Source organism: Callithrix jacchus, chromosome 16 (assembly GCF_049354715.1).
Source record: "Callithrix jacchus isolate 240 chromosome 16, calJac240_pri, whole genome shotgun sequence".
NCBI lineage: Eukaryota > Metazoa > Chordata > Mammalia > Primates > Cebidae > Callithrix > Callithrix jacchus.
This window is the reverse complement of record NC_133517.1, coordinates 99,264,119-99,408,297: the sequence shown is the minus strand read 5'-3', so window position 1 is coordinate 99,408,297 and position 144,179 is coordinate 99,264,119. Positions and strand designations below refer to the sequence as shown.

The 144,179-nt window shown below is 41.1% G+C and overlaps 1 protein-coding gene and 2 pseudogenes across 8 annotated transcripts; 1 reads left to right on the top strand and 2 right to left on the bottom strand.

The window, feature by feature from the left end:
* Window positions 1–20,573: 20,573 nt before the first annotated feature.
* On the bottom strand, window positions 20,574–21,441 carry LOC100385046 (small ribosomal subunit protein eS1 pseudogene; annotated as a pseudogene).
* Window positions 21,442–47,994: 26,553 nt separating this feature from the next.
* MTDH (metadherin) lies at window positions 47,995–124,233 on the top strand. 8 transcript variants are annotated; one of them, XM_035277581.3, is made up of 13 exons: window positions 47,995–48,697; window positions 64,555–64,656; window positions 80,516–80,600; window positions 81,315–81,491; window positions 82,899–82,964; window positions 85,133–85,369; window positions 89,878–89,967; window positions 93,436–93,534; window positions 100,515–100,639; window positions 107,974–108,081; window positions 113,234–113,374; window positions 119,157–119,316; window positions 120,558–124,233. In XM_035277581.3, exons 1-13 carry the CDS (start codon window positions 48,317–48,319, stop codon window positions 120,626–120,628), a joined length of 1,842 nt encoding a protein of 613 aa, XP_035133472.1. In that variant the 5' UTR covers window positions 47,995–48,316; the 3' UTR covers window positions 120,629–124,233. The 8 variants fall into 8 exon arrangements, with proteins under 8 accessions (XP_035133472.1, XP_035133473.1, XP_035133474.1 ...); XM_035277582.3 differs by lacking the exon at window positions 82,899–82,964; XM_035277583.3 differs by lacking the exon at window positions 89,878–89,967.
* Window positions 124,234–127,109: 2,876 nt separating this feature from the next.
* LOC108591148 (cytochrome c oxidase subunit NDUFA4 pseudogene) lies at window positions 127,110–127,572 on the bottom strand (annotated as a pseudogene).
* Window positions 127,573–144,179: the final 16,607 nt, after the last annotated feature.

Below are 144,179 nucleotides of genomic sequence, written 5' to 3'. Positions count from 1 at the left end.
CTCTAGCCAGGGTGACAGAGTGAGACTCTATCTCCCTAACAAAAAAGAAAAGAAAAATATAAATAAAGGAGACTTTTCAGAAATGTAATGAATCAAGCTTAGAATAACTTCTTCCAAGTTTTTTTAAAATTGGTCTGGAGTTCATCCCTGGTCTAATTAAGACCAATATTATCTTTTCTCCTGAATGTAACTCAGGATAGCTAACTTCCTTATTCTGCTTGTATCTAACAGCCCAGACATTAAGTCTGACTTTAATATATAGCTTTGAGATTGAAAACTGTTTTCTACCTGATGCATTCTGTTGTGGGAGGAGATCACTTTTTATGTCATAAGAGACCAGAATAATTCTATATTCTTTTCTAAGAAACAGAGATAAATATTCCCAAGGATTCTTCAAACACCAGAGGTAAAACTGGATCATAAAAATGTGATTTTTAAAAAATTGTTACTAGGTACATAGGGGAAACAAGATGAATTTGAACAATATACAACCCGAGTTGTTTTACCACAAATTTACTGATTCTAAAGGCTTTCACATAGTAATAAGAGATAAGAAATTAGAAGAAAGAGTAGAGGCAGGCGTGGTGGTTTACGCATGTAATCCCAGCACATGCATAAAAAGAAAGAGTGTGGTGGTTTATGCATGTAATCCCAGCACAATTGGGAGGCTGAGCCAGGAGGATTGCTTGAGGCAAGGAATTCAAGACCAGCCTGGGTAACATAGCCAGACTCCATCTTTATGAAAAAATTAAAAAGTACACAGCTCTGGTGGTGTACACCTGTAGTCCTAGCTATTCAGAAGGCTGAGGCAGGAGGATCGCACAGGAGTTTGAGATCACAGTGAGTTTTGATCACACTACTGCACTCCAGCCTGAGTGACGGAACAAGACCCTGTCTGTTAAAAACAAAAAACAAAAAAAAGAGTGGAGAAAATGCAGAATCAATCACTATAATTAGAAAAATCTAAAATGGTTCTAGTTTTCCTATTTTATCCATTTTTTTCTACTGAAGAGACTAGGTCAATGTTTGTATGCAATCGGAGAAATAATACATGCTCAATTGTTGAAAAGACATAACTGCAAATTAAATCCACCATCATGCTCTCAGATTACTGATAATATGGATGCTGTCATCCTCATTTTCAGTTTTGGAAAGCACTTGCTTATCATCTACTTACACAACTCTCTTCCCTTCTGTAGGTCAAAGCAATACAGATTATATACATATTCATTCATTTAACAAATACAGCAGTAAGTTTGACAAACTACTGTATTATATGCCAGGCACTGTGCTTGGCACTGGGAATACAACCATGAATAAAACAGATAAGGTCCCCACCTATATGGAGCTTTGGGTGGGGGGGCAAACAACTAAACAGATCATTACAATAGAGACTGAGAAGATATGAGGAATTAATGTAATCTCAACTATGGTGACTCCTAGGAAGGGGAATATAGTGTGCTATGAGAATATACGTGGAGTCTAAGTTTGAATGTTTATTGTACCAGAAACCTCAATGAGATACTTAATGTTGTTAGAATATCCATGGGATTCCTCAAATTTCCCAAAGTTTCTTGCAAATAGGCAGTCATGTGATTAGTTTTGACCGATGGGCTGGTTGGAGAAGTGTATCATTTCAAGGAGGAAGCTTTATTTTTTATTTTTTATTTTTTTGAGACAGAGTTTTACTCTGTCACCCAGGCTGGAGGGTAGTGGTGCGACCTTGGCTCACTGCAACCTCCACTTTCTGGGTTCAAGTGATTCTCTTGCCTCAGCCTCCCAAGTAGCTGGAACTACAGGTGCACACCACTATGCCCAGATAATTTTTGTGTTTTTGGTAGAGATGGAGTTTCACCATGTTGGCCAGGCTGGTCTCGAACTCCTGACCTCAAGTGATCTGCCTGCCTTGGCCTCCCAAAGGCCTGGGATTACAGGTATGAGCCACTGCACCTGGCCAAGGAGGAAGGATTTAAGAGACAGAGCTACTCTCCAGCTCTTTGCTCTCCAGCCACTACAGTCGTGGAGTCACGTATTGAGGTGAAGTTTCAAAAGATGGAGGCAGCCTAGATTACTAGGTCACAACAAGGACAGGTACCCTGGAAAATTGCTGACATTCATCAAACTTCCTGTGAGCTAAACCACTGAAATTTAGAGGTTATTGCAACATGGCTTATTCTTCCTTGACCAAACTCTCAAAGGAATCACATTCATTCTTATGACATCTCTCTGTCTTGCCAGTGGAGAAATGAAGACAGAAACAGTTAGTGAGTTGCCTAAAAGTAGTCAGTGGTGAAATAGAATATCCTGACTTCCACATGACAGCTGTAGTCCAAAGATCAGTATTTTTCTAAACCAGATTAGGAATTTTTGTTTTATTTATTTGTTTGCTATTCAATAGGGTTTTTGTAAGGGTTTTTTTTTGTTTTTTTTTTTTAAGACAGAGTCTCACTCTGTCTCCCAGGCGGGAGTGCAGTGGCGTGATCTTGGCTTACCGCAACCTCCGCCTCTCGGGTTCAAGAATTCTCCTGCCTGCAATCTCTCCCAGCTAATTTTTGTATTATTAGTAGAGACAGAGTTTCTCCATGTTGGCCAGGCTGATCTTGAACTCCTGACCACAGGGGATCTACCCACCTCACCCTTCCAAAGTGCTGGGATTACAGGCATGAGCCCCTGCGCCCTGGGTGGTTTGTTTGTTTGTTTTTGTTTGTTTGAGACGGAGTTTCGCTCTTGTTACCCAGGCTGGAGTGCAATGGCACTATCTCGGCTCACCACAACCTCCGCCTCCTGGGTTCAGGCAATTCTCCTGCCTCAGCCTCCTGAGTAGCTGGGATTACAAGCACGTGCCACCATGCCCAGCTAATTTTTGTATTTTTAGTAGAGACGGGGTTTCACCATGTTGACCAGGATGGTCTCGATTTCTTGACCTCGTGATGCACCCATCTCAGCCTCCCAAACTGTGCTGGGATTGTGTGTTTTTTATTATTAATTTAGGTTCGGGGGTACATGTGCAGGTCTGTTACTTGGTTATATCATATAATGCTGAGGTTTGGGCTTCTACTGAACCCATCAGTCGAATAGCAAACATAGTACCCAAAAGGTCATTTTTCAACCTATTTCTCCTCCCTTTCTCCCCCATTTTGGAGTCCCCAGTGTCTCTTTCCATCTTTGTGCCCATGTGTACCCATTGTTTAGCTCCTACTTATAAGGGAGAATGAGTAGAACTTAATTCTCTACTTCTGAGTTATTTTACTTAGAATAATAACCTCCAGCTCCACCCGTGTTGCTGCAAGAGACATGATTTCATTCATTTTCATGACTGCATAGTATTCCATGGTATATGAGTACCACATTTTCTTTATCCAAACAACTGTTGATGGACACTTAGGTTGATTTCATGACTTTGCTAATGTGAATAGTGCTGTGATAAACATACAAGTGCAGGTATTTTTTTGATAAAATAATTTATCTTCCTTTGGGTAGATACCCAGTAGCGTGATTACTGGATTAAATGGTAGTTCTATTTTTAGTTCTTTGAGAAATCTCCATACTGTTTTCTACAGTGGTTGAATTAACTTACATTCCCACCAACAGTGTGCAACCATTCCCTTTTCTCTGAATCCTCACTAACATCTGTTATGTTTTACTTTTTAATCATAACCATTAAGGTCAGATGCAATGGTTCATGCCTGTAATCCCAGCACAACAGGAGACCAAAGCAGGCGGATCGTGAGGTCAGGAGTTTAGAACTAGCCTGGCCAACATGGTGAAACCCCATGTCTACTAAAAATACAAAAATTAGCCAGGTGTGGTAGCACACGGCTGTAACCCCAGTTACTCCAGAGGCTCCAGAGGCTGACAGGAGAATCACTTGAATCACTTAAGCCAAGATTGTGCCACTGCATTTCAGCCAGGGCAACAGAGTGAGACTCTGTATTTAAAAAAAAACAGCCATTCTGACTGGTATGAGATGGTATCTCATTTTGGCTTTAATTTACATCCCTTTGATCATTAGTGATATTGAGGATTTTTTCATGTGTTTGTTGGCTGCTTGTATGCCTTCTTTTGAGGAATGCGTGTTAATGCCCTTGGCCCACTTTTCAATGGAGTTGTTTGGTTTTCTCTTGTTGATTTGTTTAAGTTCACATCAGGAGTTTTTAAAAGAAAAATTAGGACACACTAACCTAGGGTAAAAAATACAAGAGTGCATTCCAGTAAGTGTTTTGTTTTAGGAAACTTTTGTTAAAAACAAATACACATACAAGCATTTTATTACATTATACATATGTACACATATATGCAACAGGGACCTGTTATGTAAAATGCATTTCTATTTTTTTTTTTTTTGAGACTGAGTTTCGCTCTTGTTACCCAGGCTGGAGTGCAATGGCGCAATCTCGGCTCACCGCAACCTCCTGGGAACAGGCAATTCTCCTGCCTCAGCCTCCCGAGCAGCTGGAATTACAGGCACGCGCCACCATGCCCAGCTAATTTTTTGTATTTTTAGTAGAGACAGGGTTTCACTCTGTTGGCCAGGATGGTCTCGATCTCTTGACCTTGTGATCCACCCACCTCGGCCTCCCAAAGTGCTGGGATTACAGGCTTGAGTCACCGTGTAAAATGCATTTCTTACTGTGTCATAGACAAAAAGTTTGAAAAATATTGCATTAGACTGCACAATAATTGTTTCATGAGAGGCATTTAGAAAAAGCAATATAAAAATATTAATGAAGTGGCCAAGCGAGGTGGCTCATGCCTGTAATCCCAGCACTTCGGAAGGCCAAGGTGGGAAGATCACTTAAGTGCAGGAGTTCGAGACCAGCCTGGCCAACATGGAGAAACCCCATATCTACAAAAAAATACAAAAATTAGCCAGGCATGGTGGTGGGTGCCTGTAGTTCCAGATACTCGGGAGGCTGAGACAGGAGAATTGCTTGAACCCAGAAGGTGCAGGTTGCAGTGAGCCAAGATTGTGACATTGCACTTCAGCCTGGGTGACAGAGTGATACTCTGTCTCAGAAAAAATGAAAATAAAATAAAAGAATATTTATGAAGTGAATGCATTGTTTTTATACCATTTAATCAGAAGCTTTGTTGTCAGGGAAAAAATAGTACAGCATAATTACAGATTCATTCTAAGATGTCACAAAAAAGAAATGTTATTGCATAATTAAAGTTATATTAAATGTAAGAAAACATTAAGTGGCCAGGCATGGTGACTCATGCACTGAGTCACCCAGCACTTTGGGAAGCCCAAGGTGGGCAGATTGCCTGAGTTCAAGAGTTCGAGACCAGCCTGAGCAATATGGCGAAGCCACATTTTTATTATTTTTTCAATTAAAATATATATATTTATTTATTTTAATTAAATGAATCACTGGCAGCAAGAAAATAAAAGTTAGGATTTGGATTCACTCATTCATCCACCCATTCATCCAAAAAATATTTATTGAGCACCTGCCATGTGTCAAATACTGAGTCAGCCTCTGAGAAAATGGCTATGGAGAAAACAGAAATGTTTTCTGCCCTTATGGAGCTTATATTCTAAGCATGGAAGACAGATACTATATTTTTTAAATACATATTTAGTTATTGAGCTATGATTGCAGCTATGATTTGAAGACGACCTGGAATGCAGCAGTGTGCCAGTAAATGATCAACAACCTGGGCTGCAAGAAAAAAAACTTTTGTATATCTAGGTAAATTTTTGTATATCTGTTATTAATTCTACTGACATAAAGATATATAGTACACAATTTTAAAAAGAGAATAAAACATGCAATACTCTATTTTAAATTCAATGAACACAATTGATTCTCAAGGAATGTTTTCACACATTTTTAATGAATTCTTTTATCTGTAGCCAATATATAGTTGCAACTAATGGAAGATTTAGTCCTAACATAACTGTTGACGGATATTTCACTTATGTTAAGGAGTAAGATGAAAGTGAAACAATACTTCTGTCAGAACTGAACTCATTTGTCAATGACGTGAGTGACATTGCAGAATCAGATTAATAGCTTCAAATACTCAAAGAATATTTTCTCAATTTTTTGTGGTAGTCACAAAGGAACTGTTTTAACATGAAACACTTTTAAGTTTAATCTGCATTATTAACATTTTCTCTATTGGTTTCCTAAGTGTAAACAATCAGTAAAACAACCAATCAGATTCCTGCGGCATTTGCAGATTTCCCTGGCAGAAATGTCCATGGGAATACAGTAGCTTATTTCAGCCACCGAGGTGACATCACAGGACATAGGAACAGAGGGTTGGGAAGAGCTCTGTTGTGGCACATCATTACATAGTGTTTCTATCATACAGACAGAATAAATACAAATAACCTCATGATCTCAAATAATAGTAACACAGAAAATAATTGGGGAGTGAAGAACTTTGAGTGTATGTATCTTTGTTTTGAATATAACTTATTTGATTGTAAGATGGATATTATTTATTTATTATTTATTTTTGGAGACGGGGTCTCACTCTGGTGCCCAGGCTGGAGTGCAGTAGTGTGATCTTGGCTCACTGCAGCCTCAACCTCCCAAGTTCAAGTGATCCTCCTACCTCAGCCTCCTAGGTAGCTGGGACCACAGGCATGCGCCAGCACACCCAGCTAATTTCTTTGTAGAGACAAAGTTTTGCCTTGTTGCCCAAACTGTATATAATTTAATTGTTCCTTCCTTCCTTCCTTCCTTCCTTCCTTCCTTCCTTCCTTCCTTCCTTCCTTCCTTCCTTCCTTCCTTCCTTCTTTTCCTTCTTTTTTTGGAGTCTCGATTCATCACGCAGGCTGGAGTGCAGTGGTTCAATCTTAGCTCACTGTAACCTCTACCTCCTGGTTGAAGTGATTTTCCTGCCTCAGCTTCCAAGTAGCTAGAATTAGAGGCATGCGCCACCACACACAGCTAATTTTTGTATTTTTAGTAGAGACAGGGTTTCAGCATTTTGGTCAGGCTGGTCTCAAACTCCTGACCTCATGATCCACCCCCTGAGCCTCCCAAAGTACTGAGATTACAGGTGTGAGCCACCATGCCTGGCCAATTTAATCCTTAATTATGGCTGTGTTTGACAACTGCCCCACAAAATTCTTAAAATTTTAACAATAGGTTATTTAGAACACACCCCTGCCTACACCCCACAAGATTTGAGAAAGAGTAATCTAAAAATGGGGAAGGATCTTTAGGGAGAAGTGCTGCTCTTATGTGTCCTAAGACAGGGAGGACTGGATATCATGGAAGGCATTGGTGATGGTGGGACCCAAGCCCACTGAGGCCAAGTGTGGCTACCAGAAATTGTTCTCCATCAGTACCAACAGCAGAGTGAGCTTCTCGCTGGCTGCTTCTCCAAATCTCCAGAGCAGAGAAAAGACTATTCAGGTAAACAACAAAATATTTCTTTTTCTTTTCTTTCTTGCTTTCTTTTTTCTTTTCCCAGAAACACGAACCTCACCAGAACAACAAAATATTTCTAAAATCATTCCTGGCCAGCTGCAGTGGCTCATGCCTGTAGTCTCAACACTTTGGGAGGCTGAGCTCCTTGAGCCCAGGAGCTTAAAACTAGCCTGGGAACATGGTAAACCCCCTTTTCTACAAAAAAATGAAAAAATTAGGCAGGCATGATGGGATTTTTGTCGTGACAGCTGCCCAGGAAGCTGAGGCAAGAGGATCACCTGAGCCTGGGAGCTCAAACTTGCAGTAAGCCGTCATCACACCACTGCACTCCAGCCTGGGTGACAGAGAAAGACCTCGTCTCAAAAATAAATACATAATGAAATCATTCCCTCGTTAGCCCTTTCTCATTATCTCTTTATTCTGCTTGAAATGGCTGTTGGGTTTTTTAATATGGAGTAAATTTCAGACTATACTTCTCTTACCTCCAATATCTCTCTACCAGCTTGTTGAAATCCCTTTAACAGCAGAAAAATTATTTTATTCCAAAGTTGAATTGAGGTCAGGTGGGCAGGCATGGTGGCTCACACCTGTAATTCCAGCACTTTGGGAGGTAGAGGCAGGAGGGTCACTTGAGCCCAGGAGTTTGAGACCAGCCTGAGCTACAGAGTGAGACCCTATCTCTACAAAAAAATAAAAACACTACCCAGGTATGATGGCGCACACCTGTGGTCTCAGCTACTCAGGAGGCTGAGTAGGAAGGATTGCTTGAGGCCAGGAAGTCAAGGCTGCAGTGAGCTATGATCATGCCACTGCACTCCAGCCTGGGCAACAGAGCAAGACCCTGTCTCTAAAAGTAAATAAATAAATAGACCAGGTGCGGTGGCTCACACCTGTAATCCCAGCACTTTGAGAGGCCAAGGCAGTTAGATCACTTGAGGTCAGAAATTGGAGACCAGCCTGGCCAACATGGCAAAACCCCATCTCTGCTAAATATATAAAAATGCGTGTGGCAGGTGTGATGTCTACTCGGGGAGGCTGAAGTGTGAGAATCACTTGAACCTGGGAGGCAGAGGTTGCAGTGAGCCAAGATCACACCACTGCACTCCAGCCTGGGTGACAGAATGAGACCCTGTCTCAAAATAATTAATTAATTAATTAAAATAAAATTGAATTAAAATCCTGTTGGAACCCAGGAGTTTGAAACTTGGGCTCAAGCAGGAATTTAAGTCCATTTTATTTTAATTAATTAATTTTGAGACAGGGTCTCAAATAATTTTTATGGTATTTTAATAATTTAAAAGACTAAAAATGTGTTTAAGTAACACAGTTACGCAAACAGTCCCTAGTGAGGGATAGGCTCACAGTCCATCAGTAAATAGTGATGCGTGAGATCCTTTCCTGTTTCATAGCCTGATGAGAATACTGAGAAATACAAAGATTACTAAATGGGGTAGGAAGCCAACTCAGAGAGCTAAAGTTGCCGCTGTTGATCAACTTACTTGGACCATATAGAAGATGTTAATGGGGATATCTTTAAATATCATGGCTTGTGGCCGGGCTCGGTGCCTTATGCATGTAATCCCAACACTTTGGGAGGCCGAGGTGGGTGGATCACCTGAGGTCGGGAACTTGAGACCAGCTGGCCAACATGGCAAAACCCTACATCTACTAAAAAGACAAAAATTAGCTGGGCATGATGGTGTGTGCCTGCAGTCCCAGCTACTTGGGAAGCTAATGCAGGCAAATCACTTGAGCCCAGGAGGCAGAGGTTGCAGTGAATCGAGATTGTTCCACTGCACTCCAGCTTGGGCAACAAAGTGAGATTCGTCTCAATCAATCAGTCAATCAATATCAAGGCTTGAGACAACATAGCAATATCTCCATATCCCAAATAATCTCCATAACCCTTTGTGTTTTAACATAATCCAGCAAAATGAAGGAGTCTCCTCCTCAGCTGGGAGTGGTGGCTCATGCCTGTAGTCCCAGGTACTCCGGAGACTGAGTATGAGGATCAGTTGAGCCCAAGAGTTCAAGGCTGCAGTGAGCTATAATCATACCACTGCATTTCATCGTGGAAGACAGAGTGACACCCATCTCAAAAGACAAAAAGAAGGTCCATGAATCACTAAAAGGCTTCCCTTAAGACAAATTTTCACCTCACTAAAAAACTGTATGTAATGTTTATATTACTTTTTAAAACACTACATTTAATTATTTGTGTATATCTTTGCTTCCCCCAAGAGAAGTAAACTTCTAAATTGTGTCTTGGGTCAGGTGCCTGTAATCCCGGCACTTTGGGAGGCCTAGGCAGGCAGATCACCTGAGGTCAGGAGTTCAAGACCAACCTAGCCAACATGGTGAAACCCCCATCTCTATAAAAAATACAGAAAAAATTAGCTGGGCATGGTGGCAGGAACCTGTAACCCCAGCTGCTCAGGAGGCCAAGGCAAGAGAATCGCTTGAACCCTGAAGGTGGAAGTTGTGGAAGTGAGCCAAGATCATGCCATCGCACTCCAGCCTGAGCAACAAGAAAGAAACTCAGTTAAAAAAAAAAAAATAATAATAATAATAAAATGTGCCTTCCCAAAATTTATATGTTGAAGCTCTAATCCCTAATATGTATGGTTGTATTTGGAGTAAGGAAATAGTTAAGGTTAAACGAGGTCATAAGAGTGGGGTCCTAATCTGATAGGAGAAACCAGAGGGAACCCTTGATCTCTCTCCACCATGCAAGTACAGTGAGAAGGCAGCTATCTGCGAGCCAGGAAGAGGGCCCTCCCCAGGGCCGAAATCAGCCAACACCCTGATCCGGATTTCCCAGGCCCCAGAACTGTGAGAATTAGGTTTCTGTTGTTTAAGCCCCCCAGTCTATGGTATTTTGTTACAGCAGCTCAAGCTGACTAATGCAGAAGGATTCTATACTATTTATGTTTCTAGATGTGACACATGGAAGCACCTGGCACAGAGAAGGGACTCACAAAGAGGATCTTGAAATAAGTGAGGAAATGTACATTGCGTCTGTCCTTTGTGTTTACGATCCTCAGGCCCTCAGTCCAGCTTGATTCCGTTCTGTTCATAGCACCAGGAAAAATCATCCTTTCCACTGTTCACAGGACTCTATCTCACCTACCAAATAACTCAGGACAAACGTTTAAGAGGCTTTTCTGCCCTCGCTTATTCATTAATTTAATCTCTCCTATCAGCCAAATTCACTGTTTCTTGATCCACACCTTCTCTAGCATAGCTATATTCCATCCAGCGGTGTCCTGATAAATGTTTAACAAGCAGCTCTTAGGGAAGTGAAGAGAGAGAGACGCGATTGGTAGGTAGCACTTGCCAGTTTCAGTGGCACAGATACAACTTCATGAGAGCTGATTTCAAGCTACTAGTGTGACTTCATTAAATGCATATTTGAGAATAGATGAGCATAATAGACTCTCATAACCCTACTTTAGCTCAAGGTATTGATTTTCACCTTATCAATACACAGTGGTTACCAGCATGACCTTGAAATCGAGACAAAGCTGAAGTCTAGTCCCAACTCTACTACTGTGTGATGCTGGGCAACTTGTTTAATGTCTCCAAGCTTCCATTTCTTTATTCATAAACTGGAGATAATAATAGCTACCTTAGTTCATAGGTATTAAATGAGAGAAGGCATGTCAAGTGCTTGCCCCAGTGGCTAGCAAATAGTAGGTGCTTAAGAAATATTAGCTACTTCAAGTTCAGAAGGCAGACTACTCGGGAAAAAAAAGAAACATTAGCTACTGTCATAATCATCATCATCATCATCTCTATTAACCCCCTACCCTCTGAGGTCACCATTCGGTGCTTACTGATATCCATAGATATCACCTACAGGCCGGGTGCAGTGGCTCATGCCTATAATCCCAGCACTTTGGGAGGCCAAGGCGGGTGGATCACGAGGTCAAGAGATCGAGGTCAACATGGTGAAACCCTGTCTCTACTAAAAATACAAAAATTAGCTGGCAAGGTGGCGCACGCCTGTAGTCCCAGCTACTCGGGAGGCTGAGGCAGGAGAATTGCTTGAACCCAGAAGGCAGAGGTTGCGATGAGTCGGGATCATACCACTGCACTCCAGCCTGGGTAACAAGAGTGAAACTCTGTCTAAAAAAAAAAAAAAAAAAGATATCACCTGCACATCTGCCTGGCTTGCTAGTGGTCACAGGCACCCATACTTCATCTGGTTTATTTTATAAAGATTTGCATAAGTATTAGCACCCAAAAATCCTGTTATATATTTTTGTCACTCAACTTTAAACTAGTAGGACATAGATCTGGAATATTTGCCACTGACAATGAATGAGACTAACTTACTTCCATAATAGGAAGAGAGAAACAGAACCTGCCATTTGTTGAGTACCTACTTTGTGGCCCACAAGGCCTTGTGCTAAAGATTTCCCCTGTTATCTCATTTAATCATCACAACAACAAGCAGATATTCAATCTTAGTCTCATTTCTATGGATAAGAAAACTAAAGCTTAAAGAAATCAACAAGGATATCCAGGACTTGAACTCAGACCTGCACCAAGCAAACCTAATAGACATTTACAGAACTCTCCACCCCAAATCCACGGAACATACATTCTTCTCAGCACCACATCACACCTACTCTAAAATTGACCACATAATTGAAAGTGAATCACTCCACAGCAAACGCAAATGAATGGAAATCATAACAAACAGTCTCTCGGAACACAGTGCAATCAAGTTAGAAGTCAGAATTCAGAAACTAACTCAGAACCACACAGCTCCATGGAAACTGAACAACTGGCTCTTGAATGTTGACTGGATAAACAATGAAATGAAGGCAAAAATAAAGATGTTCTTCGAAACCAACAAGAACGAAGACACAACATACCAGAATCTCTGCCACACATTTAAAGCAATGTCTAGAGGAAAATATATAGCAATAAATGCCCACATGAGAAGCAAGGAAAGATCTAAAATCAACACCCTACTGTCAAAATTGAAAGAGCTAGAGGAACAAAATAAAACAAACTCAAAACCTAGCGGAAGACAAGAAATAACTAAGATCACAGCAAAACTAAAGGAGATAGAGACACAAAACACCCTTCAAAAAAATCAAGAAATCCAGGAGCTGGTTTTTAGAAAAGATCAACAAAATAGACAGACCACTAGCCAGATTAATAAAAAAAGAAAAGAGAAGAATCAAATAGATGCAATAAAAAACAATAAAGGGGATATCACCACAGATTCCACAGAAATACAAACTACCATCAGAGATTACTACAAACAACTCTATGCACATAAACTAGTAAACCTGGAAGAAATGGATAAATTCCTGGACACTTGCATCTTCCCAGGCCTAAACCAGGAAGAAGCCGAAACCCTCAATAGACCAATAACAAGGTCTGAAGTTGAGGCAGCAATTAAGAGCCTACTACACAAAAAAAACCCAGGTCCAGATGGTTTCACAGCCGAATTCTACCAAACATACAAAGAGGAGCTGGTACCATTCCTTCTGAAACTATTCCTAACAATCCAAAAAGAGGGAATCCTTCCCAAATCATTTTATGAGACCAACATCATCCTGATACCAAAACCTGGCAGAGACTCAACAAAAAAAGAAAACTTCAGGCGAATATCCATGATGAACATAGATTCAAAAATCTTCAATAAAGTAGTGGCAAACCGATTGCAACAGCACATCAAAAAGCTTATCCACCGTGATCAAGTAGGCTTATCCTGGGGATGCAAGGCTGGTTCAACATATGCAAGTCTATAAACGTAATTCACCACATAAACAGAACCAAAGACAAAAACCACATGATTATCTCAATTGACGCAGAGAAGGCCTCTGACAAAATTCAACAAGGCTTTATGCTAAACACCCTCAATAAACTAGGTATCGATGGAACGTATCTCAAAATAATAAAAACTATTTACGACAAACCAACAGCCAATATCATACTGAATGGGCAAAAACTGGAAGCATTCCCTTTGAAATCTGGCACTAGACAAGGATGCTCTCTCTCACCACTCCTATTCAATGTAGTATTGGAAGTTCTAGCCAGAGCAATCAGGCAAGAAAAAGACATAAAGCGTATTCAAATAGGAAAGGAGGAAGCCAAATTGTCTCTATTTGCAGATGACATGATTGTATATGTAGAAGACCCCATTGTCTCAGCCCAAAATCTCCTGAAACTGATGAGCAACTTCAGCAAAGTCTCAGGATACAAAATCAATGTGCAAAAATCACAAGCATTCGTCTACACCAATAACAGACTTAAAGAGATCCACATCAAGAATGAACTGCCATTCACAATTGCTACAAAGAGAATAAAATACCTAGGAATACAACTAACAAAGAATACAAAGGAACTCTTCAAGGAGAACTATAAACCACTGCTCAACGAAATACGAGAGGACACAAACAGATGGAGAAACATTCCATGTTTATGGTTAGGAAGGATCAATATCGTGAAAATGGCCATACTGCCCAAAGTAATTTACAGATTCAACACTGTCCCCATCAAGCTACCAATGACCTTCTTCACACAACTGGAAAAAAACCACCTTAAACTTCATGTGGAACAAAAGAGAGCCTGCATAGCCAAGTCAATTCTAAGCAAAAAGAACAAAGCTGGAGGCATCACACTACCGGACTTCAAACTATACTACAAGGCTACAGTAATCAAAACAGCATGGTACTGGTACCAAAACAGAGATATAGACCAATGGAACAGAACAGAGGCCTTGGAGGCAACACCACAAATCTACAACCATCTGATCTTTGATGAACCTGACAAAAACAAGAAATGGGAATAGGATTCCCTGTTTAATAAATGGTGCTGGGAAAACTGGCTAGCCTTGTGCAGAAAGCAGAAACTGGACCCCTTCCTGACACCTTACACTAAAATTAACTCCAGATGGATTAAAGACTTAAACATAAGACCTAACACCAGGCGGGATATGGTGGCTCATGCCTGTAATCCCAGCACTTTGGGAGGATAAGGCTGGCAGATCATGAGGTCAAGAGATCGAGACCATCCTGGCCAACATGGTGATACCCTGTCTCTACTAAAAAATACAAAAATTAGCTGGGCGTGGTGGCATACACCTGTAGTCCCAGCTACTCAGGAGGCTGAGGCAGGAGAATTACTTGAAGCCAGGAGGCAGAGATTGCAGTGAGCCGAGATTGCACCACTGCACCCTAGCCTGGCACCTGATGACAAAGCAAGACTCTGTCTCAAGAAAAAATAAATAAATAAATAAAGGGGGGTGGGGAGTTGGGGAGAGATAGCATGGGGAGAAATGCCAGATATAGGTGATGGGGAGAAAGGCAGAAAATCACACTGCCATGTGTGTACTTATGCAACAATCTTACATGTTCTTCACATGTACCCCAAAACCTAAAATGCAATTTAAAAAAAGAAAGAATACCCAAGTGGTGAGATGACAGGCTGAAGCAAATTAAGAATGCACTGGCTGCTGCACTGGCCAGTAGTGACGGTCTTAGACAATTAAGTTCAGGTTAAATTAAAGCATTTCTGCCCATGATTCTAGTTAGGTTTGTGTTAGCCTGCATGTAACAGAAATTCAATTATGGCATCTTAAGAAAAGATTCTTCTTAAGTAACAAGAAGTCCCAAAGGAGGCTCCTTTCACTTCCTGATCACTCATTTTTAGTGCATGGCTTTCTTCTTCGTGGTCATAGAGAGCTACCCCATCTCCAGGTATTACATCGATGTTCCTAGCAGAAGAAAGGAAAAAGACACATATCTTCTAAATGTGCTTTTTTTCATAAGGGAAATCATTAATCTCCCAGAATCCTCATCTTGCAGATTTCTGCTTATATCTCATGGGCCAGAACGAGGTCGCAAAGCTGCTCCTAATTGCAGAGGACCCAGGGAGTTATGTCTCCTTAACTGGACACTCTAATTCTCTAAGCACAATTAGGACCTGTTACAAAGGGAAATGGGGAGACTTCATATAGGAAAAGCAAGCAACAGGGCCTACCCCTTCATAGATACCCAGAAAAGCCCGAGTTTTTTCCGGGTTCAAAGGAACACAGAATCGTAGGATGAAAATGGAAATTTGTGATCATTGGTCTAGTCCAATTTCTTGCCTAATGAAGGAGCTACTTCTTCAACTGCTCTCACAAAGATCACCCAGCTTCTGCTGAATGTGGATAAAGTAGCAACGTCTGGCTGCTTGACTGTTATATGCAGGATTTAGAGTCAAAATGTTAGGGTCACATTTTTCTGTTGTGACAATGGGGGCAAGTCCATACCTTTTGTCATGTGTCTCCTCGGCAGATTTTAGATTTTCATTCTTATTCAATTCACTGCTAAAAAAAAATTCCAAAAATTTTGTAGTTGTTTGTTCCATAAAACTGTATTATGAATACTAACATTGATGTGTTTTTCCTTTTTTTTTCTGAGACAAAGCCTTGCTCTGTCACTCAGTTTTTGAGACAGGGTCTCGCTCTGTCGCCCAGGCTGAAGTGCAGTGGTGCAATCACAGCTCACTGCAGTCTTCACCTTCCAGGCTTAAGCAGTCCTCCCAATCAGCCTCCCCTGTAGCTGAGACTACAGACACGTGCCACCACACCCAACTAATTTTCTTAGTTTTTTGGATCTCACTATATTGTCCAAGCTACTCCAAAACTCTTGAGCTCAAGCAATCCTCTCACCTTGGCCTTCCAAAGTTCTGGGATTATAGGTGTGAGCCACTGCACCAGACCTATTATTGTTATTTTTTTAAATGAATCAATAAAAATATTTTTTAATTTCTCAGATTTAATTTATATCAATATTTACTATTCAATATTTACTGTATTTGTAAATATTGATATTTACAAATACCAATAGTTATAACCCATATAAATAAAAGCTCTTTAGAATTCTGAATAATTTTTTAGTGTAATGGGGTCCTGATGCCAAAAAGTTTGAGAACCACTGATCTAATTCAGAATCCAAAGGGGAATTGTAAGAACTAGTAATGCCAGCCTAAGACAGTAAATCTGCTCATTGTATAACTCACTCTACCACATCAAAATAAGAACGAGGATGGTGAAGGCCAGGCACGGTGGTCCACACCTGTAATCCCAGCACTTTGGGAGGCTGAGGCAACCAATCACTTGAGGTCAGGAGTTCGAGATCAGCCTGGCCCACATGGTGAAACCCCATCTCTACTATATAAAAATACAAAAATCATTTTTATGTCCTCTTCTCCCTTTCCATCTTTCAGCATAGACTTAACTCCCTTAAGACCAGACATCCATTGGGACCTGACCCCCAGTCATTGGTTGCCAGTGTGTCACGCAATCTGGACTTTCCAGTGATACCACTGAGATGGCACCTGTCAAAAGGGTGGTGATTCCATTTCTAGATTGTGGATCTTCAGATAAATACTGCCTTTGCATTTCACTTCCTGAAAGTCAGGGTTGACTCATGAAAAGTTGTTAAACAACATGCTAAATGTGAAATGTCAACCCTCACTCTAAACTTTCCCTGTTCAGAGCATCAGATGAAGACTTCATTGGGTTTTATAGTGGCTTTCCGATTTTTGGTAGTTCATCAAAGAAGGGAGTTTGAAAGTTGTCGCATACTGTTAACAATTGTCTGTTCATGTCCTGCCTGAAATACCATGATTGCTTATGGAAAGTATCTTTAATAAAGCTGGATACAGTTTGGCTTGGGGAAAAAAAGTAGTTTAAAATGTTTAATGAAACTCAATAAACTACTTTTATTTAGGGGACTTTAATCTGTTAAATTTATAAATTAATGAAACATGAATTTTTTGATGAAAGCAATTTTTCTTAATCTTTACAAAAACGTATGATTATTAATAAAATAAGTTGCAAATTTGACCAAGAGGCATGACAAAAGCAAAATTTTCCAATTTATAATTCTAATTAATTAGACATTTATTAAATGTAAGCAAATATAGGTAGCCCTTTGCATGCATAATTTCACCCTCAGATGAAAACTCAAAAGATGTCATAGAATGGCATGCAGCATAGGGGTAATAATCTCCATTGAGAGTTCTTAGTATCCAATGGGTTAAGAAATATATTATTGGCCAGGTCCGTAGCTTATGCCTGTAATCCCAGCACTTTGGGAAGCTGAGACCAGTGGATCACCTGAGGTCAGGAGTTTGAAACCAGCCTGGCCAACATGGTGAAACTCCGCCTCTACTAAAAATACAAAAATTAACTGGGTGTGGTGGCACATGCTTGTAATCCCAGCTACTGGGGAGACTGAGGTGGGAGGACCACTTAAACCCCGGAGGTGGACGTTGCAGTGAGCTGAGATCATGCCACTCATTCCAGCCTGGGTGACAGAGTGAGACTCCGTCTCAATAATGATAATAATAATAAATTAGCTGGGTGTGGTAAAGCACACCTGGAGACCCAGCTACTCAGAAGGCTGAGGCAGAAAGATCGCTTGAGCCAGGAGTTCAAGTGAGCTATGATTGTGCCACTGATCTGGGCAACAGAGCAAGTCCCTGTCTCTAAAAACAAAAAGTATATATATATATACACACACACACACACACACACACATCTGTCTGTATATGCCTGAATGCCTGAAATATTTTAGTAACAATTTACCTTTCTCAATGATAAATTTTGAAGTTAATCAATAGGTTAATTGTGATTGGCCTTACACAAATTTTTTAACTTTTTTCCATAACAAAAATGTTATGTACAAAGAGTCCAACTGCCCTGGATACTGTGTGGTGTGTTTAGAAAGATTATCCTAGGAGAACACTAATTGTAAGCCCTACAAAAACAGAAGAAAATCACCTTACTAGAGGAAATTCTCTGCCTGTAGTGGTATTATTTACAAAAGCAAGAAACAGGCAAATGAGAACATCTTGATGTGAACCCCCTTGGCTTGTCCATAGTTAGTAATGTTACCAGGGCTGGGAGCGATGGCTCACACCTGTAATCCCAGCACTTAGGGAGGCTGAGGTGGGTGGATCACTTGAGGTCAGGAGTTCACAACCAGCCTGACCAATGTGGTGAAATCCTGTCTCTACTAAAAATACAAAATTAGCCAGATATGGTGGTGCATGCCTGTAATCCCAGCTACTTGGGAGGCTGAGGCAGGAGAATGGCTTGAACCCATGAGATGGAAGTTGCAGTGAGCCAAGATAGTGCCATTGCACTCCAGCCTGGGCAACAAGAGTGAAAATCTGTCTCAAAATTAATAATATTACCTCCCATTCAGATGATTAAGCTTGAATTCTTCCCTGTTCTCATATCCAATCAGAAACCAAACTTTGGTTGTTTCTTTCACATAGCTCGTTTCTACCCTTCCAACCCCATTCTCACAGCCACCATCACAAAATCCATCCTTTGAAAAGTTCAAAATCTAAGTGTGACAGGCATCTCTCTCATTATAAAATGTAATTTAAATAATAGGTTGGTTTTGCTTTTCTAAGGTGGTATCTATTTTGTCTTCAGCAGATCCCTAAAGAACCAGCACAGTACCTGTATGTGGAAATATTAATTTAAAAGTTCTACCCGGGCGTGGTGGCTCAGGCCAGGTGCTGTGGCTCACGATTGTAATCCAGCACTTTGCGGGGGCCAAGGCAGGTGGATCACAAGGTCAGGAGTTCGAGGCCAGCCTGGCCAACATGGTGAAACCCTGTCTCTACTGAAAATACAAAAAAAAATAATCCGGGCCTGATGGTGTGCGCCTGTAATCCCAGCTACTCAGGAGGCTGAAGCAGGGTGAATCACTTGAACCTGTGAGGCAAGTTTGCAGTGAGCTGAGATCACGCCACTGCACTCCAGCCTGGGCGACAGAGTGAGACTCCAGCTCAAAAAAAATAAAATAAAAAAGAGTTCTGCAGTTCTGTTTGCAGTGCCCATCTTTGGTCTCCTGCTGGAACACCAGTCCTTCCAGTGTCCATCCCCTATTTCTTCTAAAGCGTCAGAGCAGACTCGGGCTGCCCTCACAGTAGCTCTCAGAATGACCAGCTCAGCCTCTCCAGCCAGGGTCAGAACACCCTAACAAGGCCTTCACAGCCAATCAGCTGTTTCTCCTGGCTCCCTTTCAGTCCCAATCCGTACTCTGTTTAAAGGACTGAAAGTTAAATTTGAGCCAAAGAAATAGCTGGAAGGTGACAACAGCTAAGCCCCCAAAGCTTTAAATAGAGTAAGACGCATAAGGAGAAGCCTCGTGGAGGCGCCTACCCGATGAAAGGGATCTCTCAGAAAATCACTCCCTGTGCATCTCTCATGTGTGCACTGGAGTCAAAGCCCAGGGCACAGCCAATTTAAGAAAAAGGTGGAGGCACCAGTGGCTGGCTTTGCTAAGAGACAGATGACTGTCATTATAATGTATGAGAAACTTATTTGTTATGCCAGAGAAAAAGATATTTCACACAACAAAGGAGAGGAATGTATCTATTGGTCAATTATTTCATCTTTTTCCAGGAATTACTGAACTTCAGATAAATGATTCTTCATCACGGAAGATACTCGTTGCCAAAGAGTCCTCTGAAGATAAGGCAAGGCAGGCCCTTAAATGTGTGAATTAAAAATGCATAAAATGGAAGTCAACAGGCGAGTGCACCCCTGCCTAAAGACATTTAGATTTTAAAATATTTGAAAACATTGATCTGGCCTTAGGAAACCAAAACACAGCTGTAGGCAAATCTGGCACGCAGATGCTGGCCTTCCTCTCCAGCTCTCAGGTTAAGCCAAGAGATTATTAAAATAATCAAAGACCTGAAAACGTTTTGGTTTTTTCCTTAACTACATGGTTTAATTTTAGACGAAAGCACAGGTTGACTCTCTGCTATGAAAGATGAAGTGATTATGCTCTTAACAATTTCTCCTACCTATATTTTTCTCCATTTCTTTTCTCATTAATTATAATATATTTTACCTTGCCGGGTTGTAAGCCATCACATCATGTTCTGTAATTATGATACTCCTAGTTACTTAGTTTTTGTTCTGTTTTGAAAAGGGTCTGGTGCCAATTTCCAGTTCTTTTACCACTCCTACATTCTTGATTTTGATTCATTTCTTTTTTTTTTTTCTTTTATTTTATTTTTTAAAATAAAGATGGGCTTTCACCATGATAACAAGGCTGGTTCTGAACTCCCGACTCAGGTGATCCACCCACCTCAGCCTCCCAAAGTGCTAGGATTACAGGCGTGAGCCACCACGCCCGGCCACAAATAAGACATTTTATTTGCCACTATTATAAGTCTGAATTTTAAACAGATTCTTGGACTGGTGGTTCATATCCATCAGCTCGTTCAACTTTAGCACCTGTCTCATCACCAGTGGCTTTTCCAGAACTACTGCCTCCACCATGAAGCTCCATGAGTTTTCCCAATTCAAACCTGGGCTTCTTCAGCATTTTCACTTTTCTAACGAAGACATCATGGAGAGGATAAATAGATTGGCAAGCCTGTTCTATGTCTTTCCCAATGCTGTCTGGAATCAATTTATTGACCACTTCTTTCAAGTCATTTGTCTGCACCTCTCAGGTCATGATTTCCATCATCTTCTTCTGGATTTGGCGGACCTGTTGGTGCTGAGCATGAGAGGTCTTCCCTATCTGATTGTGGCGTTTTTTAGTAAAACCAACACAGAACAGACGAAGCAAGTAACCATCGGTAGTCTTGACATCAGCATGAGCTTCAGTCATTGTCTGCCATTTTTTGACCATGGAACACATTTTGTCACGGGTGAGATCCATGCCATGGAAGTTAGTCAGGCAGTTTTTGCCCTGAACATCTTCAGTAATCAGCTTGAATTTTCTAAATGCAACTTCATCATTCTGCAAATCAGCAAGACTAACTTCAAACACTCGACCCTTGAGGCCATCAGATGCAATTTTGGTTCCTTGGGTCCTGGTGACTAGCGTCTTTCCAATATTTCTTATATTGAACATAGCGGGTGCTTTCACATCATACCAATCTTTCTTAGAAAATGGATCAACCACTTTCTTCTTGGCTCCCTTTTTACCGCCTTTCGTAAGGTGTTTGTTCTTGCCAACCGCCATGGTGCTGCTCAGAGAGCCAAAAGGGCTGATTCATTTCTTTGGCTGGATTTCAATGTCCAATGGTTTTGTTCATGAAAGGCTTACTTCTATATCTCTTACACACTAGATTCTAAGTACGATGTTCCCTCTGTTTTTTCATATTTGAGAAAGCCTACTTGTTGACTTTATAACTGAATAATTTTGTTGAACTACTCTTTCTTTCTTTCTTTTTTTTTTTTTAAACAGGCTTACTTCGCTTTATTATCCTTCTATAGAAACCTTATGTTGTAGCCACAGCTGGAGCCTGTGTCCTCTGCACAGACTCTGGTGTGGACCAAGTCAGTGAGTTCCTGATAAGGAGACTTGGTTAATACAGTCTCCTTCCAGAGGTCGAGGGTCAGGTAGCTCTAGATCTTGGAGATGCCATCGAAGGTGGCCTTGGTGAAGTTGCCCAGGGTGGCAGGCCCAACTGAGGTGTGGCAGTCATAGATATTGGCTATCATCAGCAGCTTCTTAGGTACTGGGGTCGAGACAATGCCAGTGCCCCACATGCAGGGATGAGGCGCACCAGCACAGAGCTGCAGAAGCCTGTCACCTTGCAAGGAACAGGGTGGGGCTTGCCAATCTTGTTCCCCCAGTGGCCTCTGCACACGGGGACAACGGAGAGATTGGCCAGAAGATTGGCCCCTCAGATGGCAATGGCCACCTCCTTGGAGCACTTAACACCCAGACCGACGTGGCCACTGCAGTCCACGATGGCAACCAACGCCTTGAACCTGGTGCACTGGCCGGCGCAGGTCTGCTTCTGTACCAGCATCATCTTCAAAACCTCATGCTTGAGAGAGGCCCCCAGGTAAAACATCAATGATCTCAGACTCCTCGAGGGGCCAGGAGAAGAGAAAAATCTCCTCCAGGGACTTGATCTTCATGTCCTTGACCAAGCAGCCCAGTTTGGGCTGCTTGGAGGGGCATCCACTCCTTGCCCTTGGCCTTGCCTCCACGAGCTCTGTGGCCTTGGGTCCGTCCCAGATCTTGGCAGCGACCCCAGATGGGGATGCCACTGCCCTAGACTCGGCAAAAGACACCTCAGTTCCCCATCCCAAGGCCCCCTCCTCTCCCTGCTGCACCAGCCATCTGCCATTTGGTGTTTTCTCTGAGAAGAAGCGGGCTACACTTTCTTGTCCTCAGAAGTTGGTGGATATTGCTCCATTCCCTTCTGTACCACAAGCCCAGCCCAATTTCACTCCTTATAGGAATACGTGTATTAACATGCATAAAATATAAGCATATTTTATATATAATATATATATCTTATGAGAATATATATAACATATATATGTATTTCTTAAGATTTTACAGTCTATGAACTCCATATTGATTACCTTTCACTTATTTTAATCAATTTGTCCCTTTTCTCTGCATTTACTGATTATTATTGTTGTTGTTTTTCTTATTTATTTATTTTTCTTTTTTTCAGAGACAGAGTGCTCTCACTCTGTCATTCAGGCTGGAGTGTAGTGGTGTGGTCATAGTTCACTGCAGCCTCAAACCGCTGGACTCAAGCAATCCTCCTGCCTCAGCCTCCAGAGTAGCTAGGACTGCAGGCCTGAACCACCCCACCAAGCTAATGTTTTGTAGAGGCAGGATATCACTATGTTAACCAGGCTGGACTCAAACTCCTGGGCTCTGGTGATCCTCCCACCTCGGTGTCCCAGAGTGCTGGGATTCCAGGCATGAGTCACTGCAGGGGCAGTGCATTCACCGATTATTGTTAGCATTTCCTCCATGCTACTAATTCTATTTTCAGTCATGTCTATCCTGTTCCCTGCTCTTTTTAAATTATTTAGTAGATCTATGGTGGCTGTCTTTGGGATCTCAAATAGTTTCCTTAGCACTAAAAATTTTTCTCCATTCTTTTCATTCTGTTATTTTATATCTCATTTTGGGGACTTAGTTTTCTAGAATAATAGTATCATAAAGTTATTCTGTATCTCTTTCTTTTTTGAGATGGAGTGTTGCTCCCATCGCACAGGCTGGAGGGCAGTGGCATGATCTTGGCTCACTGCAACCTCTACCTCCCAGGTTCAAGCTATTTTCCTTCCTCAGCCTCCCGAGTAGACAGGGTTTTGCCATGTTGGCCAGGTCTCGAACTCCTCACCTCAGGTGATTCACCTGCCTTGGCCTGCCAAAGTGCTGGGATTACAGGCGTGAGCCACCTCACCCGTCCAAGGTTATTCTGTATCTTAAAGCACTTCCAGGGGATCTTTTATGTTTGTTTGGAAGAGATATATTTTCACTATTTTAAAAGCTGTTTTTCATCTTTAAACACTTGTCTTTTTACATCATATTCTGTATTCTTTCTTTCTTCTTTTCTGTCTTTTTACATCATATTCTGTATTCTTTCTTTCTTTTCTGCCTCTTTTTTCTCATTCTTCTTCTTTTCCTTTTCCTTCTTTTTCTTCCTGCTTTAATGTGTTTGCTTACTTGCCCTCCCTTTATTTTTCCCATTCTTCTTTTAAATTGCATAGCTCTGGCCAGGCTCAGTGGCTAGCACCTGTAATCCCAGCACTGTGGGAGGCTAAGGTGGGTGGATCACCTGAGGTCAGGAGTTCAGGACTAGCCTGGCCAATATCGTGAAACCCGTCTCTACTAAAAATACAAAAATTAGCCGAGTGTGGTGGCCCGTGCCTGTAATCCCAGCTACTCCAGAGGCTGAAGCAGGAGAATTGCTTACACTTGGGAGGTGGAGGTTGCAGTGAGCTGAGATAGCACTGCTGCCCTCCAGCCTGGGTGACAGAATAAGACTCTGTCTTAAAAAAAAAAAAAAAAAAAAATTGCATAGCTCTGTACTGACTTCTCATTGCGTCTGATACAATATTTTCACATTAATATTAAGGACCAGTCTGTCTGCCCCATTTGGAGCTATTTAAGATGTTAGGGTTGCTTTCAATCCACTTATCTTTAGCCTGAGGACATGGTGAGGTCATGTGAAAGGAGACCCACAGTAGGTCAGGAGGAGCTCTGATTTATCTTCTGAAGTCCAGTTAAACATCCTGTACCAGTGCCCACCGCAGCTAACTGTGGGTATATCCGTCTTGTTCTTCTAACTCAACACAGAGACCTAGAAAGATGGGAAGCCATGGAGATCCTTGCTGTCTCTGTTAGCCGCATAGGGGTAAGCAGGGCCTGCCGCACTTGAGGCATTGCCTTTACTTTTCCCAGGGCCACCTACTCGTTCCTTCTGACAGTTTCTTTCCAAATTGGAAGACATTCATAAAAATTATCAGAGTTCTAAGCACTAATCCTGAGGGGTGGGTGTGAAAAAAGGAGCCACCCCAACAATGTCACTTCCCTTGGCTGTCTCTTTTGGAGTAAAGTTTTTCTCCTTTGTTTTTACACCACTTCATTTTTTTATTATTTCCTTAGATTTGGAGACAGATTATTTAATCTTGCTTTATTTTGCCACTTGCATTCAGAGATCTCTTTGCTTTTTATACGGTTAAATTTTATATTCTTTCTTCTTTTCTTTTTTTGAGATGGAGTCTCCCTCTGTCTCCAGGCTGGAGTGCAGTGGTGCTATCTCAGCTCACTGCAACCTCCACTTCCTGGGTTCAAGTAATTCCCCTGCCTCAACCTCCCGAGTAGCTGTGACTACAGGTGCGTCCAACCACCCCCAGCGAATTTTTGTGTTTTTAGTAGAGACAGGGTTTCACCATGTTGGCCAGGATGGTCTTGATCTCTTGACCTTGTGATCCACTCGCCTCGGCCTCCCAAAGTGCTGAGATTACAGGCATGAGCCACCATGCCTGGCCCCAAATTTTATGTACTTATAATAATGTATGGATACAAAATACCTAGAGAATTATTACCAACACATAACTTGTTAAGAAGCAAAAAAATCTCCATCCTGTTTATTGCTCTTAAATAAATGTTCCTCAAAACTGCTGCTGTGTGACCGTTAAAGAGCCAGCACACACCTCAGCCCCCAAACTCTGGACCCTGACAGACCTGTATTCAAGATCCAAATTCTGCCACTCACTAGCTGTGGGATAATTAAGCAAGTTACCTAATGCTTGTAGGTCTTAGTTTCTTTTAATGACAAAACCACAATTACTTTTGCACCAACCTAATATTAAAAAGGGGATGATGACCATCCTGGCTAACATGGTGAAACCCCGTCTCTACTAAAAATACAAAAAATTAGCCAGGCGTGGCGGCACGTGCCTGTAATCCCAGCTATTTGAGAGGCTGAGGCAGGAGAATCACTTGAACCAAGGAGGCAGAAGTTGCAGTGAGCCAAGGTCACACCACTACACTCCAGCATGGGCAACAGAGTAAGACTCTGTCTCAAAAAAATAAAATAAAATGATAAGTAAATAAATAAAAAAGGGATGATAATACCTACCTCATCAGTTATGAGGATTAAATGAAATAATGCACACTAAATGCTTACCGTGGTGCCTGGCATGGAACCCACCTACTTTCTACGTTTTGCGTGCTGCTTCCCCTTTCCACGACACAGGCCATGGAATAGAAATTTTCAGAATTAAAGGAACCTTAAGGGTTATCTTATCCAAGACTCTCACATCACAAAAGAAGAATTAAGATAATGAGAAATTACATCAGATACATTATACCTACTCCCCAATACCCTGACACTGGAATTTGATTCTTGATCAATGGACATGAACATTCTGATCCTTGTGAAGGGGAATTTCTCATTGTAAATTATTAACTAGGTATCCAATTTATTAAAAACACAACAAAATCATTTCAACAGAACATGTGACAACAACCTGAGACCTCTGAATCTAGGTCCGGTAATTGACAGCTTCTCTTACATTATTAAAGGTACTATCTTCAATCCCATGAAGGATTACAAAAATATTTATATAAAAAGTGTAAATTTTTAAAAATAAAGAAATAGACCGAGTGCAGTGGCTCATGCCAATAAGCTCAGCCCTGTGGGAGAGGCAGACGGATCACGAAGTCAGGAGTTCAAGACCAGCCTGGCCAACATGGTGAAACCCCATCTCTACTAAAAATACAAAAATTATCTGGGCATTGTGGCGGGCACCTGCAATCCCAGCTACTCAGGAGGAAGAGAATCGTTTAAACCTGGGAGGTGGAGGTTGCAGTGAGACAAGATTGCACATCTGCATTCTAGCCTGGGTGACAGAACAAGACTCAGTCTCAAATAAATAAATAGTCAGGTACATTGGCTCATTGCCTGTAATCCCAGAACTTTGGGAGGCTGAGGTGGGAGGACTGCTTGAGCCCAGGAGGATTGCTTGAGCCCAAAAGCTCAAGACCAGCCTGGGTAACATAGCGAGACCTTGTGTCTATAAAAAAAAATCTTGGCCGGGCGCGGTGGCTCAAGCCTGTAATCCCAGCACTTTGGGAGGCCGAGGTGGGTGGATCACGAGGTCAAAAGATCGAGACCATCCTGGCTGACATGGTGAAACCCCATCTCTACCAAAGATACAAAAAATTAGCTGGGCATGGTGGCATGTGCCTGTAATCCCAGCTACTCAGGAGGCTGAGGCAGGAGAATTGCCTGAACCCAGGAGGTGGAGGTTGCGGTGAGCCGAGATCGCGCCATTGCACTCCAGCCTGGGTAACAAGAGTGAAACTCCGTCTCAAAAAAAAAAAAAAAAAAACTTTAAAAACAAAAATTAGCCAAGCATGGTGGCACGCCAGCAGGAAGGCTGCTTGAGCCCACGAGGCAGAGGTTGCAATGAGCAGAGATCATGCCAATCCCCTCCAGCTGGGCAACAGAGCAAGACCCCGCCCAAAAATAAATAAATAAATAATTTTTAAAACAAAGAAATAAAGAAATGTTATGGGGTTTTTTAAAGCACGTTAAGGTAGTTAAGGAGACATATCATTAAATATCCAAACTATTCAAAAGATACAGGTCTCTCACAGAGATATGGTAAGCTTATGAAGTCTTAGTTACTTAAAAGAAGAAAAAGAGAAATATAAAGAAAAAAAGATACACTCAGCTAATGAAAGTCTTACCTTTGTCTATATCCATTAGTATAAAAGTTTTAATGCAAATTTATAATTCATCATAATATATTCATTTAAAGATCATGATACTAAAAATGTAATGTGGTAATTAACTCAAAAAAAGTAATGAATCCTTAGAGCAAAAAAAAAATTTAATATCTTAGACCACAGTGACTTGCACCATCCTAATAGTGTATGTTGCCTCTAACCCAGATGTTCTTAGCCTAAAAGATGTCAGAGAAGGAGCAGGCTTGGGAATACATTTCACTCCATAAAGCTTCTGAGCCACTCCAGCTTCTTTGGTGCACAGCCACCAGGGGGTCTCCTTCATGCAACCCAACACCCAGACCCTGCCCTCCTCAGTTCACACCCTAAAAATGGCCCCTGGTTGTTCAGATTGCATTGTTGCTGATTTTCTTGTCTCACTGTTCCAGCCTGAAATATAGATGCCATTAACTCACGTTTTTCCTACTCCTAATGTGACAACCAGTTAATCAGATAAACAGGTCAGTTTTAAATGGTTAAGAGATAAAGGAGACTAAGGCTGGGTGTGGTGGCTCACACCTATAATCCCAGCACTTTAGGGGGCCAAGGCAGGTGGATCACCTAAGGTCAGGAGTTCGAGACCAAGGTGAAACCCCATCTCTACTAAAAATATAAAAATTAGCTGGGCATGGTGGCAGGTGCCTGTAATCCCAGAGACTCAGGAGACTAAGGCAGGAGAACTGCTTGAACCCAGGAGGCAGAGGTTGCAGTGAGCCAAGATCACACCATTTGCACTTGAGCCTGGGTGACAAGAGTGAAACTCCATTTTGGAAAAAAAAAACTATAAAGGTGACTAGAGATACAACATCCCACTTCTTTCCCCTGTCTGGAAATATATTAGTAAGACTGAAGCTTTCAGAGATGGTGTCTTCACCTTTATTGCTTAACCTAAAGAAATGCCTTCAATGGTTTAAAAAAAAAAATAAAGGCTTGGTGAGGTGGCTCATACCTGTAAGCCCAGCACTTTGGTAGACTGAGGCAGGCAGATCATGAGGTCAGGAGTTCGAGACCAGCTTAATCAACATGGTAAAACCCCATCTCTACTAAAAATACAAAAATTAGCTGGTTGTGGTGGAGGACACCTGTAACCCCAGCCACTCAGGAGGCTGAGGCAGGAGAACCGATTGAACCCGGGAGGCGGAGGTTGCAATGAGCTGAGAGTATGCCATTGCAGTCCAGCCTGGGTGACAAGAGCAAGACTCCGTCTCAAAAAAAAAAAAAATTAGCTGGGTGTGGTGGCGAATGCCTGTAATCCCAGCTACTCGGGAGGCTGAGGCAGGAGAATCACATGAATCCAGTGAGGGGAGGTTGCAGTGAGCCATGATGGTCCCACTTCACTCCAGCCTGGGCGAAAAAGTGAAACTGTCTCAAAAAATATTCTTGCTACAGGATCCAGAAGAAAGCCACAGCATCCCATATTTGTTACAGGTACCTGAGGGCTATAGTAGACTACCATAATAAACATGAGCAGGGCATGGTGGTTCACATCTGTAATCCCAGCACTTTGAGAGGCCATGGTGGGAGGATCCCTTGAGGCCAGGAGTTCAAGACCATTCTGAGCAACATGGGGTGAGACCTTGTCTCTAAAAAATTAAAAAGTTAGCCAGGTATGGTGGCATGCATCTGCAGTCCCAGCTACTCGGGAGGCTGAGGTGGAGGATTGCTTAAGCTAGGAGGCTTAGTGATCTGTGACAGTGTCATTGCACTCCAGCCTGGGTGACAAAGTGAGGCCCTGTCTCAAAAAAAAAAAAGAACATAAAGAAATAGAATATGGATGAAATTTGGTGTACTCCTCAAAGAAGCCCAGGCGTATGGCTACTTAGTCATGCTGTGTCAGCAAACATCTGAAGCCACAGTGGCTCTAGTGTTGTAGGAGACAGCCACCCGCAGGCACTCCCTTACCATCTGCTGAGGTTCTGCAGCTCGCAAATGGACCAGAGCAGAGAATTATGTGACTCCATTTCCCTGCTGTGCTGAGACCCCTGCTCTTTCTGATCATCCTTTTCTCCGGGCCACTTGGACCCAGGCTGGGACTCCACACTTCCTGGCCCTTCACTTGCTCACAGGAGGCACTCTTCTTCCCCTTCCCAGTCAGGGGTGACAGTGCCGCCACAGAGCATTGGCCAGGAGACTGGAGAATGCTGCTTCCCTCCAGAGCAGCTCTGACTAAGGTGAGCATTGGCATTGCCTGACAACAGTGACTTCCCTGTGCTCAAAGTCACAGTACTTCCTTTTTTTTCCTCCATAATTTATTGTGATGTTATCAATATTAAATAAAAGATTCATCATTTGCTTCTGTTCATGTTTTCTTGAACAAGTCTTCAATTTTCTTTCCAAATGTTGCATGCCACACTTGAGGCAAGCTAAGAACATTCATCTACAGCAACGTATATGCTCAATACATGCTGTGTGATCCTAGTAGTTTTTTTCACAGCCTTCTACAAGTTTTTGGAAAATACCTGTCATGATGACCTTCATGCATCTTCAACCCAAAGGCTTTCTTGCATCTTGCACAGCCCAGCGATGGGTCCTCAGGCTCCGCCACCGCCACACCACCACACCACACCAGCGGGACTGTTGGCTCTTCACACTTCTTCCTCCCTCGCTGGCGCTGGGGGGCGGGAAAGTCAAAGTACTTTCTAAAGCTCGACAGAGTTCTCTATCTAGAAAGTATTGAAATCCACTACATTGTATGCTTAACTGAAAAGCTGGTTACTCAAAGCCTCTAGCTTTCTCAGAAGTTCTGATTCAACCATAAAATTTCAGAACAACAAATAAGCCAGAAATTTCCATACAGATAGGCTGTTCGTTACTTTCATATGAAGTTAGGTGACTCTTAAGTGAATTCAAAGGCCAAATCTTTGAAATTCAAATAATGGACTTGCATGTTACTAGAGCTTCCTTTGCAAAATCCATAAAATAAATAAAACAGTTAATTATACTTCATCATTTACACTTAGTTTTTGACAATATATTTTCAGCATTTGCTGATGCAGCATAAGGTTGCTTTTGTTTTCTTCTTCACAACTGAACATGCAGTCAAGCAGCTTAGTCCAACAAGCAGCAATTTGAGAGTAAGGAGTCATAACTTTTGGCATGCCAAATTCATACTCCTTATATTCTCTTAAGAAATTAAATTTATAGCCAGGCATGGTGGTGTGTACCCGTAGTCCCAGCTACTCAAGAGGCTGAGAAGGGAAGATGCCTTGAGCCCAGGAGGTTGAGGCTGCAGTGAGCCATGATCATGCCACTGCACTCCAGCCTGGGTGACAGAGCAAGACCCTGTCTCAAAAAAATTAATTAAATTAATAAATAAATAGAATCCAGGTGAGTGTGGTGGCTCACACCTATAATCCCAACATTTTGGGAGGTCAAGGTGGGAGGAATGCTTGAGCTTAGGGCCCAAGAACAAGCCTGGGCAACAAAGCAAGACCTCATTGCTACAAAAAAAAATTTTTTTTAATTAGCTGGCCTCAGTGGCGATTCTCTTAAGAAATAAAATTCTTTGCCAGGGATGATGGTATGTACCTGTAGTTCCAGCTACTCAAGAGGCTGAGGTGGGAAGATGCCTTGAGCCCAGGAGTTTGAGGCTGCGGTGAGCCATGATCATGCCAGCTACCTGGAAGGCTGAGGCAAGAGGATCCTTTGAGCCCAGGAATTCGAGGCCGTAGTGAGTTATGATTATACCACTGTACTCCAGCTTATGTAACAGAATGAGACCCTGTCTTAAAAAAAAAGTGGAAGTGAACACAACTGACATGCAACTTCTGGGTTGCGTCCCTTAAGTGGATAAGATGTCTTTTTATTCTACTTTGCCTTCTCCCATCTTGTTGCCTGGAACTTAGACATGGCGAGAAACCATCTAGGACCACGCAGATGAGGCTAATATTTTAGGGACACTTGAACTGCAGCATCTAAGAGCCAACATATCAGCATTATCTGAGAAAGGAATCAAACTATTAAATGAGAAATAAAATTCTTATTTATTTATTTTTTATTGTATTTGGGCTCTGGGGTACATGTGCACATCCCATATCCTGCATCCTGCAGGATTGTTGCACAGATACACACAGGCCATGTTGGTTCGCTGTCTCAATCCCCCTGCCCCCACCATTGCCTACATCAGGCATTTCTCCAGGTGTTATCCTTCTCCCTCCTCCCCATACCCACCCCCGCTGTGCCCCCCTCCTCTCCCCACCCTCCACCCCCTAACCTAGCCCTGTGAGTGTTTTTCCCTTCACTGTGTCCAAGTGTTCTTATTGTTCATCATTCGCCTATGAGTGAAAACATGCGGTGTTTGGTTTTCTGTTCTTGTGTCAGTTTGCTGAGAATGATGGTTTCTAGGTTCATCCATGTCCCTACAAAGGACACGAACTCATCATTTCTTATGGCTGCATAGTATTCTATGGTGTATATGTGCCACATTTTTTTTATCCAGCCTCTCATTGACGGGCATTTGGGTTGGTTCCAGGTCTTTGCTATTGTAAACAGCACCACAATGAACGTAAGTGTGCATGTATCTTTATGATAGAACAATTTATAATCCTTTGGGTATATACCCAGTAATGGGATTGGCTGGGTCAAATGGAATTTCTATTTCTAGATCCTTGAGAAATCGCCACACTGTCTTCCACAATGGTTGAACTAATTTATACTCCCACTAACTGTGTAAAAGTGTTCCTATTTCTCCACATCCTCTCCAGTATATTGTCTCCAGATTTTTTAATGATCGCCATTCTAACTGGTGTGAGGTGGTATCTCAATGTAGTTTTGATTTGCATTTCTCTAATGACCAATGATGATGAGCATTTTTTTGTATGTTTGTTGAGCATTGTTTCCTATGTCTTCTTTTGAGAAGTGTCTGTTCATATCCTTTGCCCACTTTTGCATGGGCTTGTTTGTTTTTTTCCTCTAAGTCTACTTTCATTCTTTGTAGATTCTGGATATCAGCTCTTTGTCAAATGGGTAGATTGTGAAAATTTTTTCCCATTCTGTTGGTTGCTGGTCTACTCTAATGATTGTTTCTTTTGCTGTGCAGAAGCTCTTAAGTTTAATTAGGTCCCATTTGTCTATTTTGGCTTTTGTTGCCATTGCTTTTGGTGTTTTAGTCATGAAGTCCTTGCCTCTGCCTATGTCCTTATGGTTTTGCCTAGGTTTTCTTCTAGAGTTTTTATGGTGTTAGTTCTTATGTTTAAATCTTTAATCCATCTGGAGTTAATTTTTGTATAAGGTGTTAGGAAGGGGTTCAGTTTCAGCTTCCTGCATACTGCTAGCCAGTTTTCCCAAAACCATTTATTAAACAGGGAATCCTTTCCCCCATTGCTTGTTTTTGTCCAGTTTGTCAAAGATCAGATAGTTTTAGATGTGTGGCGTTGCCTCCAAGATATAGACCTTCTGTTCCATTGGTCTATATCTCTGTTTTGGTACCAGTACCATGCTGTTTTGATTACACTAGCCTTGTAGTATAGTTTGAAGTCAGATAGTGTGATGCCTCTAGCTTGTTCTTTTTGCTTAGAATTGACTTGGCTATGCAGGCTCTCTTTTGGTTCCATACGAAGTTTAAAATGGTTTTTTCCAGTTCTGTGAAAAAGGTCAGTGGTAGCTTTATGGGGATAGCATTGAATCTATAAATTACTTTGGGTAGTGTGGCCATTTTCATGATATTTATTCTTCCTAACCATGAGCATGGAATGTTTTTCCATCTGTTTGTGTCCTCTCTTATTTCCTTGTGCAGTGGTTCATAGTTCTCCTTGAAGAGAACTTTTCCCTCCTTTGTTAGTTGTATTCCTAGATATTTTATTCTCTTTATAGCAATTATAAATGGGAGTTTGCTCATGATTTGGCTCTCTGTTTGTCTGTTACTGTTGTATAGGAATGCTTGTGATTTCTGCACACTGATTCTGTATCCTGAGACTTTACCGAAGTTGCTTATCAGCTTAAGAAGGTTTTGGGCTGAGATGGTGTCTTCTAAATACATGATCATGTCGTCTGCAAAGAGGGACAATTTGACTTCTTCTTTTCCTAATTTAATGCCTTTATTTCTTTTTCTTGCCTAATTGCTCTAGCTAGAACTTCCAATACTATATTGAATAGGGGTAGTGAGAGAGGGCATACTTCTCTAGTGCCAGTTTTTAAAGGGAATGCTTCTAATTTTTGCCCATTCGGTATGATATGGGCTGTGGGTTTGTCATAAATAGCTTTTATTGTTTTGAGATACATTCCATCAATACCTAGTTTATTGAAAGTTTTTAGCATAAAGCACTGCTGAATTTTGTCAAAGGCCTTCTCTGCATCTATTGGGATAATCATGTGGTTTTTGTCTTTGATTCTGTTTATGTGATGAACTACGTTTATAGATTTGTGTGTGTTGAACCAGCCTTGCATCCCTAGTATGAAGCCTACTTGATTGTGATGGATAAGCTTTTTGATGTGCTGTCAAATTCGCTTTGCCAGTATTTTATTGAAGATTTTTGCATCAATGTTCTTCATGGATATTGGCCTGTAGTTTTCTTTTTTAGTTGTGTCTCTGCCAGATTTTGGTATCAGGATGATGTCGGTTTCATGGAAAGAGTTAGGCAGGATTCCCTCTTTTTGTATTGTTTGGAATAGTTTCAACAGGAGTGGTACCTGCTCCTCTTTGTATGTCTGGTAGAATTCAGCTGTGAACCCATCTGGAGCTGGACTTTTTTTGGTCGGTAGGCTAATAATTGCTGCCTCAATTTCAGACCTTGTTATTGGTCTATTCAGGGTTTCAAATTCTTCTTGGCTTAATCTTGGGAGTGTGCAAGTGACCAGAAATTTATCCATTTCTTCCACATTTACTGGTTTATGTGCATCGAGTTGTTTGTAGTAATCTTTGATGGTAGTTTGTATTTCTGAAGAATCAGTGGTGATTTCCCCTTTATCGCTTTTCATTGCATCTATTTGATTCTCCTCTCTTTTCTGTTTTATTAGTCTAGCTAGCAGTCTGTCTATTTCCTTGATCTTTTCGAAGAACCAGCTCCTGGATTTAGTGATTTTCTGAAGGATTTTTTGTGTCTCTATCTCCTTCAGTTCTGCTCTGATCTTAGTTATTTCTTGTCTTTTGCTTGCTTTTGAGTTTTTTTGATCTTGCTTCTCTACTTCTTTCAATTTTGACGATAGGGTGTCAATTTTAGATCTTTCTTTGTTTCTTATGTGGGCATTTATTGCTATAAATTTCCTTCTAGACACTGCTTTAAATGTGTCTCATAGGATCTGGTACATTGTGTCTTCATTCTCGTTGGTTTCGAAGAACGTTTTTATTTCTGCCTTCGTTTCATTGTTTATCCACTGGTCATTCAGAAGCAAGTTGTTCAGTTTCCATGTGATTGCTTGGTTTTGAGTGTTTTTCTTAATTCTAATTTGATTACGCTGTGGTCTGAGAGACTGTTTGTTATGATTTCTGTTCTTTTGCATTTGCTGAGGAGTGATTTACTTCCAATTATGTGGTCAGTTTTGGAGTAAGTGCAATGTGGTGCTGAGAGGAACGTGTATTCTGTGGATTTGGCGTGGAGAGTTCTGTAAATGTCCCACAGAAATGAACCCGGCACCTCATTTGGAACCATGAAGTCCTCCAGCCCTCTGCGTCTCATTTCCTGGGAGCTGCGTTCTGGCGTTGGCTTCTCTCAGCCATCTTCCTTTTTTATTATTTTTAAATCTCTACCCCTGTGTGACAGATTAGAGAAAGAAAATTCTATTCTGTTTAAATTTGTGTTGGTCTTTGTTAAAGCAGTTAAATCTTTATCCTAACTAAAATATCTTGCAATTTCAATGTCACATTTACAATTCATGTGTTTTTTGGTTACTAATTGCTATTTCATGTTCACTAATTGTTACAGAGTATTTAAGGCAAGGAGCAATAAAACATTCAAAGAATTATACAAATTTCTGTACAAAGAGAGATAATAACTTTACTAAAATTGGTGGAATTAACATGATGCAATAGTTTTAAATGGTCATTATATCATCTGATCATAAAAGTCCTAACCCAACGAGCAAATCCTTTTCTCAAGGACTTGTGAGTAGCAGCAAATGCTGCCTACTCATAAAGAACGTTAACACAATATGGAAGCAGAGTGTGTCTAAATACTGAATTTGGTTTTTGCTCTTTTGGAGCAGCTAGGGCAAAGGCTAGAAGAAAGCATTCCACAATCATTAATAATAAGTAATTTCTTAGGGCTAAATTTTATTAGCAGATGTTATCCAACTACACTAAATCTATATTTAACAGTCTGTTGAGTTTCCGGTTTGATTTTGTTTTGGGGTTTTTTTGAGACAGAGTCTCACTCTGTTGCCCAGGCTAGAGTGCAGTGGTGCAATCTCAGCTCACTGCAACCACTGCCTCCCAGGTTCAAGCTATTCTCCTGCCTCAGCCTCCTTAGTAGCTGGGGCTACAGGTACATGCCACCATATCCAGTTAATTTTTGCATTTTTAGTAGAGACGAGGTTTCACCATGTTGCCTAGGCTGGTCTCAAACCTCTGACCTCAAGTGATCTACCCGCCTCAGCCTCCCAAAGTACTGGAATTACAGGCATGAGCCACTGCACCTGGTCTTGAGTTTCAGTTTTAAAATTAGCTAAGAATAGTCTGTTCATAAGAAATGTGTTCAAAATAAGTGTTCATAAGAGATATGTTCAAAAACAACTGAGATTGTTGTAATTATGAGCTCTTTCACAAAGTAGATTGCCATTAGATGCAAATTTCCATTCATAAATAACTCAGCTAGAGAACTGAGAAATTTAGTTTTGAGTCATTCCCTTAGAATTATAAATACAAGGAAGAAGTGAAGAAAAGAGAAATAATCTTGAAATAAAGAGCACTAGTGCCTAGAGGTTTTATATCTTTGTGATGTGCAACATGACCATAATTTCTTTCTTTTTTTTTTTTTTTAAGATGGAGTCTGGCTCTTTCACCCAGGCTGGAGTGCAATGGTGCAATCTCGACTCACTGCAACCTCTGCCTCCTGAGTTCAAGCAATTCTTCTGCCTCAGCCTCCCATAGGGACTACCGGTGCATGCCACCATGCCCAGCTAGATTTTTGTATTTCTAGCAGAGACAAGGTTTTACCATGTTGGTCAAACTGGTCTCAAACTCCTGACTTCACGTGATCCACCCACCTTGACCTCCCTAAGTGCTGGAATTACAGGCATGAGTCACCAAGCCCAGCCAATGACAATAATTTCTATTTCTACTATAGCTACCATAAATAAAATAAGTAGTATTATTAAGAGAGGCTGGGTGCAGTGGCTCATGCTTGTAATCTCAGCACTTTGGGAGGCTGAGGTGGAAGGATTGGTTGAGCCCAGGAGTTTGAGACCAGCTTGGGAAACATAGGGAGACCCTGCCTCTAAAAAATAAAAAAAAAAAAAATTAGTCAGGTGTTATGTCATGCACCTGTGGTCCCAGCTACTTGGGCAGCTGAGACAGGAGGATTACTTGGGCTTGGGAGGTTGAGGCTGCTGTGAGCCATGATTGCACCACTGCACTCAAGCCTGGGTAACAGAGAAAGACCCTCTCTCAAAAAAATCAAATAAAATAATAAAAAAGAAAAATAGAAAAAAAAATGTGTATTTCTATCCTCACAGTTTTCTTTGTTGTTGTTGTTATTGTTACTTTGAGATAGGATTTCACTCTGTTGCTCAAGTCGTAGTGCAGTGGTGCCATCACAGTTCACTGCAGCCTCAACCTCCACAGGCTCAAGTGATCCTCCTATCAGCCTCCCAAGTGGCTGGGGGACTACAGACATGCACCACCATGACCAGCTAATTTTTTTTGTACTTTATAGAGACAGAGTTTTGCCCTGTTGTCCAGGCTGGTTTTGAACTCCTGAGCTCAAGCCATCTGCCCACCTCAGCCTCCCAAAGTGCTGGGATTACAGATGTGGGTCACCTTGCCCAGCCTAGTGCTTATAATTCTCTTCAGGCCACCAAAGTAGGGTGAGAGTGGTAAGAATACAGGATGCCTGAATGTTGCTGAAAGGGAGCTAAATCACATCTTAGAGAACATTCAGGGAACATCCGGGAGAAGCTATGAGAACATTCAGTTTTACAAATCATAATTAGTCCTAAATTAATGACAGCAATCTCATTTCAAAGTGAGGATTAGTAATAATGAGCTAACTTTTCTCAGTTTCTCTATTTTCACTAATGGGACAGTGATCACCATGTCACTTAGTCACAGAGCATTACACACCAACGATTCTTCCCTCTACTTTATCCCACTTTCTACTGTCACTGCTTATTGCCATTCATTGTCAGCTTTTCTCTTCATTCCCACGCTGAATAAATTTAGGTACTTGGGATACCTCACATCTTAGACCACTGAGATAGCCTTCTTTGCACCCCTCTTCCAATACCACATTCACTAATTCATTCAATACATGTTTACATGACTAGGCACTGCAGTAAGTGCTATGAGTACCATGTTATACAAGTCAGACACCCTTCCTGCCCCAGTAAAGCACATGTTCTAGCAAGGGATGCTGGCAAACTAGCTTTATTACATCCTTGTCCTCAAAGACTACAGAATAGTCCCAGATCTTATCCTATGTTATTAACTGAAGTGTTTCCTCCCAGCCACAAATTCATGTTTTGAAGTCCTAACCCCCAATGTGACTATATTTGGAGATACAGAGTCTTTAAGGAGGTAATTAAGTTTAAATGAGTTCCTAAGGGTGGAACCCTAATCTGACACCACTACTGTCCTCATAGGAAGAGGAAGAGACCCCAGGGAATTCTCTTTCTCTCCAAGGACACACAGAGGAAAGGTCATGTGAGGACATGGCAAGAAGGCAGCTGTCTGACGCTGAGGAGAGAGGCCAGAAGAAACTAATCCTGGCGGCATCTTGATCTTGGACTTCCAGCCTCCAGAACGGTGAGGAAATCAATGTCTGCTGTTTAAGCCGCTGTGGTATTCTGTTACGGCAGCCCGAGTTAATACATCCTGTTACTCTTGTTCACACCAGACTTAGGCACTATTCTCTATTACCATCCCTCACCTCTTGTTAAGTAAACTTCTCCACAGGTGCATAACTTATTTTCTTCTCCTCCTCCTCCTTCTCTTTTTTTTTTTGAGACAGGGTCTGGCTCTGTCACCCAGGCTGGAGTGCAGTGGCATCATCTTGGCTTGCTGCTGCCTCGACCTGCCATACTCAAGTGACTCTACCACCTCAACCTCCCAAGTAGCTGGGACTGCAGGTGCAGCCACTACCATGCCCAACAATTTTTTATTTTTTTTGTAGAGGCAGGGTTTCACCCATCTTTCTTAGGCTGGTCTTGAACTCCTGGGCTTAAGCAATCCCCCGCCTCAGGCTCCCAAATGTGCTGGGATTCCAGGCATAAGCTACTGTATCAACTTTTTTTTTTTTTTTTTTTTTGATACACAGTCTCACTCCATAGCCCAGGATAGAATGCAGTGACGCAATCTTAGCTCACTTCAGCCTTGATTTCCCAGGGGCTCAGGTGATCCTCCTACCTCAGCCTCCCCAGTAGCTAGGACTATAAGTGCACACCACCACACCTGGCTAACTTTTTGTATTTTTTGTAAAGACAGAGTCTCCCTATGTTGCCCAGGCTGGTCTCAAACTCCAGGGTTCAAGTGACCTGTCCTCCTTGGCCTCCCAAAGTGTTGGGATTACAGGTGTGAGCCACTGCATCTGATGAATAGGGAGTGTTCTAATTTTAGCTGTAGACAAAGTACACACTCCCTGCACTTTGGGAAGCTGAGGCAGGAGAACTGATTGAGACCAGGAGTTTGAGACCAGCCTGGAAAACATAGCAAGACTTCATCTTTTTTTTTTTTTTTTTTGAGACAGAGTCTTGCTGTGTCACCAGAAGCCAGGCTGGAGTGCAGTGGCGCAGTCTCAGCTCACTGCAATCTCCTCCTCCTAGGTTCAAGCAATTCTCCTGCCTCAGCCTCCTGAGTAGCTAGGACTACAGGTGCATGCCACCACTCCCAGCTAATTTTTTTTGTTTGTTTGTATTTTTTAGTAGAGACAAGGTTTCACCATGTTGGCCAGGATGGTCTCGATCTCTTGACCTTGTGATCTGCCTGCCTCGGCCTCCCAAAGTGCTGGGATTACAAGCATGAGCCACCGCAGCCAGCCACAAGACTTCATCTTTACAAAAAGTTTTTAAAAACTAGCCAGTCGCGGTGGTGCACACCCATAATCCCAGCTACTCAGGAGACTACAGCAGGAGGATCACTGAGCCCAGGAGGTCAAGGCGGCAGTAAGCTGTGATGGCACCACTGCATTCCAGCCTAGGTGAGACCCTGTCTCTAAAAAATAGGAAAAGGAGGGAAGTGTGAGATATAATGGCAGTGGTCCATAGCAATTCTGAAATGCAACTCAGCACTTATTGGAAGTTCCTTGATTAAGTTTTGATGTATGGAAATAATTTTCTGTGGATCTTGGCTCCACCCTCTGTGCTCCTGGTTCTGCCTTCTGATTCTCCCTTCCTTTTTCATGAAAGATGTAAAGTTTGTAGCTCAGTGGTTTTCTTATGCTGCTTCTGGCTGACAGAATTTTGGAAGTCCAATGCCTTCTTTCCATTTGCTACTCTCTCTGTCCCTTTCAGTCCAAACTGGCAGTGTTTTTTGGTGATACAATTTTCTTGAAAACTTTGTAGGATCTCTGTGAATTTCATTAGCGTTCACTCCATTGTATAAAAGCCACATCCAAAAATCTGATCTAGGTAAGATCTTTTTCTACCTTGGGCTCCTGTTGATTCTGCTGAGGAACAGTGTCCTTTAACTTCCTAGAAGACCTATGGTTTCATTGAAAAGGTCCTTGAGGCACACTCTTCATCTCTTTCAAGGGCCTTTTATGTAACTGAATACTGATTCCTTCATCCTTCTGAGATTTTAACAGAAGGCTATATAGTTACACCTCCAACATTTCCTCTACCATCTGCCATACATTGTTTTCTTCCTTTCTCTTTCTCTTTCTTTCTCTTTCTCTCTCCTTTTCTTTCTCTCTCCCTCTCCCTCTCTCCCTTTCTTTCTTTCTCTTTCTTCTTTTTTTTTTTTTTTTGAGACAGGGTCTCACTCTGTTGCCCAGGCTGGAGGGTAGTGGTGCAATCATAGCTCATCATAGTAATCAAACTCCTGGGCTCAAGAGATGCCTCCCAAGTAGCTGGGATTACAGATGCTCACTACCATATCCAGCTAATTTTTATTTTTTGTAGACATGAGTCTTGCTATGTTGCCCAGGCTAGTCTCAAACTCCTGGGCTCAAGCAATCATCCCATCTCACCCTCCCAAAGTGCTGGGATTACAGGCATGTGCCACCATACCCATCCTCTCTGCCATTTTTCTTGACAATGCTTGGAAGCCATTTCTTATTCCAGCATATTTTCCCCTCTGAAGAGACTGAGAATTTTCAAAATCATCAAGTCCTAACTCCTTTCATTTCATAGTTCTCTCCATTTATTTCTCTCCGCTCACATTTTACTATAAATATTGAGAAGAAATCCAGTGGGGCCTTCCACACTTAGCTTTGAAATATCCATTCCTATATATCCAAATCCATGACTTACATGTTCTGCTTTCCACGTAATTGCAGGAGACATTTGACTACATTTTCCGCCATTCCATAATGAAGATATATCCCTTCCTCCAGTTTCTAAAAACATGCTCCTCATTTCCTTTTGAACTTGGGAGTGTTTTGTCCACTTTATGCACATAAAGTCCTTTAAAGTCTTTAAAGTTTCTACAAACAGTATGTTCAAGCAATTGGGACTTTATCAAGCTCCTCAAAATCATTCCAGCTTCTTACTATTCCTTGGTTTCGAAGCTACTTCCACATATTTTGGTATTTTTTATAGCAGCATGGCATTCCCAGGTACCACAATACCAACTTGGTGCTCTCTCACTATGTAACAATATTATCACAAATTTAGCAGCTTAAGACAAATACACATTTACTATCTCATAGTTTTTGTGAGTCAGGAATATGGGCACATCCGTGCCTGCTCCTGTGTTTTTGGGTCTCTCAGAAAGTGTCAGCCAGGACTGGGGAGTCATTTGATGACCAACCAGGGAGTGATCTGTTTCCAAATGCATGAGGTTGCCAGCGGGATTCCCAGTTCTTTCTGGGTCATCAGGCTGAGAGTTGTGCTTCCTTGCTGGCTGCTCATAGCTCAGTTCTTGCTACATGGGCCTCTTCTGATGGATATTTACTTCACCAAAGCCAGCAACAGGTCTCTCATAATCCAGACATATTATGTTCTCTCCTGTCCCCAAGCCTCTGCTTTTTCTGGTCCTATTCTTGGAAATTCCTCTCCAACCTCACCCACCTTCTCTTTTTAGCAATATCCTAATTTGTCCTTCAAGACTTAACCTAAACATATTGCATTTAGTGTTCCGCTACATCTCTGCATAAATAGTACTTCTCCCCTCAGTGATATAAAACACTTTTCAAATACTTCATCACCCTGTTACAGGTTGGTTGTCTGGGAAGCAGTCTTTCAGACAGATCAGCAAGCAGCATAACATTAGGAAGTGCTCTTGGAACCAATGCCAGTGGAAGGAGAAGGAAGTAAGATTGGGCAGAGGGAGAGCTAAGTTGAGATGTACCAAGAGTCCTTAGCCAAGCCCATGGAGTGCTCTGAGCTGGGATGGTCCTTAGGATCTTTCCAAATTTGGTCAAGAAGGCCAGGACTTTAAACTCCCCTGCCCAAGATGATCAGTCCATTGGATGTGGGTTATCCCTAGAAAGAGGCATGACTTTGGCTAAGTTTTCCTGAGTTATCTCCCCCAAAGTATGACAGCTGAGGGATATCTTCTGGATGTTTCCCAGAGTTGAAGAAATCCTTCATTCCTGAAGAGGAATCCAGGAAGTGCACTGCAGCATCCACTATGATTCCCAGGCTCAAATCAGTTTACTAGAACCATGCTCCCTTGTATTAAGGAAGGCTTCATTGTCCTCACTAGGTATTTTTTTGGTGATTTGTTTTTTAGATTAGATCTCATTGTGTTTGTTGCCTGGGCTATTCACATTGGCTATTCATAGGTGCAATCATAGCATTCTATGAACTTGAACTCCTGGACTCAAGCATTCCTCCTGCCTCAACTTCCCAAAGAAACCTAACTAGGTTTTGAGATTTTTGCTTCCTTAAAGCAAAGAGTTAGGATTTAATAGAAATCTGATCAAGGAATTACTGAATAAATGACCCAAGGAGACTGATTAGCCAAAAACACAAGACCTTACTTGGAAAAACAGAGCAAGCCCAGCCTGGGGGTTCATGCCTGTAATCCTGGCGCTTTGGGAGGCCGAGGCAGGTGGATCTCTGGAGACCAGAAGTTCGAGACCAGCCTGGCCAACATGATGAAACACTGTCTCTACTAAAACTACAAAAATCAGCTGGGCACAGTGGATTATGCCTGTAATTGCAGCTACTCAGGAGGCTGAAGCAGGAGAATCACTTGAACCCCTGGGAGGCAGAGGTTGCTGTGAGCTGAGATTGTGCCATTGCACTCTAGCCTGGGCAACAGAGAGTGTCTCAAAAAAACAAAAACAAACAAAAAGGCTCAAACAGAATGCAAATATCTTCTTTTTTTCCCCCCAGACAAGTTCTCATTCTGTCACCCACGCTGGAGTGCAGTGCTGAGATCTCAGCTCACTGCACCCCTTGACTTCCCTAGGCTCAAGTGATGCTCCCACCTCAGCCTCCCGAGTAGTGGGATGACAGGAGTGTGCCACCAAGCCCAGTTAATTTTTCTACTTTTTATAAAGACGGGGTTTTGCCATGTTTCCCAGGCTGGTCTTGAACTTCTCTGCTTGAGCAATCTGCCTGCCTTAGTCTCCCAAAGTGCTGGGATTACAAGCTTCCGCCACCACACCCAGCTGTCATTTAATTTTTGTCACATAAATTTAATCACAAAGTATTTTAGTCATACAAAAAGTAGTGATAAGGAGTACTCGTGTATTCATAACTCATAACCTAGTTTAAGAGATAAAACATTATATATTTGTAGTTCCCCTGTATCCCAATTCTCTTCTACTCTCCCTAGAAATAATCACTCTCTCAAATTTGGTGTTCATTATTCCCATGCATGGTTTTATCTTCTTACCACATATGTATTCTACTGAATGAGTAGACCATAACTTTTATTTCTGTTATCACTTTCACAGCCTCCAGGCGTCCCCTGGTCCCCACTCTGATGTTCCCTTGAGCTACAATAGATAAAATCTAGTTTTTAGTACCATACAGATTCTTAGGTTATCTTCTGATCTCTTAAAGGAAACATCTTGGCCCTTGCAGCAACACATTTACGAAACAGCGTAGGATTCTGAGCATACTTCTGCAGGGAGTTTCATTATTTACTAATTCTTCCCTTAGTAATATAATAACCCTTTCCTGACTGTGTCTCCAAATTCTTGGCACACTCTCATTCCCTGCTTTACCATAAAATCACTCTCCTAGGTGTGTGACCCGGTAGTTTATAATGACAAGAATCTACATTTTCAAGACCCAAGCCATCATTTTTTCTTTCATCAGCTGTCACATAAGCTACTTCTGCAACCAGGAAGAGGACGCTCACCAGAACCCAACCAGGCTGCCACGTGACTTGGACTACCAGCTCCAGAACTGTGAGGAAAAAAAAATCTGTTGTTTACGTCACTCCGTGTGTGGTATTTTGTCATGGCAGCCGTTGCAAACTAATACACACACTAATCCCAATAAATGACCATACAGTATACTGAAAAAGAGGAGTGACTGAGGGTCAAGAGCAGTGAGAGGTCTGAAGTCCTATTTTGGCTCTGTCACTCAGACTCTAGGGCGTAGCACATGACCCTTTGAAGCTCCCTTTTCCTCATCTATAAAACGAAGGTCATTAAGTAGCACTTCTTCATGTCCCTTAAAATTTTTAAACAAAGTATTTAATGCACAAATGGTGAGCTTTGGCTCAGGCAATTATAACACCACTACTCCATCTCAGGAAGTAATCATGGATATTCACAAAGTTTTAGTTACAAACATGTTCACGACAGAACTGCATTTAATGGCAAAAAACCAAAAACAAAAACAAAAATCCTGTCAACAATCCATACAATAAAGTATGTTAAATCAGAGACAGATATCTTGCCAGCATAAATGGTATTTTAAGTGAATATTGTGCAAACCCATTAAAAATGCTTTTGTTAATAAACATCAAAGATATAGTGTTGAGAAACCTTGTTCTTTAAAATCACAGTTGGCAGAAACTGTGAATCCTTTCAGTGAAAATGGAACATCTCACTCTTATTAGGATCTGAGCTCTGTTAGTCACTTTATGTTTTAATTTTTTGGGGTACACAGTCTATATAGTTATATATTTATAGGGTACATGAGACATTTTGATGCAGGTATACAATGCATAACAGTCACATCAAGGTAAATGGGGTATTCATCACTTCAAGCATTTATCCTGTTATAACCCAATTATACTTTTATTTTTAAATGTACAATAAATTATTGTTGACTACAGACACTATGTTCTATCAAATACTAGATCTTCAGTCTGTGACTTTTTAAAATCTTTTTTTGAACTGCTTTATTGAAGTATTAAATATACTTCAACACTCTTTAATATTAAAGAATTAAATACTTTATATATTTGATAAATTTTGAAATATGTACCTGTAAAACCATCACCACAATCAAAATAATGCACATATCACTCCCAAGCTTTTCCTGGTATCCCTTGGTAATCCTCCCTCTCCCCCATTTCTCCCCCATTTCTTCCACCACACTCTGCCCCTGTCCCCAGGGAATCACTCATTTGCTGTCACTATAGATTAGTTTGCATTTTCAAGTTTTATGTAAATGGAATAATACACTATGTACTCTTTCTTATCTGGCTTCTTTCACTCAGTATAATCCATGTTGGTACATGTCTTCATAGTTCATTCCTTTTTACCTCTGGGTGGTATTCCACTGTATGGGTCACTCCCAGAAAAAGTAGTCCTTATTTCCAACCAGGTGCAGAGCTTCAGGTAAAGGGTTTCAGACACAACAGCTTAATTTTGTCATTTATAAGGAATTAGGATTCTCACTCTATTTAGGCTAGACTTGATGTTAATTAACTTCCTTACATACTGCACCACTTCGATTTGAGGTTTTTTATTTTCCAAGACAAGAATCTAGTTTTGTCACCCAGTCTAGAGTGCAGTGGCAGAATCTTGGTTCACTGCAACCTCCACCTTCTGGGATCAAGCGATTTTCACGCCTCAGCCACCTGTGTAGCTGGAATTACAGGTGTGAGCCACCATGTCCCGCTATTTTTTGCATTTTTACAAGAGAGGGTTTTGCCATGTTGCTCAGTCTGGTCTCAAACTCCTGGCCTCATGTGATTCACCTGTCTTGGCCTTCCAAAGTGCTGGGATTACAGGTGCGAGCCCTGCTTTTTGCATTTTTACAAGAGACAGGGTTTTGCCATGTTGTTTACATTGGTCTCGAACTCCTGGCCTCAGGTGATTCACCTGCTTTAACCTTCCGAAGTGCTGGGATTATAGGTGTGAGCCTCCATGTTTAGCCTGCTTTGAGTCTTTCAAAGCATTGCTTCATTTAAATTTTACCTAAACTTCATCGTATTGCAAATGAATAAACCTAACATTTTGGGACTACAGGTATGTTTCTGGTGGGCTTTATTACTTGATATTCAAGGCTACCTCAATCGCAAAAAAGTAAATAGTGTATGACCTCATTTTTGTTTTTAAAGTTTTTTTGTTTTGTTTTCTATTGTTGAGATTAAAGGACAGAAAAAAAAGAAAGGTGATTGATTTTACTGAATCAATACTCAATAGGCTGCCAAAGGGACTTGCAAACCCCACTACTATTTTTGTAATCGTTTTTATTTTTATTTTTAATTTGAGACTCTCCCTCTGTCACCCAGGCTGGAGTGCAGTGGCACGATCTCGGCTCACGGCAACCTCTGCCTCCCAGGTTCAAGCAATTCTCCTGTCTCAGCCTCCCGACTAGCTGAGATTACAGGCATGCCCCACTATGCCCGGCTAACTTTGTATTTTTCGTAGAGATGAGGGTTCTCCATGTTGGTCAGACTGCTCTCGAACTCCTGACCTCAGGTGATCTGCCCACCTCAATCTCCCAAAGTGCTGGGATTACAGGCTTGAGCCAATGCGCCAGCCATTATTGTAATTGTTTAATTCAGAAATTCACAGATGTTTATCTAGAATGGTCAGAATAGTCAGTGGAACTTCTTAGGAAAATCACGACCCTTCACATCTCTGGAACCAAAACACATCTGTACAATTATACATCTTATTTCACAAATATAAATGGAATTTACAAACTTTTGGAGTTAAAGCAGATCCCAATAACATTTTCTAAGTTTTTGGCCTCCTAATTTACTCTTTAAATAATAAGTAATTTTATTATTTACAAAACTCCCTTCCATACATTAATCACAATATGCATTACAACACTGTTGCAAGATAGGTCAAAATACACTTTTTGTATTTAGTGCTTATTAATATTACCCCTGTTGTATTCCTTGAGAAAGTCTGTATTTAGTTCACTTAAGTGAACTTGTAGTTGCTTACACGCTAATTGTTATTTACAGATAAAATATAGTTTCTTTATAGCAAAATATAATTGTAAAACTCCAAGGCAGGCTTCAAACATTTTCCTTATAATTAAAATCTGAAAAGGCAATTCGTTTCCTTCTATAGCTGCATCCCAGAGATGGACAACATAGCATATAATAATAGAACTTTTGGAAACTCCTTTTGCAGTGTTGTAGAAAAGCTTAAAATAAAACGTACCGAGAAAGCTCCCACCACATGTAAATACAATCTAATGTGCTTCCTCTCATGCGTTATTAAAGCTACAAATTAGCAGGAAAAGAATAGTGCCACCCACGGTCTTTCCAACTTTTGAATTCTGGGGACTCACAACACTGAGAGCAAGAGTGAATGAGCCAAACGATGCGAACGCGTCCTCGCCAGCCTGGCAACTGGCAGGCACGCAGTGTATTAGTTGCCCTGGGGAGAAACACCCCAGAGAGAAATACCCAATTTGTGAATTAAACCTAGGCCCCGGAAGAATGCCCGGCGTCAGACTCCGCTGAGCTCATTCTGGAAGGATCCGGCGGACCGGTGCCCCCAGGGAAGAAACGCGCTTCCATCTCGCCACTCCAGAAAAAGGCATGAAGAGCCCTGCACCTGCCAGGGAGACTTTGACCTAGACCCGGTGACCCGGTTCTTAGCGCTGCATCCTCCTCCCCGCCCCCGCCTTCCACGGGGCCCCTCCCCTGCACTTAGTCGTTGCGCCACGTCTCCTAACTCAGCGCCACCAGCTACCCCACGGAGGCGTCCGCCAACTAACCCCTCCCAGCCTCTCGTCGACAGTCACGGGTCCCCAACACCGCGTCTTAACCAGGCCGGAACCGACCACCGCCAACCGTCACGGCCTCGCCTTCGCCCCACCCGACCCGCCCGCTCCCACGTGACGCCCACGCCCCGCCCATCGGCACCCACGTGACCCACGGTCGGCCCCGCGCGCGGCGTGGGTCGCGGCCCGAGCCGCCATTGTTCCGCCGAGGGAGGACAGTGGGGCCTGGCGCTGGCGCCGAGACGCCGCTTAGCGGCCGCCACTGGAGACACTCCCTCCCGCCTCCCGGGTCTCCTGGCGGCGGCGGAGTGAGGCTGACAGCGGGAACCTGGGAGACCCCTCTGCCCTTCCCGCGGCGGCAGCGGCCGATCCCCGGCTCCAGCGCGAGGGGCGGCCGCGATGCACTGGGCCTGAGGCTACCCGGCCGGGCCCATCTTCGCTTCCCTTGACTCTTCCACGGCGTCTCCGCGCCCCGGCGTCATCCTGTGAGTCCCTCTGACGGGAAGGAAGATGGCTGCACGGAGCTGGCAGGACGAGCTGGCCCAGCAGGCCGAGGAGGGCTCGGCCCGGCTGCGGGAAATGCTTTCGGTCGGCTTAGGCTTTCTGCGCACCGAGCTGGGCCTCGACCTGGGGCTGGAGCCGAAGCGGTACCCCGGCTGGGTGATCCTGGTGGGCACAGGCGCGCTCGGGCTGCTGCTGCTGTTTCTGCTGGGCTACGGCTGGGCCGCGGCTTGCGCCGGCGCCCGCAAAAAGCGGAGGAGCCCGCCCCGCAAGCGGGAGGAGACGGTGGTCGCGCCGGGCGCAGCCCCTGACGACCTAGCCTTGCTGAAGAATCTCCGGAGCGAGGAACAAAAGAAGAAGAACCGGAAGAAACTGCCGGAGAAGCCCAAAGTGAGTAGGGGATGAGCGGCGGTAGAGAAGGGGCGAAGGGCCGGCGTGGAGACCCTCCCAGCTGGGGGGCGGCCGCGCCCAGGCCGGGGAGGAGAAAGAGGCAGATCTCTCAAAGTGAAGGAGGAGATGATAGGTGGTCATGGTATTTGGGGAATGGGGGAAACTCAGGAAGTATAGGTCGGGTAGGGAAGCCCAGTTTCTAGAAAGGAAGTTAGGTCTGGGGTCCGTTCAGATAGGCGCCCAGAGGTCAAGCCGTCTTTGGGAACCGTGACCGCTGGAAGAGCACAGCACCCTTCCTTGAGGCCCGCAGAGTAGGCTGCATGTGGAGCGTAGTGGGACCTTAAGGTGGCGTTGGGAAGTTGTGGAAAGACTGCGCTTGGAAGACAGATGTCTATCTCAAGTCACATTGAGACAGTAGCCAGTGGAGGAAATACGGTGACCTAGAAATTCTGGGGCTTACACGGGATTAAAGGTGTCCAGGTCTAGACGCGCTTCCATTTTAGTTGGGACTATTCAAAGGAAATGGTTGCCCACTCTTCTGGCAGTTGTGGCCAACAGAGGCCGGAACAGGAGCAAGGCAAGAGGGAGTCGGTTACCTAATACGCTTGGAGGTATAGAGTCCTATGAGAGAGCTAAGGCGAGTTCAGCGAAGGAGTCTGTTGCACACTCCGTGGTGTCGTAGGTTTGTGAAACAGTAAACGGGGATGACAGGGCAGAATGGTGAAAGCTGAGAGAGGAATTCAGGCACCGATTTACTGGGCCACATGTGGAAGTGGCAGAGGGCATCACATCTGTCTTAGGCCTTCATGTTTTACTTTTGCATTCTTTGTTGCCATTCCCATGGTTCTCCCATTATATCTTTCATAGTTTTATACATTTTTAAAATATTTTACACTTGAGCAAATTGAGACTATGGAGGGTTTGCAGAGTTAGAAACAGCACCTGACCTATTTTTATATCCACCGAATTAAGCTCTTCACCTTTTCAGTACAATTGAGTAAGCCAGTACCAAGGCCCTACTATGTGAAATTTGCACTCTGGTGTTTGGAGGGCAGTGCAGAATATCCACATAGAGTCAATCTTGGAGAGTAGTGTAGGAGACAGATTCATAAATAATTAGAATTTTGTATAGCCTGACAGGTGTTAAAGAGGTTCGAACTGAGTGTTCATGGGGTTTGGAGGGTAGGAGACATTTTATTGGAGGGCTTTAGGAAACTTATTAAAGGAAATGAGGTTTGAGTTCAAACTAACAAGAGTTTTGTTGGTAACAAAACGAAAACTAGATTATAGATGTGACCGGTCAGTGACAGGTCACAGTGAGTATATTATTAGGCTTGGATAGACCTTCACGTTTTGCCTGCTGATTAAAAAGATGCAAGATACATACGAAACCTAGAAAAGGCACAACTTTGTCGATGTGAATACTACTACCTTAAGTTAGGAGAAGCGAAAATAGAACTGATTTTGAACATATATAATTTTAAAACTTGTGGAGACTCAAGAATTACCAATTATCGAAGTAAAATGGTGAAAATAGAGAATCTTGCTCTAAGGTGAGGAAAGAAAGTGATAATTCAGCACAAACCCATGTGGATGAAGCACATTGTGAAGATTTCAAAGCCCTATTTGGGACACGTAGAATTTCAGATAGACTTGAGAGAGGCAGGTGCTCCAAGAACCCATCCGAAGTGCATTATAACACCCAAGTGACTCATCTGGAGGGATACAGACTCGGGTGAATGCTTATACAGTACTGTGAAAAATGCTTAGTAGACTATGATTTACCCCCTCCTTTTTATTCACATTAAGGAAGTGGGGAGTAAATAAGTAAACCTAGCCTTAGCTCTGAGGAGTGGAGAATAGGAAGACTGGATGGCTGAATGTTAATTGTGTAAGAAATTATCCTTATCTACCAAATACTGAAAATGTATTCGAGAAATTTAACCAACATTTACAAAACTGTGGCTTTCAAGCTTTTCTGGCTGCAACTCACAGTAAGAAACACATTTTACTTTACAGTACGCACATAAAACTGCTGCTGTTTGTTACTCTTCATGACCCACTAAATTCATTTCACGTTTGTCTGTGAGGCATCACCCACAGTTAGAAAAACTGAAGCTTTACAGGGCAAAGAAGTACAAGCTGCCATTTATTTAGTACTCATTGGACACCTTTAACCGTGCTAAGGATTTATTTGAAGAAAAGCAAGATACTGTTTACAAATTAAAGCAGTAAAAAGGAATAAATATTGACATATCTCTCTGTGATGGGCATACAAATGTAAAAGCTCACTTTCTTTCCAGGGAGCTTTTTGTTTCCCTTGTGGAAAAAGATATGCTTTAAAAATTAACAATACAACCTAGATGTGGACCCAGATGGGCATGAAAGGCCTTGTCACAGAAGCTGACTTTGAAAATGGGTAGGAGTGCCTAGGAATTCGAGAATGACCTGGGCAGTATAGTGAGACCTCATCTCTACAAAAAGATTTTTAAAATTAGCCCAATGTGGTGGTGTGCATCTGTAGTCCCAGCTATTTGGGAGGCTGAGGTGGGAGGATCTTTTGAGCCAGGAGGGGGAGGCTGCAGTGAACCAATTCAAGGCCCTGTCTAAAAAAGGGGCTGAAGGGAGGGCAGTAAGAGCAAAATAATGTGAGAGGCCTGAGAAGCAGCAAAGGCCCAGTATTGAAGGAAGGCAACTCTGTCAGCCTGGCAGAAATGGGAAACCCTAAACTTGAGTAAGGCATTTCACCTTGCTCTTTTCAGCATATCTTGTTTGCAAATTGAAAATCTCAGTTGAGTTAAAACACTGCAAGATTCTTCCAAGTGTTATCCTGGCTACTTGGAATAGAGCCACTTTGAATGCTTGTGGAAGTGCTTGGGCCAGGTGCAGTGGCTTATGCCTATAATCCCAGCATTTGGGGAGACACTGGTGGGAGGATCACTTGAGCCCTGGAGCTTGAGGCTGCAGTGAGCTATGATCATGTCACTGATCTCCAGCCTAAACAGCACAGCAAGACTCTGTCTTTTTTTTTCCCCTGTGTTGCCCAGGCTGGAGTGCAATGGCATCATCTTGGCTCACCACAACCTCTGCCTCCTGGGTTCAAGTAATTCTCCTGTCTCAGCCTCCTGAGTAGCTGGGATTACAGGCATGCGCCACCACGCCCAGCTAATTTTTGTATTTTTAGTAGAGATGGGGTTTCTCCATGTTGGTCAGGCTGGTTTTGAACTCCCGACTTCATGTGATCCCGCCGCCCCTCCCCCCCTCCCCCCCCCCCGCTCTAATTACAGGTGTAAGCCACTGCACCCAGCTGACTGTCTCTTAGAAGAAAAAAAAAGATACTTGTAGATTCCTGATCTCTGATCTTTTTATTTCGTTGTTTCTAGCTTTCTCTTAAATGATTCCAAATTTTTTAGCTCCCGTTTTCAAAATTTTCAGTGGCTAAATCTGTATTTACCTCAACCTGTTTATAAGGAATTTCTGCAATTCTATTATCAAATTGTTTTTTATCCCCTAATAAAATCATGCCATAGGTCTTCTAGGGCATGAATTACAGTTTGTTCCTTAATTAAAAGTGAGGGGGTCACTTTTTACTGGGATTAGTTCTTGGCATTTTTTTTTCTTCCCCTCCCACCTCTGTTCTTGACATTTTTGAAAATTATTATATGTATTTTTCATGACACCTACCTCAAAGTCTGTATTAAATAGGCACTCGTACTATTTCATTTGATTTTTAATCTGAGTAATGATTTAAATTGAAGTGTGCAAAAACTGGTCTGTTTCAATTGGCTTTGAATGTCAACTGGAACCACGTAATCAGGATCAATTTCAAAGAAAATTGTCTCTCTTTTTTTTTTCTGAGACAGTCTTGCTCTATTGCCCATGATGGAGTACAGTCACAATTATAGCTCATAGCTCACTGCAGCCTCAAACTCCTGGCCTCAAGCCATCCTCTTGCCTTGGCCTCCCAAAATGTTGGGATTACAAGCATGAATGACCTCACCGAGCTAAAAAATTTGTTTTAGTGTACAGGTTATTTGCATATTAGTGTTGGAATGTTCATAGAGATTGGCTATAGTGTAATTGCCGTATCTCTGAGTTCAATGAATAAAATAATAGTGTTTCATTTTGTTTGTTGCCAGATAGCCTTGCACAGTGCTTGGTACTCAAAAAAATAATTATTGAATGCATAATATAGTAAGATTTCCAGTGAAAGTATTTATACAGCTTACTCCTATTATTCATGCCTGGTAAATACCCATGTGAGCCCTCTTTTTCTCTTTGTGGTGGAAAATGGCTGTTTGCTATAATTTTGTGAGGTGAAAGACTGCCTATATGATGGTGACCCCATAAGATTATTATATTATATTTTTACTATACCTTTTCTTTGTTTAGATACAGAACACCATTGTGTTACAACTGCCCACAGTATTCAGTACAGCAACGTGCTGTACACATTTGTAGCCTAGGTTTGTGTCAGTGTACCGTGTCATGTTTGCACAAAGATATATTTCTCAGAAAATATTCTTGTCATTAAGCAGTGTGTCACTGACTGTATTCTAATGGTATGCAGTGTCTCTTGTAGTCATTACTCCTGTTCCAGTCTCACTGCCACTGCCCTACTTTAGGGCTTTATTATCTTTTGCTTAGCCTATTCTAACATCATCCTAACTGGTTTTCCTGCTTCCATCTTCTTTTTTGCCAATCTTTTCTACCCACTCATGCGAGTTGAGTCTTTTGAAGCCCAACCCTGATCATGTGACTTTGATGTTCACATCTTTTAAGTAGTTTCCCCATCACCTGTTGAATAAAATCCAAAATTTATAATATGGCACTTGAGTCTCTTCATGATCTAACCCTACCTTAGACTTGTCTCTCACCATTACTCCTAAGACAAGAAATAATTCTGCTTGGCTAGATTTCTCTGTCTCTTTATTTATTATTATTTTCATCTTTGTTGTTTTTGGAGACAGTCTCACTTTGTCACCCAGGCTGGAGTGCAGTGTTGTGAACACAGCTTACTGCAGCCTCCACTTCCTGCGCTTAAGTAATCCTCCTGCCTCAGCCCCTCGAGTAGCTGGGACTACAGGTGCACGATACCACACCTGGTTATTGTTGTATTTTTTGTAGAGCTGGTGTTTCACCATGTTGCCCAGGCGTGTTCTCAAACTCCTGAGCTCAGACAATCCACCTGCCTCAGCCTCCCGGAGTGCTGGGATTACAGGCGTGAGCTTCCGTGCCCAGCCGTTATTTTTATCTATTAAAATTCCCTTCTTTCTATCTTTCTACCAATTTAGTTTCTTATTTTTATTTTTAAATTTCTTTTTGAGACAGGGTCTGGCTGTGTCAACCAGGCTGGAGTGCAGTGGTGTGGTCTTGGCTCACTGCAGCCTCAACCTCCCAGGCTCAAGTGACTCTCCCACCTCAGCCTCCTGAGTAGCTGGGTCTATAGACAAACACCACCATAGCCAGCTAAGTTTTGTATTTTTTGTAGAAATGGTGTTTTGCCATATTGCCTAGACTGGTCTTGAACTGCCTCAGCCTCCCGAGTAGCTGGGATTACAGGCGCCTGCCACCACCACACCCGGATGGTTTTTGTATTTTTAGTAGGGACGCGGTTTCACCACGTTGGCCAGGCTGGTCTCAAACTCCTGATCGCAAGTGATCCACCCACCTCGGCCTCCCAAAGTGCTGTAATTACAGGTGTGAGCCACCGTGCCTGGTCATATTTTTTTTTATTTATTTTTATTTATGTATTTATTTATTTATTTTTAGAGATGGGGTTTCACCTTGTTGGTCAGGCTGATTTTGAACCCCTGAACTCAGGTAATCCACCCGCCTTGGCCTCCCAAAGTGCTAGGACTACAGGTGTGAGCCACTGCACCTGGCATTTATTTATTTTTTGAGTCAGGGTCTCACTCAGTCATCCAGGCTGGAGTGCAGTGGAGTGATGTTGGCTCACTGCAACCTCTGCCTCCCAGGCTCAAGCAGTCCTCCCACCTCAGCCTCCTGAGTAGCTGGGACCACAGGCACACATTACACCTTGCTATGCCATATTTTTTAAGATGGGAATGTTCTAATATCACCATTTCATGTGGTTCTGTCTAATAATCATTCAGCAAGTATCTGGGTGTCTGCCCATTATATTAGGAGCAGAGAACTCATTACTTGTCACATGCATAGAAGGTACATTATAAATAGTACTGGAACAGAACAGTGTAGTTGATTCTCTTTATCTGCAGAAGTTCTATAAAGTTCCCACTGAATTAGCAAATACTAAACTAGTGCTCCTAGGGAAAATGCAAAGTTAGGTCCAAGCCTCTGGTCACAATATTTCCACCAGTACAGTATACAATACATAGTCTTGTTTTATGTCTGTTTCTGTTTAAAGACATTTAATACAGTTGATTCATTAACATTAAACTTACGCCTGAACAAAGCTTATCTAATGCATTATTTTCTTTGTAAGATATATCACAGCCTTCTTACACTTTAGGAGTGCTAGGCAGCACTTCAGCACTACCTTTGGGGACCATTTTAAGCAGCTAAATCACCAACAAAAAAAGCACTTCAAAAATGCAAAATATGTGACACTAAATAGTCCTCAGAAAGGACACAGTGACGAGAGCTGAAATAAGAAGGTGGAGCATTGCCTTGACCTCAGCCGGGACTTTGTAGCTCTGTGCATGTGCATGTCCACAGATGACCATGAAAACACCTCAAGTATTGATTTTAGAGTTACAAATAAATTTTAGTGACTAGGTAAATTCACCAATACAGAATGCGTTAATAATGGGGAACAACTGTATATTAGTCCCTGTCTGTATCTATACTGTTCTGTCATCTCCAGTACCTCATGTCTAGATGGATATTTGATTTCTCTGATTGGGAGTCTGATATTTATTTCAAACATTTAAAAATTATCTCAAACTTTTAACATCTCCAAAACAGAACCTGTTATTTCTTGCCTTCTCCCAGTCTTCCCTCTTTCTGTAAGTGGTAAATTACTCTACCATCCATTCAGTTATTTAAGCCAAAAATAGAAGAATCATCCTTGATTCTAATCTTCTTCTCACCTCCTCATATCTTCCTCACCTTACATCTAACCCATCAGCAAAGTACCATCAATTTTATCTCCAAAATATATATTCAATCTGGCTACTTTTTCTAGTGTCACCTTAGCTCCCCTAACCTGCAGCAGTAGCCTTCCTTTTATTGCCTCCAGTCCCTTCTCAGTGTGCTAGTAAAGAGTTTTTTCAAAGCAAATCACCATGCTGCCTAAAACCAACACTTGAGTAGCTTTTGCATTTAAAATGTAAATCTCTTTCTGTGGCCTGTATGGCTCCTCACCTGCTTTTCTTTGTAAACTGAATTTGAGTTAGTTTCTCCTCATTTGCTACCGTCAACTACACTGATCTTTTTTCAGTTCTTCAAATTCTTTCAAAACCCAGCGCCTTTACATGAGCTATCATGAACACTTCTGGAACAACCTTTCCCCCACTATTCTCATCTGCCTTCAATTTCACCTTAAAAGTCAACTTCCCTGAAAATCCTTTCCTGATCACCCTATTTGAAATAGACATCCCTTTCTATTTTGTCTCAGCCCCTTAGAGGTTTTCTTCATAGTAGTTACACAGCTTGTACTTTGTTTACTTACCCCTTTACTTTTTTGGATTCTCTCCCTCCCCAGATTGTAAACCAGTGGCAAACTGCCTGGCGCACTAGTGCCTTTGGTAATTATTTGTTGAGCTAAATGCTGAATGAAGTGGCTAAAATAACATCTCACAGTTAATTGGGTAATCTGTTATTGAGCTAAATAAATTTGTCACTTAATATATTCCCAATAGAATTGTGTTTTTTATGCTTAGGTAATGGTTTTGCTGATAATATTAAAAGCAAATTATATCAGTTGCCACTTACAGAGTTTTGCTTTTACCTTTAAGTCACGCTTTGTCGATTTTAATTCTTAAAATAATAATCAGGCAGGCGAAATGGCTCACGCCTGTAATTCCAGCACTTTGGGAGGCCAAGGCGGGTGGATCACAAGGTCAAGAGATAGAAACCATCCTGGCCAACATGATGAAACACTGTCTCTACTAAAAATACAATAATTAGCTGGGTGTGGTGGCACACACCTGTAGTCCCAGCTACTCGGGAGGCTGAGGCAGGAGAATTGCTTGAACACGGGAGGTGGAAGTTGCAGTGAGCCGAGATTGCACCACTAACTGCGCTTCATCCTTGCAATAGAGCGAGACTCTGTCTCAAAGAAAAAAGAAGAACAATTATTTGCTCAAAATATTCCAAATTCCAAATGGCAGGTAAACAAATATTTGTGATTTTACAGAATAGGAATCTTGAGATTCAGAAAAATTAAGTGACTTATTCACTGTCATAGAGCAAAGGAATTTGAAAGGCAAAACAATATTCTAATTTCTAATCTGCGAACTCTCTGGTTTCAATGGCATGTTCCAGGATATTAAATTGCATTCAGAGAACAAATTCAATTTTTCCAGTAAGTTTTAGCTTTATTGCTTTTAAAAATTAGAGTCAGAAGTTTCTGCTGAAAATTATGATGACCTTACAAAAACTCCAGTATTTTGGCTCCATTTGTTTGGTTATGAGACAGGATTTTTTAAATCTTTTATTCTGCCAGAGGCCTAGCATAAAAGACCTTTAATAGTTCTGACAGAAAATACCTTGAGTAGTTGTGCCCATCTTAGATACCAAGAACAACGGTAAACCCTATAAACATTCAGTTTTGTTGTGCTTTGGCATTATTGATTAGGTTACTGTTTATCAATGCTCTAAAATCCCTGAGAGTATTTTTAAATGATTATTAAAGCATAATTCAAGCAATTAGTATTCAAGCAAAAAAAGAGATTTAAGTGGGGAATTGGTGTTATTTGGTCAGTTTTAAAATGCACTTTGTTTCCTCTCCAGCTATGCTAGTAGTTTTCAAACTGTTCCATAGAATGCCAGGCTTCCCAGAAGGCATCCATCAGCATGTCTTAGATATCTTTCTTCTGTCTAAGAAAGAATTACACAGATGTGTATTTGCTGTATCACTTGTAGTCTTTATCATACCCATCAGATGTAAAATATTGAGAACCAGTGCTTATATTTATTTTTTCAGAAATCATCTTTGGCATAACTTGGCCATGTGACAGTTGTTATCATCTTCCTATCTCATAAAGGTAACCCTGAGCATCCCTCCTGCAGTAGACAGTTTGGAATCCTAAGTTGAATTTTTGGCTGTGTTTAGAAAGCACAAGGATCTTTCCCACTAAAGAAAATATTTCAGTATATACTAAGGTTTTGCAAATTTGAACCATAGATTATATTTGTAAGATTGTTCTCTTAGTTATTAAGAGTTTGAAATTGGAGTTGAGCTGTGTCTAAAGCTGTGGTTTATATGTATGTTTAGCTTATGTAGTTGATATGTGCATAACATTTGGCAGGGGAAAAAGTCTGCAGTTTCAAACAAACTGTCAAGAAATTGGTCTATGTTGAATTTCTTCTAAGAACGTTTCACACCGGGTGCGGTGGCTCACGCCTATAATCCCAGCACTTTGGGAGGCCAAGGCGGGTGGATCACGAGGTCAAGAGATCGAGACCATCCTGGTCAACAAGATGAAACCCTGTCTCTACTAAAAATACAAAAATTAGCTGGGCATGGTGGCATGCGCCTGTAGTCCCAGCTACTCGGGAGGCTGAGGCAGGAGAATTGCTTGAACCCAGGAAGCGGAGGTTGCGGTGAGCTGAGATCGTGTCATTGCACTCCGGCCTGGGTAACAAGAGTGAAACTCCGTCTCAAAAAAACAAAGAACGTTTCACAACGAAACCAAACTTACCAAAACTAGGTCTTGTCCATTAAATGAGATAATGCATGTAATGTATCTAGGAAGTACTTGGAAATTATTATTGTTAGACTGTCTTATAGTCTAACCTATCAGCTACAATGATGATTCTTCTGAATTTCCTAATTTCTTGCCTTTTATCTTTTTTTGTTGTTCTTAGAATTACATGCTATCTGCTAAGACAATGTGTATATACATGTGTGTGTGTACATATATATATATATATGTACACACACACACATAATCCCTCCTATATGCTCAGAATAACTTTTAGCTAATAAAATTGAGATTCTGGCCAGGCACGGTGGCTTACATCTGTAATCTCAGCACTTTAGGAGGCCAAGGCAGGCGGATTGCTTGAGCTCAGGAGTTTGAGACTAGCTAGGCAACCTGGCAAAACCCTGTCTCTACAAAAAATTAGCTGGGCATGGTGATGTGCGCCTATAGTCCCAGCTACTTCAGGGGCTGAGGTAGGAAGGTTACTTGAGCATGGGAGGCGGAAGTTGCAGTGAGCCAAACCAAGATCACGCACCACTGTACTCCAGCGTGGGCAGTGGAGCTAGACCCTGTCGCAAAAGAAAAAATGAAAGAGATTCCAGGGTTTGTCCAGGGTGAAACACATTTGGGATCTCAATGCTGGTCTCTCAGCTTGCTTTCAAAACCCATACTCTTGAGAGTGTGAGATATGTGTTATCGTATACCTGTCTTCCTTTACTAGGTTCTGAGCTGCTTGTGGGCAGGCACTGAGCCTTACTTGTCTTTGTTTCAAGGTGTTAAGGGTTCTACATATCACTCTACTAAGTGAATATTAAGTGATTTTCTTAGAAAACAGCAATTTCTTAAAAAGAAAGATAGCATTACAATGCTGCCTCTAGAACAAGCCTAGACTATTTTTAGCCTCTGAAAGGACATATTTGCTGATAATTTTTAATCCATTAACTTCCCAAAACAATTTGCATCTGGAGCATTGGACCTGGTGGATGCATGTCCAGGCCCTTTTGACCACCAGGACTTAACATTTATCTGAGCTTACTAATATAAAAAATGACCCAAATGCTTGAACGTGGGACTAAAGGGTATAGGCCATCATAGCTTTGGAGAGGAAAGGATATTAGAAGGGAAGACGGGCCAGGTGCGGTGCCTTACACTTGTAATCCCAGCACTTTGGGAGGTAAAAGTGGGAAGATCGCTTGAGCCCAGAAGTTCAAGACCAGCCTCGGCAATGTAGTGAGACCCCATCTCTACCAAAAATTTAAGAAAAATTTTAAAAGGAAGAGAAAAACTGTTTTTGGAGCAAGTATGCTTTCACATGCTCTGTCATTTGCTGTAATTCTAACAAGAAATTTGTAAGACAAAATACCTATTTTTCTCACATTTACAAATGATTAATCAAGGGTTAAGTAGAGGAAAATGCTTAAAATCACAGTGATTAAATATGGAAGCCCACGGTCTTCTCATATTCCGTTTTTGGGGGGGTAGTTGGTATCCTGCCCTTCTAGTTTCTAAACCTGAGAAGTTTCCAGATAATTTGAATCATGATCTTTACATGCGATGGCTAGAAATACAATTTATATAACTAAGTGAAAATAGGGTTCTAAGTGATCTCATTTTAGAAGTTAGTATTAAACTTTATATATGCTTACCTCTTGCAAGTTGGAATCAATTTTAATAAGTAAAGAGTGCTCAAATGAAGTCTGTTACTAAGTTTACTTCTTATTCTGAACTTTAAAATCCTTGAGGCAGAAACTCCTTCCACATGTCCTTGTTCTTACAGCCCCTTAGCCTAATGACTGGTACTTGAGTACTTAAATGTTTATGGAATTGAGGCCAGGTGTGGTGGCTCACACCTGTAATCCCAGCACTTTGGGAGGCTGAGGCAAGTGGGTTACTTGAGGCCAGGAGTTCTAGACCAGCCTAAGCAGCATGACAGAACCCCTACTAAAAATACAAAAATACTAAAAATATTATTTTAGTATTTATTATTTAGTATTTTATTAGTATTGTAATAGTATTTAGTATTTTATAAGTCTCTACTAAAAATACAAAAATTAGCCAAGCATAATGGCGTGTGCCTAACGCTGAGGCACAGGAATCACTTGAACCCGGGAGGTGGAGACTGCAGTAAGCCAAGGTCATGCCACTAGACTCCAGCCTGGGCAACAGAGCAAGACTCTGTCTCAAAAAAAAAAAAAAAAAAAACAAAAAGAGAAAAGAAGATTATGAATTGTATGAAATTAATAAATTGAGATTGACTAGTTTGAACAATTTTATTTTCTTGAAATCAAGAATCATGAAATAAGCTCCTTCTCTTCTGCTGTGTGCTCCCCTCTTCCATTCTCTTTTCCCTGATATATATATAGATATCTTCATTCTGGTTTACTGCCACCCCTGCCAGCACATACACACAAACTGTTCTTTCCTGCATGCATTTTAAAAAAAGAAAGATCCAGGTGTTGGGGGGAGGGTGGAAGAAAATTACAATAATAAGATAGACATGGTGATGTCTACAAGGAGTTTATTCATCTAAATAAAATTATTATAACATTTTTCTGTTATTGGTTGATTTTTACCAAATTTGAAAGTCGTCTTTGGTCTAACTTTAAAATACATATTGTAAGCTATAATGAAATTAACTTTTATTGGCCCTGGTGGGGAAGACCTTAAAGTTCTCGAAGGAATTTTAAACTGGGGTACAATGAGAGGCCCATGTACTTGCTAATCTGTAGAAATCCACCATATATTATTAAAGTTCCATGATCAAAGAAAACTACTTTGTTTTCCTTTTTTATTTTATTTTTTTGAGACAGGGTCTCACTTTGTTGCCCAGGCTACAGTGCAGTGGTGTAATCACAGCTCACTGCAGCCTCGACCTCCAAGGCTGAAGTGATCCACCCATCTCAGTCCCCTGAGTAGCTGGGACTATAGGGGCGTGCCACCACACACAGCTAATTTTTAAAATTATTTTTTATAGAAACAGGGCCTGTCTATATTACTCAGGCTGGTCTCGAACTTCTGAGCTCTTGCTGATCCTTTTGCCTTGACCTCCCAAAGTGCTGGAATTACAGCAACGAGCCACTGCACCTTACCAAAAATACTTTTATATAAAACCCATATTGACAATAATAAGGGTAGACACATTCGATTTGAAGTTTTGGCTTGTTAGTTACTTTTCATGTAAGCATATCTATATAACATGCTCCGATTTAGGGATTTGCTAATTTAAATCTGATTAGCGATTTTCCAGGGCAAGGCCTTCTCGACCAGCTATTGGCAAAATTAAAGGGACACATTGGTTCTGCTGTATAAAGGAGAGCCACCTTAGTGCATTCTTTTTTCTTGCAACCCAAAAATTATGTTGACTTTACTTTTGGAGTAGGAGGCTTATTGTTTCATGGTATCAGGCATGTGAGGGAAGTTACCGATTACTTCTGGAATCCCAGTAGTGATGAGAGCTATATAAATCCCAAGAGTTTAGTGGAAAATTGGGAGATCTACACAGGTCAGAGAGAACAGCTGCTGTTAGAGCTATTATATAGTTTGATGTTGCAAAGAAGGAACTAAAATTGGCACGATAGATAGGAGCATGTGCTCACCTTTGGCTTGCTGATCATTTCAGAGCCTCTGGAAGTAGAAACTGAGTGTTCCTGGATCTATGGGAATGCAGTTGGTCACTGATCATGGACTTCAGACTTTGTATTGTTTAAAGATTAGAATGCTTCATGTTTCATTTGGGAGGCTACATCAATATCTTTTGCAATTGGTCTCAAATAAAAGGCATTGAACTTGGTGAGTTTTTAAGACAGTTTTTGATCACATGATTTCTAATTTTCTTAGTATTTAGTAAGTGAATCCAAGTGACTCAGTGTCATTTAAATGAGTAAAATGAGGTGGTATAGGGTGGTATATAAGTGATTATGATGGAGAGTTTCCTGAAGGGAATTACCTAGATGTAGGATTCAGAAGGGGATTAATTAAATGAAGTTTAGCAGATCTAAGTTTTGTGAGTTGCCAGTTGAAGAGATGGGAGATTGTGGAATTGAAGCTGCAAGATCATTCCGTTGGTGTAAGTCTTAAATAGAAAGGGGTGGCCACAGGAAAATCAGAAAAGGTAAGTTTGGCCAGAGAAGATGGTATGAACTAAAAGTAGCATATGAGAAGTAAGATGATGATATTAGAAAGTAAAATTAAATGAAGTTTTGTATTCCTGATGTAGATATGGCCCCAAGTTCACATTCCGTTCTGAGGTTCCTTGCCTTTACTCACATACTACCTCCCTCTTCCTTCCCTTGCCCACTATACATAAATACGTAGAAGAGAGATTAGAAGAGGCAACATTAAAGTGGCAAGACAACACAGAAGAAAAAAAAACACATCAAGAGTAAGGAAACGTGGTTTTATCATCAGCTGTCTGACTTTAACAAGTTGCTTAAGACCCAGCAGATTAAATTTGGATTAATTAGGAATTTAACCAGCTAAAAAAACAGCTTTTGTTTTGATTTCCTGCCACAAATCTTTGTAAAGCATACACACTGGATTTGAGAATATAAATGGTCTCTTTTTCCAATTTTGTATCCCTGATCATTACACATTTTGTATTGTTTTCTTGAGTATAGCTCTGCTGTAATGAGTAGGTAGCTGGTAAAAGTGTGTTCTACAAGAACTGAAAATAAAGCTATTGAAACTAGTGTATTGATTTACTAACGTATTGAATTTGAGGGGAATGCACAAGTGAAAAAATGTTGTAGGATCCAGAAAAAAGGTTAGAGTACAGATACCTAGGTCCCATTCTACAGACGTCTCAGTCTGGTGATAGAGCTCAGAAATTATTATTTAAAAAGTAAAAGAGGCTGGGTGCAGTGGCTCACACCTGTAATTCCAGAACTTTGGGAGGCTGAGACGGGTGGATCATCTGTGGTCAGGAGTTGAAGACCAGCCTGACCAACATGGTGAAACCCTATTTCTACTAAAAATACAAAACTTAGCCAGGCGTGGTGGCACACACCTGTAATCCCAAGTACTCAGGAGGCTGAGGCAGGAGGATTGCTTGAACCCGGGAGGCAGAGATTGTGGTGAACCGAGATTGCCTCATTGTACTCTAGCCTAGGCAACAAGAGTGAAACTCCATCTCAAAAAAAAAAAAAAAAAGTATGATTCTGGCTAAAAGCCAGATTTGGGAATCACAGACTTGAGTCTACTCATGAGCACCTCTAAGTAACTATCTGTCATTTTATTTTAGAAATGTTAGGAAAGCTTCTGTAGTTTTTTTTAGGCTGTGGCAATGGGTTGGAAAGCTTCTTACTCCCAGAACGTAGAGCCATGAAATTGCAGAAATAGAGATTCCATTAGAGATTGCCCAACATTCGTTTGTTTATGTATCATCTGTGGCTGCTTTTATGCCTCAGTGGAGGAACTATGTAGTTGCAACAAAGACATATGGCCCAATAAAAATAAAAGAACAAAGACACATGGCCCATAAAACCTAAAATAGTTTCTATTTTGTTTTGTTTTTGCTGAGGACTGTTGATGGCAATCAATAAAATATTTTTTTTAATTTTATTTTGCCATACAGATTGAATATGTTTGTAGATAAAATATTTTCCATCTGGCTCTTTACAGAAAAAGTGTGCTGACTTTTGAGTAGATCATACCTGTCACTTTATAGATGTAGAAATAAGTCTCAGAGACAATGAGTGGAATGTTCCCAGAGTACACAGTTAATTGGTGGTCAGATTGGACAGTTTCATTCTCCTTTTACCTGCCTCCATTCCATTATTTTTCTTAGAGGGACTGATACCTGCGTGAGATAAGAAAATTTGTGGTATAGAATTTTATGAGTTCATTGTATAGTCTATCAACTCTTACATAACGTTGGTTTACAAAAACCTTTTTAATTTAGGTACAGAGGTAGGATTTGATTGTAATATATATGGTTTCCTGAGTATAAATCTTTGCCTTGATCTGCCAAGCAGTTTGATAATATGATACTTTTTGTTGCCTGTGCAGCCAAATGGGCGAACTGTTGAAGTGGCTGAGGGTGAAACTCTTCGAACACCTTTAAGTGTAACGGCAAAGCAGCCACCAGAGATTGACAAGAAAAATGAAAAGGTAAGTTTGGGAGCATATGAAATTTTATCCAAGGCTCTTAATAGAGAGAGTGACGTGTAAGGTTGATGCTTTTCTGTTTTGTAAGATTGTGTGTATACCCCTCGTTTAAAGAAAACTCTGAAAATCTGAATTAACCATAGTGGATTGATGGTAAAAGTTTAACTGAGTTGTTTTTGTTTTTTTAAAGGAAGGTTGTATCACCAAATATTTTAAACATTGCTGTGGCAATACTAAATACTATGCCAAAAACAATTCATTCACAACTTGAACATCTTTTGTGTAAGTTTCCAGATATATAACATATATACCTTTTATTCAAAAATAGAACTGTAGAATTGTGTTACCTTTGTTAATAGGGCACATCTAGCATGAAAACCTTAGCAAAATTGTTCAGTGGTGTTTAGTGTTGAAATAGATTTCTGTTGTGTTGGAGATATAATTGGTAAAAGTCTACTTACTATACATAGGTTGATTAAAATTGTCTACTTACTAGGCATAGATTAACTTCATTTAACAAAAGAAAATGTGGGCTGGATGCTGTGGCTCAAGCCAGTAATCCTAGCACTTTGATAGGCCAAAGCAGGCAAATTGCTTGAGCCCACGAGTTCGAGACGAGCCTGGGCAACATGGGGAAACCTTGTCTCTACAAAAAATATAAAAATTAGCCAGGCATAGTGGTATGCACCTGTAGTCCTAGCTACTCAGGAGGCTGAGGTGGGAAGGATTGGCTTCAGTGAGCCAAGATTCTGCTAATCCACTTCAGCCTGGGCAACCAAAACCATGTCTCAAAAAAAAAAAAAATGTAGATGTGCACTTTCATTTGGATATGCACTTTTCCAAGTAAGACAGTCTATTATAACACATAAATGGTACATTCCTGGGATTTTATTAATTTTCCAGTTGCTTGGTATTAGAACTGACTCATTTTTACTTGACTTAATCTAACTTGGAAGAAGACAAAATAAGAAATTCTTAACAGTGGTTTCTTCACTGTGAGAAAAGACTTTATTCAGTTCCCTTTTGTTCATTGAATTACTCTCTGTTTCCTTTTTTTTTTTTTTTTTCTCAATGTAGAGACGGTTGTCACTATGTTGCCCAGGCTAGTCTTGAACTTCTGAGCTCAAGTGATCCTCTCCTGCCTCGGCTTCCCAAAGTGCTGAGGTTACACAGGCATCAGATACCACATCCAGTGCCGCCCCCACCCCTTTTTTTAAAATCCTGTTTATGTATAGCCCCTTTCCTTTTTCTTTTTTTTTTTTTTCGTTGGGATGAAGTTTTGCTACAAAATGTATAGCCCCTTTTCAAGGGAAAAAAAAAAAAAAAAAAAAACAGAAAACACTGATAGGTAAGTGGTTTCTAGGAACCACAGTGCAGCAGCTCTAGCTTCTTGGAATAGTGGTATGAAATGATTGCTACTGGCTGGGTACAGTGGCTCATGCCTGTAATCCCACCACTTTGGCAGGCTGAGCTGGATGGATCGAAGTCAGGAGTTTGAGACCAGCCTGGCCAACATGATAAAGCCCCATCTTTACTAAAAATATGAAATTAGCTGGGCATGGTGGTACGCGCCTGTAATCCCAGCTACTTGGGAGGCTGAGGCACGAGAATCATTTGAACCTGGGAGGCTGAGGTTGCAGTGAGCCAAGATTATGCCACTGTACTCCATCCTGAGTGACAGAGCAAGACCCCATCTCAAAATAATAATAATAGCAATAATAATAATAAAGGCTCTTTGACATCCTTAATACAGTTTAAGAATCTAAAAGAGTATCCTGTAACCCAGAGGTTTGAGAATTGTTCAGGGAGAGATCAGAGTCTAGAAAGTCAAAAACAAAATAATTTTGAGGCAACATACATTTAAACAAGTATAAGCTAGAACAATTCTTAGCAAAACAGAATATCTGCATGCCCAGAGAGTTTATATACATGTATATTTTCCTTCCATAATACATCTTAGAAAGTATAGTTTAAAACCATATGTTTGGAAACCATGGCCAAATCTAGTGCTCTGCCTGTTGAAGTTTTATGGAAACACAACCACACTTATTTATTATCAGTGGCTGCTTTTTACTATAGCAGTGGAGTTGGATAGTTGCAACAGAGAGGGCTTATGATCTGCAAAGTCTAAAATATTTACTGGCGGTTTTTCCCCCTTCCTGAACCTATTAAACTCCCATTGTAGCCCTTTGGAGTCTTTATATGTTTTATCTGAGTGCTTTGATACGTTCTCTGAGCCTTGGAATACTAACCTTTTGGGTTTTCTTGTGCCACAGAATTTATAGCTTCATAATTCCTTGGGTTCCCACCCAAGGAATTAATTTTCAAAGTTCCCTTTAAGGTAAACAAAACTGTTTTTCTATGAAAGGAATGCCTTACCAGGAAAATCATATTTTTATGCCTGTAGACTTTTCTGTCTAAACTGCAAATAGTAGAGCAGAGACTAGAACTTCTGCCCCAGTCATTCATTTTTCCACTATACCTTGGTTTTACCACACAGGAAGTGGCAAGAGGGGACTGAAAAACAGTGAAATGGCGAGTTTGGTTTTAAACATACTTAGATTTAGGCAAGAATGAGATCTCATACTGGAAATAATTTATTAGTTTGTTGGGAATGCGAGAACCATATGTGGGGAAAAGTTCAAAGCTAGATAAAAGGAGTTTTCAAGAGAGGTTTCTTCTAAATGTCTTAAGATTTTGAGTTGATAGCTATGCTGTTTGTGCCGTATACCATGTCATATGAGTCCACACCACACATATTTAAGTAATTTAGTGTCTTGAATGATAGATCATGAATACAAATATAGTAGTTCAGAGGTTTTATTTGAGTGGAGGGATGGAATAAGAGGTAGACAGAGATGGAATGTAATGCAGTCTAATTTTAGGTTCTGTCTTTGGTTACTCATATTAACTGAATACCTTCTATGTGCAAGGTACTACTATAGGCATTAGCAATACAATAATTGATAAAACAAGAGCCCCTAGTCTCTTGGAACTTTGTCAGGAAAACAGCTAAAAATATAAGTATATTCTCTACTGCCTGTTGGTAAGTATTATGAAAGAAAACAGGCCAGGCATGGTAGCTCACATCTGTAATCTCAGCACTTCAGGAGCCAAGAAGGGAGGATCTCTTGAAGCCAGGAGTTCAAGACGAGCCTGGGCCACATAGTGAGACCCCACCTCTATGAAAAAATTTTTAAATTTAGTCTGGGCATGGTGGCTCACACCTGTAATCCCAACAGGTGGATCAACCTGAGGTCAGCAGTTTGAGACCAGCCTTACCAACATGATGAAACCTGATCTCTACTGAAAATACAAAAAATTGCCGGGCCTGGTAGCAGGCACCTGTAATCTCAGCTACTCAGGAAGCCAATGTAGAAGAATCGTTTGAACCCAGGAGGCGGAGGTTGCAGTGAGCTTAGATTATGCCATTGCACTCCAGCCTGGGCAACAAGAGTGAAACTCCATCTCGAAAAAATTTTTAAAAATTGACCAGGTGCAGTGGCTAACACCTGTAATGCCAGCACTTTGGGAGGCCAACGCAGGTAGATGGTTTGAGCTCAGGAGTTTGAGACCAGCTTTGGCAACACGGCAGAACCCCATCTCTACAAAAAATATAAAAATTAGCCAGGCATGGTGGTACATACCTGTATTCCCAGACACTTGGGAGGCTAAGATGTGAGCATCACTTATGCCCAAGAGGCAGAGGTTGCAGTGAACCAAGATTATACCACTGCACTCCAGCCTGGGCGACAGAGCGAAGCCCTATCTCAAAAATCAATCAATAAATAAAATTTTTAAAATTAGCCAGGCATGGTGGCATGCACCTGTAGTCCCAGCTACTCAGGAGGCTAAGGTGGGAGGATCACTTGAACCCCAGAATTTGAGACTGTAGCAAGCTGTAATCCAGCCGCTGCACTCCAGCCTGAATGACAGAGACCCTATCTCTGAAAAGAACAAAAATGAAAAAATAATTGAACAGGGTAAGGAGATAGAGATAAAGTGCAGGTGGGCTCTTCCCTGTACCTGCAGTTCTACTCCTACTTCTTCCATTTAGGAAAATAACAATGGTACCAAGTTATTTTGGTACCATATAACTTTGAATCTCCTTTAAGTTAAACCTCACCAAAAAGGGGAAAATCAGTTGCAGAACTTTCTACTTTTAAGGAGATTTGTGACAGTTTCCACACTGTCATCCTGACATTGTATCACAAGGTTACTAAGATATAGAGGACTGCTGGTGTAGGCAAAATAGAAAAATAAACTTGTATACATATTTGGGACAAGTGAGAAAAATAAGTAGTGCCAAAATGTGAAGCAGTATAAAATAGGAATTTGCCATATTTGGGCAGAAAGTGGATGAAATTGACTCTAAGCAATTTTAATTTCATCAAGTACATTTAAAAACATTGTTAGAATTACAGAAATGAAAGAATGTTGACACATGGAAGTAGAAAAAACAAAAATCTCAGAAAATAGGACACTTTTTTCCATGAGTTAGTTGAAAACCTTATAAGTAGTCTGCAGACCAAAGCATCATAGCAAGAAACTACTCAGCATTTGTGTGTGTATTTGTGTGTGTGCGTGCGTGTGTGCAAGAGAGAGAGAGAGAGAGAGAGAGTCGGGGTCTTGCTCTGTCACCCAGGCTGACTGTACAGTGAAGTATGACTGAAGTTCACTGCAACCTTGATTTTCTGGCTCAAGTGATTGTCCCACCTCAGTTTCCCAAGTAGCTGGGACTACAGGTATGCACCACCACACCTAATTTTTTTTATTTTTTGTAGAGATGGGGTCTTACCATGTTGCCCAGGCTGGTCTTAAATACCTGGGCTCAAGTGATCCACCTGCCTCGGCCTCCCACAATGTTGGGATTACCGGTGTGAGCTGTTGTGCCCAGCCAGCATTCCTTTTTTATTCATGCTCTAGTTCCTTTATCACTTCCTGTATTACCACCAAAGTTTTTAAATGTTTATAGGGCTATAAATATTAAAGATGTCAGGCTGGGCGCGGTGGCTCAAGCCTGTAATCCCAGCACTTTGGGAGGCCAAGGCGGGTGGATCACAAGGTCAACAGATCAAGACCATACTGGTCAACATGGTGAAACCCCGACTCTACTAAAAATACAAAAAATTAGCTGGGCATGGTGGTGCATGCCTGTAATCCCAGCTACTCAGAAGGCAGAGGCAGGAGAATTGCCTGAACCCAGGAGGCGGAGGTTGCGGTGAGCCGAGATCGCGCCATTGCACTCCAGCCTGGGTAACAAGAGCGAAACTCCATCTCAAAAAAATAAAATAAAATAAAAATAAAAATAAATAAATATTAAAGATGTCAGTTTACCAATTTTTTAAGGACCAGTACTTCCAGAATAGAGAATTGATAAATTGAGTAAGAATTGTATTTAGGGCTGGGTACAGTGACTCATGCCTGTAATCCCAACACATTGGGAAGCTGGGCCAGGTGGATCACCTGAGGTCAGGATTTGAGACCAACCTGGCCAACACGGTGAAACTCAGTCTCTACTAAAAATAAAAAAATTAGCCAGGCGTGGTGGTGTGCACCTGTAGTTCCAGGTACTCAGGAGGTTGAGGCACAAGCATCTCTTGAACACAGGACGTGGAGGTTGCAGTGTGCCAAGATGGTCCTACTGCACTCCAGCTGGGGTGACAGGAAAAGAGTCTGTCTCAAAAAAAGAAAAGAATTACATTCAGGCCCAGGCACAGTGGCTCATGCCTGTAATCCCAGCACTTTGGGAGGCTGAGGTGGGCAAATCGCTTGAGCTCAGGAATTTGAGACCAGCCTGGGCAATGTGGCAAAACCCTCTCTCTTAAAAAAATAGAAAAATTAGCCCAGTGTGGTAGCGTATGCCTGCAGTCCCAGCTTCTTGGGAGGCTGGGGTGGGAGGGTGGTGTAAGACCAGGAGGTAGCAGTTGCAGTGAGCCAAGAGCATGCCACTTGCACTCCAGCCTGGGTAACATAGGCTTGTCTCCAAAAAAAAAAAACAGAACCTGGCTATTTACCTTGTATAAATGCTCATTGGAAAAAAGGTGTTTTTTTTTGTTTTTGTTTTTTTTTTGAGACAGGATCTCATTCTGTTACCCAGGCTGAGTGCAGTGGTGCAGTCATGGCTCACAGCAACCTTGATCTCCTGGGCTCAGGTGATCCTCCCCGCTCAGCCACCCAAGTAGCTAGGACTACAGGCATGCACCACAATGCCTAGTTAATTTTTGTATTTTTTGTAAAGACATGGTCTCACTATATTGCCCAGGCTGTTCTCAAACTCCTGGATGCAAGTGCTGCTCCCACCTCTGTCTCCCAAAGTGCTGGGATTACTGGCTTGAGCTACCGCACCTGGCCATAGAAAGTGTTTTGTTTTTATTTATTTATTTTTACCTTTATGGTTAGTCTCTGGAATGCAGAAAGTATTTTAGTGATAAGGATAGTGCCACTTAAAATTTGTACAGTATCCCAATTGTGATAGTTTTGATACTATACAGATAATAGATTATACTCCTTAAATTGATCTTTTTGGCATGAATTGTACACTACTCTGCCTTTCTTTGTACTTTGCAATTCCCTGTCTAAATCTGGTAAGAGGGCAGTTAGCCATTTGAATAGATGTACTTTTGCTGCCAGTGTGTACTTTTTAGCACTCTAGTAACTTATAACACTTATTGTTTGGGTATTGTCTAATATTAGAAATATTCGACTGGTATGGTTGCGCATGCCTGTAATCCCAGCACTTTGGGAGGCCAAGGTACGTGGATTGCTTGAGCCCAGGAGTTTGAGACCAGCTTGGGCAACATGGCGAAACCTCGTCTCTACAAAATATACAAAAATTAGCCAGGCATGATGGCGCATGCCTATAGTCCCAGCTCTGTGGAAAGCTGAGGTGGGAGGCTCGCTTGAGCCCAGGAGGTCCAGGCTGCAGTGAGCCTTGATAATGCCACTGCACTCCAGCCTGGGCAACAGCAAAAGCCTATGTTAAAAAAAAAAAGGTAAGAAAAAGAAAGTTGACATTATTATTTCTAGTAGGAACTCTGTCAGCCATATCACCATGAAGTTATGATGATTTAATCAGATGTTATGTAAGTGTATCCAAAATAGTGAAATCATCAAGAAGGTGTTTTGAAATAAAAACGTATTTCTACTTTTGGTATTTAAAATAAAAACTTTGCCTAATTATACTGTGCCTTGAAATTTTAGCTAATGATACTCTGAAACTATCCTAATTTAGCAAGATGTCTAAGCATTCAGATTGTAAAAACTGGCCTGTATAGTTGTTTAAGAGATGTTTATTTATGCATTATTTTGTATAACAAAACCTTACTGAATTACAAATGACTAGATTCATTTCTTGGGGAGGTTTCTTGTTTAAATAGAGAAAGAAATACTATGGGAAAACACTTATTCTTTCTGCCATGGTAATTAGCAAAAAACAATACTACAGCCAACCAAAATGCATTCATTCATTAGCACATACTGTTTGATGCAGCATAAAAACATTGCAAATGATATTAAATAAATTAGTACCAGAGCAAATTACGCATTCTAGGAGGGATAATGTATATATGTTTCTAACATTAAAGCTTGGGGGAACTTCCTAGATTCTGTTTCAGTAATGAAACACATAAAGAAGTGCTTTTGTGAGCAACTAAGGAGATACTTGCAAAGATAATATTCTCAACAGTAAATCACTTATTTAACTTTTTTAAATTTTTGTGGGCAACATGGTGAAACCTCCCTCCCTCCCTCCCTTCCTTCATTCTTCTTTCTCTTCTTTCCTTTCCTTCCTTCCTGTCTTTATTTTTTGAGACAGGTTTTTGCTCAGTTGCTAGGCTAGAGTGCACTGGTGCAGTCATAACTCACTGCAGCATGGACCTTCTGGGCTCAAGAGATCTCCCCCACTCGGCCTCCTGAGTAGCTCCACCACACCATTTTTTTGTTTTTCTTCCTTTTTTTGGAGAGACAGAATTGCTTAGTTGCCCAGGCTGGTCTCAAGCTCCTGGCCTCAAGCAGTTCTCCCACCTCAGCCTCCCAAAATATTGGGAATACAGGCATGAGCCACCTCTTTTACGAAAAATAACATATTCCAAATTTGTTGATATTTTTTATAAAGACTAATAATTATCTGCTTAGCAAATACTACTACAAAGAATTTATACTGAATCTGCCCCTTCAAGGTTAAGGAAAGCTTATTTAACAAGGTGTCAGAAAATAGCCAATTTGTCTACTGCTATACCACCCTGAACGTGCCCGATCTTGTCTGATCTCGAAAGCTAAGCAGGGTTGGGCCTGGTTAGCACTTGGTTGGGAGAAAATTGCCAATTTTTGAAAGAAACTCAGGCAATGAAGAGTGTATTCTGACAAATTTACATCATTGCATGATTTTGTTATTAAAGATCATTTGTCTGTTAAATGTGAAAATCCTCCTGTCTGCCCAGCTTGGGGGCAGTTTTCTAACAGATAAATAGCCTAACAGCCCAGATTCTAGAGCACAAGTACATGGGATCCACTTCCAGTTCTGACACTTGACTAATGATGTGATTTTGGGGTTGGTTAGTAATCACTTATGCCTCCCTTTTCTCATCTACAAAATAGAATAGCATTTACCTAGGGTTACTTTGAGAATTTAAATGGATTAATTAGAACTGTGTAAGTGATAGCTATAAAACAGATGTAAAATTTTGTCTTTTTAGTGAATTCATTTGTTAAACAAAAAAAATTACCCATGTTAATAAAAAGAACAAAATGATGACAATAATAAAGTAAAAAAGTACCAAAGAATATAGAACTTTCTGATTTAAGTAGAAACAGTGTATTGGTATTAAAGAAGATTAAAATTTACTGGTTGAATTTCCACAAAAACCTTTGCATACTTGGAGAATGAGATTGAAAAATAAGTGTCATCTTTTAGTAAGCATGGCCAATCATGTATGTCTTCTATTTTGTTCTTCATATCTTTTCAGATATAACAATAATTAATACCACATATTAAAGTGAATGGGTTTAGAAGATATTCAAAAGAATGAAACATATTCATTCATATTGCTCTCACTAAAAATAGTTACATTTTACAAATGAATGCACTATCAGTGTAGTAGAATGTGTATAAAATTTATAAATAAACATTTTGGGATATATGCTCAATTTTTTCCCATAGAAGTACAAAAAACAAGTATTTAACCCACTGTTATAAGAGTGTTAGCAGACCCCTTTATCTGGCATATTTACTCAGTTATTTAAGTGAGTTACCGTATCTTCCATATACCGATTAGCAACTGGATATTGACACTGCTTATTTGCATATTTTGAGCGACTCCTAATAAGACCTTAGAATTTTTGGAACTTGCTCATGATAATTTCCTAAGGAATTATCAATCTGTCTTATGTAGTATATATTCTTTAGCAGTTTTGGAAAGCTGTGATGGTGGATCTAATGATTATTTATCAAAGCTTTTTCATCATCTAGATTTTTTGTTTGTTTGAGACAAGGTCTTGCTCTGTCACCCAGGCTGGAGTGCAGCGGTGCAGTCTTGGCTTACTGCAACGTCAACCTCCTGGGCTCAAGTGATCCTCCCACCTCAGTCTGCTGAGTAGCTAGGACTGCAGTCATGTGCCACCATGCCCTGCTAATTTTTTATTTTTTGTAGAGACAGGGTTTTGTCATGTTGTCCAGGCTGGTCTCAAACTCCTGGCCTTAAGCGGTTGGCCCACCTCCGCCCCCCAAAGTGCTGGGACAAGCACATACCACCGAACCCAGCTCATCATCTAGATTTAAAAGAATGGAGCCATTTGCTGTTCCAGATGCAAACACTGTTTGTAGTCTCAGTGGATATGTATTCATTGTTATTTAGCTCATTCCTCTTTTAGGAGTGTTATGGTGTGTGTATGTATGCATGCACATACATGTGCATGCATACATACACATATACTTGACATATAACAGATTTTTCTTCTAATGGACTATATTATAGCCTTTTTTTTTGTAATATCAGTATTATATATGAGATGGAAAGAAAATATAATGTGAAATTTTATTGAAAGCCTAATAGGAAGATTTACATACAGATTTTTTTAGATTGCTTCTGATACATTGAGTGATGTCTGTTATGAATAATTTTGAAGGTTTTGGGTTATAGGTTGTTTGTGTCATGAGACCCTGCTAACTTCAAGTGCTAGACAAGCATCCCCAAGAGCATATTTCTATCAGTGCTGATCATGAAGCATTCAAATAAAGGGAAGTAGAGATTCTTTTGAGAATATAATGAAATATCTCTTATTCTCTTGCTTTTAAGAAGTTCATATTACTATTAGAAAACTGGGAACACTTGAACACATGGAAAGGTATAGCCATACTGGAAGTGTTCCAAGGAAGTTTGTGACAAATGGCCAAATCTGTGTCAGTTTTAAAAGTTTTGAGATGCAAGATTATATGTATTTAGGGGAAAGGAAAAGGGGTACAGTGATAGAGATAAAGCAAATGGAGTGGAACTTGAGCTGGGTTAAAAAAAAAAAAGAGTACAGGCCATTTCTGGCATTGAACATCAGTAGGGGAGCAGATGATTCAGATGCAAAGAAAATCACCCCAGCACTCTGGCTGTGTAGTGCTTCATTCTGAGAAAAAAAAAATCCATAGTCAGTGCAGCTTGGTCAAAAACAGGAATGTTCAAAGAGATGCCAGTTTTATAGGAACCAAATGCTCATATGTATGAATAAAGGAATACAAGGTTGAGATCAATTTGTAGAAGACATCCTATGTCATTTAAGGAAGTTAGACCTTGTAGAAGGTAGGAAACATCTCCAGTGTTTTTGTTGTTGTTGTTGTTGTTATTTTTAGTAGGAATGAAAATTAATTGGATTGCTAAGATATATTGTAAGGAAACCCTTGAAGAAAAGATTTTTTTTTTTTTTGAGACAGAGTTTCGCTCTTATTGCCTAGTCTGGAGTGCAATGGTGCGATCTCAACTCACTGCAACCTTTGCCTCCTGGGTTCAAGCAATTCTTCTGCCTCAGCCTCCCCAGTAACTGGAATTATAGGCACATGCCACCACGCCTGACTAATTTTTGTATTTGTCTCACTTGCATGTCATTTTTCTATTAGATTATAGTGCAGTTGCTATCAGTAAAGACTTGCATTTAGTTATGTGTACTGATTTTTAGATTAATAATTTTTATATTAATAATATAAAAATACATTAATTACTATAAAATAATACTATGTGTATTATTTTATAAATCTTGGTTGTATGAAGACCATTTAAGAGAAGCCAGTTTAATAATCCACTCAGTTCCATGGTGGAGCCTGACAAGTTAGGGAAAAAAGAACTGTGGTAACAAAAAAGCCAGAGCTTTATGCTACACACTTCCTTCAAAAGTCTTAGCTACAGTGAAGCTGCTAAGAAGTAAGATGTCTGCTTCAGTAGTATGACCAGGACAAATAACAGTATATATTACATATTTATTTTAAAGCTTTTCATAGGATATTATTTTATTTACTCTTTTTTTTTTTTTTTTTTTTTTTGAGGCAGAGTCTCACTCTGTTGCCTAGGCTGAAGTGCAGTGGCACCTTCTCGGCTCACTGCAACCTCTGCCTCCCAGGTTCAAGTGATTCTCCTGTCTCAGCCTCCTGAGTAGCTGGGATTACAAGCACATGCCACCATGCCTGGCTAATTTTTGTATTTTTAGTAGAGATGGGGTCTTACTATTTTGATCAGGCTGGTCTTGAACTGTTTTTTTGTTTGTTTTTTTTTAAGAGACGGGGTTTCACCATGTTGTCCAGGATGGTCTCAATCTCTTGACCTTGTGATCCACCTGCCTCAGTCTCCCAAAGTGTTGGTATTACAGGTGTGAGCCACCGCACCCAGTTTATTTCATTTACTCTTACCAGGATGCATGTTATTGTTAATTACTTTTAATGGCAGTAGTAAAATCAAACAATATTTAAGCCTAATCTTAGATAATCTTTTTCTGCAGATTTTTAGTTACAAATCAGATATTTCCGTGTAAACATAATTTCTATTATGTTTTCAAAGTCTCCCTTCTTTTAAAAAAATCTTATTTGTGTATACTACTTTGTAGTTAACTGACTCTCACTTTTTGTTTTAATCCTTAAACTTACGTGAGGTTAGTAGGAATTTTCGTCCATATGACAGTTGAGGAAACGGGTTTAGAATGATTCAGCTCAAAGCTACATAGCTAATGTATGATTAAATTTGTATTTAGAGTTAAATGTAGACTAAATAAAAAGTTATTTATGAGGGTATACTGTGGCTCCGAATTGAACTTTTGTCCTAGTTTCAAGTTTCACCATTTTACTTACCCTATGCTCTTAAACACTCTTTTTTTTGAGACAGAATCTCGCTCTGTTACCCAGGCTGGAGTGCAGTGGCGCAATCTCAGCTCACTGCAGACTCCGCCTCCTGGGTTCAAGCGATTATCCGGCCTCAGCCTCCCGAGTAGCCAGGACAGGTATGTGCCACCATACCTGGCTAATTTTTTGTATTTTTGGTAGACAAGTTTTATCACATTGGCCAGGCTGGTCTTGAACTCCTGACCTCCAGTGATCTGCCTGCCTTGGCCTCCCAAAGTGCTGGGATTACAGGCGTGAGCCACCTCGCCCGGCCTCTTAGGCACTCTTCTTTGTTTCTTGTTTTGGGGGGTTTTTTTGAGACAGGGTCTCACTCTGTTGCCCAAGCTGGAATACAGTGACATGATCACAGTTCACTGCAGACTTAGCTTCCCAGGCTCCAGTGATCCTCCTACCGCAGCCTCCCAAGTAGCTGGAAACACAGGTGCATGCTGTCACCCCCACTATTTTTTTTAAGAGATAGGATCTTCCCTATGTGTTGCCCTGGCTGGTCTCATACCCATGGGCTCAAGTGACCTACTTCAACCTCCCAAATTGCTGAGATAACAGATATGAGCCACCACACTCAGCAATTCTTAAACACTCTTTATGGCCTCAGTTTGTATCTACAAAATGGGGATACCTGCTTTAGTTCTTATGGACCTGCACTGTTCATTATGGTAGCCACTTGCCACATGTGGATATTGAGCACTTAAAATGTGACTTGTCTGGCTGGGTGCAGTGGGTCACACCTGTAATCCCAGCACTTTGGGAGGCCAAGATGGGCGAATTACCTGAGGTCGAGAGTTCAAGACCAGCCTGACCAACATGGAGAAACCCTGTCTCTACTAAAAACACAAAATTAGCCAGGCATGGTGACGCATTCCTGTAATCCCAGCTACTCAGCAGGCTGAGGCAAGAGAATCACTTGAACCTGAGAGGTGGAGGTTGCAGTGAGCCAAGATCATGCCATTGCACTCCAGCCTGGGCAACAAGAGCAAAACTCCTTCTCAAAAAAAAAAAAAAAAGAAAGAAAAAAAGTGACTAGCCCAAATTGAAATTGCTGTTAAGTGTAAAATACATGTGAGATTTTGAAGACTTACTTAGTTTTCTTTTTCATACTATCTTATTAAGTTATTTTTTATTAGTTCCATGTTGAAATGATGCATTTTAGATATGTTGTGTTAAATGTTAAAATTGTCACCTATTTTAACTTAAAAATGTGTCTACTACAATTTTTTTAATTATATATGTGGTTTGCATTATATTTCTGTTGGCCAGCACTGTTCTAGACCAAGGATAGCAAACTCTGACACCCCAAATCTAGCCAGATGCCTGTTTTTGTGAATAAAGCTTTATTAGAACATAGTCACACCCATTTGTTTATAAATTGTATATGGCTGCTTTTATGCTACATGAGCAGAGTTGTATGGTTACTTCAAAACCCTATGGCCTGCAAAGCCTAATATATTTACTATTTGGTCCTTTGCAGAAAAGATTTGCTGCCTCTGCTCAACTGTAATTAACAGATGTTCAACATGTTATCTTTACTTAAGAGTGGCTGTCATAAAGACAGAGACCGAAAGTAGAGTCATGGTTGCCAGTGAAAAGAAAGGAGTTGGGAGTAACCTCTAATCGTTACAGAGTTTCTTTTTTGGGATTAAATAATAATTTTGAGGCTGGGAGTGGTGACTCAAGCGTGTAATCCCAGCACTTTGGGAAGCCAAGGCAGATCACTTGAGGTCAGGAGTTCAAGACCAGCCTGGCCAACATGGTGAAACCCCATCTCTACTAAAAAATAAAAAATTAGCCAGGCATGGTGGTGCGCGCCTATAATCCCAGCTACTCAGCAGGCTGAGGCAGGAGAATTCCTTGAGCCTGGGAGGCAGAAGTTGCAGCAGTGAGCTGAGATCATGGCACTGCAATCTAGCCTGGGTGACAGAATGAGACTCTGTCTCAAAAAATAATAATTTTGATAGTTGTGCAATTTCAGATATACTAAAAACCACTGAATTGACCACCTTTAAAAGGGTGAATATTATGGTATGTGAATATCTCCCCATATCTTTTTTTTTTTAAGTGGATATGAGGCTGGTTTGGTACATGTAATAAACCAGTATATTAAACATACATGTTAATGATAATGAGAACATGCAAAGAAATGAACAAATGTAAATTAGTTATGAGAACAGTAAAAAAAAAATAGTTTTTCTATGTAATCTCTTGGTAAAGACAATTTTTAATCACTTTCAAGAGATCATGTCACTTGAGAATATATGCATGTTGTTTATTGGTAGGAAAAGCAATTATCTGTCATTGCTTACTCACTTGCTCAAACTCATTTACTGCCTTTAAGGTAGTGTGCAGTAGTTTGGGAGGCCAAGGTGAGCAGATCACAAGGTCAGGAGTTTGAGATCAGCCTGGCCAACATGGTGAAGCCTTGTCTCTACTGAAAATACAAAAATTAGTTGGGCATAGTGGTGGGTGCTTGTAATCCCAGCTACTCAGAAGGCTGAGGCAGAGAATTGCTTGAACCCAGGAGGCGGAGGTTGCAGTGAGCCGGTATCATGCCACTGCACTCCAGCCGAGGCAACAGAGCAAGACTCCATTTTGAAAAAAAATAGATAGTGTGCAGTAATACAGACATAACTGATCTCAATAAATAGCTAAATAAGTGAATACAAAGTATAAACATACTGTTTTATAAATGTTAATTCTCTTCTGGAAGCACTTGTCTAAATACAGAAATCATGGCTTTATGTTGTTTTTAGCAAGCTTTTGAAAGGATAAAATAATATTAGCAGAAGGGAGTTGGAAGATCATCTGAAAATATCCATATCTTATATGTGTATAGGTATTTTATCTGGATTGAATTATTAAACATCTATATACAAATCCTAGGTATTTTTACATTGCTTTGCAACAGACAAAAATAATACCTACTATGTATAATTGACTCATTAATTTGTTATACATAGGATATGGTATCAGTCTGCTTTGTGCAATCCAAAAACCAATAATCACCACATCATTTTCCATCTGAACATGTTGCAATAGGTTTTAATTTTATTGCTTTGAAAACACCATATTACAGAACCTTATTTATGACGTAACTTATGTTAGCTTGATGTGGAAGGGCACAGACTTTGGAGCCAGACAGACCTAGTTTCTGATTATGACTTAGTTTGCTAACAATGTGATGTGGTACAACCTAGTTAATATTTTACATCTCTAAATTTTTATTTTCTCATCTCTAAAATGAGGCCAATACCTTCTCCAGCAAGTTTCTTTGAAGAAATAAATAAGAAAACGAGTACAGAATACTTAGCACGTAGTAACCACTCACTCAATGGTAACCTCATATGATTATTATTGCCACTGAATATGTTAAGTGTTTTAAATCAAACATTAAATTTTTTTAGTTGTCAGCATCATACATTTCATTATATATTTTACTGACTCCTACTTATTCAAAAACATAACAAAATGTTAAGTAACATTCTATTTTACTTTCAGTCAAAGAAAAATAAGAAGAAATCAAAGTCAGATGCTAAAGCAGTGCAAAACAGTTCACGCCATGATGGAAAGGAAGTTGATGAAGGTACTTGAGCAAGGGAAAGGACTGTAGAAAAATTTTTAACCCTTTTTTTATCAAAATGTATTCTGTAAAAGCTGCATTTGTTTTACTTAATTTTGTATTTAGCTCTTCTTTTTTTATAACTGTAGACCTTAATATATAAATCTGTGACACTACTTTTGTTAAGGATCCATTAGTGCTTTTTCTGAAGGGAACTGCCTTGAAATTTAAAGTCAAGCTCAGTATTTCAAGCAATTGAAAAGTCATTCATCTTGTCTTTGTCTCCTGGAATTATGGTTTGTTTGTTTATTTGTTTTTTTCCCCATGGTTCTTAAATATACCATTCCTGAAAGACTTTGTACAAAATTCTTAAGTCATTTATTATCATCACCTAATAAACCCATTTATTAGTGATTATATATAATAACCTCATATCACTTCTACCTAGCAAGATTAAAAAAAAGATAGACAAGATGACTTACCACTTTTTCTAAACCATAGATGACAGATTTGATTTTAAAAAATTACTAGAATAAATAACAGCAGTTGCCTAAAACAACATAATGAAATTAGAACACATTCTCAGAATGAATTAATATAATCAACACTCTTGGTTTCAGCTTAATATCTAAATTTATCATGACATTTTATGTGCTCCACCCCATTTTCTCCCCCAAAACTACAACTTTTTTTGTCTTCCCCTTACTGAATAACATTTTTTTTCTGGGGCTATGTCAGGAGCCTGGGAAACTAAAATTAGTCACAGAGAGAAACGACAGCAGCGTAAACGTGATAAGGTGCTGACTGATTCTGGTTCATTGGATTCAACTATCCCTGGGATAGAAAATACCATCACAGTTACCACCGAGCAACTTACAACTGCATCATTTCCTGTTGGTTCCAAGAAGAATAAAGGTATATTAGTGGAACATAAGACAGTGGTACATCAAATCAAATTCCTTTTGTTTGGATGTACAAAATATCATTATGTCAAAATCTGACTATTTTGAATGTTAACATCATTGTGCTGATATACCCTTCTTCATGAGTATTGTGAACCATGTGTTGGTTTACCTAATACCAGCAGTGTTACTTGTTACATATTACCTAATGAATGGCCTATTAAATTAAAATTTGCCTTTCTGCCTTGAGTCATATGAGAAGATGATGTTGCCACTTTTCTAGTGTGTATCACTTTGCCCCAACTCTCTTGCATCTCTGTTCCTTAGAGTAGATAAGACATTTATTAAATGAAATGATTTATCACCATTTTGCATGTTGAGTGCTTTCATTCCAAGATGAATCAAGCATGTTCTGGTTAGTACAGGTTGTGTCTGGATTTCTCATCATCCCAGTTTTTTGAGAGTATCGTAGATGTTTGGTAGAGCTAGACCAGAACTTCAAAGATTATTGAGCTAATGTTCTTTCTTTCAAATATTAATATTTCAGATGTTCATACTCTCTGATACTGGTGGCTTATTGGTAGCTCACCCTTTACATTACCATCATTTTTACCCTGGAGACACCTGTCTGCAAAGTGATACTGTTCAACTTGCTTGAAGGCTTTGGCATATATCTTCCTTGTCTTTTTGTTAATGACCTTCCCATCTCCCCACATCTCAATTGTTTCCAGACCATTTTCTTAGCCTTGTTACCTTTTATTTTTTGCTTGATAACTTGGTAGAATTTATTGCCATAGTACAGCAATGACTTCTGCTTACCCATTTTCACTGTCACATATTAGCTATTCTTTAGTATTTTTGTTGATTATTTTTCACTGTCTTGTGCATGCCTTCCTTGCTAACACAATCCTATGTCATGCTGTTTTTTTAAACATTGTGATCATTATGCTTTTTAGTGTCAGAGAAATAGTATTTTTGTGTTATAATGTGTATTCCCACCTCTTGCCATATTTCCTAAGTCCTGGTCCCAAATACTGGCAAAGTTCTTCATAAGTTGATGTGTTTGCTTCCAGGATTGTTGAAAAGGAAGCTGGTGTTGTTGGCAAAGTTGAATCCAATTACAGAGCCCATTTACTACTTAAAAGAATCTTAATAACTGATACAGAATAGCAAACTCGGTCTGTACATAGGCAGTTTTATTGGCATTTTAGTTGACTAAGAATATGGTAACCAGAAAACTCAGTTCCTTACCAACAAGTGAAATGTGTTGTAAAATTGACTTTTTTCCAGTGGAAGAATTTAGCACTTGAAGGAGCAATTTATAATAGATAATAAGTAAAAATTATGTGTTACTCCTAATTTAATGTGCATAGTACCGGCCTATTTAGTATTAAATAAATTTTATTTCTATTTTAACCAGGTGATTCTCATCTAAATGTTCAAGTTAGCAACTTTAAATCTGGAAAAGGAGATTCTACACTTCAGGGTGAGAGAAATTACATGTAACTTAAATTGAAGGCCCATCAAAATAGAAATTTATATACATATCTCTTTCCTCACATGAATGACACAGAAGGAAAGAAAAAAGTCTTAAAATGATTTTTAATTACTAAGTAACATAATCACGGTCCAGAGATTTTGGAAAATAAATAAAAAGAAAAATCACTCCCACTTCTAACAATCTTTGGTATGTTCTAGTTTTTTTTCCCCCATATATAAAAACATTCAGTATTTGCTTATATGCAATTTTGATTCTTGCTTATATCACTTAAGCCAGTAGAAAAGAAAGATTTTTGTTGGGCTTGGGTTTAATATAGCATATATGGGATAAAATGCTTGATGCTTGTATGTTAAAAAAAAAAGCCTTAGTTCCTATAATTTTTTAACTGCTTCCTTGACAGTATCAAATATTTCACAATGAATGGACTATAGTCTAAAGTTTTCATTGCTTTATAAATAGAAAATATGTTTTATTTACTCATTTATGATAAAGATTGAATTAAGTAGTGTTATCCCTGACCTGAAGACAAAAGTGTTGTAGTAAAATAAATTTGGAAATGAAAAATGCATCTTCTCGTTCAGGCCTTTTTTTTTTCTGAGACGGTGAGTTTTGGCCTTGTTTCTCGGGCTGGAGTGCAGTAGCGCAGTCTGGGCTCACTGCAACCTCCTCCTCCTGGGTGCAAGCGATTTTTCTGCCTCAGCCTCCTGAGTAGCTAGGATTTCAAGCACCCAGCACCACACCATACAAAATTAGCCAATTTTTGTATGTTTTAGTATAGATGGGGTTTTGCCATGTTGGCCAGGCTGGTGTCTCAAACTACTGACCTTAGATGATCCACCTACCTCAGCCTCCCAAAGTGCTGGGACAGGCATCAGACCTTTTTTTTTTTTTTTTTTTTTTTTTTTTTTGAGATGGAGTTTTGTTTGTTGCCCAGCCTGGAGTGCAGTGGCAGGATTTTGGCTCCCAGGTTCAAGCAGTTCTCCTGCCTCAGCCTCCTGAGTAGCTGGCATTACAGGCACTTGCCACCATGCCTCGCTAATTTTTGTGTTTTTAGTAGAGATGGGGGGTTTTATCATATTGTCCAGGCTGATGTCGAACTCCTGACCTCAGGTGATCCGCCTGCCTCAGCCTTCCCAAATGCTGGGATTACAGGTGTCAGCCACCGCGCCCAACCTCATTTCAGGCTTTTCAATGCTGGTTCTTAGCACTGTCAAAAAGCTTCCTTCATGCTCATGGTTCTCAACCCTGGCTACACATTAGTTATCGAGGAAGCTTTAAAAAACAATGTATGCACACACATATATAAAAATTTACACACACACCTATGTGTATTTGTGTGTAGGTACGTATACATACACCATACATACATAATGATACCTGGGCTCCATCACAAAGATTCTGATTTTTTTTTTTTTTTTTTTTTTTTTTTTGGAGATGGAGTTTCGCTCTTGTGACCCAGGCTGGAGTGCAATGGCGCAATCTCGGCTCACCGCAACCTCCGCCTCCTGGGTTTAGGCAATTCTCCTGCCTCAGCCTCCCGAGTAGCTGGGATTACAGGCATGCGCCACCATACCCAGCTAATTTTTTGTATCTTTAGTAGAGACGGGGTCTCACCATGTTGACCAAGATGGTCTTGATCTCTTGACCTTATGATCCACCCGCCTTGGCCTCCCAAAGTGCTGGGATTACAGGCTTGAGCCACCGCGCCCAGCCAAGATTCTGATTTTAATTGGTCTGGGCTGAGGCTCCAGAGTCTGTTTTTAAGAAATTTTTTAGTCAATTTTAATGTGCAGCCAGGTTTTAGAATCATTGCTTGATACATAATGTAGTATGTGTAAATAATTAAGGAAAGAGCATGTAACTAGGAGATGTCTTCATATTCTTAGTGGGTGAGTATTCAGAATATGTGTCATTTCCTGTTTGCTCTGTTGTACTTCATTTGAGCAACTCATTCTGCTGTTAAAAACTTTGTTAGTGTATATGTTGTGTATAAGCCTCCTATTTTTAAATTAAAAAGGCAATTCTTGATGATCAAAGGATAGTAGGGGAAGTGGGCAATAAATATTAAAGTCAAGCAATCATAGAAATGTGAAAATATCTTAGTTTTAAGAAGTCATGTACCTATTTCTAATCTTCATTTTTTTTTCTTTAAGTTTCTTCAGGATTGAATGAAAACCTTACTGTCAATGGAGGAGGCTGGAATGAAAAGTCTGTAAAACTCTCCTCACAGATCAGTGCAGGAGAGGAGAAGTGGAACTCCATTTCATCTGCTTCTACAGGAAAGAGGAAAACTGAGCCATCTGCCTGGAGTCAAGACACTGGAGATGCTAATGCAAATGGAAAAGACTGGGGAAGGAGTTGGAGTGACCGTTCAATATTTTCTGGCATTGGTAAGAAGTTTTAGAAAAATTTAACTTTATTTAAAATTACTAATCTTGCACGTTTTTAATTTTTCAGAAATAGGAAAAAAAAATATGAATAGAAAAATAAGTACTGCTCTGCAGAAATAATAGTAATAATTAACTCATCTCACATCCTTTTTGTAGAGCAAGGTGGGAACTAAATAAGTAAATAACATTTATCATTTACTCTTTACATAGTGCTTTTCACATACTTTATCACATTTGATTATCAATGTACCCAACTGGTGTAATTATGTTTTCTTAGTGATGTGATACATGTAATCTGTGAGTAGAGTTTTTTATTAATTTTAATAATTGTGCTGAGTCTAAATAAACATAGTAAATGGGAGTACAGTTGATAACATCCACTTACATTTTACCATCTGCAAAGTAGCCTATTTATAATTAAATTTTTCTCCGGATTTTGATAATAAAGACCAGTACTTGGGAAGTTTATTTCTGTTGAGAGCCATCAAGTTAAAAGCAACTTAATTTGTGAGTGTGTGCATGCGAGTGTGTGTATTATAGAAAAGAAATTCACAGTAAATGTGGGAAACTGCAAAAGGATAAGGAAAATCCCACAGTTATCACTATGCCACCTATTGACAACCACTGTTATTTATATTTCTTCTCCCTCCCTTTCTCCTGCCCCCCACTGTGTATAGTGGCGGGAGCGGGGGTGGAGTTTGGTTTGTTTTTTTTTTTGAGGTGGAATCTCACTCTGTCTCCCAGGCTGGAGTGCAGTGGCATGATTTCAGCTCACTACAACCTCCACCTCCTGGGTTCAAGCATTTCTCATGCCTCAGCCACCCAAGTAGCTGGGATTACAGGTGCACATCACCACACCCAGCTAATTTTTGTGTTTTTTTTTTAATAGAGATGGGGTTTCACCATGTTGGCCAGACTGGTCTTGAACTCCTGACCTCAAGTGATCTTCCTGCCTTGGCCTCTCAAAGTGCTGGGATTGCAAGCAGGAGCCTCCACACCTGGCCATGTTTTGCAGTTATTTCTTAAGGACAGAGTCTTATGAGTGATACTAGATTAAAGAGAATATGAATGTTTATAATGCTGTGCTATATAATGCCTAAGTATTTTCTAAGAGAGTTGTTCTAATTTATACTCAAAGCATTAGTGTAATGTTTTTATCCTATGCTGGTCAAGGTTGGGGATTTTTTTCCCCACCTTTTCTAATTTTATAATCAAAAAGTACATAAATTATTTCGGTTAACTTGGTAAATATCACTAATGAGATTGAATATTTTTCCACAAATTTCTTGGTCATTTTTTTTTTTTGGAGATGGAGTCTCACTATGTTACCCAGGCTGGAATGCAGTGGCATGATCTCAGCTCACCGCACCTTTGCCTCTCAGGTTCAAGCAATTCTCCTGCCTCAGCCTCCTAAGTAACTAGGATTATAGGTGCCTTCACCACACCTGGCTAATTTTTATATTTTTAGTATAGACAGGGTTTCAGCATATTGGCCAGGCTGGCCTCGAACTCCTGACCTCATGATCCACCCATCTTAGTCTCTCAAAGTGCTGGGATTACAGGCGTGAGCGACTATGCCCGGCCCTTTCTTGGTCATTTCTATTTCTTTTATGAATTGTCTGTTAATGTTATTTTCCCATTTGTCTAATGAGCTCTTTGTGGTTTTTTGGCTTTTGTTTTTGTTTTTTAAGTTTTTGAGGCAGGGTCTCACTCTGTTGCCCAGGCTAGAGTGCAGTGGTGTGATCATAGCTCACTGCAGCCTCAGCTTCCAGGGTTCAAATGATCTTCCTGCCTTTAGCCTCTTGAGTAGCTGTGACCACAGCCGTGTGCCACCATGCCTGAAGGCTAACTAAAGGCTAACTTTGGTATTTTTTGTAGAGACGCAATTTCACTATGTTGCCCTAGCTGATCTCAAACTCCTGGACTTAAGTGATCCATCCACCTTGGCTTCTCAAAGTGCTGGGATTACAGATGTGGACCACCATGTCTGCCTACTATTTTATTTTTTAAATCTAGTTAAACTTTCTTGTATATTAAACATACTATTTTTTCTCTTGTGCTTATTGCAAATATTTTTTGTTTATCTCTTCTAATTTGGGGGACCAGTAGGGAAACTTTTTAATATGTAAGTAGAAAAATATTTCTTCCTATGTTATTAGCTGTTTCTGTCACTATTTTTTTAAGACAGAATTTCGCTCTTGTTGCCCAGCCTGGAGTGCAGTGGCGCAGTCTCGGCTCACTGCAACCTTTGCCTCTTGGGTTCAAGTGATTCTTCTGCCTCAGCCTCCCAAGTAGCTGGGATTACAGGCATGTGCCACCACGCCCAGCTAATTTTGTATTTTTAGTAGAGATGAGTTTCTCCATGTTAGTCAGGCTGGTCTCAAACTCCTGACCACTAGAAACTTTTTAGTAAGTAGAAAAATACTCTTTTCCTTTGATACTAGCTTTTTCGGTCACTTTTTTTTTTTTTTGAGATAGAGTTTCACTCTTATTGCTCAGGCTGGAGTACAGTGGTGCAGTCTTGGCTCACTACAACCTCCGACTCCCACGTTCAAGCGATTCTCCTGCCTCAGCCTCCTGAGTAGCTGGCATTACGTGCATGTGCCACCATGTCTAGCTAATTTTGCATTTTTAGTAGAGATGGGGTTTTTCCATGTTGGTCAGTCTGCTCTCAAACTCCTGATCTCAGGTGATCTGCCTGCCTCGGCCTCCCAGAGTGCTGGAATTACAGACGTGAGCCACTGCATCTGGCCCCACTTTTTAAAAACATAACACCATCAAAAATCAAACTCTAGATAATTTGCTAATATTGTTCTTAAGGTTGCTCTTGCTTCCTCTTCATTGTATTGAAAAATTGTATAGAGGTATCAAAATTTGTTTGAAAGAGGCACTCTCTTGGCTGGGTGTGGTGGCTCATCCCTGTAATCCTAACACTTTGAGGGGGTCGAGTCAGGTAGATTGCCTGAGCTTAGGAGTTCAAGACCAACCTGAGCACCATGGTGAAACCCCATCTCTACTTAAATCCAAAAAAATGTGCTAGGCATGGTGGCATGTGCCTGTAATCCAGCTACTCAGGAGGCTGAGATGGGAATTGCTTGAACCTGGAAGGTGGAGGTGGCAGTGAGCCAAGATTGTGCCACTGCAGTCCATTCTGGCAACGATCAAGACTCTGTCTCAAAAAAAAGAAAGAAAGAAAAAAACGCATTCCTAAATTCCCACTCTCATTTTCACCAGGGAAGAAAGCATTAATTTCTATGCTATAAAGCATCCTTTCATATTTGGTAAAAGAAATGGTTGAATCTTATGAAGTAACGTTAGGAACTGTGTGACCTTTTGGGATATTTACAATTTACTTTTTTTTTTTTTTTTTTTTTTTGAGATGGAGTCTTGCTCTATAGCCCAGCCTGGAGTACAGTGGAGCGATCTCAGCTCATCGCAGCCTCTGCCTCCCAGGTCTCGGTTCAAGTGATTCTCCTGCCTCAGACTCCCAAGTAGCTGGAATTATAGGCATGTGGCACCATGCCCAGCTAATTTTTGTATTTTTAGTAGAGGCAGGGTTTCACCAATTTGGCCAGGCTGATGTGGAACTGCTGACCTTGTGATATACCTGCCTCATCCTCCCAAAGTACTGGGATTACAGGTGTGAGCCACTGCTCCTGGCCTGCAATTTACTTATAAAAAGCTATGTAACATTTCATAATTAGGACATAAATTTGATGGTATTAATGTTGTTATAGATAAAATTAAACAGCAAATTAGAGTTCCTGCCTAGATAGAGTAAGGACCTTTATTGAAATTGAAAGGGAACTATATTAAAATAGTTTTGTATTTGTACAAATTTGTACAATATTGTGCAAACCTACAAATAGGTTTGTAATGGGTTACAGAGAAGAGACAGATGTGACTTGTCCCATGGAGGTTTATGTTCTTTAAAATAAGAAAGAAATGTCTTCAAATTATTGAGAATGTAGCATGGTGTACAGTAATGAACAGGAACTGGTTCAGACAGATCTATTAGATATAGATGTCTGTTCTTCTCTACAATAGCTTTTATGGACATTCGCACTAGTTATTTAACCTGTATGAACCTCATACTTAAGTAATTATGAGAAATTGTTGTAATGAAATCAAGTACCAAGTTCAGTGCTATCCCAAAGTAGTTGCTTAATTATGATAGATAACAATGCAGCTTGGTATAGTGGAAAAGAGCATAGGCTTTGGGAATTGACTTAAGTTGTAATCATGGCTCAGCTGTTTCCTAGCTATCAGCAAGTCGCTTAATTGCTCCAAAACTGCCTAGCAAAGTTGCTGTAAGGATTAGAAGTGGTTGGTGTAAGGGGTCCAGCTACATAATAAATATCCAGTAAACAGTAGTTGTTGCTATATTAAGTGTTTCTAATTTCTAAGGTTATCTTGATAAATATTGTTATCATAGTTTTAAATCTTTACATATCTTTGAAGTCTGATTGCAAATTGAAGGTTCCAAGTGACATTCTTTATTTTAACAGCTGCTTGGTCTAGTGTGGATAGGGGAATGAATACTTCTGAACAGAATTCTGCTTCTTTTGCATCTCTCACACTTAACTCTGCTGTTTCTGGTATGTGAAAACAGTCTTTTGTTCGGCTAACAAAAACATTTGTTTAATTTTAGTATTTGTTATATGAAGAACTAATCAACATCAAGAACTGATTTCAATATAAATAGCAGCTATTATAAAATGGCAAAGGCCTTTACAACTGGGAGAGAAGACCTAAATTCTTGTGTGCAAATATGGCTTAATTCCCATCTCTAGGGATGTAAGGATTCTGTGGCCTGAGGTCACTGACAGTGCATTGGCACACAGACAAGTACACATGCAAGGTTCATAGTCTTCTGTTGTTAATATAGTCCTACCATACCTTTGGTCACAATTTGACATTTTACTTCTGTTCACTGTTAGTCATCATAAGTTTAAAACTAACCCTTTCAGGTTATGGATTCCCACATAATAACTCTAAGTATTTATTGATTTATAAAATACATGATTACTAATAAACTACTGTCAATTTTACATGACTTAAATGGATATATGTTTTATTAATCATATAGAAACTATATGTATTTAACAAACATTACACAAATGTGGGAGGCCAGGTGTAGTGGCTCACATCTATAATCCCAGCATGTAGGGAGGCTGAGGTGGGAGAATCACTTTGAGCTTTGGAGTTCAAGTCAAGCCCGGGCAACTACTTCACTACATAAAGTCAAAAAAAAAAAAAATTAGCCAGGCATGGTGGTATTTGCCTGTGGTCCCAGCTACTCAAGAGGCTGTGGTGGGAGGATTTCTCTAGACCAGGAGGCTGAAGCTGCAATGAGCCATGATAGCACCACTGCACTCCAGACTGGGTGACAGAGTAAGACTCTGTCTCAAAATGTGTGTGTGTATGTGTGTGTGTGTGTGTGTGTAAAATATGGGAGATCATTGTTTAGTTTGCAGTGCTTGGTTCACACTGGAATTCATGGACCCGGATTACTAATTTGGTAGTTCCACAGTGTCCGGAATCACTAAGCTAGAAAGGGGGTCAGCAAACATTTTATATAAAGGGACAGATAGTAGACATTTTAGGGATTGTGGGCCATGCAGCCTCTGTTGCAGTTACTCAACTCTGCCATTATAACAAGAATGCAGCCTGAGACAGTAAGCAAATGGTTGTGTCTGGTTCCAAAATACTATTCTTTTGATTTTTTTTTTTTTTTTTTTTTTTTTGAGACAGAGTCTTGCACTGTTGCCAGGCTGGAGTACAGTGACTCAATCTAGGCTCACTGCAACCTCTGCATCCTGGGGTTCAAGCGATTCTCCTGCCTCAGCCTTCTAGGTAGCTGGGACTACAGGTGCACCACAATGCCCAGCTAGTTTTTTGTATTTTTAGTAGAGATGGGCTTTCAACGTGTTGGCCAGAGTGGTCTTGATCTCTTGACCTTGTGATCCACCTGCCTTGGCCTCCCAAAGTGCTGGGATTACAGGCGTGAACCACTGCGCCTGGCCAGATATTTTTTAGACATTTAAAAATGTAAAAATGATTCTTGGTTCATGGCTCATATAAAAACCAGATGGTTGGATTTGGTCTACGCGTCATAGTTTTCCAAACTCTGGTCTTGTAGACCACATTTTGGTTCCAGAAATACAAGTTCACTGCTTCCTCATTTGGTGACTGTACAACACAAATACTGTTCTCTTTTTATATTCAGAGACAGTGTGTGGGCTGCTAAAGGAATAGCACCAGTGTTACAATACTGCTTCTAAGCAACTGATATATTAATTATATGTGAGCTTTATAGGGTTACTCTGTTAAAGTTTACATTAAAAAAATATATATATATTAAACATACATATAGATAGAGTATATATCAAGCAGTTAATATGTTAGCGGAATGCTGGTAAGATTATCTGTAACCAAGAAGGAATTTATAAATTAGTAAGGACTATCGTGGAAGGATGTGATTGTATATAAGACTTTTAAACTAAACAAGTATCTTTTCTTCCTAATCGTTTCTTTTTATAGTGGCTCTGAATCCAAAATATATATATCAGAGTCATTCTAGGACTCCAGGACACATGTAAATTCTGATTCAGAAGGGGTGTTTGTGTGTGTGCACACCTGATAGAGAACCACTGCTTTACATTTACATCCTGCAATGAATCTATAACTATAAAGCAAGGGATTTTGACCTGGCGTCAGTGAACTCATATGCCCCCCAAACTATATGTAAAATTTTTTGTTAAGCTCTAGACAGCAGGCTACCACCGCTTTCATCAGGTTCCTAAAAGACTATGTGAACCCACTCTCACCCAGCCTACTCTGCTCACCTGAGAAAAAAACAAAAACACAAAATTTACAAGATACTGTTTTCTTTAAATGCACTTGAACTTAGTCTCTAGATCTCCTGTATTCTCTTGTCTCTTTAGCTTCTCTCTGCTTCACCTCTTTAGATAATTACCTATTTATTTAACATATCTTAACCAAAAGATTCTAGCTAACTCCGACATTTTGTAGTTCTCTCTTTCAGGGTTCTGAAGATACATAGACCTGAAACAGCCAGGACTAAAATGATCAATGGCAGAGATTTCTATTGTGTTTTATTTTCCATTAAGAAGAAGGAAAAAAACAACTTTTTTTGACTTTTGAAATTTGTAGGCAGAGAACAGTGGCTTAGCCTGTAATCCCAGCACTTTGGGAGGCCAAGGCAGGAGGATCACTGGAGGCCAGAAGTTCAGGACCAGCCTGGGCAACACAGGGAGACCCTATCTCTACAAAAAAATTTTGAAAACTAAGCCAGGAGACCAGGCATAGTGGCTCATGCCTGTAATCCCAGCACTTCCTGGGTGGCTGAGGCAGGAGGATCACTTAAGCCTAGGAGTTCATGACCAGCCTAGGCAACGTGGTGAAACCCCATCTCTACAAAAAATACAAAAATTAGCTGGACGTAATATGTACCTGTGGTTCCATCTACTTGGGAGGCTGAGGTAGATGGATTGCTTGAGCCCAAAAGGCAGAGATTGCAGTGAGCTGAGATTGTGCCACTACACTCCAGCCTGGGCAACAAAGTGAGACTCTATCTCAAAAAAAGAAAAAGCCCAGCGTGGTGGGGCAAGCCTGTGGTTCCAGCTGCCTGAGAGACTGAGGTAGGAGGATCTCTTGAGCCTGCAAGGTTGAGGCTGCAGTGAGCCATGATCATACCACTGTACTCCAGCCTGGATGACAGAGTGAGACCCTGTCTCAGAAAAAAAAAAAGAATTTATAGGTAACCAGTTGACATAAAATACAGAATACAAAATCGAATGGATTGGTGCTAGGGAAAATATATATTTCTGATCAGTGAATTAGATCAAGTGATTATCATAGGTAATCTAAAATTACCCTCAATTCTACTTTCCTTTTAACTTACTCTTTTTCTAATGTCTCAATTTTTCGTTTTAGGAGATATTTTTAAAATAAAGTCACCATGTCAAAGTATAGAACTATTGTTATGAAACATCATTAGGAAATTCCATTTTTAATTTTATTGCATTCGTTTTTCATTTAAGGGTCTACTGCTGAGCCAGTTTCTCAGTCTACCACTTCTGATTATCAGTGGGATGTTAGCCGTAATCAACCCTATATCGATGATGAATGGTCTGGGTTAAGTATGTCCTTTTAAAAATTATCAGTTATTTTTTTCAGAATTTTCTTTCTACCACCCTGAATTCATGCTTTATGTTTTAATTTTAATTCTAATTTCTCACCTTTAAAGGTCATAAGAATATAATTTAATACCACATGTACTACTTGAAACCTGATTATTGAATACCTGTAAAATTAAAACTAAATTATCATAATTGAGGCAATATTTAAATGTAAAGTTTTCTTCTAGTTGCTCTGTAGTATTTCTAGTTTTTAAATTTTTTGTTTTAAATAAATGTTTATTTCTCTTCCTAGGTAGTATGATAGACTGAATTCAATATACAGGAATGGCTTTGTATTTGTGAAGTATACACACATTTTTGTGCTGGTAGAAAACCACGTTCTTAACCCAGTTGCCAGTAGAAGTTTAGTTAAAGGAAGAGTCATGTTAAAAAAGGAAGAATATGGTTTGTATGTTCAGAAAGCTCATGCTGTCTTCATTTTAAAAAAATGTATGAGGTTTTTTTCCTCACAGACCCAAATCTCAAAATTTACTTTCTCTGAATTTTTATTTCACATTCTTTTTTACTATTTACTATTTTCTGTTAGCATGTATATGTTCCCTGTGGGGTTTTCCACCATTTTTAAGCATATGTTTTGCTTCTCCAAGTAAAGAACCCTCTGAAAATGGGGACTAGCACTCTTTTATACACGCAGGACCTAGTGCAGGCCTTTATACATAGGTGCTCAGTAGTAATAATAATGACAGTAAAAGTAAACACGGGACTATGTACCAGACACTGGTTTTAGTCTTTTGGATTTTATTATCTCATGTAATGCTTTTAACATTTTTGTGTGGTAAATATTATTTGTTTTCACATTTTTCCGATGAAAAGGCTGTGACAAGTGTAAGTTTTCTAACTTTCCCCAGGTCACACAGTTAGTTAAATGGGAGGAGGGTGGTATTCAAACCTTGCTAGTCTGGCTCCAGAGTTCATCCTCTTAACCACTATCTGGTACAGCCTTGGTGATAATAGTAATCATCAAGGTCCGCTGGCAACACAGTGGTTAAAGCACAGTTCTTACAGATTAAGGGAGATGAGGGGAGAAAGATCAGGGAAAACCATATTGTGAAATGCCATGCCTTGAATTGGTGGCTAAAGATTAGGGAGCTGCTGGTTTTCAGTACTAGCTTAGACAGTAAATATGAATTTTAGTCCTGACTCTAAAATGTCATATTTCAAATGGTTCGGCTTTGTCACTTATCTGGGAGCTGTAAAATCGAGCAAATAACCTGTCATATCTATTTTCATAGGTTGTTGTGAGTTTTAATGAGTTAATGGGTGAACATGAAAGCTCTGTAAATTACAGTTATCTCTCAGTATCCATGGGGGCTTGATTCCAGGACCCACCTCAGGTACCAAAATCCACAGATGTTGAAGTCCCCTATGATAAAATGGCATAGTATTTGCATATAACCTACCTATGACCTCCCATATACTTTGAATTATCTCTAGATTACTTATAGTACCAAATGCAGTGTAAATAGTGTTATACTGTATTGTTTAGGGAATAATGACAAGAAAAAAAAGTCTCTACATATTCAGTACAGGCACAATTCATTCATTTTTTTCCCCCCGAACATTTTTGAATCCACAAATGGAAAACCCATGGATATGCAGGGCTGACTACGTGTATGAAGTATTTAAATCCAAGGTTTTACAAGGATGTGAAAGCACTATTTTTGGTAAAAAAAAAAAAAAACAGTGTATCTGTGCTTTAGGAAGAAATACCAGCTATATGCAGAATATAATTGAGGAGTGATTATAACGATGATAGGAGTGACTATAGGAAAATAGCAGTAAGGTATCTTGAGCTGCTATAGGTTGAGGCAGAGGAAAATTGAGTGGTCAGGTCTCTAGGCTTTCCTGCTTGGACAGAGTAGCTTCACTTTTTATTTTATCTATATTAAGATAACTTTGAATATGAAAAACATGATTGGCTGCCAAGATGAAAGATTTTTAAAACATGTATCCATAGGATTCTGTACTTAATCAAAGTATTATGTATCAGAAACACCATCTTCCTCAAGTTTGTTATGCTGTATTAGGTCCAGAGTTTCTCTAACATTTTCTCTGTAAATTTTATTTTCTGTGGCACCATCTTTAATGCAGCTGGTTTTTTTGGTGCTCAGTGAATTTAATCATTACTTCTGAATTTCTAAAATGAATGATTTAGTGTTTGAGATTACTAATCCACAAAGTATATTACATTAGATTTACATTTACGTTATAATTAATATATTGACCCTCCGGTTTGAAGACATGTGTTAATCTATTACTGTCTTGACCATAAAAGAACAGCATCATTGTAACCCATGTAAAAAGTCAGATGTTGAATAGAACTTTTTCTTGGCATACAGGAGTGAATGAATTAGCTGTAGCGTAACAGTGATTGAGAGCATGAATTTTTAGGACAGACTACCTGGGTTTCAGTCTTAACTTCCTTGCCATTGCCCTTACGCTGGTTATATGATTTTTCTATGCCTCAATTTTCTCATCTGTAAAAATAGTAATTCCTCCCCAGTAGTACAGATAAGATTAAATGAGTTAATACATGTAAAGCACTTAGAACACTGCATCACGTTTAGTAAATATCCAGTAAATGCTACTGTTGATATCCTTCTAGTGGCAAAATTAGTCTACCCAATGTGGTTAACTAATATTGTCTGTTAAAACACTAGAGAATGTCTTTCTAACATAATTGTTTTCTTTTAAACAATTATTAAAAAGTTAAAAAGTTATTAAAGTTTACATTGAATTAAATTCTGACAAGAAACAGCTGACAACCAAATAAAAACCAGCAATGAGATGCTTAAACCTAAAACATTATTCCACAAGCAAATTAACTGGAGAGACAAATTTCTTACCCTTTTGCAAAGAAAACCAGTATAGCTCTTTAAAAAGACATTGGCAGACTGATGAAAAACTTTAGCGATGAGAAATAATTTATAATTGGAGCAAACTATACTGTAAATTATTTTTAAGGAAACTGAGAAGTTTTTTGGCAGCCAGGCACAGTAGCTCATGCCTGTAATCCCAGCACTTTGGGAGGAGGCTAAGGCGGGTGGATCACGAAGTCAGGAATTCCAGACCAGCTTGATCAACTTGGTGAAACCCTGTCTCTACTAAAAATTCAAAAACTAGCTAGGTGTGGTGGTGCGTACCTGTAATCCCAGCTACTCAGGAGGCTGAGACAGGAGAATTGCTTGAACCCAGGAGGCGGAGGTTGCGGTGAGCCAAGATCGCACCACTGCACTCCAGTCTGGGCAACAGAGCTAGACTTGTCTCAAAAAAGATTTTTGGTATATTAGGCCTATGAATCTTAAGAATTAGTTTCTCAGGCTGGTGCCATGGCTCACACTTGTAATCTCAGCACTTTGGGAAGCCAAGGTGCAAGGATGTCTTGAGCCCACGCTTTCAAGACCAGCCTAGGCAACATAGTGAGACCCCCATCTCTTAAAAAAAAAAGAAAAAAGAAAAAACTAACTGGGCGTGGTACCCATGCCTGTAGTCCCAGCTACTCAGGAAGCTAAAGTGAAAAATCACTTGAACCTGAGAAGTCGAGGCTACAGTGCTCTATGATCTTGCCATTGCACTCCAGCCTGGGCAATAGAGCCAGACCCTGTCAAAAAATTTAAAAAATAAAAAATAACTTTACTAATCATTTTACTCGATTTTTTTATCCACCTGCCACCACCTATATTAAGAAAATGGGTGATATGTTGGTATATTGCCCATTCAATTGACTAAACCTTTTTCTACTTGATAGTTTCTTTTCTGGCAAGAAGTCTTGGAGACATGGCTTATGGACAGCAGTTTTCTAAATCTGGGTTTCTTATCTGTGAGGTTTAAGCAAAGCCAATGATAGGTTGGCATATGAACCTACTAAAAGTATTATTAATGAATGCTTGATATAAGATGGGTAGTTGGTTCCAGGCATCTACTAGATTGAAGTGTATCTTACATATGAAGTATATCTTACTGAGAGATTCATCAGAATTGTGAGAAATAAATTTTTAGCTATACATGCCTTATAGATTAGAAACTGGTTTTAATATCAGTGATAATAAAAACAATAGCTACCACTTATTAAACACTGCATTGCCATGAATTGCTTTACCTGTATTTCATAGAATCCTCTCAGCAATTCTGTGAAGTTGATAATAGAGCCATTAAGAAACTTGACCAGGACGGACGAGGTGGCTCAGGCCTGTAATCCCAACACTTTGGGAGGTCAAGGTGGGCAGATCACAAGTCAAGAGATCGAGACCATCTTGGCCAACATGGTGAAACCCCCTCTCTACTAAAAAATAGAAAAGTTAGCTGGGCGTGGTGGCACACACCTGTAGTCCTAGCTACTCGGGAGGCTGAGGCAGAAGAATCACTTGAACCCGGGAGGTGGAGGTTGCAGTGAGCTGAGATGGCACCACTGCACTCCAACCTGGCAACAGAGTGAGATTTCATCTCAAAAAAGAAAACCAAAAACAAAAAAGAAACTTAACTAAAATCACCTTGTTATTAAGTGGTAGAACAATATTCAAATGTGCATTTGTTTGACGTGAAGGCCTGTGCTCTTTGCCTCTGTGTTACTATGTAATACTGATTCCAGATACCTGCTTTTTGTGGTGAATTTAGAAGTACAGGAAGGGACTTCCTTTTTTGTAACACATTTCACACTTGTAATCACCTGTTCCATGTTTTTCCTCCAATAGACTATAAATTCTTACTTATGTTGTCTCTCCCTGTCCTCTGCTAGCTTACTTTTTTCTGTTTCCAGAGCCCCCATGGCAGAATCTATTACTCTGTATTTAGTTGTTTGTTGTACTTACCTATCTTCATCCCTGAATAGACAGACTATGAGCTGCACATTTTGGGGGATTCTGTTTTACTTATTTTTTAATCTCTAGTACCTACCCAGCTCAAGTTCTAGCATAAAGTAAGTACTTAATAAAGGATTGGATAGACATAATTCAACTATTAAAATATATTTATTATTCCAACCTGGGCAATATGATGATACTCCATCTCTATAAAAAATTCAAAAATTAGGCACAGTGGTACATGCCTATGGTCCCAGATGCTCAGGAGCTTGAGGCAGAAGGATCACTTGAGTCCCAGGAGGTTAAGGCTGCAGTTAACTATGATTATACCACTGCATTCCAGCCTGGGTGACAGAATAAGACCCTCTCTCTTAAATTTTACATATATGTATATATATGTATGTAAAATATAAGAGACAAAAGAAAATAAAACATGTTTTTATATATAATGCTTTATTAATATATATAATGTTTTATTTTCTTTTGTCTCCATATAAATTTGAGATCATACTGTGTAGATAATTTTGTCAATGATTTGTTTTCTGTGAGCATTTTCCCAAATTGTTATATATTCTTCCAAAACATAGGTTTTAAAACCTTTATAAAAATATATTATACCTTCCTGTTAAGCAAAACAATAAGAGAGTACACCTGGAAAAATAATAGCAAAAAGTAAAAAGATTTGTCCTTCTAGATACAAAAAAAAGTGTTTTACAGAGTTATGTACAGCACTATCCCAGGATTAGATCAGTGGAAAAGAATAGAAATTCAAGAAACAGACTGAAGTGCATATAAAAGAAAGAATTGAGTAAAGCCAGTGGCTTTATAGTGGCTCACACCTATAATCCCAGCACTTTGGGAGGCCAAGGCAGGTGGATCACAAAGTCAGGAGTTCAGGACCAGCCTGGCCAACGTGGGGAAACCCCATCTCTACTAAGAATACAAAAATTAGCTGGGTGTGGTAGCATGTGCCTGTAATCTCAGCTACTTGTGGTGGCATGTGCCTGAGGCAGGAGAATAGCTTAAACTCAGGAGGCAGAGGTTGCAGTGAGCCAAGATTGCATCACTGCACTCCAGCCCTGGGGGCAGAGCAAGATTACATCTCGGGGACGCTGGAGTGGGGAAGAATTGAGTATTTAATAAGAGTAGCATTAGGTATTAGTGGGAAATGATTGGATTTTTTAGTTAAGCAATGTTGGGACAACTTGTTAACCATTTGGAAATAAAGCCTAATCTTTGTCATCTTAAACCATTGTAAATTAAACCTGACTATAAGTAGATTTACAGGAACATATATAGGATGTACAGGGAAAGAAGTGAATAATTAATTTTGAGAACTACTTATTTAACCTGGGTAAAGACAAAGACTGTTTTTTCCTTTTAGAATAAGTCAGTGATAGCTTCCTAAAGGAGTTAAAAATTCAGTGCCTCCTATAGTGAGAGAGAGTGATCTAGAAGTCTAGAATAAAATTTATTTTTGAGAATAAATGATGATTGAAGCCCTGAAAGTTATTCAAATGCTTTTGGAATGATTGGATAAAGGGCACAGTGAATGATCGGAAAAATATAAGAAGGTACAAGTATTAAAAGAGGGGGAGAAAAATACGAGATTGAATATTGTCATGACATGGTGAATCTGAAGAACCTAATTTTGAAAAGCTCATAAGGATAGGAGAGGTGTAGTATAAAATGACAGGTAAGGAGTATAATTTTGGTACTGCTGTTAAGAATTAATTCTGTACCCTAGAAAATAAATCAATTACAAAAATATTGTAATAATCAGAGGAGAAAGCAACCAGGTCCTAGACCAAGTTAAAAATTGATAAATTTAGAAAACTGATAACAAAGGAAGCAGAGAGAGTGAAATTAAATGGCTAATAAATTTTCTGGAATTTCTTAGAAATTCCACTTACCCATATGATAGGCCTAGCAGAAATTGAATAAAGATTGTTACCTTCATGTTATTGTTTTTGTTTTTTTTTTCTGCCTCTTAAAATGTGCTTGGGAGACAGAACAATAGCTTAAAATTACAGCTTAGTTAAACGTAAGGAATTTTTAGTTTTTGCCTTTTACTTTATGGCAAAAATGACAAGACGCCTAATTCACACTGTTGAATTTTAGATGGTCTGTCTTCTGCTGATCCCAACTCTGATTGGAATGCACCAGCAGAAGAGTGGGGCAATTGGGTAGATGAAGAAAGAGCTTCACTTCTAAAGTCCCAGGAACCAATTCCTGATGATCAAAAGGTGAGTATGAGAGATTGCTGGGTGTTTATTTGTTAATGGAAGAGACAGGCTGGGCATGGTGGCTCACGCCTATGATGCCACCAGTTTGGAAGGCTGCAGCAGGAGGATTGCTTGAGCCCAGGAGTTCAAGGCCAGCCTTGGCAACATAGCAAGACCCCATCTCTATTTATAAAATAAAGCAACTGAAGGAGAATTCTGGGTGACAGAGGCTGACACAATTGAGAGGGTTGGGGAGACAATAATCAACAGCATCAGAAACAGCAAACCAATTAGTAACAGCAGGACTGAAAAATACCATTGGATTTGCTTTCCAGTAATTTAGAACAGTTTCATTAAAATTGGAAGAGAATTTGCATTGCAGTAAGTTGAGTGAATGAGGAATAAAAAGTGCTAATAACAGGCCAGGTAGGGTGGCTCATGCCTGTAATCCCAGCACTTTGGGAGGCCAAGGTGGATGGATCACCTGAGGTCGGGAGTTCAAGACCAGCCTGACCAACATGGTGAAACCTCATCTCTACTAAAAATACTGGCTCACGCCTGTAATCCAAGCACTTTGGAAGCCAAGGCAGGTGGATCACCTGAGGTCAGGATTTCAAGACCAGCCTGACCAACATGGTGAAACACCCATCTTTATTTTAACAAAAAATTAAAATTAAGAAATAAAAAAATTAACTGGATGTGGTGATGCACGCCTATAATCTCAGCTACTGGGGAAGCTGAGGCAGGAAAATTGCTTGAACCTGGGAGATGGAAGTTTCAGTGAGCTGATACTTCACCACTGCACTCCAGCCTGGGCAGCAGAGTAAGACTCTGTCTCAAAAAAAAAAAAAAGTGCTAATAAGTTTGGATAGGAACGGAGGAAAGATAATGGATAATAGCAATACCTGATATCAGCAATGGTTTTGCTGGGGTTATGGGGGTTGTATTTTAATGATAGGGGAGATTTTGGTTTAGGGTCAGCAGTCTTCCTTCCTTCCCTCCCTCCCTTCCTTCCAACACATGGTATGAGGAATGGTTTTGCTGGGCTTGTGGGGGTTATATTTTAATGATTGGGGAGATTTAGTATAGGGTCAGCAATTCTTTCTTTCTTTCTTAATAGCAACACATAGTATAAGGAATGGTTTTGCTGGGCTTGTGGGGGTTGTATTTTAATGGTAGTAGGAGATTTCGGTGTAGGGTCAGCAATCTTTTTCTTTCTCTTTTTCTTTCTTTCTTGATGGGGTCCTCAAATTCCTGGCCTCACGTGACACTCCTGCCTCAGCCTCTCAAAAGTGCTGGGATTACAGGTGTAAGCCACTGTGTCTGGCCTGCACAGTCTTTATTAAAGAGATGTATATTCCGTTGCAGCTACTCAACTATATAGCAAGTAGCCATAGATGATATGGAAATGAATTTTATTTGTAAGAACTAATGCTGGGCTGTATTTGTAATTTGCCAACCGCTGTTTTAGCATGTCTGTCAATACAAAGGGAAAGGATCTAGAATAAAGTAAAAAGTTAAACATAGTCTGGGCACCGTGATGCATGCCTGGTAGTCCTAGCTATTCAGGAGGCTGAGGCAGGAGGATCATTTGAACATAGCAAGATCCCATCTCTTTAAAAAAAAAAAAAAGGAAGATTTTTGACTGATAGAGTAAGGTGCCAGAAGGGGATCCAGAAGCCTTTAACAAGTGAATGGATTGGTTTTGTTTTGTTTTGTTTTGTTTTGTTTTGTTTTCTTTGAGACAGTCTTGTTCTGTCACTAGGCTGGTGTACAGTGGCTCAATCTTTGCTCACTGCAGCCTCCTCCTCCCAGATTCAAACAATTCTTCTGCCTCAGCCTCTCTAGTAGCTGGGACTACAGGCGCACACCGCCACACCTAGGTAATTTTTGTATTTCTAGTAGAGACAGGGTTTCACCATGTTAGCCATGATAGTCTCAAACTCTTGACCTCATGATCCACCCGCCTCGGCCTCCCAAAGTGCTGGGATTACAGGCGGGAGCCATTGCGCCAGCCTGTTTTTTTTTTTTTGAAATGGAGTTTCACTCTGTCTCCCAGGCTGAAGTACAGTGGCAACATCTTGGCTCACTGCAACCTCCACCTCCCAGGTTCAAGCAATTCTTCCTCCTCAGCCTCTCGAGTAGCTGGGATTACAGGCATGCATCACTATGCCCAGCTTATTTTTGTATTTTTAATAGAGATGGGGTTTTGCCATGTTGGCCAGGCTGGTCTGAAACTCCTGACCTCAAGTGATCCATCCAGCTTGTGAACAATGTAATTTAACTTTCTATGGAAAAGTGCTTTTTGTTTACCCTCACAAATGACAACCTAGATTCCTAGACTATCTTTACAAGAAGAGATTATCTAAGTAACTGCTGTTTCTCTACTCAACACTGTAGTTATTATGATGATTTTGATATCTCTCGAACTACCAAATAGCTTACAGAAATTCCAATGAGATGGAAAAAACAAAACAAAATCTGGCACAAAGTTTTCAGTCTAGGCTAGGTGGCTTCCAGTTGTGGAGAAACATCCATAAACTGTTTCAAAGTCTTGTAATGATTAAAATCTCCTATGAGTAGATATATCTCATGAATGATACTCAGGTCACAAGGACCTTCTGCAGTCAGCTTATCACTTCATTACAATCCAACCACACAAGAAATGTAGTTGCCCATGGCAAAACACTATTTTCATTAATGGGACGATACTGAAATCAACTCCACGTCATTTAACTCCCATGAAAGAGTTGAGATTTTGATAAATGTATATTAAATATTTAAATAAAAAGGACATTACTGATAAATTTCAAATTCCCTAATATTGCTTCCCAGTCCCATTTTCATACTGCGTTCCTAGTGGCAACCAAAATTGTGAACATCTTCTGTGTCTACCCAATCAATTTTTTTATAAATTTATTTGTATCCACATGTAAAAGTTACATAAATGACATATTCTATCTTTCTATAACTTGCTCATCATTCAGCATATTTTTGAGATTCTGTTTGTAATGCTAATAATGTAGCTTTCGTTCATTTTTAACTTCTAATTTGCCATTGTATAAACATATGACATCTTTCCATTCCCCAACTAATGAACATTTCGATGACAGCTCACTTTGCTTAGAAATGTACAAGATATAATAACAAAAACAGAGAAAAAAGAAATATAGACGATAATCTCTGAATATATTTAGAAAAAGAATTCCTATGATGCATGATGAAGTCTTTAAACTCCTTTCATGGGTTTTGTGTGTTAAATGTCCAACAAACATCTGAATGATTACTATGTAGTAAGGTATTACGTATAAGATATTGTACTAAGAAGCCTTTTTGTAGGTCCACTCTAAAACCCCTTTTATATTGTCTGTCAACTGTCCCCTCTGCATTTATTTACCCCTCCTACTACCATTAGTACTATATCCTGTTTTAAAGACCAATCCTGGCTGGATGCAGCGACTCATGCCTGTAATCTCAGCACTTTGGGAGGCCGAGGCTGGGCAGATCATCTGAGATTAGGAGTTCCAGACCAGCCTGACCGACATGGTGAAACATAAAATATACAAAATACAAAAAAAATCCACTGGGCATGGTGGTGCATGCCTCCCAGCTACTCAGGAGACTGAAGCAGGAGGATAACTGGAACAAGAGAGGTAGAGGTTGCAGTGAGCTGAGATCGTGCCATTACACTCCAACCTGGTCAACAAGAGTGAAACTCTCTCTCAAAAAAAAAAAAAAGCAAACTACATTGCTCCCTTTGGCAGTACATACACTAAAATTGAGACCATGCACAGTGACTCACACCCATAATCCCAGCACTTTTGGAGGCTTAGGCAGGCGTATCACCCACCAGCCTGGCCAACATGGGGAAACCCCGTCCCTACCTAAAATAGAAAAGGAAATGAGCTGAGCATGGTGACACACACCTGTAATCCCAGCTTCGGGAGGCTGAGGCTCAAGACTTGCTTGAACACAGGAGGCAGAGGTTGCAGTGAACCACTTCACTCTAGCCCAAACAACAGAGTGAGACTATCTCAAAAAATAAAAAAAAAAGTGGCCAGGTGCAGTGGCTCACACCTGTAATCCCATCACTATAGGCTGAGATAGGAAGATCACCTGAGGTTGGGAGTTCAAGACCAGCCTGGCCAACATGGAGAAACTCCATCTCTACTAAAAATGCAAAATTAACCAGGCGTGCTGGTGCATGCCTGTAGTCCTAGCTACTCGGGAGGCTGAGGCTAGAGAATCACTTAAACCTGGGAGGCAAAGGTTGCAAGGAGCCAAGATTTCACCATTGCACTCCAGCCTGGGCAATGAGCAAAACTCCATCTCAAACAAACAAAAAAAAAAATAGATAAGATACAGAGAAGATTAGTATGGCCTCTGCATCATTATGAATACTAACATAACAGTGTTAACTTGATAGGTATTTTTTTTGTCCGGCAGAATGCTATTTTCAATGATGTTACTTTTCAAATTCAGTTTTTTAAGTTGAGCCTTTTATTTTGAGATAATTCTAGATTTAAATGCAGTTATAAGAAATAATACAGGCCAGGCACAGTGGCTCATGCTTGTTATCACAGCACTTTCAGAGCCCAAGATAAGAGGATCACCTGAGCCCAGGTGTTTGAGACTAGCCTGTACAACATAGTAAGCCCCTATCTTGAATATTTTTTTTAAGAGAAAAAAAAATCAGCCTGTAGTCCCAGCTCCTCAGGTGGCTAAGGCAAGAGGATCAGGAGGTCAAGGCTGCAGTGAGCCTTCATAGCACCACTGCTCTCCAGCCTGGGCAACAAAGCAAGACCCTGTCTCAAACAAACGAGTAAAACAGAGTGATCCCCTGTACTCCTTTTACCCAGTTTTCCCCAGTGTGGTAGCATGTTAAAAAAACTATTAGAATTGCCGGGCTCAGTGGCTCACGCCTGTAATCCCAGCACTTTGGGAGGCCATGGCAGGATCACAAGGTCAGGAGTTCAAGAGCAGCCTGGCCAAGATGGTGAAGCCTCGTCTCTACTAAAAATACAAAAAAAATTAGCCGAGCCTGGTGGCAGGCAACTGTAATCCCAGCTATTTGGGAGACTGAGGCAGAGAATCAGTTGAACCCAGGAGGTGGAAGTTGCAGTGAGCCGAGATCGTGCCACTGCACTCTATCTTGGGTGACAGTGCAAGACTTCATCTCAAAAAAAAACTATAGTACTATACAATAGCACAGTAGCCATCCCCACCCCCACCCCCCACCCCACTTATACACAGGGGATACAATCCAAGACTGGATGGCTGAAACCACAGATAGTATCAAACCCTACATATACTTTGCTTTTTCCTATATGTATCTCTGATAAAGTTTAATTTGTAAGTTAGTCATAGGAAAAGGTTAACAGTAATCATAAAATAGAACAGTTATAAAATGTACTGTAATAAAAGTTATATGAATGTGATCTCTCACTTTCTCTCTTTTTCAAAGTACTTTATTTATTTATTTATTTATTTATTTATTGAGAAGGAGTTTCGCTCTTATTACCCAGGCTGGAGTGCAATGGTGCAATCTCGGCTCACTGCAACCTCCACCTCCTGGGTTCAAGCAATTCTCCTGCCTCAGCCTCCGGAGTAGCTGGGACTACAGGCTGCACCACTGTGCCCAGCTAAATTTTGTATTTTTAGTAGAGACCGGGTTTCACCATGTTGACCAGGATGGTCTCGATCTCTTGACCTAGTGATTCACCTGCCTCGGCCTCCCAAAGTGCTGGGATTACAAGCGTGAGCCACCGCACCCAGCCTCAAAGTACTTTAATATCAGACTGAGGTTGATATTAAAAACTGAAACTGCAGAAAGCAAACTGCGAATAAGGGGGACCACCTTATCACAGCTGGCCTGTTTTACATTGATGCAATCAAGATACAGAACATGTATCATTTCAAGAATGTTTTTTAATGGGATTATAAAATATACACACACACACACACAGTCAGACTGAGGTTGACCGCAGGTAACTGAAACTGCAGAAAGCAAACTGCGAATAAGCAGGGGACTACTTATGACAACTGGCCTGTTTACATTGATGCAATCAAGATATAGAACATTTACCATTTCAAGAATGTTTTATTAATGGAATTATAAAATATATACACATACACATAATCTTTTGGTGTGGCTGTTTATTTGTTTGTTTGAGATGGAGTCTTGCTCTGTCACCCGGGCTGGAGTACAGTGGCGCTATCTCAGCTCACTGCAACCTCTGCCTCCCAGGTTCAAGCAATTGTCCCGTCTCAGCCTCCTGAGTAGCTGGGGTTACAGGCACATGCCGCCATGCCCGTCTAATTTTTGTATTTTTAGTACAGACAGGTTTTCACCATATTGGTCAGGCTGGTCTCAAACTCCTGACCTCAGGTGATCTACCTGCCATCACCTCCCAAAGTGCTGGGATTATAGGCTTCAGCCAGTGCATCTGGCCTTGGTATGGTTTTTTTTTTTTTCACTCAACATAATTCTCTGGAGATTCATCCAGATGTTTGTATGTGTCAGTAGTTTGTACCTTTTTACTGCTGAGTGATGTTCCATGGTCTGGATGTCCCCCAGTTTTTTTTAACCATTTACCTATATTGAAGGACATTTGGGTCCTTTCTAGTTTGGGACTATTATGAATAAAACCACTAAATATGTAGATTTTCAGAAGTTTCTGGCTAAGCAACTGTTCTTTCTGTATCCTTACCTAAATTTTCAGTTGTCACCGTTTTTTATTTTAGCAGTTCTGATAGGTGTATAGTGATAACACATTGTGGCTTTAATCTGCATTTCCCTAATAGCAAATGGAGTTGAGCTTTTTTTCATGTGTTTCTTTGCCATCTCTGTATGTTCTTGAGTGAAATGTGTGTTCATGTCTTTTGCATGTTTTCTAAGGGGATTTTGATTTTTTTTAACTTGAGTGTTCCTTATGTTGTATGGATACGAGTTCCGTACATGGAACTATATGGCTTGCAAATATTTTCCCCCATTGTGTAGCTTGTCATTTCATTCTCTTAACAGCATCAGATAAATTTTAATGCAAATTGCACTGCATTGGAACTCCAGAATAAAATAGAATTACCTATTCAGTGAGTTTTTAAAACACCAGAGTTTGCACAGCTCTCTAATTATGTTGTAATGAGTGATGGGTGACATAGACACACTGAATGACGTTCCATGTATTTTGCTATTTTTTAAATATGTAGTTCTTGATCAGTTTTATTACTAGTTTTTATTTGGATTTTGGAAAATGAAGACTGAACCTAATGAATGAAATTATTTCATAATAATTTTCTAAATAATGGAAACGTAACCATTTGGTTCTCTTTAATATTTTTGCTTTTAACCTAAGGTCTCAGATGATGATAAAGAAAAGGGAGAGGGAGCTCTTCCAACTGGGAAATCTAAAAAGAAAAAAAAGAAAAAGAAGAAGCAAGGTGAAGATAACTCTCATGCACAGGTAAAATATCAAAACAACCCCTTTTTGAGCACTTCCTGCTTAAAATGTGAAAAGATGATGTATAAATGCTAAGAGTTCTATATAGAGATAAAAGACAATATGAGACATGTTTATTCAAAAAGTCGTAGACTGTTTAACATATTTAGTATATATACTAAATAAAAATAATAAAATAAATAATAAAAATGTTTTGCTCAAAAAATTCATATAAAGGTGTTGCTAAACTCAAAAATAAGTAAAATTCCAAATTTTTCGGCCAGGCGTGGTGGCTCAAGCCTGTAATTCCAGCACTTTGGGAGGCCGAGGCAGGTGGATCACGAGGTCAAGAGATCGAGACCATTCTGGTCAACAAGGTGAAACCCTGTCTCTACTAAAAATACAAAAATTAGCTGGGCATGGTGGTGCACACCTGTAGTCCCAGCTACTCGGGAGGCTGAGGCAGGAGAATTGCTTGAACCCAGGAGGTGGAGGTTGCGGTGAGCCGAGATCGTGCCATTACACTCCAGTCTGGGTAACAAGAGTGAAACTCCATCTCAAAAAAAAAAAAAAAGAATTCCAAATTTTTCATGATTTTTTTTTTTTGAGTTGGAGTCTCGCTCTGTTGCCCAGGCTGGAGTGCAGTGGTGCAATCTCAGCTCACTGCAGCCTTCACCTCCCGGGTTCAAGCGATTCTCCTACCTCAGTCTCCCAAGTAGCTGGGATTACAGGCCTGCGCCACCTTGACTGGCCAATTTTTGCACTTCTGTAAAGATGGGTTTTCGCCATATTGGCCAGGAGCCTCCGCCTCCCAGAGTGCTGGGATTACTGATGTGAACCACCTTGCCTGGCTGCATTTTTTGTTATATAATCGTGAAATGGGAAAAGAGATACAGTATTTTACATATACAAAAATTCCTTTTGAGTAACTGGAAGGTAACATTTAGCACAAATAGAAAAACCCTAAAAAAAAAAAAGGGAAAGAAAAACCCTATGTATAACAAATGGAGTCTTTCACTTGACTTTGAGTTTACCAGTTATGTCACTTAGTATCCTTTCCTACCTTTTTGGCATCTACCCAACAGACATTTTGTCTTTCCATCACTCCGTTTTCTTTCTTTTTCGTTAGTCTCTTCTATCTTGGGGGTTGAAAAAGTAAATTATAGTAAAGATGAAATCAGAGATGGAATTTTAAGCTGGGCACAATGGCTCACGGCCTGTAATCCCAACACCTTGGAAGGCTAAGGCGGGAGGATCACTTCAGTCCAGGAGTTAGATGCCAGCCTGGGCAACATGGCAAAACCCTGTCTCTACAAAAATTAGCCAGCCATGGTGGCATACCCCTCTAGCCCCAGCTACTCAGGAAGCTGAGGTGAGATGAGAGAATCACTTGCACCCTGGAAGCGGATCTTGCAGTGAGCCAAAACCATGCATACTCCAGCCTGGGTGACAGAGTAAGACCCTGTCTCAAACAAAAAAAATAAAGATGTTTTAATTTCAAATGTATCATATTATTAGAAACATGCATAGATTTTTTTTTAAAGCACTAATACTGTTACATTATAACATTAAAATATTTGCATTCCTTACTATAACTATGTAATTAATTAAATATAGGAAATGGGGAACTTATTGTTCTATTTGTTTTTTTTTTTTATTTTATTTTAGTATTTTTTGAGGCAGAGTCTTGCTCTGTCACCAGGTGCCAGGCTGGAGTGCAGTGACGTGATCTCAGCTCACTGTGGCCTTTGTCTCCAGGATTCAAGCAATTCTCCTGCCTCAGCCTCCCAAGTAGCTGGGATTACAGGCACACGCCACCATACCTGGCTAACTTTTGTATTTTTAGTAGAGACAGGATTTTGCCATGTTAGCCAGGTTGGTCTAAGTGATCTGGCCTCAAGTGATCCCCCCACCTCGGCCTCCCAAAGTTCTGGGATTACAGGCATAAGCCACCACACCTAGCCACTTACTGTTTTTGGAAGAAGTTTCTACATGGCTTTTTAAGGAAATATGTATCTTTTTTTTATTGTGGGAAACACACACCCTCGTAAATGATATGAGCTTATTATCAATACTAGCTTGCTTTTTCAGTAGTAAAAATGGATGGACATTAAGGTTGTAAACTAGCTAAGATCAATGGATATGAACAAACTATAGCTATAAATAGGTATGCTTTTCTTGTTAGCTGGAGCTGGCAAATGAGACATTTATCCTTTGTTAGTAATACTACCTGAGAACCATTTTTAGCCAAGTTTTTCTTTAATTTCTTTGACTTATAGTATTTACTAATAATAATTTTGTGGATTGTGGATTAGTTGAGTTCCTTTTAAAAGAAATTTTGTGAAATAGATATATTCTGAAATATTTAACATATTGGCAAAGGTTGTTTTGAGAATTAAATTAGATATCCATGAAGTTTTATGCTGAGTACATAGCACATATATTCTATTCATAAAAGATTATATTGTGTTTTGTTTTTTCTCTTTTTGTTTTGTTTTGTTTTGGTTTTTTTTTTTTTTTTTTTGAGACATTCCACTCTGCTGCCAGCCTGGAATGCGGTGGCTCCATCACAGTTCACTGCAGCCTTGACCTCCTGGGCTCAAGGGATCCTCCTGCCTCAGCCTCCCAAGCAACTAGGACTACAGGCAGGCACTACCACAGCCAGCTAAAAATTTTTTTTCTTTTTTTTTTAAAGACGGAGTTTCACCATGTTAGTCAGGCTGGTCTTGAACTCCTGACCTCAGGTGATCTGCCTGCCTTGGCCTCCAAAGTGCTTGGATTATAGGTGTGAGCCACCACACCCGGCCTTTTTTTCTTTTTTCATAGAGACAGAGTTTCCCTATGCTACCCAGGCTACCCCAAACTCCTGGGCTCAAGCAGTCCTCCTGCTTTGGCTTCCAAAGTGTTGGGATTACAGATGCAAGCTACTACGCCAGACCTGAAGCCCTTTTGAGTGTTGGTGTGTGGCTGATAGGGTCTTTCACTGTTTAGTTCAACTTAGGATGGAAATAAATTGATGTCTACTGACTTTGTAAGATAGAAAACCTTTGAAAAACTTTGTAAGATTATACACTTCACACACACACTTCCAAAGCTACCTGCTCAGCCTAAATTCTTAGAAAATTTTGACTATCTAAACCCACTGCTGTCCTGAATAAGTGTCATAGAACATCAGTATCAGAAGAACATTAAGATCATCTTGGCCATTTGTTAAAAAGAACAGCCATTTTATACGGATGTGTTTGCCAAAAAATGATACAGTACAGTGATGCTTCTATTTAATATATTCTAGTTCATGCTTACTTTACTAAGCATATTATGTGCTCTAGAATTATTTTACTGAAACTTTGTAAAAGTCTGAAAGTCTAAGAATGTCAATCTTAAAGCTTGTATGGGTTTTTAGAAGTATTAGGGCAAGGCCTGGTGCGGTGGCTCATACCTGTAATCCCAGCACTTTGGGAGGCCGAGGTGGGCGGATCACGAGGTCAGGAGATTGAAACCAAAATGGTGAAACCCTATCTCTACTAAAAAAAAAAAAAAAAAAAAAAATTAGCCGGGCATGATGGTGCACACCTGTAATCCCAGCTACTCAGGAGTCTGAGGCAGGATAATTGCTTGAACCCAGGAGGCAGACGTTGCAGTGAGCCAAGGTCATGCCACTGCACTCCAGCCTGGGTGACAAATCAGGACTCTGTCTTAAAAAAACTAGGACATAGCCTGGGGAGAAATGCCAAATGTGGGTGAAGGGGAGAAGGGAAGCAAAGCACACTGCCATGTGTGTACCTACGCAACTGTCTTGCATGCTCTGCTCATGTACCCCAAAACCTAAAATCCAATTAAAAAAAAAAAAAAAAAAACCTAGGACAAATTTTACTTTACAGTTGAGGAAACTGAGGCTTGGGGAAACTAAGTGACTTGTCCCTGAGATGTGTGTTTGTTTTTGAGACAGATCTCGCTCTTTCACCCAGGCTGGAGTGGCGCCATCTTGGCTCACCACAACCTCCACCTCCCAGGTTCAAGCTATTCTCCTGCATCAGCCTCCCAAGTACCTGGAATTACAGGCCTATACCACCGTCACCAGATAATTTTTGTATTTTTAGTAGAAATGGGGTTTCACCATGTTGGCCAGGTTGGTCTTGAACTCCTGACCTCAGGTGATCTGCTCACCTTGGCCTCCCAAAGTGCTGGGATTACAAGCATGAGCCACCATACCTGGCCTAATTTTTGTGTTTTTAGTAGAGATGGGGTTTCACAGTGTTGCCCAGGCCAGAGTGCAGTGGTGAGGTGTCAGGTCACTGCAACCTCCACCTCCCAGGTTCAAGCAATTCTCATACCTCAGCCTCCCAAATATCTGGGATTACAGGCATGCACTACCACACCCAGGTAATTTTTGTATTTTTAGTAGAGACAGTGTTTCACTGTGTTGGCCAGACTGGTCTCAAACTCCTGACCTCAGGTGATCTGCCCACCTCAGCCTCCCAAACTGCTGGGATTACAGGGGTGAGCCACTGCACCTAGCCATCCCTGAGATTTTGTAGCTAGACTGTGGCATGGCCAAAATTGGAATTTCCTATCTATGCCCTTTTTACTATATAAGCTTAATTTATCTAGAAAATTAACTTATGTATAAACATTTTATTCCTTGAAGTCATTAAGTGAAGTACCTTTTGTTTTTTGTGGGATTTTTTTCAAGATAGAGTTTCCCTCTGTTGCCCAGGCTGGAGTGCAGTGGTGTGATCTTGGCTCACTGCAACCTTCACCTCCCAGGCTCAAGCAATTCTTATGCCTCCAGCCTCCCGAGTAGCTGGGATTAAAGGCATGTATGCACCACCATGCCCGGTTAATTTTTGTACTTTTGTAGTTTTGCTTTTTTTTTTTTTAAACAGAGTCATCCAGCCTGGAATGCAATCACAATTCACTGCAGCCTCCATCTCTCAGGCTCAAGTGGTCCTCCCTCCTCAGCCTCCTGAGTAATGGACTATATGTGCATACTACCATGCGTAGCTAATTACTATAGTTTCACCATGTTGCCCAGACGGGTCTCAAATTTCTGAGCTCAAGCAAACCACCCACCTCAGCCTCCCAAAGTGCTAGGGTTTTAGGCATACACTGCCATAGATTTTAATTAATGAAGAATGAATGATTTATAGAATCTAATAGATTGTTTTTCTTGTAGGACACAGAAGAATTAGAAAAAGAGATTAGAGAAGAGCTTCCAGCAAATACCTCTAAAAACCGTCCAAAACAGGAAAAAGCTTTTTCCTTGAAGACCATAAGCACTAGTGATCCAGCCGAAGCACTCGTCAAAAATAGCCAGGTAATTTTTAATAATAATAAAGTTTTGGCCGGATGCAGTGGCTCATGCCTGTAAACCTAGCACTTTGGGAGGCAGAGGCAGGTGGATCACCTGAGGTCAGAAATTCGAGACCAGCCTAGCCAACATGGTGAAACCCTGTCTCTACTAAAAATACAAAAATTAGCTGGGCATGGTAGAAGGCGCCTGTAATCCCAGTTACTCAGGAGGCTGAGACAGGAGAATCGCTTGAACCTAGGAGACAGAGGTTGCAGTGAGCCACCGCACCCCAGCCTGGGCAATAAAGAGTGAAGCTCCATCTCAAAAAAAAAAAAAAAGAATAATGAAGTTTTGGCTGGGCTAGGTGGCTCACACCTGTAATCTCAACACTTTGGGAGGCTGAGGTGGGCAGATCACCAGGTCAGGAGTTCAAAACCAGCCTGACCAACACAGTGAAACCCCATCTCTACTAAAAGTACAAAAATTAGATACAGTGGCGGGGCGCCTGTAATCTCAGCTACTCGGGAGGTTGAGGCAGGAAAATCACTTGAACCTGGGAGGCGGAGGTTGCAGTGGGCTGAGATCACGCCACTGCAATCCAGCCTAGGTGACAGAGTGAGACTCCATCTCAAAATAATAATAAAGTTTTGGCTAGCCATGTGCAGAAAGCAGAAACTGGACCCTTTCCTGACACCTTACACTAAAATTTTCAGATGGATTAAAAACTTAAACATAAGACCTCACACCATAAAAATTCTAGAAGAAAATCTAGGCAAAACCATTCAGGACATAGGCGAAGGCAAGGACTTCATGACCAAAACACCAAAAGCATTGGCAACAAAAGCCAAAATAGACAAATGGGATCTAATTAAACTCCACAGCTTCTGCACGGCAAAAGAAACAGTCATTAGAGTGAATCGGCAACCAACAGAATGGGAAAAAATTTTTGCAGTTTACCCATCTGACAAAGGGCTGATATCCAGAATTTACAAAGAACTAAAACAGATTTACAAGAAAAAAACAAGCCCATTCAAAAGTGGGCAAAGGATATGAACAGACAGTTTACAAAAGAAGACATACATGAGGCCAACAATCATATGAAAAAATGCTCATCGTCACTGGTCATTAGAGAAATGCAAATCAAAACTACATTGAGATACGATCTCACACCAGTTAGAATGGTGATCATTAAAAAATCTGGAGACAGCAGATGCTGGAGAGGATGTGGAGAAATAGGAACACTTTTACACTGTTGGGAGTGTAAATTAGTTCAACCACTGTGGAAGATAGTGTAGCAATTCCTCAAGGACCTAGAAATAGAAATTCCATTTGATCTAGCAATCCCATTACTGTGTATATATCCAAAGGATTATCAATCGTTCTACTATAAGGACACATGCACACGAATGTTCATTGCAGCACGGTTTACAATAGCAAAGACCTGGAACCAACCCAAATACCCATCCATGATAGACTGAACAGGGAAAATGTGGCACATATACACCATGGAATATTATGCAGCCATAAAAAATGATGAGTTCGTGTCCTTTATAGGGACATGGATGAACCTGGAAACCATTCGCAGCAAACTGACACAAGAACAGAAAATCAAACACCGCATGTTCTCACTCATAGGCAGGTGTTGAACAATGAGAACACATGGACACAGGGAGGGGAGCACTACACACTGGGGTGTGTTAGGGGGAAATAGGGGAGGGACAGCAGGGGGTGGGGAGTTGGGGAGAGATAGCATGGGGAGAAATGCCAGATATAGGTGAAGGGGAGGAAGGCAGCAAATCACACTGCCACATGTGTACCCATGCAACTATCTTGCATGTTCTTCACATGTACCCCAAAACCTAAAACGAAAAAAAAAAAAGAATGGGGAGTTAACTTCCTGAAATGAAAATCAAAATAATAATAATAAAAGTTTTGTTTACTCAAGTATTTTATCATAAGTAATGTTTTGTTGAAGCACTGTTAAGCATTTAAAATATATTGACTAATTTAATCTTCAAAACAACCCCAAGAGAAAGCCAAGACGCATTTTTATAAGTGAAGGTAGAAAAGCTGGATAACTTTCCCAGAGTCACATAACTATCAGTAGTGAAATCAGGAAACCACTTACTGTATTTTCTCCTTTTAAATATCTAGGCATACAAGGGATAGATGGCTTAGAGAAGATATGATTGGTTTCATTTTTCCCCAGTGTATGTACATAGTATAACTATGGCTCAGCCTCCCAGAATGGAACATTTGTTTAAAACTTGGTTATAGGCTCTTGAATGATTAACCTTCTATGGCCTGCAATCTCAGTATAATAGCAACCAGGTGCAGTGGCTCATGCCTATAATCCCAGCACTTTGGGAGGCCAAAGCGGGAGGGTCGCTTGAGTCCAGGAGTTTGAGACCAGCCAGGGTAACATGGCTAGACTTGGTATCTACAAAAAATAGAAAAATTAGCTGGGTGCAGTGGTGCCTGTTTGTAGTCCCAGCTACTTGGGAGACTGAGTGGGAAGACTTGAGCCCAGGAGATTGAGGCTGCAATGACCTGTAATTGCACCATTACACTCCAGCCTGGGTGACAGAGTGAGATTTCGTCATAAAAAAATCCGTGTGTGTGTGTGTGTGTATAAAATAAATAGCAAAGGGTCTATTTGACTTTTTTTTTTTTTTTTAGACAGAATCTCTCTCTTGCCCAGGCTGGAGTGCAGTGATATGATCTTGGCTCACTGCAACCTTTGCCTCCTGGGTTCAGGCAATTCTCTTGCCTCAGCCTCCTGAGTAGCTGGGATTATAGATGGTCACTACCACCCCCAGCTAATTTTTGTATTTTTAGCAGAGACAGCGTTTTACTATGTTGGCCAGGCTGATTTCAAACTCCTGACCTCAAGTGATCCACCTGCCTCGGCCTCCCAAAGTGCTGGGATAACAGGCGTGAGTCACTGCACCCGGCCTCTGTATGACATTTTTATATTAAATCATTTTCAGGCCGGGCTCGGTGGCTAACACCTATAATCCCAGCACTTTGGGAGGCCGAGGCAGGTGGATCATGAGGTCAAGAGATCGAGACCATCCTGGTCAACAAGGTGAAACCCCGTCTCTACTAAAAATACAAAGATAAGCTGGGCATGGTGGCGCGTGCCTGTAATCCCAGCTTCTCGGGAGGGTGAGGCAGGAGAATTGCTTGAACCCAGAAGGCGGAGGTTGTGGTGAGCCGAGATCGTGCCATTGCACTCCAGTCTGGGTAACAACAGCGAAACTCCGTCTCAAAATAAATAAATGAATGAATAAATAAATAAATAAATAAATCGTTTTCAGAAGCCATCTTAATGAAGAATGTGTGATCCGTCCTGTGGCTTAATGTAGATAAATGAGAGAATAGAGGGGAAAAGGAGATTTAAAATAAGTAATAATATTTTGGACATGAAATAAATACAGGGAACACTAAGAAAGGTAAAGAAACTAGGCAACATAAATACAACTTCAGGGCTGGCCACAAGGGCTTATGCCTGTAATTCCAGCACTTTGGGAGGTCACAGTGGGTAGATCACTTGAGCTCAGGAGTTCGGGACCAATTTGGGCAACATGGTGAAACCCCCTTCTCTACCAAAAATACAAAAAAAATTAGCCATGTGTGGTGTTGTGAACCTGTGGTCCCAGCTTCTTGAGGGACTGAGGTGGGAAGATTGTGTTAGCCTAGGAGGTGGAGTTTGCAGTGAACTGAGCTGGGAGGATGGTGTTATCCTAGGAGGTGGAGTTTGCAGTGAACTGAGATCACACCATTGTACACCAGCCTAGGTGACAGAGTGAGACCCTGTCTCTTTCTCTCTCACACACACACACACACACACACACACACACACACCACACAACTTCAGATACCTAGAATAGGAAGAAGGAATGCTAGTAATTCCTTGGGCTCACACCATTTCCTCCTCTTGTGTCTTTGTTTCATTTTGCTTTCTTGAATCTGTGGGGTTCTGGAAGAATAGGGGCAAGAGAAGCATTATTTACCCTTCTTTCTGTGTTCAGGATAATTATCACAGATAGAGCTAATAGGTGAAATGATCTTCTACTCATCTCTCACAACCAGAAGGCACTCCAAATTACTGACATTTTTTCTATTATGAGGTCCTAACCATTTCTTTTTTTTTTTTTTGACATGGAGTTTCACTCTTGTTACCCAGGCTGGAGTGCAATGGCACGATCTCGGCTCACCACAACCTCCGCCTCCTGGGTTCAGGCAATTCTCCCACCTCAGCATCATGAATAGCTGGGATTACAGGCACGCGCCACCATGCTCAGCTAATTTTTTGTATTTTTAGTAGAGACGGGGTTTCTCCATGTTGACCAGGATGGTCTCGATCTCTTGACCTCGTGATCCACCCGCCTCGGCCTCCCAAAGTGCTGGGATTACAGGCTTGAGCCACCGTGCCCAGCCGTTCCGAACCATTTCTTAACAGATATACCTCAGTGAGGCAAATCATTTTACCTCCTTTCTGCTCCCAGGCTGTAGAGAAGCAAGACTCAGCCAGGCACAGTGGCTCACACCTGTGATCCCAGCACTTTGGGAGGCTGAGGCAGGTGAATCACTTGGTGGATCTGGGCATGGTGGTGTGTGCCTGTAGTCCCAGCTACTTGGGAAGCTGAGGCAAGAGGATTGCTTGAACTTGGGAGGCGGAGGTTGCAGCGAGCACTCCAGCCTGGTGACAGAGTGAGACTCCATCTCAGAAAAAAAAAAGAATCTAAGCTCTGCCTTAAGCATTCTGATTTCACTACCAGACTGGATAAAACACTGAAAATTTGGACCTGTGTGTTACCAGTTGCTTGAATCAGTAGAACTGGTAACCACAGTGTGCTTTTAGGAAACAGAAGCTGTTGCTGCTGCTATTTGAGATATTCTTACCTGTCAGGAAGGAGATTAGGGGTTGTTACCTACTGGTAGTTCAGAAGTTAGCTATTTTCTTTCAGTCTTTCACAAAAATTTTTGAAGAGTTCTGAGTTGTTGGAAATGGACAACCACCATTGAATTGCTAACAAGTATAAAATCAGCCAGTCTCAGTGGTTCATGCCTATAATCCCATCTACTCAGGAGGCTAAAGTGGGAGGATCGCTTGAGCCCATTAGGTCAAGGATCCAGTGAGCTGTTATGTGTCTCTGCACCCTAGGCTGGGCCACAGAGCTAGATTCTGTCTCCAAAAAAGTATACAATTATCCTTTTTTTTTTTTTTTTGAGATAGAATCTCTTTTGCCCAAGCTGGAGTGCAGTGGCGCAGTCTCGGCTCACTGCAACTTCCACCTCCCAGGTTCACGCGATTCTCCTGCCTCAGCCTCCCAAGTAGCTGGGACTATAGGTGCATGTTACCATGCCCAGCTAATTTTTGTATTTTTAGTAGAGATGGGGTTTCACCATATTGGCCAGGTTGGTCTTGAACTTCTGACGTTGTGGTCTACCCGCGTCAGCCTCCCAAAGTCCTGGGATTACAGGCATGAGCCACTGCACCCAGCCTAAAATTAGCCTATTTATAATGAAACGTAAGAATATGAAAATTAATGAAAATTGAATTATTCTTGAGATTCAGTAGACATTTTATAATTTTATACCTTCATTTTTATCTCAGCATATATTCATAAATATTATAGGTGATGATTTATTTGGCTATATCACTAGAGAACAGGTATGAGTTACACTGCTTATCTGGAAACCATATTAGTATTGCAAAACAACCTTTTGATATTACTGTGATATTTAAACTTTATTTGAAAATGTCACCAAAAAATCTGAGTTTTTTTCCCCAAAATAGCCTATCAAGACTCTTCCACCTGCTACTTCTACCGAGCCATCTGTTATCTTATCAAAAAGTGATTCTGACAAGAGCTCTTCCCAAGTGCCACCGATAATACTACAAGAGACAGATAAATCCAAGTCAAATACCAAGCAAAATAGTGTGCCTCCTTCACAGAGTAAGTAAGCCTCATTTTCTGTTGCTTTGTACTGTTTACATTTTTCTTGTGTTAAGGTTCTGATCTTAAAAGTCTAATGGTTTGCTGGGTGCGATGGCTCACGCCTGTAATCCCAGCACTTTGGGAGGCTGAGGTGGGTGGATCACCTGAGGTCGGGAGTTCATGAAGAAACCCTATCTCTACTAAAAATGCAAAATTAGCTGGGTGTGTTAGCACATGCCTGTAATCCCAGCTACTCGGGATGCTGAGGCAGGAGAATCGCTTGAACCTGGGAGGCAGAGGTTGCTGTGAGCCAAGATCATGCCATTGCACTCCAGCCTGGACAACAAGAGCAAAACTCTGTCTCAAAAAAAAAAAAAAAACAGTCTAATGGATTAATAAGAGTAGCCCTTTCTTCCTTTAAAATGCTGAATTTTTTGGACGTTTGTGTGCTTCAGTTGTAAAGGCCAAGTTGTTAAAATAACTGAAGGAGGCCGGGCACAGTGGTTCACACCTGTAATCCCAGCACTTTGGGAGACCGAGGCGGGGCAGATCACTTGAGGTCAGGAGTTCCAGACCAACCTGGCCAACAGGGCAAAACCCCATCTCTACTAAAAATATAAAAATTAGCTGGGTGTGCTAGCGCACATCTGTAATCCCAGCTACTCAGGTGGCTGAAGCAGAATTGCTTGAACCAGGAGGTGTAGGTTGTAATGAGCCAAGATTGTGCCATTGCACTCCAGCATGGGTGACAGAACGAGACTCAATAAATAAATAAATAATCAGTCTGCCTATCTCTGAAAGAGAGAAGACATTGCTGAAAACGGAGAGGGGGAACTTTCATGCCTACCTGCTTGTCTGTCTGGTCCCTCTCCCTTTTTCTTTGCACATGTTCTTGAGGCTACAAATTATTCTATGCTTTTTTTTCCTCCTTTACTCTCTTCAGCTACCTTTGGTATCTATTTCGCCCATTTTCCTCTTTCATTAGTTAGGTTGAGCCATATTAAATAACAGTTTTTTTAGGTCAAAACTGGTTGAATATCAGTAGTTCCATGTAGTTCAACCTAATAATACCATTGAAAGGAGAGGAGGGAGGAAGACATAGAATAACTTAAAATATATAACAAGGGCTTGAAAACTTATACATAAAATTTGAGTATTTTAAAGCATTTTTTCATAGTTAATACTTGTATATTACTGAGATGTGACAGTATTTACTGTCCTCCTAATTTTTTTTTGTTTTCCCCCCTTTTTCTTTTTAGCCAAGTCTGAAACTAGCTGGGAATCTCCCAAACAAATAAAAAAGAAGAAAAAAGCCAGACGAGAAACGTGAAATTTTTTTTCCTGAATTGGACATGTGTTTGCGAACACTGTCTTGAAGATTATGCTGTTTATGCAATAATTTGTGAACATGTACAGAGTTTTATATAAATTTAAACCAATTTTTAAAACAAAACTGCGGACACAACTACCATAAAAATGGAATAAAAAGAAAGTTAATTTATGAAATTAAGAGGTCAGCAGAATATACTCAGTGATGGAAGACACTTGGGAAAGTCTTTTTAATTGAACAAGAATGATCTTAATTTAAGAATATTATCCTGGTTTTACAACAGTGCCCTGTTTACAACAGATTGTGCCCTATCTCATCTGCAGCCGAGGAATAAAGGATTCTGATTAGAAAGAGGGTTGCCTACAAATTAGTAAGCAATTCCTTGGATCTTATGCACAGAACTTGTAACATTTGAATCTGTTTTATGCTTAAATCAAAGTGCTTTGATCAAATGCATAACCTGCCATATCTTTAAATATTTGTTGGTAGCAATTTGTATTAAAGAAATCACAAGTGCAAATAAAGTCATTTATCATTTGTTTAACTAAACTGTCATGGTTTAGTTTACAATTTTTAAAAAGTTCTTAAAATACTGAAAATGCAGTTGACACTTGTATGGCTTATGAAGTTATTTTTGATAGTCTTACATTACTTGAATTGTTCAAAGTACAGTATATTTTAAATTAAGAAAAGTGAACTATATGTATTTGTTTTATACATTTAAGGCTTGGACTCATAAATAATGCTGTTGTTTATGATTTGAAAACTTTCAGGCAAAATCCAATTTACATTTTTCCTTTCCCTAGCAATTACTTTTTTCCAGCTTCAATTCTTCTTAGTTACTAGTACTTTTTTGACTTTAAAAATGAAACCATTCACAAACTTTTGGTATATGATGGAGAATGAAAAACTAGAGTCAGACAGCTTTAATTGACATTGTCAAGACCTCCAGTTATCAGGAATACATTTTTTTACTGCCTTAACCTGTAGTGTGTAGAATATGCATCAATTTCTTGAAGGGGATTCGTGTTTTTATAAGAATTTTCATGTAATTATTGCAATTGTGGTCAAATAAGGAACGTTTCCTGCTTGAAATTATATTGATTTAAATGATGTGTGAGATGTTTCACCATTTCAGGCACTGTGTAATTCTCTTGTAAAAAACTGGCAGGTATCTTTGTAACTATGAATAGTGCATGCTCAGCCATGTACACTGTAAATAGCCTTTACCAAATGTGTTTGACAAGGACCATAATTAACATCATTTAGTGAATTGTGATAAAGAAAAAAAAAGCCATGATTTATTCGATGTGATTGGCTTAATTGTTTTATGTGGCGCCAAGAATGAAACTGTTTAACAGCTGTAACCAATGGTACTGATCTTATCTATCCAATGTTGTCGTTATATTTGATTGTGGTTCAATAGTATTGCGTTGTCAGACTAGGAAAGCTAAAGAAAGAAAATGGTTTTAGTTTTGCTGAAGACTGGCCTTATTAATGGACAGCTTTCCTAACAAGTGATTATTAACTTTTATCAGGTGTTAACATCTGTTTCAGGAACATGGCAGTATGTTTACATGTCAGAAGTTTTGTTTAATTCTATGGTATTTCTAAATTGACTTGTTTAAATAAATTCAGCAAATGGATAGCATTGTTTTTTATTTGCTTCAATATGGGGTTAGATAGTAACTAAAGAGCCAAGGATGGACTTCTTCAAATGACTTTATTCTGTTAGCTTTACATAGGTGTTGGAGGAGTCCTAAGGTGTCAGCACTTTGTAAAGGTACCACAAAGGAGAATTTGGTAGGGAATCTAATTTTAGAATGTGCCAAATGGTGTGTGCTCAACAATATAATTGAACTCTCTCAACTCTACCTCACCATTTCTTTATCTTAAAATTCTGTTGGCTATGTCAAACATTGACTTTATTTCTGCAGCCGAGTATCTCCCCATTCAACCACCTATGCCAGATGTTAAAGACATCAGATGTTTTTGAGAAGTGTCTTGTGGAGATGCAGAGATGCATTGCTAAGCTGAGGTGGATCCAGTGTAGAGATAACCTCTGTTTCTTCTTTGCGGCTCAAGAGCTAGGACTTGGACTTTATGTTTTAAGAGATGGCAGCTGACTGGGTGTGGTGGCTCACGCCTGTAATCCCAACACTTTGGGAGGCCAAGGCAGGTGGATCACGAGGTTAGGAGTTCAAGACCAGCCTGACCAAGATGGTGAAACCCCTGTCTCTACCATTTAAAAAAATATGAAAAAATTAGCTGGGCATGGTGCTGAGCACCTGTAATCCACGCCACTCGGGAGGCTGAGGGAGAGAATTGCTTGAATCTGGGAGGTGGAGGTTGCAGTGAGCAGGGATCGTACCACTGCACTCCAGCCTGGGCAAAAGAGTGAGACTTCGTCTCAAAAAGAAAAGATGGCAGCTATATAAATGATAAAATTAATTACATTCTCTTTCATGCATGAGGTGCAAAATCTGTCACAATTAAGATATTTTAATTACCCTTTACCTTGATTCATAGATCTTTATGTGACATAAAAAGAGTTTCTGGGCCCAGCACAGTGGCACGCCTGTAATCCTAGCACTTTGGGAGGCCAAGGCGGGTGGATCACTTCAGGAGTTCAAAACCAACCTGGCCAACATGGTGAAACCCCGTCTCTACTAAAAATGCAAAAATTAGACGGGTGAGGTGGTAGGCACCTGTAATTCCAGCTACTAGGGAGGCTGAGGCTGGAGAATCGCCTGAGCCCGGGGAGTAGAGGATGCAGTGAGCCAATATTTTGCCACTGCACTCGACAGAGCGAGACTCCATCTCAAAAGAAAAACAACAGTTTCTGGGACCTGAACAGGAACTTCGGTTTCCATCATCAATTCAGAAAGCACTAAAATGTAGGTGGTGATTCAGGGAGGAGCAGGGGGAGAGAGCCTGTTCTCTGGTGGCTTGAATAAGATGCTTCCAGAACTAGTAGGGAAATAACTAACCTCTTCAGGCTTTATGAGGCCTGGAGGGGAACCTTGCTTATGTTAGCTAGTAAGGCATCCTAGAGAAGCCACTCAAAAGGCTCCTTAATCCTGCCTGTCTCCACAAACATACTGAAAATCTTTCCCTACTCTGGGGCAGAGTGTAGTGGTTTAGGGTTTCTCCAGACTGGAATCCTACCTATCTGCACCTCAATTGAGCAAAACAACAGTTGAGAGAGTCCAAAAAAAAAAAAAAGTATTAAAATGTGATTAATGTAATTTACCATGTTGTGCATGCATTTTATTGGGGAGGAGAGGTCAGAATAATTCACCCAAATCTAATCATCTTATTTCATAGGCTAATCTGGTTTATATTTGCATTAAAGATACTGGAGGGCAATATTTAACTACAGAGTTTAGTTTTTCTTAATTAAAAAGTCTTCTATTATAGTGTAAAATATCTTTTAAAATTTAGAGTTTTAGGTTTAAGATGTCTAGTAGATATCTTAAGATTTTCCTGTAAACTCATTGCACAAACTGGAATTACTTTCCAAAAGACTTAGGGAATGCAAATATGTTATTTGTAAGATGCATTGAGTATTGTAAATAAAACAAGCCATTTTTGATTTGTTTAAATTGTTCGTTACAGTTCTCTTATGGGAAGGGACTTTGTCAGTTATTTTGCATCTTAAGCTAGTCTAAAGGCAATTACTTGTTGCTGAAAATGCTGCTGTTTGTGACACACAATGTTCTCTACAGAAAACATCTATTTCATGTCATTTTAGTAGTAGATGTAACTGCCTGCCACAGGTGCAATATGTTATTTGTATCGGCCTTTTCAGTTAAGGGAATTAGACTGAAGCCTGGTATTATGCATTAGTTTGTATGTATGAGTTTGGCTATGTCCCCAAACAATAGCTGCTTGTACAAGATAGAAGTTTGTTTCTCAGCTGGGCACGGTGGCTCATGCCTGTAATCTAAGCTCTTTGGGAGACCAACACAGGAGGATTGCTTGAGCCTAGGAGTTCAAAACCAGCCTGAGAAATTAGTGAGACCCCTATCTTGACCAAAAAAAAAAAATGTTTCTCTTGCATATAAAATTCTGGGAAGGCAATCCAGAGCCCATATGATATGCAGGGTCGGGGATCCAGGTTCTGTCTGTATTTTTCCTCCCCATTCTCAACCTGTGGCTTTTTTTTTTTTTTTATGGAGTTTCGCTCTTGTTGCCCAGGCTGGAGTGCAATGATTCCATCTCAGCTCACCGTAACCTCTACCTCCTGGGTTTAAGCGATTGTCCTGCCTCCGCCTCCCAAGTAGCTGGGATCACAGACATGTGCCACCACGCCTGACTAATTTTGTGTTTTTAGTAGAGACGGGGTTTCTCCATGTTGGTCAGGCTGGTCTCAAACTCCGGACCACAGGTGATCCACCCACCTCAGCCTCCCAAAGTGCTGGAATTACAGGCATAAGCTACCATGCCCGGCCCAGATTGGAGTGGAGTGGCATAGTTCTAGCTCATTTCAGCCTGGAACGCCTAGGCTCAAGCTATAGTCTCCCATTTTAACCTCAGCCTCCAGAGTACCTGGGACTACAGACCTACACACCTCCATGCCTGGCTAATTTTTTTTGTTTATTGTTGGTAGAGATGAGGTTATTGCTGTTACCCAGGCTGGCCTTGAACTCCTGGGCTTAAGTGATCCTCCTGCCTTGGCCTCCCAAAGTGCTAGGATTATAGGTGTGAGCCACTACACTGGACCACCATGTGGCTTTCAATTCTTACTTGAAGACAGCTGCTCCAGCTAGAAACTTCCTATAAGCATTTGAGTCGGCTGGAAGAGGGATTACCACCCCCACCCCAAGAACACTTCCTAGAAGTTCTACACACTACATAAACTGAAAAAAGTTTTTTTTTTCCAAGACGGAGTTTCACTCTTGTTACCCAGGCTGGAGTGCTATGGCACGATCTCGGCTCACCACAACCTCCACCTCCTGGGTTCAGGCAATTCTCCTGCCTCAGCCTCCCGAGTAGCTGGGACTACAGGTACACACCACCATGCCCAGCCAATTTTTTGTATTTTTAGTAGAGACGGGGTTTCACCATGTTGACCAGGATGGTCTCGATCTCTTGACCTCGTGATCCATCTGCCTCAGCCTCCCAAAGTGCTGGGATTACAGGCGTGAGCCACCACGCCGGCCATAAACTGAAATTTCAAACAGTTGCTGGGTCCCGCTAGCCATGCAGCTAGATGGGAAGTCATATTCTGTCTGGGTTCTCATGGGCCAAATTAACATCTTGGGATTCTGTTACTAAGGAAGAAGAGAATTAGACAATAGGCACCTCTAAGAGTCTCTGTCAGAGTTGACATACATTGTGTATCTCCTGCACCAAAGCATCATTTTTGAGGTCAAGTGTTTTTCCAACTGAGCAGAAATGTGGAAGGCTGTTCAGTGCTGCTTAGTGTAGCAGCTAATATTCCAACTTCTATATGATAATTTTTTTTCTAGAGACAGGGTCTCACTGTTTCCCAGGCTGGTCTCCAATTCCTGGGTTCAAGCAGTCCTCCCACCTCAGCCTACTAAATACTGCGGTTACAGGCATGACCCACTGTGCCCAGTCTATATATAATAGATTTTAGAAGAAATTGCTGCTGTTCATGACTGCTTTAAATTCTAGAGACAGGCTGAGAGAAACTTAGTAGCCTGCCTGTGCATACTGCTAGTACAGATTCTAACAAGTTGTAAGAGAATCACCCTGGTATATAAAGTAATCTTTTAAAACATGGAAAAGGCATTACTATTGTTCTAATCTTCCTGAGTACTCTAACAGGACAATGATTTCTAACCCTAGCTTCACGACATGTATATAGCGTGTTGTAAGATGTTTGCCAGCTAATAGTTACAGTACTGAAGCTTGCGAATAAGTTAATTGAGAAAACTTTTAGCAGGTTCAAGGTTATCCCATGACAGTAGCATTCTTATTTGTATATATGTGCTTTTTTTTATTTGTATCAAGGCATTTAAAATGAATATATGTAACATGTACCTAAGTTTTAAAGCATAATAAAATGAACACATCTGAAACCACCATTCTGCTCAAGAAATAGAACATTACTTAAGAAATAGAAGTTTACAAGGGGATAATGGGAACCAGCTTGACTTGTTGTCTGGTAACAGGATTAGCGGGGGAAGGCTTGGATGAAAATGACTCTTTCAAAGTGCCTCACCTGGCATAGGTCCTTTTTGGTACCAACAGAGGCTTACAGTCCCAGGAAACATCTAGCCTGGTCTCAGAAAGGTTTCATGGCAACTTCATTGCCACTCCTTCCTCAAGACATTTCACTGATATGTTGGGAAAGTGTTTTAATAACTACACATGGGCACAATGACTATGAATGTGAATGATGCCCCAAGCTGTATAGTGCACAACTCTACATGGCAGCCTTTCCATGAGAAAGGCAGATAGATCACACGATAGATGTCTTTTTTTTTTTCAAGTTCAGTTATTTATTAATCAGTGTAATCACCAATAGATTACATTAACATGATTTCATGCATTTAGAGAAGAAATATTTCCTGGTTCAGTGGAAAATTGTGCGGATGGCTTCTAGAAGACCTTCATTTTAAAGCAGCTTTACATTCCATTTAGAAATCTGGACGTTCTTTCTTCAGTTTGCTGTAATCCACATTCACTGAGTAGAACTTGTATTGATCATTGGGACCCAGTTTGTTCCAGGGCTCTGGGTTATTCTTTTTGTCCCAACAAACATCTGGATTGAACAATGCCAAACGCAAGAGATACAGGGTTGCTCCACCACCTCCAGCTCCAGTAAATACAAAGAGGGGGATCAAGCTCGGATGCTTCTTGGCCTGACCTAAGATGTGGCGGAGCATGTTTGCAGCAGAGACCTCAGATTGGAAAGAAGAAAATGAGCCCAGCCACCAGGCCCCGGACTAAGTAGTATCTGCACTGACACTGTCTTTTTTTTTTTTTTTTTTGAGATGGATTCTTGCTCCGTCACCCAAGCTAGAATGCAATGGTGCAATCATGGCTCACTGCAACCTCCACCTCCCAGGTTCAAGTGATTCTTCTGCTTCAGTCTCTTGAGTAGTTGGGCGTCACCATACCCAGCTAATATTTGTATATTTAGTAGAGACAGGGTTTCACCATGTTGGTCAGGCTGGTCTCAAACTCCTGACCTCAGGTAATCCACCCACCTCAGCCTTCCAAAGCTCTGGGATTACAGGTGTGAGCCACTGTGCCCAGCCATAGATGTCATTTCTAGGCAGCTTTCCCAGTCAGAAAAGCAGCAAGTGTCCTGTAGGCACTTTGAGGGTTCCTGTGAGGTTTGTTCTGGGGCTGGAGACTCTTGACAGACACCAAAGGAGGTCTGTGGCAAACAGCAAGAGCTATTATTAGTAACAGGATAGTGAGATTACCAGTAATTTTTTTTCTTTTTCTTTTTTTTTTTTTTTTTGAGATGGAGTCTCGCTCTTGTCACCCAGACTGGAGTGCAATGGTGTGATCTCCACTCACTGCAACCTCCACCTCTCAGGTTCCAGTGATTCTGCTGCCTCAGCCTCCTAAGTAGCTGGGATTACAGTTGCCTGCCACCACACCTGGCTAATTTTTTTGTATTTTTAGTAGACACAGGGTTTCACCACGTTGACCAGGTTGGTCTCGAATTCCTGGCCTCAAGTTATCCGCCTGCCTCAGCCTCCCAAAGTGCTGGGATTACAAGCGTGAGCCACCATGCCCAGCCTTTTTTTTTTTTCTTTTTGAAACGAAGTCTCGCTCTGTTGCTCAGGCTGGAGTGCAGTGGCATGATCTTGGCTCATTGCAACCTCTGTCTCCCGGATTCAAGTGATCTTCCCGCCTCAGCCTCCAGAGTAGCTAGAATTACAGGCACACGCCACCACACTTGGCTAATTTTTTGTATTTTTAGTAGAGATGGGGTTTCGCCATGTTGGCCAGGCTGATCTCAAACTTCTGACCTCAAATGATCCATCCACCTCAGCCTCCCAAAGTGCTGGGATTACAGGCATGAGCCACTGGGCCCGGCTGTGTTTTTTAAGACAGGATCTCCCTCTGTCTACCAGACTGGAGTACAATGGCACAATCACTGCTCACTGCAGCCTCAAACTCCTGGGCTCAAGTGATCCTCCTGCCTCAGCCTCCTTAAGTAGCTGGCACTACAGGCACCACCACCACCGCACCAGGATAATTATGTTTTTTTATACAAATGGGGTCTTGCTTTGTTGCCCAGGCTGGTCCCAAACTTCTGGGCTCAAGCAATCTGCCCACCTCAGCCTCACAAACTGCTGAGATTAATAGACGTAAGCCACTGTGCCAGGCCTGAAATTTTTTAAAAATACCTCAAAGATCATGAAAATAAATAATTTACACCCAGGCACAGGTGGGTCACACCTATAATCCCAGCACTTTGGGAGGCAAAGTCAGGCGGATCACAAGGTCAAGAAATAGGAACAGCCTGGCCAACACTGTGAAACTCCATCTCTACTAAAAATACAAAAATTAGCCAGGTGTGGCAGCAGGTACTTGTAGTTCCAGCTACTCAGGAGGCAGAGGCAGGAGAATCACTTGAACCTGGGAGGCAAAGGTTGCCATGAGCTAAGATCGAGCCACTGCACTCCAGCCTGGCTACAGAGTGAGACTCTGTCCCCCAAAAAAAAAAAAAAACCAGGCGCGGTGGCTCGCGCCTGTAATCCCAGCACTTTTGGGAGGCCAAGGCGGGTGGATCAGGAGGTCAAGAGATTAAGACCATCCTGGTCAACATGGTCAAACCCCATCTCTACTAAAAATACAAAAAATTCGCTGGGCTTGGTGGCGCAAGCCTGTAATCCCAGCTACTCAGGAGGCTGAGGCAGGAGAATTGCCTGAACCCAGGAGGCGGAGGTTGCGGTGAGCCGAGATCGCGCCATTGCACTCCAGCCTGGGTAACAAGAGCGAAATTCCGTCTCAAAAAAAAAAAAGACAAAAAACTTTAAAGATAATACAGGAAACTATATGTATAACCTAGGGGTCAGGGAGATAATATTTTTTTCTTTAAGCTCTCTTGAACTTGAAGGAAGCCTGGGCGCGGTGGCTCACGCCTATAATCCCAGCACTTAGGGAGGCTGAGGTGGGTGGATAACAAGGTCAAAAGATCGAGACCATCCTGGTCAACAAGGTGAAACCCCGTCTCTACTAAAAATACAAAAATTAGCTGGGCATGGTGACGCGTGCCTGTAGTCCAAGCTACTCGGGAGGCTGAGGCAGGAGAATTGCCTGAACCCAGGAGGCGGAGGTTGCGGTGAGCCGAGATCGCACCATTGCACTCCAGTCTGGGTAACAACAGCGAAACTCCCTCCGTCTCAAAAAATAAAAAAATAAAAAAACTTGAAGGAGAGAGATTCTTAACCAAGACTGGAAACCCAGAAGAGCTATAAAAGAAAAGATGGGGCCAGGCATGGTAGCTCATGCCTGTAATCCCAGCACTTTGCCGAGGCAAGTGGATTATGGTATCAGGAGTTCGAGACCAGCCCTGGCAACATGACAAAACCCTGTCTCTACTAAAAATACAAATTAGCTAGGTGTGGTGGCATGCACCTGTAGTCTCAGCTACTCAGGAGGCTGAGGCATGAGAATTACTTGAACCCAGGAGGTGGAGGTTACGGTGAGTCAAGAGCATGCCACTGCACTCCAGCCTTGGTGACAGAGTGAGACTCTATCTTAAAAAAAAGAAAAAGAAAAAGAAAGACAAGAAAAGACGGATATATTTGGTTGTATACAATTATTTTTAATTTTTATTGTGTTTTGGTTTTGTGTTTTTTTTTTTTTTTTTTTTTTTCTTTTTTTGAGAGGTAGTCCCACTCTGTTGCCCAGGCTGGAGTGTAGTAGCACAATCTCGGATCACTGCCACCTCTGCCTCCCAGGTTCAGGCCAATTCTCCTGCCTCAGCCTCCCGAGTACCTGGGATTACAGGTTCCCACCACCACATCCAGCTAATTTCTGTATTTTTAGTAGAGACGGGGTTTCACCATATTGACCAAGCTGGTCTCGAACTCCTAACCTCAAGTGATCCACCCACCTTGGCTTCCCAAAATGCTGAAATTATAGGCGTGAGCCACCACATCTGGCCACTTTTTGTTTGTTTTTTTTTTTTTTTGGAGACAAAGTTTTGCTCTTGTTGCCCAGGCCAGAGTGCAATAGCACGATCTCAGCTCACTGCAACCTCTGCCTCCCAGGTTCAAAGGATTCTCCTGACTCAGCCTCCGGAGTAGCTGAGATTACAGGTGCCCGCCACCACACCCATCTAATTTTTTGTATTTTTAGTAGAGGCAGGGTTTCACCATGTTGACCAGACTGGTCTTGAAATCCTGACCTTAGGTGATCTACCAGCCTGACCAACATCGTGAAACCCCATTTCTACTAAAACAAAAAGAATTAGCCAAGCATGGTGGCGCATGCCTGTAATTTTAGCTACTTGGGAGGCTGAGGCAGGAGAATCAATTGAACCCAGGAGGCAGAGGTTGCAATGAGCCAAGATCATGCCATTGCACTCCAACCTGGGTAACAAAGTGAGATTCCGTCTCAAAAAAGAAAAAAGTAACAAGCCAGCACAGTGGCTCACACCTGAAATCCAAGCACTTTGGGAGGCAGAGGCGGGTGGATCACTTGAGCCCAGGAGTTCAAACCCATCTCTACCATAATCAAATAAAATTTACTTTATTATTTATTAAATAAATAATAAAATTAAATTTAAAAGTAGTCAGGGATGGTGGCTCATGCCTGTGGTCCCAGCTCCTTGGGAGGCTAAGGCAGAAGGATTGCTTGAATCTTGAGCTCAAGGCTGCAGTGAGCTATGATCACCCCCAGTGCACTCCAGCCTGGGCGACAAAGCAAGACCAGGACTCAAGAAAAAAAGGAAAGAAAGAAAAGAAAAGGTAATAGGCCAGGTGGGGTGGTTCACGCCTGTGATCTCAGTACTTTAGGAGGCCAAGGCAGGCAGGTCATGAGGTGAGGAGTTTGAGACCAGCCTGGCCAACATAGTGAAACCATGTTCCATGCGGGAAACGAGTGAGGGAAAAGACACTATACTTTTAAGGGTAAACAGCCTTCATCCCAAGTATATGGCAATACAGATATAATAAGCAAATCATTTAATAAGCAAATTGCAATGGGAAGGGAAGAAGGGAAATTTTATATATATATATATATGTATATGTATATATTTACACGCATACAGATTATGGAGGATTCATCACCAGACTGGGAAGCAATAGCGTGGGCTCCTGAGTTAGCCACCTATCTGTGCACAGACCAGGAGAGGTCTCATGAAGCTTCAGGGAGGTCTGGGACCCTAGCTCCTTCTGTAACAAGTTGTTTGCATGAGGTCCGGTCACAAGGGCCCTTCACAACTGGGCTCAAGGAATACAAAAAGATCAACTCGTTTTTCCAATTGTCTGTTGTTTTCCAATAACTCACATACAGGAATAGATTGCAATACAGATTTCTCTGAAACAGTGCGGGATGAATGCCTCAAGAGGCTCACACAACCTGTTCCAGGGTTTGGTGACCATTTTTTGTGTCCATGTTCAATTGAGTTCAAATTTAATACTAAACTTTTCCTCCACAACTCATCTTTACTAAAAATACAAAAATTAGCTGGGTGTTGTGGTACACGCCTTTAGTCCCAGCTACTCAGGAGGCTGAGGCAGGAGAATCGTTTGAACCCAGGAGCAGGAGGTTGCAGTAAGCTGAAATTGCACCACTGCACTCCAGCTTGGGTAACAGAGAGAGAGAGAGAGGAGGAGGAGGAGGCGGAGGCGGGGAAGGAGAGAGAGGAGGGGAAGGAGGAGGAAGGGGAGGAAGAGGAGGAAGAGGAGAAGGAGGAGGAGGGGGGAGGAGGAGGAGGAGGGGTAGGAGAAGGAGGGAGAGAGGGAGGGAGGGAGAAAAGGTAAAAAGAAAAAGCTTAAGGAGAAATCTGAAACCACCACAAGGTGGCGACTTGAACATGGGCCATTCTCTCCACCACCGCATCCCCCTCACTACCATTTTCCAAATAAGGAAAATTCAGGCTACAAATTGAGCACCAATTTAAGTTGCACAGCTGACAAGTGGCAGAAACAGTATTTGAAGCCAAGTCCCCCGTCCCCGAGTTCAGAGCTCTTTTCACTCTCCTGATGGCTGTTTGGCCATGTGCAGATGCTCCTGCATGCTGTCTGGATACGTATTTGTGAATATTTGCCTATGTTTTTCTCTGAGGATCTCTCTCTATCTCCTTGCACCTTTGTGTCTCTCTGCCTCTCTGTTTATTGCTGTCCTTCTGTGTGTCTTTCCCTTTCTCTTATTCTAATCACTGTCTCCACTTCCCCAGCCCCCAAATTCATGTTCTCTTTTCTCTCCCCCGCCACCAGTGACTGGACTAAACATGCATTTGAAATATAATAGTCTAAGAACGCATTTAAGTTGTTTACTAAAATAGAAGGATTTTATTTGTTGTATTTAAATCAATTACTTCTGGTTTATAAATAATTATTGCACAGAACTAGTATATGGTTTCCATTATATCATATATTATATCACTCTTCTTCAGTGAGGTGCTACTATTATTCCCATTTTACAGATGAGAAAACCATGAAGTTAAGTATCTTCCCAGGATTGAGGAAGCTGACTAAGACACTATGGAGTATATCTCTTTTTTTTTTTTTTTTTTGAGACAATCTTGCTGTTACCCAGGCTGGACTGCCCTGGCAGCATCTCAGCTCACTGCAACCTCCACCTCCCAGATTCAAGAGATTCTCATGTCTCAGCCTCCCGAGTAGCTGGGACTACAGGCACCTGCCACCATGCCTGGCTACTTTTCATATTTTTTAGTACTGATGGGGTTTTGCCATGTTGGCCAGGCTAGTCTCCAACTTCTGACCTCAAGTTATCCACCCCCTTGGCCTCCCAATGTGCTGGGGTACAGGCATGAGCCACGTCAGCCAGCCCTCATTTTGTATTTAAAAGAAATTAAGAAGGGCCGGGCATGGTGGCTCACACCTGTAATCTCAGCACTTTGGGAGGCCAAGGTGGGCAGATCACCTGAGGTCAAGAGTTCGAGACCAGCCTGACCAGCATGGAGAAACCCCATCTCAACTAAAAATACCAAAATTTAGCCAGGCATGGTGGCACCTGCCTGTCATCCTAGCTACTCTGGAGGCTGAGGCAGGAGAATTGCTTGAACCTGGGAGGTGGAGGTTGCAGTGAGCCAAGATCATGCCATTCATTGCACTCCAGCCTGGGTGACAAGAGCAAAACACTGTCTCAAAAAAAAAAAAAAAAAAGAAGAAAGGAGATAGAAGCTGCGCTCAGTGGCTCACGCCTGTAATCCCAGCACTTTGGGAGGCCGAGGCGGGTGGATCACAAGGTCAGGAGCTCGAGGCCAGCCTGGCCAACATAGTGAAAACCCGTCTCCACTAAAAATACAAAAATTAACCAGGCTTGGTGGCATGTGCCTGTAGTTCCAGCTACTCGGGAGTCTGAGTCAGGAGAATTGCTTGAACCCAGGAGGTGGAGGATGCAGTGAGCTGAGATGGCGCCACTGAACTACAGCCTGGAGACAGACCGAGACTCAGTCTCCAAAAAAAAAAAAAGGGGGAGATAGAATTCATACAGATCAAAATCTTGAGTTTAATAACACTGTAGGAATGCTCAGTGAAGAACAGTTCAGCGACAAACTATATCAAATATGACTTTCTTCACATTTATTATCATGTTTGCATATTTTAATTTAATCCTTTGGATTGGCAATGCATCCATGTGCTTCAAAATTTAAAATCTATCAAAGAAAATACAATAAATATGTCTTCCTCTCTTTTTCTCTTTTTAAAAATTTTCTTTTCGCTAATCTTGCTCTTTCTGTCTTCCTCTCAACACTATGTCCCCTCCACACTAGCAAATAATGTTACTAATTTCTTATACATTATTCCAGAGATATTTTATTCAAATGTAAGGAGACAGAAACTGAGTATGTGAGTGCATATTTTACTTATTCTCCATGATTTTATTTATTTATTTGAGACAGGGTCTCACTCTGTCACCGAGACTGGAGTGCAGTGGCAGGATCTCAGCTCACTACAACCTCTGCCTCCTAGGCTCAGGTAATTCTGTCTCAGCCTCCTGAGTAGCTGGGATTACAGGCACATGTACATGCCACTACTACCCAACTAGTTTTGTATTTTTAGTAGAGACGGGGTTTCACCATGTTGGCCAGGCTGGTCCCAAACTCCTGATGTCAAGCATTCGGCTTTCCAAAGTGCTAGGGTTACAGGCATGTTCAGACTAGTCCTCCTCTTTTTTTTTTTTTTTTTTTGAGACAACCTTTTGCTGTGTCACCCAGGCTGGAGTGCAATGATACAATATTGACTCACTGCAACCTCCACCTCCCAGGTTCAAGCAGTTCTCCTGCCTCAGCCTCCTGAGTAGCTGGGATTACAGGCGTGAACCACCACAACCTGGCTAATTTTTGTATTTTTAGTAGAGATGGGGTTTTACCATATTGTTCAGGCTAGTCTCGAACTCCCAACCTCAGGTGATCTATCCTCCTCAGCTACCCAAAGTGCTAGAATTACAAACGTGAGCCACCATGCCTGGCCTTAGCCCCTTTTTTAAACAAATGTTAGTATGTTATAAAAAGTATTCTGCACATTGCTTTTGTCACCAATATTACATTTTGGAGATCTTCTTTTTTTAAGAGACGGGGTTTCATCATGTTGGCCAAGGTGGTCTTAATCTCCTGACCACGTGATCCACCCAGCCTCGGCCTCCCAAAGTGCTGAGATTACAGGTGTGAGCTACCATGCCCAGCCTTATCTTGGAGATCTTTTTATATCACTGCATGAAGAGCTTCATCACCCCCTTTTTCTTTTCTTTTTTTTTTTTTTGAGACAGAGTCTCACTCTGTCGCCAGGCTGGAGTCCAGTTGCACAGTCTCAGCTCACTGCAATCTCTACCTCCTGGGTTCAAGCAATTCTCCTGCCTTAACCTCCCGAGTAGCTGGGACTACTGGTGCCCGACACCATGCCCAGCTAATTTTTGTATTTTTAGTAAAGACAGGGTTTCACCGTGTTGGTCAGTATGGTTTTAATCTCTTGACCTTGTGATCCACCCACCTCAGCCTCTCAAAGTGCTGGGATTACAGGCATGAGCCACTGAACTAGACTTTTTTTTCTTTTCTTTTTTTGAGATGGAGTCTTGCTCTGTCACCCAGGCTAGAGAGCAGTGGCATGAGCTCAGCTCACTGCAAGCTCTGCCTCCCAGGTTCAAGAATTTTCCTTCCTCAGTCTCCCAAGTAACTGGCCAGGCTGGTCTCAAACTCATGACCTTGTGATTTCCCTGCCTCAGCCTCCTAAAGTGCTGGGATTACAAGCGTGAGCCACTGTGTTTGGCTTTTTTTTTTTTTTTTTTTTTTTTTTTGAGAGAGAGAGAGACTCTAGAGTTTCCCAGGCTGGAGTGCAGTGGCACGATCTCGGCTCATTGCTGCCTCTGTCTCCTGGGTTCAAGCGATTCTCCTGCTTCAGCTTCCCAAGTAGCTGGGACTACAGGTGCCCACCATGACACCTGGCTAATTTTTTTGAATTTTTAGTAGAGATGGGGTTTCACTGTGTCAGCCAGGCTGGTCTCCAACTCCTGACCTCAGGTGATCTGCCTGCCTCAGTCTCCCAAAGTGCTGGGATTACAGGCATGAGCCACCACGCCCAGCCCCATCACCCCTTTTTATCACGGCATTATGCCTCATTAAATGAATATACTGTAATTTACTCAACCAGTTCCTATTGGTGAACATTTAGGTTTACACAATATTTCTGCATTACAAGCAATGCCACGATGAGTAATAATCCACCTGTTAGTTTTCTTCATGTGTGAGTATAGCTGAAGATAAAGTACTCGGTCATAGACTTGCTGAGTCAAATGCTATCAGCATGTGTAAGTTTGAAAATATTACCAAATTTCTTGGGAGTTTGTACCACCTGCAAGAATATCTGATCTCTCACACTCTAGCCTCTATAGCATATTATCAAACTTCATCTTTGTTAGTAATGAAGTTGGTGTTTTTCTCGTTATGAGTATCTTTTCCTATGTTTGAGTTATTTTTATTTATTTATTTTTTTAGACGGAGTTTCGCTCTTGTTACCCAGGCTGGAGTGCAATGGCACATTCTTGGCTCACCACAACCTCCGCCTCCTGAGTTCAAACGATTCTCCTGTCTCAGCCTCCAAGTAGCTGGGATTACAAGCACGCGCCACCATGCCCGGCTAATTTTTTTTTGTATTTAGTAGAGACGGGGTTTCACTATGTTGGCCAGGATGGTCTCGATCTCTTGACCTCGTGATCCACCCACCTTGGCCTCCCAAAGTGCTGAGATTACAGGCGTGAGCCACCGCGCCCGACCTGTTTGAGTTATTTACGTTTCTGTCTGTTCATATACTTTGCTGTTTTTCTATCTGTTGATCTTTTCTTATCAATTTTTTTTTTTTTTGAGACGGAGTTTCACTCTTGTTACCCAGGCTGGAGTGCAATGGCGCGATCTCGGCCCACCGCAACCTCTGCCTCCTGGGTTCAGGAAATTCTCCTGCCTCAGCCTCCTGAGTAGCTGGGATTACAGGCACGCGCCACCATGCCCAGCTAATTTTTTGTATTTTTAGTAGAGGGGGATTTCACCATGTTGACTAGGATGGTCTCGATCTCTTGACCTCGTGATCCACCCACCTCGGCCTCCCAAAGTGCTGGAATTACAGGCTTGAGCCACCGCGCCTGGCCCCAATTTTTTATCTATTAAGGAAATTATGGGCTGAGTGTGGTGGTTCATGCCTGTAGTCCAAGCACTTTGGGAGGCCGAGACTGGTGGATCACCAGGAGTTCGAGATCAGCCTGTCCAACATGGTGAAATTCTGTCTCAATAAAATTTTAATTTAAAAAGAAAATAGTCTTTTTGTTATGAATTATTGCTATGTTCCTATGTTTGTTTTGGCCTTAACTTTATTATTTTTATTTGTTTGTTTTTTTGAGACAGAGTCTCGCTCTTGTTGCCCAGGCTGGAGTGCAGCAGCGCAATGATCTCGGCTCACTGCAACCTCCACTTCCTGGGTTCAAGTGATTCTCTGCCTCAGTTTCCCAAGTACTGGGATTACAGGCGCCTGCCACCACGCCTAATTTTTTTTTGTATTTTTAATAGAGACAGGGTTTCACCATGTTAGCCAGGCTGGTCTTGAACTCCTGACCTCATGATCCACCAGCCTCGGCCTCCCAAAGTGCTGGGATTACAGGCGTGAGCCACTGTGCCCGGCCTGGAAATGTTTTCTCAGATATCAAACTTAGGGAAATATGTTTTTTGAAGAATCTTTACAGAAATTCGTGATGGTAGCTGGGGCTCTCATGTTACACTAGACCTTTAATGCTGCGAACTTGGGACCACTAAAGATAACTCTACCTGATGCTATGTGTCTCAACTGTCTCTGAAAGCCTCTTTTGCATAATTGTCCACAATATGCTAAGTTCTAAGAGAGTAGTATAGAGTGTTACAAAGCTACATTCCCGAAAAGGGAATCAGAATTTATATCCAACGTTTATTAGCCAATCATTCATTTCTTTGGGGCTATAAAACTTGAAAGGGAAGAATGACCAAGTAACTTTTTTTTTTGAGATGGAGTTTTGCTGTTGTTGCCCAGGCTGGAGTGCAATGGCACGATCTCAGCTCACCACAACCTCTGCCTCCTAGGTTCAAGCGATTCTCCTGCCTCAGCCTCCTGAGTAGCTGGGATTACAAATGCATGCTGCCATGCCCGGCTAATTTTATATTTTTAGTAGAAATGGCATTTCACCATGTTGGCCAGAATTGTCTCAATCTCCTGACTTCGTGATCCACCTGCCTCGGCCTCCCAAAGTGCTGGGATTACAGATGTGAACCCTTGTGCCCGACCCCCAAGTAACATTTTTAAAGAGGAAATTGGGATAGTAATGAGGACATTTAAAATCGCTCACTCTGTCCTTCTTGTTTCAACCAGTGTCTCAGTTGAGATTTGTTGAATACTTACTGTAAAAAGCACAAGACTGTAGTCCCAACTACTCGGGAGGCTGAGTCAAGAGAATTGCTTGAACCCAGAAGGCAGAGGTTGCGGTGAGCCATTGCTCTCCAGTCTGGGTAACAACAGTGAAACTCCTTATCAAAAAAAAAAAAAAAAAAAAAGCACAAGACTAAACCTTCTCTGAAGGAAAAAGGAAGGTGAACCCAGCAAGGCTTAGATCTGCTGCCAGGAATTTATTCTAAACATAGTACTGGATAAAACAGCCTGCCTTTTGAGTTTACCACTGTATCTCTGGCACCCATAACTAGCCTGGTGCAGGTCCTCAAAATATATTTATTTTGCCAGGCACAGCGGCTCACACCTGTAATTCCAGCACTTTGGGAGGCCAAGGTAGGTGGATCCCTTGAGGTCCAGAGTTCAAGACCAGCCTAACCAACATGGTAAAATCCCATCTCTACTAAAAATACAAAAGTTAGCCGGGCATGGTGGTGCATGCCTGTAATCCCAGCTACTCAGGAAGCTGAGGCAGGAGAATCACTTAAACCCAGGAGGCAGAGGTTTTAGTGAGCTGAGATTATGCCATTGCATTACAGCCTAGGCAACAAGAGCGAAACTCTGTCTCAAAAAAGAAAAAAAAATTATTTAATGAGAACGTTGGTAGGCCAGGAGCAGTATAATCCCAGCACTGTGGGAGGCTGAGGCCAGCAGATTACCTGAGGTCAGGAGTTCAAGACCCACCTGGCCAACATGGTGAAACCCCGTCTCTACTAAAAATACAAAAATTAGCCGGGCTTGGCGGCACACGCCTGTAATCCCAGCTACTCAGGAAGCTGAGGAAGGAGAATTGTTCGAGCCTGGAAGTTGGAGGTTGCAGAGAGCCAAGATAGCACCACTGCACTCCAGCCTGGCTGACAGAGCCAGACTTTGTCTCAAAAAAAAAGAGTGTAAATAAATAGATCCATGTCAAACATGCTGCGCATTTTATAAAGGTGTTCTCGGCCTGTCACAGTGGCTCACATCTGCAATCTCAGCAGTTTGGGAAGCCAAAGTGGGAGAATTGCTTGAGGCCAGGAGTTTAAGACCAGCCTGGGCAATATAGTGAGACCTTGGCTCTACAAAAAAAAATTATTTTTTTATTTTTTATTATATTTTATTTTTCTCAAGACAGGGTCTTGCTCTGTTTCCCAGGCTGGAGTGATGCGGCGCAATCACCACTCACTGCAGCCTCCACTTTCCCAGCTTAAGCAACCCTCCCACCACAGCCTCCTGAATAGCTGGTACTACAAGCATGTGCCACCATGCCTGGCTCTGTTTTGTGCTTTTTGTAGAGATGGAGTCTCCCTGTGTTGCCCAGGCTGGTCTTGAACCACTAGGCTCATGTGATGCTCCTGCCTTGGCCTCCCAAAGTTCTGGATTACAGACTGGAGCCACCAAGCCCACCCTACAATTTTTTTTTTTTAATTAGTGGAAGGTGGTGGCAAAAGCCTGTAGTCCCAGCTACTTGGGAGGCTGAAGTGGGAGGATTGCTTGAGACCAGAGGGTTGATGCTGCGATGAGCTGAGATCATGCCACTGCACTCTAGCCTGGGCGACAGATCAAGATCTTGCCCCCAAAATGAAAAAGAGATGTGCTTGGCCTAACATGTTGTGTTGCCTCTGTTCCTAAATTGAAGGCCAAAAAGCTACCCCTAAAAAAATAAAAAACACTACCCTTTCCTTTTTCAGTATTGAGTACCTGCTGTGTTCAAGACACTGTGGTAGGTGCAGGGATACAGCAGTCAACAAGGAAACATGACACTCCTATGTTTTTACTGACTTGCCCCTACAGGGGTAAGAAGTTAATTTTGGGGCAAGAGGATAAATGCCAGGATAAAGAAGGTAAGATGCCAAGACAGTGAACATTAGGGTCACCACAAGGGAACCCGACTCATTCAGGATAACACCGAAGGCTGCTAGCCTCTTCTAGAGCCAGTTGGGAGAAGGAGGCTGGTTATGGACAGATGCTGCAGAGTTGGGATGGGGGCCATATGGGAAGGGCTCTGACTCCCTTTGCCTGTGATGTGGAGGTGAGAGCGGATGTAGTCACCCCGGACCAGGCAGTGACACAGAGAACAGAAGTCTGTGCTTGGGCTGGGCGTGGTGGATCAGGCCTGTAATCCCAGCACTCTGGGAGGCCAAGGAGGGCAGATCATCTGAGGTCAGAAGTTTGAGACCAGTTTGGGCAACATGGTGAGATCCTTTCACTATTCTTTTTTTCTTTCTTTCTTTCTTTTTTTTTTTTTGAGACAGAGTTTCACTCTTATTGCCCAAGTTGGAGTGCAATGGTGCGATCTCAGCTCATTGCAACCTCTGCCTCCTGGGTTCAAGCAATTCCCCTGCCTCAGCCTCCCAAGTATCTGGGATTACAGGTGCCCACCACCACACCTGGCTAATTTTTATATTTTTAGTAGAGACAGGGTTTCGTCATGTTGGCCAGGCTGGTCTCCAACTCCTGACCTCAAGTGATTCACCTGCCTCAACCTCCCAAAGTGCTGGAATTACAGGTATAAACCACCCCACCTGGATTCTCTATTTCTTTTTTTTTTGAGACGGAGTCTTGTCCTATCACCTAGTCTGCAGTGCAGTGGTACAGTGGCACCATCTCGGCTCACTGCAACCTCCATCTCCCAGGTTCAAGTAATTCTCCTGCCTCAGCTTCCCAAGTAGCTGTGATTACAGGTGCCCGCCACAACACCTAGCTAATTTTTTGTATTTTTAGCAGATTCACCATGTTGGCCAGGCTGGTCTCAACCTCCTGACCTCGGGATCTGCCCATTTTGGCCTCCTAAAGTGCTGGGATTACAGGGGTAAGCCACTGCGCCCAGCATTTTCTATTCTTTAAAATAAAATAAATAAAATTTTTAAAAAGAAGAAGAAAGAAGAGGAAGAAGAGCCAGATATGGTGGCTCACACCTGTAATTTCTGCACTTTGGGAAGCCGCAGCAGGTGTATCACAAGGTCAGAAGTTTGAGACCAGCATGGCCAACATAGTGGCTGCCTCCACTAAAAATACAAAAAATTAGCCAGGTGTGGTAGCAGATGCCTGTAATCCCACCTACTCAGGAGGCTGAGGCAGGAGAATCACTTAAACCCGGGAGGTGGAGGTTGCAGTGAGCCGAGATCATGCTATTGCACTCCAGCCTGGGCAACAGTGCAAGATTCCATCTCAAAAAAAAAAAAAAAGGAACGAGGAGGAGGAGGAATAAGAAAAGGAAGAGAAAGGGCGGGGCGCGGTGGCTCACGCCTATAATCCCAGCACTTTGGGAGGCCGAGGTGGGTGGATCACGATATCAAGAGATCGAGACCATACTGGTCAACAAGGTGAAACCCCATCTCTACTAAAAATACAAAAATTAGCTGGGCATGGTGGTGCACGCCTGTAATCCCAGCTACTCGGTAGGCTGAGGCAGGAGAATTGCTTGAACCCAGGAGGCGGAGGTTGTGGTGAGCCGAGATCGTGCCATTGCACTCCAGTCTGGGTAAGAACAGCGAAACTCCGTCTCAGAAAAAAAAAAAAAGAGAGAGAAAGAAGAAGAAAAGTCTGTGCCTAGATATGAGAGAAGAAAAGGAGCCAGCCAGGACCCTCGAGACTGTCAAGCTGTCATAACACACTGGGCTCTCTTTTCCACATTCACTCAACATGAGAAATTCCATTTCTGCCTTGTGAAGCCACAGTTGTCACTTCTCTGTTATGCGTAGACAAAAGTTTTCCTAAGGGATACCAGCACCTAACTCAAGCGAAGTCAGAGAAGACTTAGCAAAGGACTTCACATCAAAGATGAGACCTTGGCAGACAAATCAGAGGCGGAGAAGAGTGTGCAGGTTAGAGGGACCAGCGTGAGCTCAAGAGGCCTGGGGATGGGAAGTGTGCCTCATCCCAGGTCTGGAATTCACTGCAGCTACTCGCTGCAGTGTCGCTCACTGGGAGAAGTCAGGCAGGGTGGGAGGAGGAACATGATGCTGAGCGATGAAGCCAGGAAGGACAGCAGGAACTGAGTCAGAAAGACTATGTATGCCCAGTTAAGAGACTTGGCTTCATTGACGCTAGGGGGCCATGAAAGGGTTTCTAGCAAGGGAGTGACATGGCCAGATTTGCCTGAGCGTTCTAACTGTTCTGTAGAGAATGGTTGAGGGGAAGGCTAGATGAATGCAGAGACCAGGGTGGGGCTGCATAGGGCGAGCAACTTGTCCTGGTTTGCCTGGAACTTTCCTGGTTTTGTTACAGGAAAGGGGTCCCAATCCAGAACCCAAGAGAAGGTTATTGGAGCTCTTGCAAGAAAGAATTAAGGGCGAGTCTGTGGTGCAAAGTAAAAGCAAGTTTATTAAGAGAGTAAAGTAGGCTGGGCACGGTGGCTCATGCCTGTAATCCCAGCACTTTGGGAGGCCAAGGCAGATGGATCTCCTGAGGTCAGGAGTTGGAGACCAGCCTGACCAACATGATGAAACCCCGTCTTTAATAAAAATATAAAAATTAGATAGGCATGATGGCTAGTGCCTGTAATCCCAGCTATTCAGGAGGCTGAGGCAGGAGAATCACTTGAACCTGGGAGGTGGAGGTTACAGTGAGCCAAGATCGTGACACTGCACTCCAGCCTGGGCAACAAGCAAGACTCTGTCTCAAAACAAAAACAAAAACAAACAAAAAAAAGAGAGTAGGCCAGGCGCAGTGGCTCACGCCTGTAATCTAAGCCCTTTGGAGGCCAAGGTGGGTGGATCACCTGAGGTCAGAAGTTCAAGACCAGCCCAACCAACATAGTGAAACCCCATCTTTAAAAAAAGAAAAAAGAGAGTAAAGTAGTGAAAGAACAGGTACTCTATAGAGTAGGGCGTTTCTGAAAGTGAGAGGAGGAATGCATCCACCCTAAGTACAATACTCATTTTGTTGTTACTTTGTTTTGTTAGCATGGTGGCAGGTGCCTGTAATCCTAGCTACTCAGGAGGCTGAGGCAAGAGAATCACTTGTACCTGGGAGGTGGAGGTTGCAGTGAGGGGTTTTTAGTAGAGAGGGGTTTCACTATGTTGGCTAGTCTGGTCTCAAACTCCCGACCTCAGGTGATTCGCCCACCTCAGCCTCCCAAAGTGCTGGGATTACAGGCATGAGCCACCAGGCAGGGCCCCAAGTAGTTATTCAACATCTGTTCAGACTCAGAAACCAATACCCCAGGCCAGGCATGGTGGCTCATGCCTTTAATCCAAGCACTTTGGAGGCCAAGGCGGGAGGATCACCTGAGGTCGGGAGTTCAAGACTAGCCTGACCAACATGGTGAAACCCTGTCTTAAAAAAAAAAAAAAGAAAGCCGGGCGCGGTGGCTCACGTCTATAATCCCAGCACTTTGGGAGGCCGAGGCGGGTTGATCATGAGGTCAAGAGATCGAGACCATCCTTGTCAACATGGTGAAACCCCATCTCTACTAAAAATACAAAAAATTAGCTGGGCATGGTGGCGCGTGCCTGTAATCCCAGCTAATCAGGAGG

Coding starts and splice junctions, on each gene's coding strand:
- MTDH (XM_035277581.3), top strand. CDS start 48,317: ATGGCTGCACGGAGCTGGCAGGACGAGCTGGCCCAGCAGGCCGAGGAG. Junction 85,370..89,877: donor TTCAATATTTTCTGGCATTG/GTAAGAAGTTTT, acceptor TTATTTTAACAG/CTGCTTGGTCTAGTGTGGAT. Junction 89,968..93,435: donor ACTTAACTCTGCTGTTTCTG/GTATGTGAAAAC, acceptor TTTTCATTTAAG/GGTCTACTGCTGAGCCAGTT.